This window comes from Schistocerca nitens, chromosome 7, assembly GCF_023898315.1.
Source record: "Schistocerca nitens isolate TAMUIC-IGC-003100 chromosome 7, iqSchNite1.1, whole genome shotgun sequence".
NCBI lineage: Eukaryota > Metazoa > Arthropoda > Insecta > Orthoptera > Acrididae > Schistocerca > Schistocerca nitens.
This window is the reverse complement of record NC_064620.1, coordinates 320,551,300-320,695,478: the sequence shown is the minus strand read 5'-3', so window position 1 is coordinate 320,695,478 and position 144,179 is coordinate 320,551,300. Positions and strand designations below refer to the sequence as shown.

The 144,179-nt window shown below is 41.7% G+C and overlaps 1 protein-coding gene across 1 annotated transcript; it reads right to left on the bottom strand.

Annotated features, from left to right (window-relative positions):
* Nucleotides 1-50,512: 50,512 nt before the first annotated feature.
* On the bottom strand, nucleotides 50,513-115,447 carry LOC126195599 (sorbitol dehydrogenase-like). The gene is made up of 7 exons (XM_049934225.1): nucleotides 115,304-115,447; nucleotides 106,147-106,183; nucleotides 101,682-101,846; nucleotides 100,159-100,318; nucleotides 83,432-83,616; nucleotides 57,997-58,175; nucleotides 50,513-50,635 (listed from the first exon to the last, which is right to left on the bottom strand). The coding sequence occupies exons 1-7, from the start codon at nucleotides 115,445-115,447 to the stop codon at nucleotides 50,513-50,515; spliced, it is 993 nt and encodes a 330-aa protein (XP_049790182.1).
* Nucleotides 115,448-144,179: the final 28,732 nt, after the last annotated feature.

Sequence of the window (144,179 nt, the reverse complement as noted above, 5' to 3'; positions counted from 1 at the left end):
TAGGGAGTAAAATAACTGATGATGGTCGAAGTTGAGAGGATATAAAATGTAGACTGGCAATGGCAAGGAAATCGTTTCTGAAGAAGAAAAAATTGTTAACATCGAGTATAGATTTAAGTGTCAGGAAGTCGTTTCTGAAAGTATTTGTATGGAGTGTAGCCATGTATGGAAGTGAAACATGGACGATAACTAGTTTGGACAAGAAGAGAATAGAAGCTTTCGAAATGTGGTGCTACAGAAGAATGCTGAAGATAAGGTGGGTAGATCACGTAACTAATGAGGAGGTATTGAATAGGATTGGGGAGAAGAGAAGTTTGTGGCACAACTTGACTAGAAGAAGGGATCGGTTGGTAGGACATATCCTGAGGCATCAAGGAATCACAAATTTAGCATTGGAGGTCAGCGTGGAGGGTAAAAATCGTAGAGGGAGACCAAGAGATGAATACACTAAGCAGATTCAGAAAGATGTAGGTTGCAGTAAGTACTGGGAGATGAAGAAGCTTGCACAGGATAGAGTAGCATGGAGAGCTGCATTAAACCAGTCTCAGGACTGAAGACCACAACAACAACAACCTTGTGGTGCTCGGCAGTTGGATGAACAAGTGGGATGTGTATTGCATATGACAGCACAGGTGACAAACGCTTTAGCTGTGTATGCGCCGGAGAAAAAAATAAAACCTGGAGATATCATGTATGATACCTCGGGACTGAAAAGTTAGAAGTGACAGTTGTGATTAATTCACTTCTGTTTCCATCAGAAACTTTAGGTTTTGATACCGTAGTGCTTTATAATATAATACTAACAAAATAGCAAACATCATGTTATGCATAGCTGGTGGATGTACTGGATGTAAAATCTTGGACTTGAGCAATACAGTCCTGGAGAGGTTGATGCCTTCTGCTATATCTGAAGTACAACAGATAAAGAAGAAAGGTATGAAAAAGACGTAGTAACAAGGATTACTTAATAAAAATTAAAAAAAAAACATATGCTAAACCAAAAAATATAAATCTTGAGAGCGCACTTTGGGCACGAATCACGGACCTCTAGGAAAATAGAAACTAAACTGTCAGAAGCCTCTGAAATTAGGAATGTACAGATAGAATAAGGAATGAAGATGTTCTGCAATGCTCAAAGGAAATAAATGCCAAATGAATATGAAGAGTTGATAATATAGAATGTTGGAAGGAAATAATTGCAGAAACCAGCCTATATACCCGCATAAGTACCAATGTAAGCCATGAACGACATAGAATGCAGTAACTAAGCTGAAAGGAAAATAATAGGTGACAAATGACGGCGATGCAGGACTGTGTCAAACTACCCTGAGGGTTTGCACACAAAGCAAGCAGGTTACCTGCCTAGCAGAGGCCAGCACGAGGTGGCTTGAAGCAGTGTGAAGAATAGTAATGTGCAAAAAAAATCATCATCTAAAAAAAATTCTTAAAAATTATATTACTCCGTCGAAGAAATCTTTACTTGTATATCGAGGTAAATAAGAAGTTTCCACATAGGAGTCACATGGAAAAGTACTGTCCTCTTTGCGTGCTATCATTTTCCAGAAACTCGTTGCTATATCTCGAACCATTCACGAGATTCCAGGGCTTTATGAATATTTCACTTCTGTGGTATTGTTTCCACATGCGAGTGGATGTGAGTGTGCACATGTAGTCTGTTTTCGCGAGACTGGAGGTACATACGGATAACCTCACAAGCATACACAAAAATTCAATATATTACCTGCGTTTCATATTCAGCAACGTACATGTATGCTCTGACCTGCACCGAACATAAACTCATGGTAGCTTCTATTTCTCACTGCAACCTATTCGAATTTCGTGCACTGTGTTACTTAATTTCAAAATAGCACAATAACTGCGACCATTAACAAAATGATAGTTCATCGTGAAGCTGGTGATCGGTGCTATAAAATGCAAACTAATCAAACTTCTTAAGCGAACAGTCTCTTTAAAATTGTGTTAGAAAGATTACAGAACAGCCGGAGCGTGCAGGACGCTCTACAGGTACAGCCACTACTCAGCTTGACTCGTGGACTAACCACTACTCTCTGTGTAATCTTCCAAGTGCATATAACTGAGTTTGGGTCTTATGGGCATCCTGCTCGTAAGTCGACGTCTACTGGTACTGATATGCATTCATTTCTCGGTGTTGATTAATTATTCTGGTCTGAGGGGTCTTTATATTCTGATTCTATATTAGTTACTGGACAGTTCTGTAGAAAAGATAACCACCACGAGCGTTCCAGCGAGAAAGTGTAATTAAAAATCTACATACGAATATATTTAAATAAAAAACATTTATTGTTCAAAACAGTTACATTAAAACCGACTGAAAACATTTCAAAAATTGGTGAACATGACACTTACATCATTGTGAGAACTGAACCGATTATGCGGATTTTACAACTAGCTTCAGTAGTTCGAAGTATAGATGCAAGCCAATTAGCCAATTAGATTATATAAAACTTTCAGTTTAAGGCTATAATAATAATAATAATAATGTCGTGTGACTAGGGCCTCCCGTCGGTAGACCGTTCGCCAGGCGCAAGTCTTCCGATTTGACGTCACTTCGGCGACTTGCGCGTCGATGGGGATGAAATGATGAAGATTAGGACAACACAACACCCAGTCCCTGAGCGGAGAAAATCTCCGACCCAACCGGGAATCGAACCTGGGCCCTTAGGATTGACATTCTGTCTCACTGACCACTTTTTTTTTCAGTTTGTTCGTTATTGATCATTGTGTTTGGTCGTTGCGGACGTCACATGACATCCGTTCAAGTTCGTTGTTGATCCTTTCACTCAGTTTTTTATTACAGAGGCCAACCGGCTATCTGACCGAACACGCTGAGCTACCGTGCCGGCGTCCCTCAGCTATTGGGGGCGGACTAGTTTAAGGCTTATTGTGTAGGAATGATTTGTATTTGAAATTAACGTAACTAAATTTTTTTGGCGTTACAATCCTTTAGTTATCTTGAATATGCCTAAAAAATCATGTTCACTTATAGCTCAAATATTATTTTTTCACTGAAATACTGAATTTTATATTGAAAGGATCTCAATTATTTTTAAATATACTTCATAATACCGTTAATAATTTGCATTTAATACATTAACTGCTGTGTCTGGGCAGATAGCCCATCAACGTAACATTACCTTCACACGAGAGCAAAAGGCCACAACGAGAGCCCGAACAGTGGACAGCCATATGACAATTACAGTAATACAAGGCGTGTTATGGAAGGCAACTCAGGACCCCATCGCTCCAAGGAGGACCAGCTAGCTTGTACCTATTTGCTTCTGCCATATCAAGTGGCTGCAAATAATTAGCGACCACTTAATCCGCCCCCGTTCCCAGTATTTAAGCTGTCACTCGGCCAGTGTCTGGCAGTTGGAAACCAGCTCGCCAGCCTGGGAATGCCACCACCTGTGCGACTTGGAGCTGCCACCAGGCTTCGTCCTAGCTACGCTGAGACTTGTCCTCTTGACACTCGGCCATCCTGCATTTAGTATGTTTGTTCAGAGACAGTCATCTCACCTTCTGGTCCTTAAAACATAGACTTCATCAGACAGACAGTGAACTAGCCCTTCTAGGCAAACTGTTGAACTTTTTGCATAGCCTACTGGAAGTGTTAATTGAGAGAGACACTTTGAGTGGTAAGCTGTTTTTTGTTCTTGTTGGTAAATCATCAAGGATGGAGAGGGATGAATTAATGTTGTTATTTGTTAACTTACTGTTTGTCGTCTACCTGTATCTAAGTTCTTCACTACTGAGACCAGTGTGGGCCACTTCAGTAATGACTACAGTTTTTTATTATTTTAGTCTCTCAGTACATTAAATCAAAAGTTTTACACAATTAAATAATATATGTTTAAAGTAACGTTATAGGTTTTTAATACGAAAATTGTCCAAAAATCCTGTTTTTATGAGTTCGTTATCATTAAATTTCCACATGGAAGAGTCAGCCTAGGGGTCTTTATATGGCACTGATGACATGACATGTAGGCATATAGATAACCATAATGGATCTGGGGACTGATTTCATGGATGCAAGAATTAAATCGACAGCAACTATTCTCCGTTTTTGTAAGTGTATAAGAAATCTGTAACTAACGTCAGAAGTCCTAAAAAATCCCATCAGCAAACTAGAAGTTTGGTAAAAAAGTAGCACAAGGAAGGAAGGAAAGGAGAAAGCTTCGAGTTAACTGTCCCATCGACAGCGCAGTAATTAGAGACGGAGCACAAACCCAGATTACGAAAGAATGTGGAAGGAAATCGGCTGTCCTTTTTCTTTGGGGGGGGGGAATCATCCCGTTATTTGTCTTTAGCGATAAATGGAAATCACGGAAAATCTAAATATGGTTTATCGGACGCGGGTTTTGTAGTCCTCCCGAATGCGAGTCCAATGTGCTAACTATTGCGCCACCTCGCTTGGCAATATAAAACAAGTAAATAATAATAATAACGTAACATTTCTGTTGTTTCTCCTACCACTTTTACGCTATAATACTATTTTTTCTCGATAAACTTAGTCTCAAAGCTCTGATATGTAAAATGCTAACACCTTTCCTCTTCCTGAGCTCATTGTGAAGGGATGCTGACTCAGTTTACCAGGCAAACAAACGGGAAGCAAACATTGTGGTTGTGGTTATGATGTCAGCTGATAGTTCGTGTAGCGTTGTTACATTACAAAGTGGCGTGTGCATAGTGCGTGCAGTGATTAGTAGTGAAAAAAGAACGATGTAGCACTAGTTTTTTGTGTTATTAAGTAACTTCTACGCGTAACCGTGCTCTACATTTCAGATAAACTAAGGTTCCGCTATTATAAATAGACTTACCTCGCATTTTGCAGCATAGAGGCTCCGTCTTCGTCTGGCTACCCTGATTTATATTTTCCGTAGCTTCCCAAATCACATCAAGCAGGTACTACTATAAGGCCACGGCCGATGACTTGTCTTATGCTTGTCCAAGTAGATCTGTAAGTACGTAAATAATAAACCTAAGCACAGACAAACTTTCATAGGTTGTTCAGAGATACCTTCTGTGCACTTTGGCGTAGGGGACACACTGTCTCCGGCAACTCGTTACAGAGTAATAGTGTAATTATGATTTACTCTGTTTGTTACCCGAATCAGCTTTGTTCCTGCAATCATTCTAAAAGGCAAGGACCCGCTTTCTCATAGGCGCCTATATTCGGATGCAAAAATACTGTAATGAGGTTCCCGTTTCTGCAGGAATATCTCGGCATCATACCGTAGTGCCGCCCCCCATTCTGTGAACCCATACACAAGGCCTACTGTTCGTCACTAAATCTGTACCTGTTGCTGTGTATCACTGTCAACACACGACGTCGCTGGAAAAAGAAACCCGAGACACGACAAAGCAGTGCTACATGCAAGCTTGAGGGCGTAGACTAAAGCGGGAATTGCGGTTATGAAGAGCTAGTAACATTTGTGAATGGAACAACTTTGTTTCCAAACAAGGTACACAGCGCATACCGTCGACATTTGCACTGTTGTGCGCAACTTTCAATGCAATACAGACGCAAAGCCAACTGGAGCGAGAAACCAAAAGAAATGCAATAATTTTTAACGAGACGCCAGAGATCGTAGGTCCCTCATACCAAAATACTTAGAAGGTGTCCATGCAGTTATAGTTCACCCTGTATACTGCCGCAAGGTACCAAGCGCACAGGGCGGTAGAGTGATTAGCACTGCTGGTTGCCGTACTGTAGGTCACCAGTTCAAAGTCTACCTCTGGAATGTTCTTCAAATATTTTATATTTGTACTGTTTGTACATTCTAGAAAATTCGATGTTTGTATAAAATCCATAATTCTGCAATGTTCGATGTTTGTATAAATAGCTGCACTGTCCGTAAGGAAGTTCAGGTTTTCTCCTGGCTTTATGTTGGCAACAGTAATAAACGCTCTTCTTGTCTGAAATGTTTAGCTACACAGATGTGCAAATAGGCAAGCACCTGCACATTGTTGAATGCACAAAATGAATGATAAGATCCACTGAAGAAAATTGCACAGATGTTTTACGTTTTCTCGATGATGCACAATTTAATACTGTTCAGATGAAAGACACGAAATGAAACAGAAACTCTACATCTGTACATATACTTTTATTGTTTTCAGTGCCTTCTTCCACTAAAATTTAAACTAATTTGAAACTGCCACAAAGCACATGGAATTTTAAGATAGTGAATTGTGCGTTGCTTTGTTTATTTTTTCTCATTACACTGGACGATGACTTTTACAGGGTTCTCTTTCGGGCACTGGACAGTATCAAATGCTCTTTTAGCGTCTTCTAATTTAAAGCAGTGTGATATCATTGGTTTCAAGTCTGCTTGCCCAGAAGACATTATGGCTAGTGCTATGGGATAGCTGAAAAAAAGAAATATCAGAATTACGATATTAAATTAACGTGCCTAGTAAAATACGTACATTGATCTGAGTGAAAAATGCGGCATTAGGAAGATGACTAATTAGCTCCATATCACAGATTAAGTATGAAACACTACACATGTGACTACGATTACAGAACTGTACTTCTTTTCTAAGAAATCAGTATAAGAGGAAGATGAGGATTTAGTTTTCCGTTAAATATTTAGCTCGTTCAATATTGATTGGCACTCCCTCTATAATTCCTGTAAAGTGACACTCTGAAATGTGTTTCGATGTATCAAATTCACCAAAAACGGACCTTGGGTGAAGTTTTAACCTAACTGACGGGGTCTGAACTCAGATTTGTACATTTCTAATAGCTTTGTACCCACTAGGACAGTATTTCACATTGAACTCAATTGCTCCTCAAATGTGTTGTTTGAATTTTCCCGTTAAGTGCAATGTCCCTGCTTCTGTTATAGTATCTCATCAGTTGTGGTTTTCCCTGTTAATTATAACACAACCTGTGCAACTCTTTACCTAGACACTGATATGAATACTTTGTTTAACTAAAGTCCGAAGAAGTAGGCTTATAATTGCAAAATTGATGAGATAATTTAAATATGGGAATCATACATATGAAGATTGAATGGAATAACCTGTAAATATAATGTTAGTGAATATAGCTTTCTGATAAGATACATTTTTGTTACATAGCAATCAAAGAAGTTGACGCCATTTCAACCAAAAAGCATTAATAGTGTAGCTGTAACACTCTGAGGACAGTCTGCAATGGTTCCAGATATCCTCCTAGCTCAAGGTCACCCCATTCCTGTTCTTGTCCCTTCTAGGCCAATTGGATGAGACATAATTGGTAGGAAAATGAAAAATGGAAGTTATGGCTTGTTCTATTGGCTTTAGAGGGTAACAAGGATGCCTGATGTTTATCAGATTTGTGTAAGATTGTGGATCCAATATGGCCAATACTATTACATAATAATAAAAAATAGTGGTAGGTCAAAGGGTCACCAAGATGTTGGATATATAAAGAGTTGTATAAGTCAGCCCAAGGTCATCCCTATGATGCTAAAGTGTAAATATTGTAATAAATTAAAAAACATACTTAGAAAAGTCTCTGACAAATATGTTGCAGTCAAAACTGGTGTTTCATTAAAACACGTTTTCTCTAGTTAAAACTAGTCTATACTGAACACCTTTTTACAACTAGGCTTTTCTGGTTATAGCTAGAATTTATATATACACAATGTTTGACTTTTAAATCAACTAGATTTAACTTTGAGCATTAGATAAAGCAATTTTTATCTAGGGGCATTAAGTATTGAATGGGATTAAAAACAATTATATTGTTTAATACAATATAATCATACATATTTTGTCAAGTGGTCCTGATACACCATTATAAAATCCAAGATCTTCTTACGTTTCCATGTTCATCAGATCAGTTTGGCAACGAATGTTCATTTCTGAACGAAGTAAAGGTTTCAAACCAAGACCTGTTCTTTTCACATTCTTTTTACATGGACAAGTTCTGCACATAAAAAATAAATATTTGCCATCTGTACTGTTATGTTTCCATATTTTATTGAACTTTCAGTTTTAAATCTGTCTTGATGTTGTAGGGAAGCAGCCTACTCACGCTGCAGCAAATTCACATCAGTTTCCATTGTGTGTTAGTCAGTCTGCTAGCTCTGACGTCATAGATGTTGCGCAATACCTTAAAAATCAAGCAAATGACATAAAACTTTCCTAGTATGTCTGGAATAATGATAAACTAATGTGTGTTAAATATCAGCTTGATAACTTCAGCCGTTTCCTTTATTTGGACGTTTTTCTATAAAAATAATTGGCGGCACAGAAAAGAGCTAGAGACTGCAAAATTTGTATTTAGATTCAGCTTTCATAATGATTTAATAAAAACAGTACTTTGGATTTCATAAATTAAGATTTTAGTGTAAATTCATGATTTTGTGGTTTTCATCTCAAAACTAGAGGAAGCAAGATAGATTAAGTGAGCTTATAAATCATACTAGGATGTTTAGATTTTAATAGGTTGGAGGTCCGCTATGATGATGAAGCTGTAAAAAGTTTCTTTCAAATATCTGTTAAATTATAGCGATAGCGGATCTCAAAAGGGACAGTTCAGAGCCCATCTGCTGCGTGCAGTGCAATTAAATTAATTCTCTCGCCTATGTTATTAAAGTTAGCCACGTCAAAAATTTATTATCAATACTTCCCTGCGTGCTGAATGCACAGTTAAATTAGGAGCTTCATCGGCCTTCAGCAAGAGAAGCTAAAATTTATTATGCAACTTGAAGTGGTGCGTTACTAGCACAGCGGCTAGTCGAGACAGCCGATTTGATCGAGCGTTTTCTCAGCGGTCCGCACCCCGGCTTTATATATAAGAGCACTGTGCGAGGAAGCCAAAGGCCCCAGTTCTCTCCCGACGCTGAATGACACGCCATCTGTGTCGGCTGTCGCGCCGCATCGGTATCACCGCGAAGAACAGCCTCGGGTGCCGTATTCAGTTACTAGAGATGCGCGGAAACATGAAATCATTTCAAGTGACTTTCATTATCTAGCCTCAGTGTGCGTTTTGTCGTATTTTCACGTGCCGTCGCGGGACAGACATTCTACTACTTATTTAGCGTGGCGTTTGATGAGATATTTCATCAAATTATGGCGAGCATTCATTTCAACATTTAATTCGGACATTTATAGTTGCATCAGCGCAATAGACTCTGAACTGTTCTGTTAGTTAGGTTGTAGGGATACTTGTGTGTGTATTTGTGATTAGGAGAATATACTCAACTATTTTGAAATATCGTGTTTGATTAGAAATCCCGGACAATCTCCTAGTTCCTCAGAGCTATAAGCTGCAGCTATAATAATATTTCTCAGACAAGTGGGCACTAGGAACTCTGTTTACAGGCTTCAGGTTTTGTCAAATCGCTTTCTGGGAGTCAAGAACGCTAAATAGAGAGCCAGTGTTGAGAACGGCGAAAGACAGCATTAACAATATTCTAACAGCCAGAAACTGATTCAACAAAACAAACATTTTGTACTGCAATTATATTTTCCCTTATCAACCGCCGCCCCACATATGGTGCATCGGCCGGGAAATACGCAAGTGAAAGTGATTTTTAACTATTCGGATTCGCGAGTGAAATGCGACACGCAGCTGAGTAATAGAACAGTGAAAATGTTACGTGTGCATGTGGACGACGCAATTGGATTAACAACGCATCTGGATTCACGGAGCTGGCACTGAGTCTAGCGTTGCTGCTGGCATCGCGAGTAGCCAGTTTCGTCGCACCGCAGTCGTCAGCCGCAGCAGCCGGAGCCGAGCCTGTAGTTACGGGCCACGCAGACACTCATCAGCCGTCGGAGTGCCGTCTGCAGTTCAACGTGCCACGTCGCCTCAGTAATCCTGTTACGCCGCGCCGACAACGTCGTGCAGAAGGAACTCACGCTGCAGCAAATTCTTTAATAGACTCTTTGCCTGCATTGAAGCGTTTCCCACTCCAAAATTCTCTTAACACTTCATTTTGCTTATTGCTAGACCAATACTCATTAATGAAAGCTGTTTTAAACTCCGCTAATGTTTTACACTTTAACATAACATCAGCTGACCAACGCATGGCATCACCTGCTAAATGACTTCTAACAAATGAGATTTTCTCTCGTTCAGACCAAGTCGGTGGAATCACATCTTCAAAATCGTTCCAGAAATCTAGCGGGTGGATATTTTTATCTGGATCGAACCGCAAGAACTGCCGACACCCGATAAAAGCGGCGTTTGCAGCTACAACTTGTTGTATACTACAATTACCAGAAGTTACTGAAGCTACTTTATTCTCAAGGTTAGCCATGTTAGTATTAATATTTTCTACTTTCATTTCCACATTATCTACTCTTTGTACAATATGAGTAGTATCAGTTTTGATTGCCTCTACGGCTGCTTGACATATGTTTATTTTGATATTAACATCTTTAAATCTATCTGAGCACAGTTCAGATTCCGCCTCGATCTTTTCTGTTAACTTGTGCTCCAGCTTCGCATCTTCCATTTGGAATTCTTTGCGAACCTCAGCAACTTCGGATTTAACTGTTTTATACATTTCAGAAAACTGTTGAGCAACCTTTTTCTTAATATCCTCATGGTTGCAATCTATTTTATTATTCAAACTGTCTAGATCCTCTTTCAACTTATTGCAACCAGCCTTGAAGGTATCGTCCATTACCTCCAATCGTTTATTAAAATTAGTTTGGCTGGCCACAATCCTGTTATTTACCTCAGTTATATCAGATTTTAACTCAGCTGTCATTTGAGCATTACTGGCTGACATTTTTGCATTACAGGCTGCTATTGCTTGTAATATAACATTTAAATCAACAGCCCCAGTATCTTTGGGTTGCTCAATAGCTGGCTTTTTATTACACTCAGGTGACAAAAAACTAGCTCCAATACCAGAATCATCAAAACTAAATGAAACATCTGATTGATCAGACATGTCTAACTTCTTCTGTTTAAATTCTACTATCTCTGATGACTGTTTCATTTTTAATTCATCAGAGAAACTATCATCCAATAAATTTACAATTTCTATTTTCGGCTTTACTACAGGGGTCTCTATCACAGAATCATTGCCTCTTCCCACACTACTGTCAGGAGACAATACTTCATATTTTACTTTAACACTATTATTTTCATGCATATTTACAATTGAATCTTTGTCTGAATTTACAGTTCCCTCAACAGACATAGGTTCTAATTTAACTTTAAACTCAGTTTCTTTTGGCGGTTCCATCGCCGACAGTCTTTTAGTGCAGGTTAGTAAAATTTTTAACAGCTTTTCACTTAACTTAGTTCCTTCTGCACGACGTTGTCGGCGCGGCGTAACAGGATTACTGAGGCGACGTGGCACGTTGAACTGCAGACGGCACTCCGACGGCTGATGAGTGTCTGCGTGGCCCGTAACTACAGGCTCGGCTCCGGCTGCTGCGGCTGACGACTGCGGTGCGACGAAACTGGCTACTCGCGATGCCGGCAGCAACGCTAGACTCAGTGCCAGCTCCGTGAATCCAGATGCGTTGTTAATCCAATTGCGTCGTCCACATGCACACGTAACATTTTCACTGTTCTATTACTCAGCTGCGTGTCGCATTTCACTCGCGAATCCGAATAGTTAAAAATCACTTTCACTTGCGTATTTCCCGGCCGATGCACCATATGTGGGGCGGCGGTTGATAAGGGAAAATATAATTGCGGTACAAAATGTTTGTTTTGTTGAATCAGTTTCTGGCTGTTAGAATATTGTTAATGCTGTCTTTCGCCGTTCTCAACACTGGCTCTCTATTTAGCGTTCTTGACTCCCAGAAAGCGATTTGACAAAACCTGAAGCCTGTAAATAGAGTTCCTAGTGCCCACTTGTCTGAGAAATATTATTATAGCTGCAGCTTATAGCTCTGAGGAACTAGGAGATTGTCCGGGATTTCTAATCAAACACGATATTTCAAAATAGTTGAGTATATTCTCCTAATCACAAATACACACACAAGTATCCCTACAACCTAACTAACAGAACAGTTCAGAGTCTATTGCGCTGATGCAACTATAAATGTCCGAATTAAATGTTGAAATGAATGCTCGCCATAATTTGATGAAATATCTCATCAAACGCCACGCTAAATAAGTAGTAGAATGTCTGTCCCGCGACGGCACGTGAAAATACGACAAAACGCACACTGAGGCTAGATAATGAAAGTCACTTGAAATGATTTCATGTTTCCGCGCATCTCTAGTAACTGAATACGGCACCCGAGGCTGTTCTTCGCGGTGATACCGATGCGGCGCGACAGCCGACACAGATGGCGTGTCATTCAGCGTCGGGAGAGAACTGGGGCCTTTGGCTTCCTCGCACAGTGCTCTTATATATAAAGCCGGGGTGCGGACCGCTGAGAAAACGCTCGATCAAATCGGCTGTCTCGACTAGCCGCTGTGCTAGTAACGCACCACTTCAAGTTGCATAATAAATTTTAGCTTCTCTTGCTGAAGGCCAATGAAGCTCCTAATTTAACTGTGCATTCAGCACGCAGGGAAATATTGATAATAAATTTTTGACGTGGCTAACTTTAATAACATAGGCGAGAGAATTAATTTAATTGCACTGCACGCAGCAGATGGGCTCTGAACTGTCCCTTTTGAGATCCGCTATCGCTATAATTTAACAGATATTTGAAAGAAACTTTTTACAGCTTCATCATCATAGCGGACCTCCAACCTATTAAAATCTAAACATCCTAGTATGATTTATAAGCTCACTTAATCTATCTTGCTTCCTCTAGTTTTGAGATGAAAACCACAAAATCATGAATTTACACTAAAATCTTAATTTATGAAATCCAAAGTACTGTTTTTATTAAATCATTATGAAAGCTGAATCTAAATACAAATTTTGCAGTCTCTAGCTCTTTTCTGTGCCGCCAATTATTTTTATAGAAAAACGTCCAAATAAAGGAAACGGCTGAAGTTATCAAGCTGATATTTAACACACATTAGTTTATCATTATTCCAGACATACTAGGAAAGTTTTATGTCATTTGCTTGATTTTTAAGGTATTGCGCAACATCTATGACGTCAGAGCTAGCAGACTGACTAACACACAATGGAAACTGATGTGAATTTGCTGCAGCATGAGTAGGCTGCTTCCCTACAATGTGAATGACCAATGGCCACATAAGCTGATTCATCAATACTATCGATAATTTCGTCTACATATAAGTAGTATCTCATAGGCCCTTTTTTGTCACTAACTTTCATGTCTCACAAATGTTAATAACCTTGTACTGATACAATCTTCTGTACTATAAACGTGTCTTTTTTGCAGCTAACTGTACTTCTTCAATTTTTTCATCTAATTTATAGTCAGTTTCTTTTGTCACCACATTGTTAACAGTTTCCTTTTTTATATACATGTAATATGTATCTGTAATATAAAAAATTTTATTTCCATCGCATTTATTTGCTTACATCAGCCGTGAGAAATGCATACAAGTCGATCTAAACGTGCCTAGTGGCAGACTAACTGAGTGGGATATGCAGATGGGTGGCCAGTCAACAGGCGTACCCTGCTGAATTATAACAAATGTATTCAGTATAATGTAGTTTTAACTAGTAAGAATGATTTATAACTGAAAACAGGTAACATGTATACCAGTATCACATTGAAAACCACACACAAGGTATCCCAGACACTGTGCTAAGTATAAAACGGCGTGAAATTCGAGAAATATAAGATATCTTGCATGTTAAAACAACTACCCCAGATACATAAAGTGTTGTATGGCACCACATTTAAAAGTTATGAGGTCAAACAAAGATAACATAGTATATTAGTTTCTGATATGCATGTGTATGACACTGTCTGTCAATCAAACATGGGTGCCTCTATGTTTATGTCACCCTTGTCTTTATTACAATGCTTCATGATGCAATATGGTTGTAGAATGTCTTTGTCTTACCTTAATTAGTATAATTTATGACCCACTATGATGTCATTATCAGCCGGCCAGGGTAGCCGAGCGGTTCTAGGCGCTACAGTCTGGAACCGCGCGACCACTACGGTCGCAGGTTCGAATCCTGCCTCGGGCATGGATGTGTGTGATGTCCTTAGGTTAGTTAGGTTTAAGTAGTTCTAAGTTCTAGGGGACTGATGGCCTCAGAAGTTAAGTCCCATAGTGCTCAGGCCATTTGAACCATTTTTTGATGTCATAAACGAATACAGGTGTCCAATGTAAACCCAGCATTATGATACAAACCCCAGGGTAAAAATAGTGGGAAATTTTAAAAATCCGCTTATTCTAAGTTTAAATGATGAGATGCCCTCTGATATGACTTACGTAGTTGTCATAACTAGACCACTTGATCTACATTTAAAACTGTACAGTTGATTTCTGAAATCTGTGTGGCTCTCAGATAATTAACATTGCTGTTTGTATTTACGATAAGGCAGGAAATGGGAGCAGTATGCACTTGCATCTTTTTAGTTGTTTAAAACATTGCCACTCATGCTGTCTGCTCACAGGACACACACCATGCTGCACTGTGTTCTACAGTGTTCGTCCAGAGTAGCCATAGTCTGACTGCCAAAAGGTACACAGTGGACGTCCATCCCACGTCCCTCAAGCGTGAGGAAGGATGCCAACTCTGGGGGTGTAACCTGATTCTTAGCCACCACTCCCATTTGTGCATGCTTTCGCCATCTGCCAAACAGTGGCAACGAAAGCTGATGCATTGAAAACTGTGGATAACGCAAAAAATAATGTCCAATTACAAAATTAATTCGAATAGCGCACATATACGAACTTGCTTCCCTCTTGCCTGCTTGTAGTGGGCTGATGGCTGCCATATGTTTTTTCCAATACCATGGAACAAAGTCTTGCTAGTCGACAAATTGTAGTTTACAGTCTCTAGGTGATATGTGCATAGGATTGTGACCATTTGTCTGGTGCAGAGATCAGCATGAGAGTTGTTGGCGTCCACATCTGGAATTCCTGAACTGGTTTCTCATATTAACATTATAAATGGTATTACGATGTCAAACTCTTCTTGTCTGCAAGTGCACTTTAGGCTAATGATTACGTCAGCGGTAGTTCTATGGACCCTTCATATGTTTTGTAGCAACTTTAATAGGATTCCATAGGAGAAAGATGATGTAGGTTTTGTCAAACAATGTTAAATTTCAAGAACTTGTGTGCAAAGAAGACAGTGTAGAATGCATCACAGTTATCTCTAACCATTCAAGACAGACACCATATTTCAAAAAGAAAATCATGACTGGTAGTAGAAAACAGTTGTGTTATAAAGAATCATATTACCACATATCCACAAAACTGTTCTTTTTACATATTATTAATATACACACCAACAGACAACTGATCAAAAAAGTGGTATTATGTGCATTTTAAGTGTTTCATTTCGACTAAATGTAGTGTAATATTCTATCCCTCTTCTCATCATGTGTACGAGAAATGATACCCTTGAGACGCAGAGATGGCCTTGACCTTGGAGGATGTAACGTGTAGATAATGGTTAAATGACTGCAAATTTCCTATCCCAGATGATGCCGCCTCGTGGTGTTTTAGGGAGTGAACTTCCATCACTCAAGCCTCATCTTTGCTCCATTTTCAAATGACCATGTAAGGAATGAAACCTCTGAATTAGGTCTAATTTCTCGGATTTTGTCATTTTTGTCATTTCATGAGACAGTTGTGGGATATAGTACTATGTTACCTAGAACGTAATGTCCCAGAATTTTTTCAACAGTAAACCTTGATGTGATGCACAACGCCTCTCTTATAGGAATGCTTTTACATACATTTTGCTTTGTATGTAGGTAATCCATTTTAGGTTGCTCTGGATGCTTAAATCTAGATATTTTACGACTGTTAATTCTTCTAGTGAGTATATTTTGTATATATACTGCTACGCTCCACCCTCTAGATGTCAGACACTCAGACACTCAGATCGGTACCAAAAGTTGTATGTCGATGGAGTATCAACCAAAACTCCCACTTACTTCGTATTATGTGCTGCCGTCCAGCAAAACGGGCGTAAATATTAATTAAAACTAACACCAGAACTGTAAAGAACATGGAAAGCGTAACGGTGAGTAATTAATAAGTATAGCTTCCTTGGGGAAGTTGGTAGAGCGTTGATCGTCGTACCAAGAGTCCTGGGTTAATTTCCCAATGAGGAAATTTTTTTCTGATGATGTGTTGAAGTGTTATATGGGACTATTAAAACTTCCACACATGTGATGCAATTGTTTCTATAGTCTACTTTTCCGATTGTTTATATTTGTCCTGTGTAACTACAAATGCATTCTGCGAAACTGCAGATGCATTAGTTGCTTCATCACAAGTGGTGTCTGTTCTGTCGCACATGTTCCACAGAACACTACACCTACCTATACAAATGCACAACACAGATTTGCTACTTTCAGCTAACGAAGCGAAAGCAGACTGCCAAAAGAACATTGCTACAAACTCCGCAAAGTCTTTTATATGCCAGGAAAATGTTTTCACATATAACAGTTTTACGCGTAAACAGTCAAAACAAACCGTCATTAGTGGGGTTTGATCAGAGGACCTGTGGCAGTACGACCTTATTCTCCATCAACTCACCCCCGCGAGATCTAAGAAACTATCACTCACAGATAAGCCTTTTCTGTGCTCCACAGTTCTGGTGCTAGTTTTAATTACCTTTCCCACAGGTGCTACTGGACGATAGCACGTAGCACGAACTAAATCGGTGTTTTGATTGATACTCTGTCTTCATTCAACGTTTGATATCTTATGAATGTCTTACATCTGGGGGTTAAGGTGTTAGAGAGGAAATTTAGCAGTGTACGAGAGCATGTATTACACTGACACTTACAGTGTAACTTTACAGCTACACAGCACCCTTCAGCAGCAATGAAAGCATTTGTTGTTTTTGATGGGAGTATGTAACCCTAACTCTGCTGCCAGCAGAGTAAATTTCTAAGTGTACTGTAACATAGCGATGTGTGGAGTATATTGTCGCAATTCAGGAACTGAGAATACAATAAAAGGTCCTAACAGAAATGTTATACGAATTGTTTTTGACACAGAATTATTTGCTTTTGGCACAAAGTCACTGATTTTGAGTTCAACCCAATCAGAAAGATTTTTAACACTTAATGTCGACATCTTAATAATTTGGTGCCTTTATAGAAATAATTTGGTGCTTTTATAGAAAGTGGAGGAAATTTTTAGTGTCATATGTTTATTAAAGTGATCTCATCTCTCTCTTACATATAGTACTGACATTAAAGCCCCACAGCTTCTGCTGTAGATTCTGATTACTTCCCCTGTGTACTGCTTTTTCTAAGTACATATATAACTTAGTGTAATATTACTTAAGTGGGAATATCCAAAACGTTTACTCATCTTGAATGTCTCTCATGTTTGAAGTATGATGTAAACTAATGTGTATTGCTATACGTGACATTAGTAGCGTGTTTTGTTACTGGAATACTTAGAAGATGTAACAAATCTGCTAGAAAGGCTGCGTACACCATGCTTGCCATTGTAGGCATACTGTCACTCCCTGCACCAGCAGTATCAATCAATATGTAAGCCATGTGTATTTTTTCTGCTATAGAACAATTAAGTTACAATAGTAATGCTACATGTATGCTTTACACTGAAAATATTATGTTTCGTTCAGTAATACAGACAATTTTTGCTTTGAACGCTATCAGACATCTGTAATCAGACCTACATGTAATGACAAGCAATAAGCATGTATCTTTGTATGCATAGTGTTACTCTACACACCAAACAGGTAATCTCATCCAAGTAACGTGTAGAACTACCAAAGTAACCCTGTGTTAACTCATAGTCCCTAGTGTGGGTGGTCAAAAAAATATATGAATGACTTCAATATAGGATTTACCAGAACTAAGAATCGTCTTTGACAAAACAATACGCACAATTTAGACTATGCTACAAAGATCAAATTAATTTTTTTTGTCATTCACAATCAGAGATCATCAATCAGACTTGGGCATTACGATAAGCAATCTGCGTGTATTTTGTATGCATACTGTTAAACACTACCCAAAAAAAATGTACCTAAAGGGAAGTTAGGATTATATATTTATTAATGTACGCACATATACTGTGTCTAAAGTAATTTGTAATCCCTGTTGCACATCAGCAACACCATGTTCTTACAGTTTTCCTGCGTAGCAGTTGTTTCTTGAGATATTGGAGCTGGCTTCGTATTTTTTACTCCAGTCTCTTACATTTCAAGTTTTCCACCACAACTGCACTTAAAGAAACAATTTCTTTGTTGGACTGTCATAAGTTCATTTGATACATAGATTCTTTGTCGTAAGAACTATAGAATAAAATTATTTTGGGTAACAGTAACAGCATATTGTACTTTTTCGTAAGACACATGGAAAAACATTATAGGAGACCACAATAGCATTTTATAGTCTTCCTTTGCCCAAATTGGTTTCACCAAGTACCCCAGTTTTCGTTTATTTGATTTCGATTTTCCACATTTCCTGCATTACTGCACTTAAAAGAATAATTTCTTTAACAGGGAGTGGCTTAAGTCTAATGACACATTGCGTCTTTTTCATACAACCTGGGGATTACATTTTTTTATGGAAACAGTGGCAGTTTATTGTACTTTCTACTGTTATGACCGGTTTTGTTCATAAACCATCGTCTTTGTATCTATAGCAATGCAAAAAAAAAGAAGCCAACCACAGGAAGAACAAAAGACACCAATCATCACATAAATAACAAAATATACAGCGATACTTATGAAAGAATAAACTGTACTACTCACATGTCACAGAAAATGAGATATGGAAACAGATATACCGATATATTCATTACAATTGTGTACATCTAGCAGAGTTGAAATTTATAAAGATGAAGCTGGAGCCTGTTCAATAGCAGCAGAGCAACTGCTGCTATTGAAGAAATGAAAGATGTAAACAGCTCAGATATGAGAGATGAGTGACCAAAGCAGTCACAGTCACAAAGATGAAGCAAAGTAGTTAACATCTAGACTACTATACGAACACAAAATGTTGTTTAAAGTTGTTACCAGAAATCCCAAACAGTTTATGACCAATTTACTCCAAATTTTTACTCACTGCTCTAATTAACAGATTGAAATAGGCTATTTGACATGTATAATATGTAAATATATATGTATAATATAGAAAGGAGAAACTTTGTGTGTCAGTTGCCCACAAATTTTTGCATTTGCTGCTCTGCTGATCGCATGCAGGAAGTCTGTTAGCATGTCATTTCAGTTTACGAACTGCATGCCTTCCTTGATTTTGCTGTAAAATAAATGCATTACAGGCTAGTATGGAATGCCTGTGAGTGAGTAGCTTGTTATGCCTTCCTTGATTTTGCTGTAAAATAAATGCATTACAGGCTAGTATGGAATGCCTGTGAGTGAGTAGCTTGTTTAGCATAGAAGGAAAGCTCCTTATAGTGGATTTAGCTGAGCTAGTATATGTTTCACTTCATAAATTATTAATTTAATTGAATTTATCTGATAATTTATTAACATGTCACAGTAGCTGTGTGTATTGCAGGTTACTCCTCGTGATAGCTAATGTTACAATTGTGTAATATTAACATGAGCTCTGTTGCAAATTCCATCTAAGCTTAATATGGTTTGCTTTCGGATAAGATGTGCACTAAGTGCACCACACTCTGCTACCAGGATAATAACCTGACACTAGAACAACTTAACAAAAAGAGAACACAAGGCAGTTAACAATTATAACATAGTGGACTGGGCCAATTCGCACACAAGATGGACTTATATTACACATTTAAGAGTATTCCACTTCCATAACTTTTTACTATGTATAAAAACTCTTTATAAGGCAAAATTTCTTTTGAATACAATATTAATGCAAACGGATTATTTGGATTAAAAAAGCAATTTTATCAAAATATAAAAATATTGGATTTATTGACAGTTATTCATCTCAGCTTTGGGCTCAACACTTAACTATTTAAACAAATTTTCACCTTGCCCAGAATGTTGCTCACTTAGTGCCTCTATGAACCCAATACAAACCAAATTAATTTTAAATGGAATCTGCAACCGAACTTGTGTTAATATAAAACAATCATAACGTTAATCATCACAAGAAGCAGCTTGCAAGACACACAACGGCTGTGACACAATATTATCTTATCAAGTAAACTCAGTTAAATTAATAATCCATTTAACGAAACATATAGTCGTTCAGCTAAAACCACCCTGAGAGATTTCCTTCTTTTCTAAATAATCTGCTCACCCATGACTGTTCCAAACTAGCCAATAATGTGTTCACTTTACAGTATGATGAAGGGAGGCATACAATATCTAAACTGAAATGACATGCTAACAGCTCCTTTTGGAGATACAACCAGTGTCAGCACAGTATCTAAATCACTGCAACAGCCACTGTATATGCAAAGTTCAGATTACAGGTGGCAAGTCAAATCAACACCACCAGCCATATTTAAAATATTTGTCCAGTGGGCATCCCCCATCTGAAGTGTAGTTGAGTCACAATACACATCAAACTAAAAGCAGAGTGCAGTCACAATACAGTACATTTCAAGCGAATTGGACATGGTAATATATATACTGGTACATTCATTACAGTTGTATACATCTAGCAGCGCGAAAACCCATCACAAAGACGAAGCAAATTAGTTAACATCTAGACTACTATATCAAGACAAAATGTTCCTTAATATTGTTATCAAAAATCTTGATACGTTCCTGACCGATTTACTTCAATTTTTTACATTATTTTATTTTATTTACACATAAAGTTCCGTAGAACGAAATTGAGAAGCAAATCTCTGATGTCATAGAACATGTCAGTACATGAAATTACCACATAAAACTAATAACAGATAAAAATAAAATATTCTAAGAATCTGAAAAAAGTCAATCCATAACTTTAATTAAACGCAGTGAACAATACAACAGGGATCAGCTTAATTTTGCTCGACAGAATAGGAAACTCTACAGTTTCGATTTGAAAGCATGTGGATTGCTGCTAAGATTTTTGAATTCAAGTGGTAACTTATTGAAAATGAATGCAGAACTATATTGCACACCTTTCTGCACAAGAGTTAAGGGAGTCCGATCCAAATGCAGGTTTGATTTCTGCCAGGTAAGAGGTGAACCAATTGTGAGCTACTCCTCGCATTCTGTAATAATCCAACTTCAAGAGCAATATTTTGTGATCAGCACAATCAAACGCCATAGTTAAATAAAAAAATATGCCTAGCGTTCGAAATCTTTTGTTAACCCATCCGGTACCTCACAGAGAAAAGAGAATATAGCATTTGCAGTTGTTAAACGGCTTCTAAAGCCAAACTGTACATTTGATAGCAAATCGTGTGACATAAAATGATCAATTATTCTTAGATACACAGCCTTTTCAATAACTTTAGCAATTGCTGATGGTATAGAGATAGATCTAAAATTATCTACATTACCCCTTTCCCCTTTTTTATAAAGTGGCTTTACTACTGAATACTTTAATTGTTCAATACACTGACCATTCCTAAACGAAAAATTACAAATATGGCTAAATACAGGGCTAACATGCGCAGCACAGTACTTTAATACTCTGGTAGGCACTCCATCATATCCTATGAGAGTCCTTAGTATTCAGTAATTTAATTTATTGACTCAATCTGCCCCCTGTCTGTATCTCAGAGGAGTATTTCAAACATCAATCTCAGAAGGCATTTGCTAAAAAAACTATACGATTCCCTGTAGAAACTAAATTTTTATTTAATTCACCAGAAATGCTCAGAAAATGATTGTTAAATACTGTACATATATCTGATTTGTCAGTAATAGAGATATTTTTCCTACAAACTCACTTTAATATTGTCGACCTTGTGCTGCTGACCAGACCCTTCCTTCACAGCTGACCATATGGTTTTAATTTAATCGTGTGAATTAGCTATTCTATTTGCATACCACATACTCTTTGCCTTCCGAATAACATTTTTCAAATGGCTCTAAGCACTATGGGAGTTTAGGAGATCTACCAACATCCTTTTCCTTACTCCATCACATACTAAATTTTGTATTGAAATCACCACATATAACTAATTTTTGGTACTTCCTACAAAGTGAATCGAGAACTCTCTAACTAGAGCAAAAATGTTATAAAGTCAGAGTTAGGGGACCTATAAACAACAACAATTAGAACTTAGGTTTCACTAAATTCTACTGCCCCTACACAACATTCAAATATCTGTTCAGTGCAGTGCCGTGATATGTCTGTGGAATACTTTTTTTGTGTACATAGCCACTCCCCCACCCCAGAAGGATCTCCTTGAAAAACAGCCAGCTAATCTATGTATCCTGGTGAAGGAAGCCTCTGAATTGCGAAATTGTTTAAGTGGCGCTCCGACATACCAATAATTGCAGAGTCGACGTCTATAAGTAGTTCACTAGCTTTATCTCTAATACCTCTTATATTTTGATGAAATATGCTAATGCCTTCTCTACTTGGAAACATGATGCTCTAATTAACACTCAAATGGACATAGGCTATGTATATACCTCAGTCACCGAGTGATATACAGTTACTGTCCCAGGGTGGCCTAGAGATAGCCACACCAAGAAGAAACGCTTCTTGGATTGCGACAAGATCAATATGGTTCTTTTTAAATCATGTTGTTACAATATATAAATATTGTTACCAAATATCTCAGAAAGTTCTTCACCAATTTACTTCAGAGCTTTACATGATACTCTAAGAAACATCCAGATGGACATTGGCTTCATATTTTTAATATATGTGGTGTATAACTATATATATATTCTTCATCAATTTACTTCCAATTTTTACACAAAGCTGTATTAAAAATTTGGAGAAATATAGGCTACATACTGTTGTAATGTGTGAATACGAAGGCAACCCACTAGCAGCCACACAGCTCTGTGTTGTGCTAGCATGCACTCCAGCTGCATGGAGCTACTGAGTCATCCAGCGACATACTATGACTGTCACAGGGTGGCTAGCAGTGAGCTACACCAAGAAGAAACGCTTCTCGGCTTGTGACAAGTTCAATGTGTTTTTTTCTAAATCATGTTGTTCAAGGTCATTTTTATAATTATAATATACAGTATAATCAGTTACATTTTCACAACATCCATGACCCTTAAACCAAATAAAAATACCTTCTGTGTTCTCTACCCTATTCCGCTACCTGCAAAGAGAGTCAAGGCCTTATCAAACCCTATGTAGTAACCTGCAAGGTGCTACACTACGTTATTGCAGCTCAGTGTTTCATGCATGGAGCTACTAAGTCACCCAGAGATACACTGTAGCTATCCAGTTCAGCCCAGAGAGCTACAACACCAAAAAGAATCGCTTCTCGGAGTTTGGCAAAATCAGTGTGTTTTTTTTTTTAAATCATGGTGTTCACATTCAACTTTATTGATGATAATATAAAGTAAAATCACTTGTCACAGTTACATTTTCACATCTGTGACTCATAAACCAAATAAAAACACCTTCTGTGCTCTCTACATTACGTACGTCTACAATGTGCGCAGAGAGTCAAGGCTTCATCAGGCCTCATCTCGAATGTTCTTGATCGATTTACTTCAGATTTTTACATGGTATACTAATAAATATTCGACTGACACAGGCTATTTTAATAAAATGCATTCTGATATATTACAAAGTGAGAGGGCGGGGTTGAGTGGTGAGTGATCATTATCTTAAATCTCTTATTTCACAATAAGGCAGAGATTTTGTATTACAACTAATCTTAATATATTTATAAGAGCTATGCATTAAAATCCAACAACGAGTGGCTGAGTAACAACAAGTATTCAGTAATAGGCTATTGCACTCTCAATCAAGGCAAACTATAAGAAACATACCAATCAATAGAAACAAAATCAAGTAGGAGACTTCAAAGGTATGAATCATAATATTAAAAAAGAAAAAACCTACACTTGGTTAACCCACAGAATGAGAACAGTTTAAAAACATATACTTGATTCAAAAATCAATTGACTGCAAACTGGCCAGAGCACAAACTACAATCTTGTAATGACAGTGACAACATATACATGAAAGTTTGCTCTCAATAATCGTGCCAATTGTCTCTGCCAAAAAGCACAGCTACAAGAAATCAAAAAGACAAGAAGGCACAAGGAATTTCGATACAGTTCTAAATAAGAAAAGGACGAGAAAACATTTCCAAATAACTTCCCTAAATAGTTTTGGACATATCCCTAAAACCAGCATTGTGGGTGACAATATTAATGAGGATAACCAAGATTCATAACTCACTCACTGCAAAAGGAAGCAGAGCGATAATCACAGCAACACTGAATCAGATGCAGCAAAATATGATAAGAATTTGGCTTACTTAGATGTGATGACATCAACTGGGAAAAGGTACAATAGCATCATGTGGTTCTCTGAGTACTACAGCACAGTTGGCTGAAATGTTTGCAAGTGCTCATATTTGAGAGTAATCTATTACAATACGCTTAACAGCCACTCAATAGTACAGTGAAGCACTAAAGAAACTGGTATAGGCATGCATATTCAAATACAAAGATACGTAAATACGCAGAATACGGCGCTGCGGTCGGCAATGCCTATATAAGACAACAAGTGTCTAGTGCAGTTGTTAGATGCATTACTGCTGTTACAATGGCAGGTTATCAAGATTTACGTCAGTTTGAACATTGTGTTATAGTCAGCACACGAGCAATGGAACACACGAGCATTGGAACAAAGCTCATCCTTGCCCAAAGTACTGTTATCCAAGATGGCGACGATGACATCATTCAAGATGGCGACGATGACGTCATTCAAGATGGCGTCCATGACGTCAGCTGATGACGCAAGTACCGTTATCCAAGATGGCAGGTTTTGGCGGGAAAGTGCCCTGCCCCCTTCCCCCAGAAAAATGGCAGGAAGTTTATATTCCAACAGGATAATGCCTCACACCGCGGTTAGACCTACTAGCCTAAGAAAAATCGCAGGAAGATAGGTCACTTGAGCTACCCACACTAACCTAAGTCATCCGACCACCACTTCTTCCTATGAAGAGGCGCCAAGTTTGAATTCTGGTGGTAAACAAAGGTCAAATTGCGTATCTCTACTAAACTAAGAAAATGGGGCGAAAGAAAGGACACTTGGACTAACCTCAGTCACCCGACTGTCACCTCCTCCTAAGGATTCGTATGAAAAGGACTTGTACATAAGTCTTTATTTAAACAATTTCATGCAGTATGGCCACCTGGTGTGTTCACCATGAGGTCCGGACTTCAACTGAATAAGTATACAGTGCCACCACCAGAGGGTGCTCTCATTTGTGATGTAATCCAAGGTAGTAGGAAACTGTGTTCACCAAGAGGTCTGGACTCAAACTTACCTACTAAACAGCGCCACCAACAGAGGGCACTGTCATCTAAGATGGTGGTCATGATGTGAGGTGATGACACAAGTATTGTTAAACCTGTGATGTCACAGACACACTGATAGGGTTCCCATCCCAAATCGAAGATGGCGGCTATGGGGAATTCAAAAAGTGCTATGCCCCCCTCCCAGGGGAAGATTTTATGTCCAATACTATCCATTAGTATGTTGGAAGGGGTACCACCTAAACAGCATATCAGCACCAAGCCATCTGGTTGTCCATTCCAATTCAGATTTCCTTAGAAAAGGGGTTATGTTACTTCAACGTATGATGAACTGGACATTGTGCATCCTGTTATTCCACGGGTCTTAAGAGAAAGAAAAAAGGTATCGAATAGACTTAAAGAAATTAGTTCTCTAAGTGCAGTTCACGCAGAAAACTAGAAAGAGAGGAGATCAAGGTCAAAAACACGAAAAACTGATGCATTTGGCGAAAACAGTTGCCTCAAAGGAAAACTTTAAACTGCTACTAGGAAAAGAGCAGCCATTACCAATGCTCAAGTATGGCTTACAAATTACGTTAAACATAGTATTAGGAAAAGAACTGCATACAAACAGGGAATACCTGATATTTGCATTCACAGTGAATACTAATGGAGGGTGATCATTCGTGGGTTAACTGTCGAAAATAATGGTTTCAAGGACGTTTACTGTATCAGGAGATATGCCAAAAATCTGTTTATAAGCCTCCATTCCCACTTGGATCTGCTTAAAAAATGCAGCAAATAAAAGGCAAATTTAAAATCCTTCAAATCTTCTTGGTTACTGGCATGTCTAATATGTGCTCTCTTATTAGTAAATTTGTTACATTTTCTAGGTGCTCTGGTAATAAAATATGGTACTAATGTGACAGACAGCAATACATATTAGTTTACAATATACTTTGGACATGACAGAGACAGAAGATGAGTACATGTTTTTGGATATTGTGCATAGTTTACACTGCATTAGAGATACACAGTCACAGATCTTTTGGCGGAGTTAGCAAAAAATGCTGTATAACCCATTTATTTTCTAAAAGTGGTTTCCTACAAATGATGTTATTCTATGGATCTTAAGAAAAAGAATTATAAACTACTCCTGTTTGCAAAAATATTGTTATTCCATATGTCTTAAAGAAAAGAAGCAATGTGTCTCTATTAAAGAAATTAATATTTTAAGTACAGTTAATGTGCAAAACTGGAAATGGAGGAGATCGAAGTTAAGTAAACGAAAACTGGGGTATTTAGCGAAAGTAATTGCTGCCGAGAAAGACTATAAACTGCTACTGTGATTTCCTACAAATAATGTTATTCCATCTGTCTTAAGAAAAAGTACTGTAAGCTCTTATTGTTCCTGAAAATAATATTATTCCACACATCTTAACAAAAATAATCAATGCATCAAACACTGTAAAGCTAGTCCCTATTTAAGAAATTGCTTCTTTAATTGCAGTTATTGTGAAAACAAGAAATGGAAGAGATCAAAGTCAAAAATACTAAACAAACTGTAGTATTTGACGAGAGCAGTTTCCACAAATGGAGACTATAAACTGTTGCTCAAAAGGAACACGTCACTGCTGATATGCAACATGGCTTACAAATCTCTTTAAACACAGTGTACACATGTTCTTTTTATAAATATACAAAAAACTAAATTTGCCCTTAAGTAGCTGTTTTTGAGGCAGATCATAACAGCATGCAAGCAAAACACACACATGGTTGATTAGTTCTTTGTTACCTTTTGGCAGAGATTGACTAAGGTGATTCTCTAATCTTGAAAGAATTTACAAGGCTGCGACCCCCCCGCCCCCCCCCCCTCCCCCTGAAAACTACCAAATTTAGGAAATTTTGTAATTCGTTAGGTGGGTTTAATAAAAATGAAGTGTTACTGAAAAATGTTACTTAAACGGTATATGTAGATGAAAGGATACAGACTGCTGAATGCTGCTGATTGCAGAATGGAGGAATATCTGTGAAGAGGCCATTTCAACAATGGATCCTGTAGAGGGGCAGCACAGCCTTTTCAGTAGTTGAAGGAGCGAAATTGTGGACGACTGACTGATTTGGCCCTGTAAAATTAGCCAAAATGACCTTTCTGTCCTGGAAATGTGTACTGTGAATGGCTGAAAGCAACGAAAGCTACAGTTCTGCCTTTTTTCCGAGGGCATGCTGCTCTACTGTATGGTTAAATCATTACAGTATACTGTCAGGTATCAAATCTCAGAGGTAAAATGGTTCTCCATTAGGATCTCTGGGACTACACAGGAAGATGCCATCCTAAGGGAAAATAAAACCAGCATTCTGTGGGTTGCAGCCTGGAATGCTGGATCCTTTAATTAAGTAGCTAAGTTAGACGATTTAAATAGAAAATGGGTAGGTTGAAGGTCTATATAGTGGAAATTAGTGAAATGTGGTAGCATGAGGATTGGGAGTTTCTTTCGGGTCAGTACCAGCAGGAGTATGTCTAATAACGAATAAGAAAACAGGGATGCAGGTGAGTTACTATGAAAAGCGTGTTGAACGCATTATCGTAGCCAAGACAGACAAAATGCCAACAGCCACCACAGCAATACAACTTTATAGACCATCTAGCTCCGCAGGTGATGAAGGGATAACAGAAAAGGATGATGGGATAAGGGCAGTCATTGAGGCAGTTAAAGGAGATGAAAATGTAACTGCAGTGAGTTACTTGAAACAGGTAGTAGGAAAAGGAACAGAAAGAAAAACAGTAGAAGAATGTGAGATGGTGGTGGTGGGGGGGAGCAAGGAGAAATGAAAGAGGAACGCGCATGCTAGAGTAATTTAATCATTGCCAACACTTAGTTTAAAAATCATGAAAGAAGGCAGTGTATTCACAAGAACCTTCAGACACTGGAAGGTTTCAGTCAAATTTATACAGTGTTAAGAGTGAGGTTTCCAAACCAGATTTTGTACTGCAGGACATTTCCAAGGGCAAATGTGGACTCTGACCATTATTTATTGAAGACTAAAACTGAAGAAATTGTAGAAAGATAGGAAATAAAGAAGAAGGGACCTAGATAAATTGAAGCAACCAGAGGTTGTCGAGAGTTTCAGAGCTGCCATTAGGCAACGTTGCACTGTCGTGACCTTAGAAAAGTTTAATACATTTTATTACGTGTCAGATCACAACGAGAGAAGTGAGCTGGGTTTCGTATGCAAGACGGACCCGCATTTATGACGGAGGATATCGGGAGCAACCAATGCTTCCAAAGCAGCGTGACGCTATTTGCTGCTTAGAGACTCGACAAACATGCTATAAAGCAGTACAACGGCGCCGATAGTGAAGGTCTATAGAATAATAGGAAACATCCCAAAGCGCGTATTGGAAGAAGTACGATGTAGAGAGTAAGCGGACGTTTAGACGATCACATGTCACGGGAAGAGTCCAAGGGAATGTTCCAGAAAAAGACTGACGAGGGCAGTGTGCAACCAGAGTCATTTAGGAAAGATATAGAAGAGTCATGTAGCAGTGAGTAGGGTCAGTGTTCAATTATGACAGCGAGCGTTCAAAGGGCAGTGACATTCCGCAGCTGCACTGATGGAGCAGTAAACACTTCAACTACGAGAAGACGGCAATAGGCTCTGGTGAACATACAGTTTCTGCAAGCTAAGCAGAATTTTACAATATTCATTAGAATAGTTCTGAACAGACTGTCTATCTGTGCCTGAAACAGTTTGAATAGCGGAATTTCAGTGAATAGCAGGAATAAGTTACTACCTGATACTTGTCTTTTAACAGCAGGCGAAGTGGCCTGTGAGTGCTAGTGAAGCAGTTCATGGTGCTGATCATTGATTAATTAGGCCAAGTGGCTGGTAATTAGCAGACTGAGTGACAGTCAAGCACTCGCCTCTGATACAGATCCTTTGTAGTAATTACTGAAGGCATCTAACATTCTGATAAGGGGTATTGGTCCGACACTTCACTAAGTAAAAGTGTTTGTTAGAACAGCAAATAAATTAAAGAAAGAGTAATAACTTGCTACTTCAGCAAACCATTCCTGCCAACACCACGAGAGTTATCAGTCTTCTGTAACCTAACCCACCCCCAACCAAGGAGATTTTATCCAGCTCATCTCTACCAAAAGCAAATTAAACCCACAATGTCGTTAACATCCTGTTACACCACGCAGGGGTAGAGAACCTGTGCCAGGACACGACAGCACTGAAGCAGGTGAAAGGAATACAATATAAAACGAACTGGTAACTTTGAGACACAGTGAGGGCAACAGAGGATCGCAAAGGTAAAAATGCAAGACTTAGTAGAAATCTTTGGATAACTCAGGAGATACTGAGTTTAACAGTGTAAGTAGGGTGTTTAGGTTTTTATGTTGGAACGCCACGTTATGCTCTATATGAAAATCACTGACTGTGCTGTGTGCAGTCTGTGGCTGGTTGGCATTGTTGGAATATTCATTATTGTAGTGTTGGGCAGTTGGATGGGAACAGCACATAGTGTTGCGCAGTTGGAGGTGAGCCGCCAGCAGTGGTGGATGTGGGGAGAGACATGGCAGAGTTTTGAGAGCGAAAGATCTGGACGTCTGTCCGTCAGAAAAAGGAAATTTGTAAGACTGGGTGTCATGAACTGATATATATATATATATATATATATATATATATATATATATATATATATATATATATATGTTCAGACATTTGAACACTATTAAGTTAAACACATTGTTTGTTCTCTATCAAAATCTTTCACTTGCTAACTATGCCTATCAGTAGTTAGTGCCTTCAGTGGTTAAAATCTTTCATTTAGCTGTCAGTATTGGCGCTCGCTGTATTGCAGTAGTTAGAGAAACGAAGATTTTGGTGAGGGAAATGATTCATGAAAGGTATAGCTGAGTACGTTCAGTTTTGCTCAGCTGTTTGAAAATCAAATAACGTAAGAGGTTTGCCAGCACAGTCATTCATAATTTTTCTAAGGGGACGTTACAACAGTTGTAAAAACAAATTATTTTAAAAAATGCAGCAAATGTAGCAGGGAAAATATGTGTACAAAACTAGACTTACAGAAAGGGCAAAAAAAAATTACCGGGGAATGTGTTGAAGACATATACAAGTCTGTCGAAGTACATATAACTAGAGGAAAGACAAATGCTGCCTATCCACTTTTGGTGGAAAGAGAAGCAACCGTAAAATATCAAGACCACAGAGAGCAAGCCAGGATTAAGAAAAGAATCGAAACCTGCACGAAAGCAGAAGGATGGAGTGAAGCAGTATTGTAGCCTATCCCAGATGTTATTGAACCTGTACTCTGAATGTACCATGAAGGAAGCAAGGAGAAATTTGGAAGGGAATTTAAGATAAAAAAAGAAATAAGAGCTTTGTAATTTTCTGATGACGTATTCCTGTCTTAGATGGCTAAGGATTTGTAAGAGTATTTGAAGGGGATGTTTACTATTTTGAAAAGAGATTACCCAAAGACCATCAATAAAAGTAAAACAAGGGCAATGGGATGTAGTGCAAGTAAATCAGACTTGCTAAGGAAATTATATTAGCAACTGAGACATTGAAAGCAGTAGATGAATTTTGCCATTTCGAATACAAAACACCTGATGATGGACAAAGTAGACAGAATACAAAATGCAGACAGGTAAAGCATTTCAGAAAAAGAGGAATTTGTTAACATCTAATAAAATTTTATGTGTAGCCTTGTATGGAAGTGTAACATGGACAGTAGGCAATTCAGACAAGAAGGAAATAGAAGTTTGTGAAATATCGGTTGTATAGGATAGAGTAGCATGGAAGCTGTATCAAACCAGTCTTCGGACTGAAGACCACAACAACAAATGAAAAATGTTGCACAGAATCAATTAAATGTATCACTGTTGTAAGTAAATTATAAATTGTATATAGTTCCTATAGAAACAGAAAGTAAAAGAAAATCTTTATCTTCTTATCTCAGGTACTGCGAATTAATTTTAGTACCGTGTAAAGAACAGATTTCATTGGCTGTTCATAAATTATTAATAGTGCATAAATTATTAGCTGGAAATAAAAGTAGAAGGGCTACAATTAAGTGTTGAGAATATATTCCTTTCAAGCATTATGTATTTATTACAATTTTAGTTTGCTTTGAGCAAAGCAAATTCATTGATTATGTCGTTTAAACCAAATTTTGCAGCTGTGTCCTATCCTACAGATGTGACAGCTAAATTTGATAGTCTACTTCACCTACACTCGACCTTAAGTAGGTTTTTTATCATTTATAATTTTCTGAAACTGCATTGATAAGATGCTCCAGTCTCTGAAATGGTCATAATATTCTCAAAGCTGTTTCATGTTAACACAAACGTTTCGTAACCCATATTTTAAAATGTCAAAATTGGAAACTGTGTCGTGCACTTCATCAGGTCTTTCTAATGCAATTGGAAAGCCACGTTTTTGTTAACTAGCTCAGCTGTATGGATAATCTGCTGTATTTGGTGCAAAAATATGCTGCATATTTTCCAAAATAAGATACAAAAGGTGCCATTGAAGGCGGTTCTGATAGAAGATTAAAGTGAAATGAAATGTTATATAATGTGAGATCTGTTACTCATTTCACTTGGGGCCTTTTATTGTATCAAATAATTTGAAGCACTCAAGTTTAAACAGTTTCAATCCAGCCGTTATTTGGCAAAAGCTAGCAAAATCGTAAGTCTTCGGTCAGGTAATACTTTTACTTCTGCACCCGCTCGCCAAGCTTTGAAATCCTACAATGTCACAGCACAGGGTTTCCCAGACTGTGTCCCGTGGAACACAGGTATTCCGTAGGAAATTAATAAGTGTTCCACGAAAAACTATTAATAACAGTGAGTTTGCTTCAACATTTTTTCTTATTTTATAGCTTTTTAATGCTTTCTGTGTTATTGATTATGATTTAGAATTGGAATAATCACCAAATAAAACAAGTTTTTCTCATTTTTAAAAATTTTATTACTTTTATTAAACTTCAAAATAAACAAGGTGTTCCATCAAAGTACTAGGACTCTCAAAATATTCCGTTAGATTACATGTTTAGGAACTCTTGCCGTAGCGAAGTTGCTGCAATAATTCGTTTTTGAACATGAGCTAGCTGTGTAGGCAGTAGCTCTATGAACGGAGCGCACTGCTGTCTCACAAACTACGTGACAGCTACTCGGTAGTGGTAATTTCTTCATAATGTTGCTTCGATGAAATGGCTCTGTGACAGTAGTGAGTGTTACAGTCCTGGACCGAGGGAAAGTATTCTTCATGGGCCCAGAAGACAGGAACGCGAGGGGTAAGAGAACTCACGTATCTCTCCTGGCTAATTCTTAAATTTTTTTTCCCTTTTTGTTTTTTGTTTAATGAATGGAGTAGAAACAGGGGGCTGAAATGATGGAAGTACTCTCAACCACACACCGTAAGATTGCATGCAAGTGTTACGCATCTAATGACATCTTCCGGTCAAGTAAATTTGTTTTGCATTTAACAAATATTTCCGTGGTAAAGTCTCCAAGTTCATCTCTGTGAGACAGGGTGTCAAGTCAAAGTATCATTTCTCCTATTTTGGACGTTCAGTAAGTAATGCAACATTTTTTTCTGAAAGCAGGTTGGTTTCATTCGGGATCCCAATACACTACATTATTTCCCACTCTTTTGGATACAAAATCCTATTTTTAAACATAATCTCTGTTCAGTGCGACACCCTTAAACACCTCACTGGAAGGTCCTCTATGCCCATACAGTACCACTCTACATCTACATCTACATTTATACTCCGCAAGCCACCCAACGGAGTGTGGCGGAGGGAACTTTACGTGCCACTGTCATTACCTCCCTTTCTTGTTCCAGTCGCGTATGGTTCGCGGGAAGAACGACTGCCGGAAAGCCTCCGTGCGCGCTCAAATCTCTCTAATTTTACATTCGTGATCTCCTCGGGAGGTATAAGTAGGGGGAAGTAATATATTCGATACTTCATCCAGAAACGCACCCTCTCGAAACCTGGACAGCAAGCTAAAACGCGGTGCAAAGCGCCTCTCTTGCAGAGTCTGCCACTTGAGTTTGCTAAACATCTCCGTAACGCTATCACGCTTACCAAATAACCCTGTGACGAAACGCGCCGCTCTTCTTTGGATCTTCTCTATCTCCTCTGTCAATCCGACCTGGTACGGATCCCACACTGATGAGCAATACTCAAGTATAGATCGAACTAGTGTTTTGTAAGCCACCTCCTTTGTTGATGGACTACATTTTCTAAGGACTCTCCCGATGAATCTCATCCTGGCACCCGCCTTACCAACAATTAATTTTATATGATCATTCCACTTCAAATCGTTCCGCACGCATACTCCCAGATATTTTACACAAGTAACTGCTACCGGTGTTTGTTCCGCTATCATATAATCATACAATAAAGGATCCTTCTTTCTATGTATTCGCAACACATTACATTTGTCTATGTTAAGGGTCAGTTGCCACTCCCTGCACCAAGTGCCTATCCGCTGCAGATCTTCCTGCATTTCGCTGCAATTTTCTAATGTTGCAACTTCTCTGTATACTACAGCATCATCCGCGAAAAGCCGCATGGAACTTCCGACACTATCTACTAGGTCATTTATGTATATTGTGAAAAGCAATGGTCCCATAACACTCCCCTGTGGCACGCCAGAGGTTACTATAACGTCTGTAGACGTCTCTCCATTGAGAACAACATGCTGTGTCTAAGTCGCACCCAACGTCTTATAACCTCCCCATCATCCAGGTATTGACCTCCGTGGAATGTATCCTTTTTTTGACCAAACAGATGGAAGTCTGAAGATGCGAGATCCAGACTGTAGGGTGTATGAGGAAGAAGTGTCCAATGAAGTTTTGTGAGCTCCTATCGGCTGCGCAGACTCGCGTGAGGCCAGTTGTGCAGAGAGGTGTTTGGTTGTGATCCGTCGATCATAACGAATAACAGTGTTGACACATTCCAACACTGCAGGAGAGAGAACTGTGGGCAGCCGGCCGGTACGTGAGAGATCCAACAGATTCACTCGACCTTGTGGTGATGACAGACGCCTTGCCAAACGACTCACCGTGTTAAAGTTTTGAACATGGCTGTGTTAGCAGCGACCGCTACCAAGTAAAATTAAAGCAATAACTGTCCTCGGTCGCAAAAATGAAGTTTTTTTCGACCTAGGTTTCGGCCACTACTAAGAGTGCCTTCATCTGAAATAAAACATTTTAAACTGGCCTACAAAGATTTTTTAAGTGTAAGTACTGACTAGCAGTACAAAAAGAAAAGGCATAGTACTTACATGTTAAATGTAAAATAAATATCAAGCGATAAAGCTTTAGTCACAAAATTTTAACACAGAAAACATAGAAGGCAAGCCACTATGGGCTGCTCACACACGTCGAGCTGCAGCTGCGTCAGACTGAGCAATTGCTGGCAGGTGAATATTACAATAAAAGTGCCATCTAGTAGGCAAACGAATATTGTGATGAACCTTATTTAATACATGAAGTAAGAGATAATATTTCATCTGACAGCAGCAGACATGGTAACAATTTGACTACAAAAGAGCTTAGAAGTACAGTTTAAAGGCTGAAAACGCCATTACAAATTTACAAATGGAGCTGAATAACTCAGCGAGTAGGAAAACGGTATAACATGAAATGTAGTTAATATAAACCATTTAATGAACAAAAAAATATGAATCGACTTAGATGGAGAAAATAATTCGGTAACTGCACGAGGGAACACGAAATCAAGTATCATGTAACGGCTTTATACCGTTGAAGAAGCTTTTATTGCGTACTTTTAGCTGCTCATTGAATGAGGCCATCATTTCGAGAAAGAAGTTTAAAAATTTCTAATTCTTCGAGAACATCTACGCCCTTTCTTCTCAGTGAAAAAAATGTTAAAATCGTGAACAACTTTTGGCGCGTGACCTATAATCAGAAGGTGGTCGGCAAAAGACGAATTTAGGGAGCTGGTACCATTTTTTCTTGAAAGATGTTCTTTGTATCTAACTGTAAAGGCACGACGAGTTTGTCCTATTTAGTAAGAAGGAGAGGCGTCGCAAAGAATCTTATAGACGCCATAATTTTTCAAAGGGGATTTTAAATTATGAAAATTTTTTTTTAAAACTATCATTGGTTGAAAAGGCGACATTACAGTTGTATTTATTTCGAAGAAGGCATTGAATCTGATAGAAGATGGGCCTCAAGAAAGGAATACAAAGAAACTTCTTCTTTAGGCTGGACTCGATGATAGAAATGCCGAGTGTAGTAATTCTTTTAACAGCTTTTTTTAATGGTGTTATCCACTATGGTAGGTTCGTATATGTTATTAACTGCTATCGTTTTAGTTAAATTGATTTCTTCCTCGAATTTTTCTTTCTAAAGTGGAATAGAAGTAGCTCTGTGAATAGCACAGTGAAAGGTAGCGTTCTTATGAGACAGTCAGTGCATAGAAGACGCAGGTACGATCTGATCGGTATATGTTTCTTTACGAAAAACATTAAATGCGATTTTGTTTTCTTCTGCTGTAAGCGTCAAGTCAAGAAAATTCAATTGGCGGGCCTCGTTTTCGAGTTCGCTGGTGAAGAATATTTTCTCGTAAAGTTCATTGAAGAGATTGAAAATACGGTCAATGCCATCAACAAGTCCTTTGTAGATGACTAGAATATCATCGACATAGCTGAAATAGGATAGAAAGCCTATCGCTGTAGCTGAGAAACAGTTGAAGAGCTTTTCTTCCAGAGAGTTAATGAAAATGTCGGCAAAGATACTAGCTAACGGATTTCCCATAGCGAGACCGTCGGATTGCTGATACAGTTTATCATTAAATTCAAAATACACTACTGGAAATGGAAAAAAGAACACATTGACACCGGTGTGTCAGACCCACCATACTTGCTCCGGACACTGCGAGAGGGCTGTACAAGCAATGATCACACGCACGGCACAGCGGACACACCAGGAACCGCGGTGTTGGCCGTCGAATGGCGCTAGCTGCGCAGCATTTGTGCACCGCCGCCGTCAGTGTCAGCCAGTTTGCCGTGGCATACGGAGCTCCACCGCAGTCTTTAACACTGGTAGCATGCCGCGACAGCGTGGACGTGAACCGTATGTGCAGTTGACGGACTTTGAGCGAGGGCGTATAGTGGGCATGCGGGAGGCCGGGTGGACGTACCGCTGAATTGCTCAACACGTGGGGCGTGAGGTCTCCACAGTACATCGATGTTGTCGCCAGTGGTCGGCGGAAGGTGCACGTGCCCGTCGACCTGGGACCGGACCGCAGCAACGCACGGATGCACGCCAAGACCGTAGGATCCTACGCAGTGCCGTAGGGGACCGCACCGCCACTTCCCAGCAAATTAGGGACACTGTTGCTCCTGGGGTATCGGCGAGGACCATTCGCAACCGTCTCCATGAAGCTGGGCTACGGTCCCGCACACCGTTAGACCGTCTTCCGCTCACGCCCCAACATCGTGCAGCCCGCCTCCAGTGGTGTCGCGACAGGCGTGAATGGAGGGACGAATGGAGACGTGTCGTCTTCAGCGATGAGAGTCGCTTCTGCCTTGGTGCCAATGATGGTCGTATGCGTGTTTGGCGCCGTGCAGGTGAGCGCCACAATCAGGACTGCATACGACCGAGGCACACAGGGCCAACACCCGGCATCACGGTGTGGGGAGCGATCTCCTACACTGGCCGTACACCACTGGTGATCGTCGAGGGGACACTGAATAGTGCACGGTACATCCAAACCGTCATCGAACCCATCGTTCTACCATTCCTAGACCGGCAAGGGAACTTGCTGTTCCAACAGGACAATGCACGTCCGCATGTATCCCGTGCCACCCAACGTGCTCTAGAAGGTGTAAGTCAACTACCCTGGCCAGCAAGATCTCCGGATCTGTCCCCCATTGAGCATGTTTGGGACTGGATGAAGCGTCGTCTCACGCGGCCTGCACGTCCAGCACGAACGCTGGTCCAACTGAGGCGCCAGGTGGAAATGGCATGGCAAGTCGTTCCACAGGACTACATCCAGCATCTCTACGATCGTCTCCATGGGAGAATAGCAGCCTGCATTGCTGCGAAAGGTGGATATACACTGTACTAGTGCCGACATTGTGCATGCTCTGTTGCCTGTGTCTATGTGCCTGTGGTTCTGTCAGTGTGATCATGTGATGTATCTGACCCCAGGAATGTGTCAATAAAGTTTCCCCTTCCTGGGACAATGAATTCACGGTGTTCTTATTTCAATTTCCAGGAGTGTAGTTGTATTTGACTACGACTGTGATTAGATTCATAAAGTCAGTAATTTGTTAGTCTGAAAGTTCTTTTTTAAATTACGTAAATTTTTTCCCACGACTGTAAGCGTTCCTTCTACTGGAACGTTTGTATAAAGATTTTTGATGTCTAGTGAAAACAGCTTGGTATCTGGGCTGCAAGCTAACTCTTTTATGTTATCGACTAAGGAGTGACTATTGGGGATGGAATAATTGTTCTTGAAAACGAACGATTTTTTTCAGAGTTTCATGAAGAAATTTGGCTAAATCATGGTATGAGCAATTCATACTATTAGAAATAGGGCGTATTGGACGATTAGCATTGTGAATTTGGAATTAAGAGCGAAGTTTTGGCGGCTGAGGGTTCATGTTGATAAGCATTTTCTTATGGAAATGTTTGATTAAAATTTTTGCATCACTAATTGCTGACCTGACTTCTTTTTGTAGTTCCGGAGTCGGATTCTCATGCAGTTCCGAAATATTATTTTCGTTAAAAAAAACTAAGATTTTAGAAATATTTTCAGAACTGTAGGCAATAACCAAAGAGCAACCTTTGTCAGACTTATTTATTAAAGGATCGGCTTCTTTAAGTTTATTATTGACAGATTTAAGCAATTTCCTATCGTTACGCGTAACATTTTGAAAACAGGTCGTGTTTTTACCGAGAATGTTAGCTACGTCAAAGGCAATTCTAGTTTGACATGAATTATCTATTTTTATACATTTAACACCAGTTTTTAGGTCGACAAGCATTTTTCTATTACAATTTGTCTGCCAAGCTGGGCATGTAATTGTACTTTAGGCCTTTTTCGAGTAAGACAGTTTCATTCTGTGTAAAAGTGATGTCAGTCTTATGTAAAATTATTTTATAAGGTACATGACTGCTTTTCTTAAAAGTACTTTAAGATCATTTTTCAGCAGGAATCAGACAAAACTTCTTTTCGTGCTTTTGCAGTATACATTGTTTACAAATTTCTAAATGTTCGTTAATCTGTATCCAGAAATGGTCATCGTTAAAATTATAATTAATACGGAGATATTTTTGAGTTCTAAATATAGATAACATGCCTCTTCATTGAGAATACCGTATCTTTTTTAGCATATAGATTTTTAACATGATCAGAAATGAGGTTTTTAACTATAGGCCTAAAAACTTGGGATCTTTCTTATAATTTGAGAAATTAATATAGGCTTTCACATAATTAGGCGCTAGCACCCTTTTTTCACATTGCTTATTAAACTGAATGGCCATACCTGTACTTTTTCTACACGCTGAGTTCAGCACTCTTTGTAATTCTGTAATGGCGTTTTCAGCCTTTAAACTGTACTTCTAAGCTCTTATGTTACCATGGCTGCTGCCGTCAGATAAAATATTACCTCTTATTTCCTGTATTAAATAATGTTCATCACAACATTCATTTGTCTGAATTTTGAATGTTAAGTAGCCTGTTCGTATATGCGGCTACTAGATGGCACTTTTAGTGTAATGTTCACCTGTCCGCAATTGCTAATGCGGGCGCCTCACTCTGATGCTACCGCAGATCGACATGTGTGAGCACGCCATAGTGGCTTGTCATGTATGTTTTCTATTTTAAAATTTTGTGACTAAAGCTTTATCGCTTGATATTTATTTTATACGTGACATGTACTATGCCTTTTCTTTTTATACTGCTAGTTAGTACTTACACTTAAAAAATATTTTTCCTAAAACTTTGTACTTACGTTATAGGCCAGTTTAAATGTTTTATTTCTGATGAAGGCACTCTTAGCACTGGTCGAAACCTAGGTCAAAAAAACTTCATTTTTGCGACCGAGGGCTGTTATTGCTTTAATTTGACTCACCGTGTTTTTGTTCACTGCCAGGCCTCAGTAAACATTCTGTAAGCGCCTATGAATATCTGCGTTGCACTGATTTTCCGCCAAAAGAATCTCGATGACAGCTCTTTGCTCGGAGCACACCTGTAACAAACGCAACTTTCAAGACTACGTATAGTTCCGCCACCTATCGGAACTTCGTGAAACTATAGGGGCTGGAGCGGGAATATTACACACGGTGTCGCACAACAAATTCCGCATTTTTTTCAACCGAAATCGGCCGACCAAAAACATAAGTGTTGCATTACTTATTTGAACGCCCCTCGTACATACTAACGATAATGTGTTAGCAAGAGTGTAGAATAATATGCTTCCGTTGCTGGAAACGAAAGACTTAAAACGCAAAGAAAACTATTTTATTGGTTGTCCTTCAGTAGGTGTATTAATAATATGCAAGAAGTATAGATTTATGGATCTTTGGTAACGAGTTTCTAAATAAAATAACTTTTATTTCTGCTACCAGTTCATAATTTTCTATTTTAAATCCAGTGTGCGCGTCGACCTGTCGGTGATGATTGTGATGCACCCGCATTGTGTCAACTTCTAATGCAAGTTCTCTAAATCTACCTTAGATGGCTTCGCGAGAAATACTTTGTATTTTACCTATGGAACAACACTTAAGTTCCAACATGCAGGTTGTAAGGTGCTACTGTTGATCAAACATATAGCTTAAACTCATCTTGCTGACTGAATAGTTTGATGTTTGTAAAAAGTAAAACAAAGTAATACCATTTACATGCAAAGATGAGAACCAGCTAGGGAATTCTGTACGTGATGTCCGAACAACGCATCTGTGTACCAGGTAAATGAATAAACTTTGTAGTGAAAAGATTTTTCTTAAACGTCCAGTATCGTTTTCAAAGTATCAGTGTTCACTGCCTCTGTCTGGGGGCTGGTGGTATTAATATATATATATACTTGAATATTTCTGGTATCTCAGCTGCACATTTTTCAGCGCTCTTTTAACTTTAAGACTGTATACTTGAATATTTCTGGTATTTCAACTGCAGATTTTTCAGCGCTCTTTAAACTTTAGGACTATGTATCTCAGAATGAACAAAAATGGACTTACACCACTATTGAAATAAGCCCCTCATATAGTGTCAGCCATAGTCGATCCTCCACCTTGGAAAAATCCGTTGTACCACTAGTGAATAGAACAAATCCCATTTCCCATTATGAATTTCCCGCCATTTATACTTCTCCCAATTGGTCTAGAAGGGAGAATGAGTGAAAGTGATCTTGACCTTGGAGGAAAACTGGTAACATCGCAGATTGTCTTTCAATTGGTACAGCTACACTATTATAATTAACTTGTGCTTGTACTCCTAGGAATGGCTTGCCACCCGATATTGAAATAGAACTGAGTTATTAAAACTGTATAATTTTGCTAAGTGAGTGGTTCTCTACAATGATAACTGATCCTTCACTTTCTTGAGGTTCAACCCAAAGCTGCTAAAGCTTAAATGATTCCTGCAGCTCAGATTCCAATTTTTGCGAACTTCATGGGTCTAGTCAGCGAGCAACGTATCATCAACATATAACATTGTTCAAGGATGCGGTGTCTGAATATCTGCTGTTCATGCACTGCACCGTGTCAATGCAATATCTTTTCTTGGAAGAGTTTTAGTCTCAAAGATATGAGGGAGACCTCCTGTGAAGATTGGACAGTGTAACAGACGCAGTGGCAAAAGTTAAGACGCGAGGGAAAGTCGCGAGTCATGCCAGGGTAGCTCAGTAGGTAAGATCATTGTCTGGGTAAGAAAGTCAATCTTATAGGCTAGATTCCTGATCCAACAAACATTTTAATCTTCTGAGAAGTTGCAGAATTATTCGAAGATACCTTTGGCTCGAATTTGTAAATCATTTAAGATTCACAATTACCTCGAAGAAAACGGTCTATTGACACACGGTCAACATAGGTTTAGAAAACATCGTTCCTATGAAACACAACTAGCTCTTTATTCACATGAAGTGTTGAACGCTATAGGCAAGGGATTTCAGACAGATTCCATATTTCTGTATTTCCGGAAGGCTTTTGACACTGTACCACACAAGTGGCTCGCAGTGAAATTGCGTGCTTATGGAATATCATCTCAGTTATGTGACTGGATTTGTGATTTCCACTGAATGGTCAAAACACAGTCCTGTTGCACTAACTCAGGTCGTTCTGTTTCTACATGGGTTGCAGAAGGTGGTGGATGCGTCTTTCTCTGACTTCTGCTCACACCCGACTTAAATTGGAACCATCACATGCGCTAAGCTGTAGAAATGGGATCAGTTGCAAGATGCGTAGGGGCTGACTGAAGCCACGTGGAATTTTACTGTAGAAGACATGTTCGAGAAAAGTGTCTCATTTCGAGATATGAGATTGCCAGAAATATGAGTCACTTGTGGGTGTGATCCAAGCAGGTATGTGGTTGAATGGAAAGACTTGATTCCAAATAATGGACATCATTTCTAGCAGATAGTGTATCACTAGAGATTTGAAAAGCTATTGTACATTTTCTTACGACCTAAATCAGCGCATCATCTACTACTACTGTTTGTGTTCCTTCTCAATCAGTCATCGCCTATAACTCAGTGAATATGTCGCAGAACCTCTGACATGGTGAGCCAGAATACTTTACAAGTACTATAGAAATATCTAGCTGGGGCGGTGTGAGGGAGTCGCAAATACCGCTTACATACCACGTCCCTTACCTGAACCACTTTAAAAATTCAGCGATTTTATCACGAGGCTGCCTATAGGGCTACGTGTAACCAGAGTGCTGGTCTGATAATATACACTCCAGCGACCACCGTCTCAGCATTTGTGCGGATAGAAAAACCGCCTAATTCAGAGGTAATGTCGTACCTCGATTTATAAAGCCAGTATATCCTTTAACATGGATACTTGTGTACACCTGCAGAACCATGACCGCTTGTGACAGTAACATACAGTAGTTGTTGTGATCGTGTTTTTTAATATCTGGCCGACTACGTCTCTCTTTCTAAGACACAGTGGTACCACTTGCAAGAAAAACTTATGAGACATGTCCGGCCATCGCTGATTTCCTCTCAGTAGTATTTCGTATCGTAGGCACTCAGTTACTGATGAAGTATTATACTTAGTAGTAGTAGGGGCTGTGTGATAGGTTCACCTTGAGCATCGGGCTTATAAAGTGTGTGTTTGTGTTCCAAAATATGCCAAAGAAGGGGTATGTCAAGTCATAAGAATGGTGCAGATATTTCAACTTCCAGAGGCACAGCCGTCAGCAGAATGTACACTCCTGGAAATTGAAATAAGAACACCGTGAATTCATTGTCCCAGGAAGGGGAAACTTTATTGACACATTCCTGGGGTCAGATACATCACATGATCACACTGACAGAACCACAGGCACATAGACACAGGCAACAGAGCATGCACAATGTCGGCACTAGTACAGTGTATATCCACCTTTCGCAGCAATGCAGGCTGCTATTCTCCCATGGAGACGATCGTAGAGATGCTGGATGTAGTCCTGTGGAACGACTTGCCATGCCATTTCCACCTGGCGCCTCAGTTGGACCAGCGTTCGTGCTGGACGTGCAGGCCGCGTGAGACGACGCTTCATCCAGTCCCAAACATGCTCAATGGGGGACAGATCCGGAGATCTTGCTGGCCAGGGTAGTTGACTTACACCTTCTAGAGCACGTTGGGTGGCACGGGATACATGCGGACGTGCATTGTCCTGTTGGAACAGCAAGTTCCCTTGCCGGTCTAGGAATGGTAGAACGATGGGTTCGATGACGGTTTGGATGTACCGTGCACTATTCAGTGTCCCCTCGACGATCACCAGTGGTGTACGGCCAGTGTAGGAGATCGCTCCCCACACCATGATGCCGGGTGTTGGCCCTGTGTGCCTCGGTCGTATGCAGTCCTGATTGTGGCGCTCACCTGCACGGCGCCAAACACGCATACGACCATCATTGGCACCAAGGCAGAAGCGACTCTCATCGCTGAAGACGACACGTCTCCATTCGTCCCTCCATTCACGCCTGTCGCGACACCACTGGAGGCAGGCTGCACGATGTTGGGGCGTGAGCGGAAGACGGCCTAACGGTGTGCGGGACCGTAGCCCAGCTTCATGGAGACGGTTGCGAATGGTCCTCGCCGATACCCCAGGAGCAACAGTGTCCCTAATTTGCTGGGAAGTGGCGGTGCGGTCCCCTACGGCACTGCGTAGGATCCTACGGTCTTGGCGTGCATCCGTGTGTCGCTGCGGTCCGGTCCCAGGTCGACGGGCACGTGCACCTTCCGCCGACCACTGGCGACAACATCGATGTACTGTGGAGACCTCACGCCCCACGTGTTGAGCAATTCGGCGGTACGTCCACCCGGCCTCCCGCATGCCCACTATACGCCCTCGCTCAAAGTCCGTCAACTGCACATACGGTTCACGTCCACGCTGTCGCGGCATGCTACCAGTGTTAAAGACTGCGATGGAGCTCCGTATGCCATGGCAAACTGGCTGACACTGACGGCGGTGGTGCACAAATGCTGCGCAGCTAGCGCCATTCGACGGCCAACACCGCGGTTCCTGGTGTGTCCGCTGTGCCGTGCGTGTGATCATTGCTTGTACAGCCCTCTCGCAGTGTCCGGAGCAAGTATGGTGGGTCTGACACACTGGTGTCAATGTGTTCTTTTTTCCATTTCCAGGAGTGTATTTCCGATACTTCGCTCACTGTCGAATGTCATTCAACTGAAACCGCAAACGTAACATTTAATTGTAAGTATAGCGATCAAATATATATGAGGCCAATTTTTTTCCTAGGACGATTCTTCTATGCTTGCTTTGCGTGCAGCGCCGGTGATTTTTGGCAGGAATTAATCACGTTTCCCGTTAACTGTAGGAGCCGTCCGAATGCAGAGGCCTGTTGGAGTGTAGGAATGTAGCTGACTGAACTGTTGTCCTCTAGACAACCGAATAGCGAACTAATTCTTAATATGTGTTGGATAGCTTTCGTAATGATATGGAAATTTGAGAAGATTCAATATGGATGTGTGTTTGTGCTGGACTGTTATTCCCTCCCATGTAAATTGTCTGGTTGACTGCTTCTGCACATTTCTCGCCTTTATTTAGTTGAGGGAAAATCAATTGTGGTGAGTCCATCTATCATGTGGAAGACACGTTTACAAGGATCTCTAGACATGAGAAACACCTTAGTTGACCTCGTAAATTATAGGGATGATTTGGAATCTGCTACATCACCGACATCGGTTTTCGCAAGTGGAAATATCAGTTTTCTCTATTTCTCTCGAGTTTCAGCGTAAATGTTTTCGCAGACATGACAAGTTTCTAGTTAGGTAGTGGTTTACAGCATGCCCCACCTAGCTAAAGTTTCAGGTTTGTAGATAAATAATTTCCACTTTATAGCTTCGGAATTATGTAGTGCCAGCGATCGGTAGGGTACTGCTGTATGGTTGATATCGAGAAGTACCGCGAAAATGGTATAATATTATTGCAAACCATGCGAAAATACATGTGTTCTTGTAATCCCCGAGTCTGGAGATGAGTGTCGAAAAGCGAGCAAGCAAGCAGGTCCAGACCAGAAACAGTAATGCGTTTGTGTCGAGGGCAAACGAGTCCGAATTTGTAGAACAGTTCTGAGAGTGACTTTGGTCCGTTGAGAGCGCTCTGGTCACCTGTCAGGGGTGGATGACCGCCGACCTCACATGGAAATATCCTGTGCTGCGAGGAGAATATACGGTGCTGTCTGTCTTCGCGGTATGTGTATGAAAGATGTAAAAGGGATGATTTGGTATGGTGCATGATAGGAAATGTATTATTACTACATCAACATGGTACACAGTGAAATATTGCCAGTTTGGAGATCTGTTTCGCGCTCTAATATTCATGCTCCTGTCCTCAGTGGGAGAGCAGTGTAACTGAGTAAGAGTCTTTGCATATTTGAAGATATGCAGGGCATGTTGCAGGGTTTAATTGTCGATGTAATATGGTGATCTGCACAAAATAAAATCATAGTGCTCTATTCATTCACAAGACATCCATTGTGCTGGGACGTAGGAGTATCTAAAACTGATTCGAACAAGATGGAGGCAAGGTTTGTATGGACAGTTCTGAGAAAGCAAGTGTTCAAAGACAAGATGAAGGAGACCATCCACCTCTGGTGTGGATGCCATCACTCATTTGCCACTGTGGCATTAGGACATCTCCAGACCTGTAGCTGTAGGATACCGAAAATTCTCTCCATTTTTTCTCTTCTGTAAGACAGTGCTTCGAATTCTGTTTGTGTAATTGTTCTGATTTCCCCCGTCTGTGCTTAGAGAGTGCTCTTTTTCCAAACAACAAGAATGCTTTTATGATTAATGGTGTTTTCGTGAGAATGCACAGGCTTTTTGCAGTGAGAACCTTTGTGTATGTTGAAAGCAGGAAGGGTAACATGTGATGAACGGTCTGCTACGTTAGGAGCGCGAGGAAGAATGCTTTCGACGTTATTCTGCGCTATTTTCATAAACAGGTTCTGTTAGGGCAAGAATTTCCGTGCATACAAGCCGATAAATCACGAAAGCTCCTACAAAAGTACGTGTTAAGTATTTCTGGGACACTTATGCAATTTCTGAGAGTTTGCTATGGATATTGAGATTTGTTCCAGAACCACATCCGCCAAGAGGAGACATTACCTGTACATTGATTGGTATCAGGCTATAGCAGCAATCATAATATTTAATTGTAGTTACACTGGTAAATATGTTCCCAGCTTCCAATATTCTTGTGCGTCTTGTATGTATTTGACGATCGTAAACAACTTTTGTGGTGTTTAACTGTCAGTGCAATTTCGCGATCTGTGCAATATAACTTCACCACTGAAAGTCTCATCTGCAGAAAACAATGGCGGAAGGATCGCTATGAATGATGCACCCTCTGCTATTCTAGGAAGCATCAGAACATCTCTCTCGGTGCTGGACTGTACCACAGCTATGCGCCATCGCATGTGGGACCAGTGTGAGCGCGCCTTGGAGTTCTGTGGCGCCAGTATAACACTCGAAGAATTCTAACTGTATACACGAAAATACACCCAACTTGCACCTGCAGCAGTGTGAGAGCAATGGCTCACTGGCTTGTGTGTGGCGGTGGCTCACGGCTGTGGCAGCGGCTGCGGCGGGGTCGGCAGCTACGTCAGGCATCAAGTGGCAGGATGTGTTTTCAGTTAGCAATCTTTTGTTTAAACTAAATTTCGTCGATTTCACCGACCAATAGGACACTGTGAATTAAGGAAAACTACCCCATACATGTGAAGAATACCGATTTAATTAATTGCATAATTTTTTTGTATCAATGTTGTGTTAGCGATACAGTAGTTAATGGGAGGGAGTGTGTGAGTGGGTGACATGGAGCAGAACAGCAGGTTATGTTCAGAACACTGCACTAATTTGCTTAATTTTTATGTGAAATGCAGTACAATAGTTTAAGGGGGTGGGTGACAAAGCAGAATGTGCCAGAAATGGCATTGAAAAGCATGTGAAATTCGTAAAGTGTGCCAGAAAATGGTGGGAGAACATAATTGATTATTTAACTTGGTATCAAAAGCTCTACAATAGTTTAAGAAAATTGGGGTGACATGGAAAACCAGTTAACGGAACCATAGGTTAAGTGCCGACAAAGGCCCAAACATTAGGTTAAGACACCCAGAGTACAGTGCCGAACATTAGGTTATGGACCATGTTTGCCCCATGTAATTGCTTCTTGCAAGACCTACATGTTTCCAAACAGCAGGAAACGAGGAGCAAGAGATATTCAACCCCCCAAAAACTGAAATTTTTATAAATAAACAATGTACTCTTGAATTTCCTGTTATAAGATCCTTCCTCTCCATCAATTTCCATATATTCCATACAGTGCCTCGAATCCCCTAAATTGCTTAAATAAACAATATTTCACACTATGTGTAACTTGTTTAAACAATACTCCATACATTACAATCGAATACCCTTCAAATGATCGATCAACTGAGTCTTTTTCCCACCAGTTCCTAGGAAGAGGTGGCGGTTGGATGACTTAGGCTAGTGGAGGTGCCCTTTTTCCTGCCATTTTCTTAGACAAGTATAGGTTGCATTGTCCTGATGGAATTTGAACTGCCCACCAGCGATACATGGCAGGGGGGCTCAGCACTTTCCCACCAGAGAGTGAATCAAATTGATAAGAGCGTTATGGTGCCTATTCCAATAACTCAGACCTGAAAGTGTACCTGTAGTAGTGAGGGGGGAGGGAGTTGGGGGAGGGGCCAAGGGGAAGAATAGGTTAAGTGCCTGTCAATCTAAAGGTAATGGTGGTGACATGGAAAAGCACTTTACAGAACAATAGATTAAGTACCTGTCTATCAAAGGAGAACAACAGATTTGCCCCTGAGTGCATACCAGCCTCTGATGCAGGCAACCAGCACTAACAAAATGGCCCAGCTCTCTCCTGGTCCTATTACTATCGTATTGTGATGTAATTGCGGTTACAAGCAAAACTAGGGTTCTTTATGGCAGTGTAAAGTTTTATTAGTGACTGGAGATTGAGTACAGAGTTACGCCGTAATTGTCAGTGTATTGAGGGATTTCTTAGTGTAAGTTTTTAAGTGAAAAATAATTGTTTGCTGCGTGATCGCCAGTTGGACTAACCACAACAGACAACTGAGTAAGTCAGGAACTAAATTTCATGTATTTACTAGAAACAATGAGACAAAACGAAATTGGATAAATGTTTGTAATGTGCAGATTCGTTTACAGTCGAAAATGGTCGTGTCTGATCAATAAATTTAATGGATTCGGATTATGAAATTAATTTGGAAAGTGAACTGTTGAATATTCTTTCGAAACGCAATGGAAAGAGAATTTCAGTGTTTCCACAGCAATGTCATTGATCATGCCCCAAAAGTTGTAAGGTAAAATAACATTATAAACAAGAAGTATCCAGGAATTGAGGACTTTGCTGTAATTTGTTTCGTATGTACATACACGTTACTCAGAATGAAAGCTATTTAAAAAATGCAAAGGTGGTAAGTGAACTGAGAGTGACCAAAGAAAAAAACTCAAAAAGAGAAAGAAAACCTGTTAATACAGTTGGGTTTCTCTGTACTACATGTCTATGTGGTCTAAGCCTGTGTGAGTCTCTTCGCCAGAGAAAAAGTAGTGCCCTCCGAGATGGTGAAAGAGGTTGATGTTCTTCAGCATTTCACCAGCAATAGAAAAAATAGTCTAAGTAATTTGAGGCTTAATAATAATTCGCTAAAACATGTAAATCTCGGTTAGTTCATACCCGCGTATGAGTTAAACATGTGTGTATCATGTGTGCATATGCTTTAATGCAGTGAGGCACGGCGAGTGAGTTTGCTGACGTCACACACCACGGCCCACCTGCTTCCCCACCTACCGATTGCACTGCTTTGTGTTACTCCTGTCCGGATTTTACTGCGCTGATTCCACCGTGTGTTCACAGTAATAATGACGGGGCAACAGCAAACACTAAAGATAAATTAAATTCATTGAACACTAAAAGGTGAAAAATCATTTTCAAAGCGTTATTCTATGGAATTTTCTTTAGCATTTGGTACATGTCTCCGGTTTTTCTTAACAACTGCAAATCAGAACTTAGGCATAGAGTAGGAATATCTATAGAGTGAGCATTCAGATGCGGAAAACAGTGTGTTTCTTGGCAACATACGTTGGCTCCAAAATCCGCAGCTTGTACCTGGTTAGCGAACGGTCCCGGGTTGGATTTCCGGCTAGGTCGAAAATTTTCTTCGCTCGGGGTCTTGGCGTTTGTGTTATCCTAATCGTTTGATCTCATCAGAATCAACACCGAAATTGCAGAAGTGACCTTAAATAAAAGGACATGCGCAGGACGGAGTCTCCAACTCCAGACAGAGTCTCAGCCAGTTTCTTTGACACGAAAAGTCACGTGACTGTAGTTAGGCGCACAGTTTTTGTCCGTAAGTGCACTGTAGATTTTCAGTGTTACTATATTGCTAACAATGGCAAACCCCATTCAAAAGTATCATGGATTCTGTAGATGCGTTTTATAAGTATCTTAATAATATGCATTCGATACATGGAATGAATTTGGCGAAAAGCTTTAAAGAAATGCACGAGAGGTCATTTCACTTGTTTGCAACAAGCGTCACAGCTCTGATATCGCTATTTTTTGTTACAGAAAAGAACGGATAACCAAAGCAATTTTTTAGGCTATGTACCGCCGAAACCTGGTTCAATAAATTATGCTGCCTAGTCATTTCGAAATGGCTTCCTACCATGCTAAAATGAAACTTTGGACATGTCCAAAAGAACAGATAACACCTTCATATAGATAAGACTTACCGGCCAATGCTCTTCAGTGCGGGTACACTCACATAAGCCTAACTCTTATGGGAATCCGTAGACTGACTACCGCTGGTAATGAGTGTAGTGGGCAGGGACACTACAAATGTAGTTGTGGACAGAGAGTTGGAAATGTGGGTCTCACACGGAGCGTGGCAGAGATAGTAAGTCCCTGTAGTCGCACTATCCCCTCTGTCCTCGATCGTTCAGTGGGATAGAGAGTTGCTCTGTAAGCAGAAGATCCCAGGTTCGAGTCCCGGTCGGGGCACACGTTTTCAACTGTCCCTGTAGATATTTATCAACGCCTGTAAGCAGCTAATGATCTGGATTTAATTGTAATTTCATTTCTCTTTGTGGTTGAAGAATTTCTATGCTCACTCCATAGATAGTCTTACTTTGTGAATTTAATTCTTTATACAGTTGCAACTGGGTGAATGTACTGAACTGTAGACATAATAAGATATTTGGAAGAGGTGCATGTCATTACAGAAGTAAACGTCATAGTTCTGATAAGAAACAGACATGGTACTGTATCCAGCGGTTTGCTTGAATTCTCCAACATTATAATAAAGAAGCACTTACGCATTGGAGTAACGGAAAGATCCAATAAATCTCACTTCATGGAATATGGGAGTGAGTGGCAAGCGTGCGTTGTCAGTGCCCACACCCACAAGAACGAAGGTGCCTCCATAGCGTGTAGCCTGTGGGCAAAATAACAATATTATGCTTATTGTATGGTGCGAAAAGTGGCAATTGACCCTGAATATAGAAAAGTGTGAAGTTATTCACATGAGTACTAAAAGAAATCCGCTAAATTTCAATTACGCGATAAGTCACACAAATCTGAAGACTGTAAATTCAACTAAATACTTAGGGATTACAATTACAAATACCCTAAATTGGAACGATCACATAGATACTGTTGTAGGTTTTCGGGACCGAGTGCCGTTTCAGTTGAAAGCATACCTGTGTATCATCAGATGGAACTGACTGATCTGCAGTGCAATTCCCGATTTAAAAAGGAATTATTTTACGTTAAAACTGTCCAGCATGTCTACATTGTCTTCCTAATTAGAGGTCCCACGTCTCCATATGATTTAGCAAAAGTGCTATCTTACTTTCATCAACATATGTGTGTGAAAAATTCTTCTAGATTATGAAACAAAGTAAGTCACGATTACCTGGCAACCTGAATACGGAAACCTCTGAAATTGTCTACGTCTGTCCGTATGCCGACAGTTTGTACCAGATCAAAATTATGTCTTCAGCGAGTTAAAAATAAATAATACTGAAAATATGTGTTCCTTGTCATGTACATTGTTGAAAAATGTGAAACATAAAACCAAGTCGTGTACAGTGCTACTGCATTGCCATATAAATGTGGCACTTTCAAAGTTTTCCCCTCGTAGTCCTCCTTTCGCTCAGACAGCGTGCCGTGGCAGCGGGGAAAGTGTGCAGCTAGGCTTAACGCTATGAAATGCATGTCTCTTGAGCCGAAACCTTGGTCGTCGCGCCTAATACTACAACGGTGCTATATTAAACATCTTAACTGATGTGACTAACGCAAAAGCAATTCACTGTCCTAAAATCTACCAACGATGAAGAGTCCAAAGCATGCTCAACAATAAGCAAAGCTATAGAAAGGCATTTTGTGCCATGCTGAATAGATACATAACCATCAGGGCACTTCTGCTTCCAACGAGCTAAGCTCAGTGAGTCTGCTTCTGATTTCAACAGTATTACTAAGTGCACTCACTCCGTCGTCAGGCCACGAGTGGCCTACCGGGACCATCCGACCGCCGTGTCATCCTCAGTGGAGGATGCAGATAGGAGGGGCGTGGGGTCAGCACACCGCTCTCCCAGTCGTTATGATGGTATTCTTGACCGAAGCCGCTATTATTGGGTCCAGTAGCTCCTCAACTGACATCACGAGGCTGAGTACACCCCAAAAAATGGCAACAGCGTATGGCGGCTGGATGGTCATCCATCCAAGTGCCGGCCAAACCCAACAGCGCTTAACTTCGGTGATCTCACGGGAATCGGTGTATCCTCTGAGGCAAGGCCGTTGCCATTGCTAAGTGCAGCAGAGTATTTTAAATCCACATTTACATTAACACACTGAGGTTGCAAAAGTCATGGGATAGCGCCATGCACACATACAAATGGCGGGAGTGTCGCATACAGAAGGTATGAAAGGGTGGTGCATTGGCGAAGTTATCATTTATAGTCAGGTGATTCATGTGAAAAGGTTTCCAATCTCATTATGGCAGCACGACGGAAATTAACAGACTTTTAACGCGAAATGGTAGTTGCAGTTACATCCATGGGACATTCCAGTTCAGAAGTCGTTAGGAAATTCAATACTCCGAGATCCACAGCGTCAAGAACGCGCCGAAAATATTAAATTTCAGTCATTACTTCTCACCGTAGACAACACTGTGACAGACGGTCTTCACTTAACGAACAAGAGCAGCGGCGTATGCGTATAGTTGTCATTGCTGAGAGAGAAGCAACACTGTGCGAAATAGTCTCATAAATCAAAGTGGGACGTGCGGCGAACCTATCCATTAGGACAGTGCGGCCAAACTTGGGGTTAACGGGCTATGGCACCAGACGACCTACGCGAGTGTCTTTGCTAACAGATCGATAGCTCCGGCAGCGCTTCTTCTGGACTCTTGACCATATCGGCTGGACCCTAGACGACTGTTCAAGTGAGTCCCTATTTCAGCTGGTAAAAGCTGATCGTAGGGTCGAGTGTGGCGCAGACACCATGAAGCCATAGACCCAAGCTGTCAAGAAGGCTCTCTGCAAGCTGGTGGTGGCTCCATAATGGCGTGGGCTGTGTTGATATGGAGTGGACTGAGTCCTCTGGTCAAACTGGACCGATCATTGACTGGAAATGGTTATGTTCGGCTGCTTGTAGACCGGTTGCAGCCGTTCATGGACGTCATGTTCACAAACAACGATGAAATTTTTATGGATGACAGTGCCTCATATCAACATGACACAATTGTTCGTAATTGGTTTGAAGAACGTTCTGGACAATTCGAGCGAATGGCTTGGCCACCCAGATCGCCCGACATGAATTCCATCCAGCATTTATGGGTCATACTCGAGAGATAAGCTCGTGCACAAAATCCTGCACTGGAAACACTTTCGCAATTATGGCTGGCTATAGGGCCAGCATGGCTCAATATTCCTACAGCGGACTTCCAACGACTTGTTCAGATCATGGTACGTCGACTTACTCCACTACACCAGGTAAAATGAGGTCGACACGATATTAGGTGGTATCCCACGACTTTTGTCATCGCAGTGTAATGATGGATTTTGTAAAGGGGCGCACATTTGGAATGTGCTTAACGTTGGGGTTATATTTACTGATTATAAATTGTTGTACATTAGTGCAACATTTGCAATTAATGATCAATAAAGCGATAACATGTGAACCCTATTATTTTCACACAAGTGCGTCCACCATCGTACCACCCATCCAGTTTTCCTCCTCAATCCAGTATCCCATTCCACAGCTAGCCTTTACAGCTCCCACGATCCGTTAGTTACACTACTGGCCATTAAAATTGCTACACCACGAAGATGACGTGCTACAGATGAGAAATTTAACCGACAGGAAGAAGATGCTGTGATATGCAAATGATTAGCTTTTCAGAGCATTCACACAAGGTTGGCGCCGCTGGCGACGCCTACAAAGTGCTGACATGAGGAAAGTTTCCAACCGATTTCTCATACAGCAGTTGACCGGCGTTGCCTGATGAAATGTTGTTGTGATGCCTCGAGTAAGGAGGAGAAATGCGACTTTGATAAAGGTCGGATTGTAGCCTATCGCGATTGCGGTTTATCGTATCGCGACATTGCTGCTCGCGTTAGTCGAGATCCAATGACTGTTAGCAGAATATGGAATCGGTGGGTTCAGGAGGGTAATACGGAACGCCGTGCTGGATCCCAACGGCCTCGTATCACTAGCAGTCGAGATGACAGGCATCTTATCCGCATGGCTGTAACGGATCGTGCAGTCACGTCTCGATCCCTGAGTCAACAGATGGGGACGTTTGCAAGACAGCAACCATCTACACGAACAGTTCGGCGACGTTTGCAGCAGCATGGACTATCAGCTCGGAGACCATGGCTGCGGTTACCCTTGACGCTGCAGCACAGAGAGGAGCGCCTACTATGGTGTACTCAACGACGAACCTGGGTGCACGAATGGCAAAACGTCATTTTTTTGGATGAATTCAGGTTCTGTTTACAGCATCATCATGGTCGCACCCGTGTTTGGCGACGTCGCGGTGAACGCACATTGGAAGCGTGTATTCATCGCCATACTGGCGTATCACCCGGCGCGATGGTATGGGGTGCCATTGGTTACACATTTCGGTCACCTTTTGTTCGCATTGACGGCAATTTGAACAGTGGACGTTACATTTCAGATGTGTTACGACCCTTGGCTCTACCCTTCATTCGATCCCTGCGAAACCCTGCATTTCAGCAGGATAATGCAAGACCGCATGTTGCAGGTCCTGTACGGGCCTTTCTGGATACAGAAAACGTTCGACTGCTGCCCCGGCCAGCACATTCTCCAGATCTCTCACCAATTGAAAACGTCTGGCTCGTCACAATACGCCAGTCACTACTCTTGATGAACTGTGGTATCGTGTTGAAGCTGCATGGGCACCTGTACCTGTACACGCCATCCAAGCTCTGTTTGACTCAATGCCCAGGCGTATCAAGGTCGTTATTAGGGCCAGAGGTGGTTGTTCTGGGTACTGATTTCTCGGGATCTATGGTCCCAAATTGCGTGAAAATGTAATCACATTTCAGTTCTAGTATAATATATTTGTCCAATGAATACCCGTTTATCATTTGCATTTCTTCTTGGTGTGGCAATTTTGATGGCCAGTAGTGTAAGTCTGCATTAAGGTCAGGTGTAATGCGTATCAGCAAAGTTACGTCCAGTGAAATGCCTTATTTAGAAGTATGGTTGACTGGAAGCTTATATTTTGTTCATCTTGTACATAAACAAAAGCCAATGCGGATACGAAAAGAATACAAAACATTAAAGTGAGGGATAAATCAGTAATCTAAATGGCCTGCCAGTGAACGCTGCATGTATTGTAACAAAATAGGTAGGGTGAAACAATTATCTTTTATTTTATAGACCACTGATAATATCTAGTACCCAATGGGCGAAACATGTTTGGTTTAAAGCAAAATAAATAGTATGTTGCAAAACACTGGTAATATTTATTCTGATCTTCGTAATAAAAATAACTGAAGCAGGAAGTATGGAAGAATGGCTGCAAATATTAAATTCTGAGAATACACGAGTGGTGACAAGGTGTTGGTCGTCCACGCCGTACACAGAACGTGGAGGTTGAAAAGTTACCCGCTCTGTAAAGCAGAATAGGCGGCGATATGTGGCAGATCTGATGACAGAGTATAACACCGCAGTAAACAAAAGGGTTTCGAAGCACACCGATCGGCGCCTATTATTCAACATGTGCTTCCACAGCAGATGACCCATACGTGTTCCCATGTTGGCTCTACGAAATCGTCAATGCAATGGGCATCGAGATTGAACAGTGAATCAGTAGAAATACATCGCCTGGTAGGATCAGTTACTTTTATCCTTACACCAGGTAGACGGTCGTATTCTGATAATTCATCATCCAGGCGAACGGCACTATGCCACGGACGCAGGTCAGTGGAGGCAGTATTTTGCTAAGGGGAACAGTCATTTGGGCTTCCTTGGGAGCTGTAGTAATAATCGAAGGTACCACGACAGTTGATGTTCATGTGAACATTAATGCCGAGCACATGCATCCCTTCATGCTTGAGATCTTCCATACGTAGACTGTGTAAGGTAGCAGTATTTTGCACCTTACTGTAATATAATAATTGTTGCTAAGACGAGTTAGATATCGGTTATTATGTTATTTATCAGGCAATCAGCCTATTGAAATTAATATAGGGAGTATCAGACGGCATGAGACGCGTATTAACTTTAAGAAATTCGCATGTTGCATGAAGTCGGGGTTCAGGTGATATTTTCACGGAGTTTGGCTGGCGCGGACGAGCGGCACTGCTCAAAGGCAGGGCAGAGGAGTGCGGAAGTTTACAACCGACCATTACGAGTCGGCATGCGAAAGAGTGCCACTCGGGGAGACGCGCTGCCAGTGCAGGGGCCTCGTTGGCGCTGGGCGTTACGCCGACGCCACTATGTCGAGATGAGCTGGCGGCTAAGGGAGCCTTCCCACGAGTCTTAACGTTTTCTGGGGCTTTCTAAGAAACGCGGTTAAGCTAGTGCAATGACCTTTTCCCGCGCGAGGGCGAACAGAGAGAGATGATTGGTGGGTTCAATTTTGAACGGAGTTTCAGTTTGTTCCAGAACGTTCTAGGCGCAGTAAGGTGCGGAATGTTTTGATTGGATGGAAGAAGCCAGGAAATAATAGTGGGAGCGAACTGTGCTGGTCTAGAGCCAGGGATTGGCCAGCTCGGAAAATAGCGCGGGGGTGCTGATTTTGCAGAGGGAAGCTTTTGGAGCTGTTATCAGGGAAGAAGCGTCTTAGCTCCTGAAGCGAGCGGACGTCGTGCTTTCGGCTCTGCTGTAGGAGAGTAAATTCTTTTCAGTGTGCTGTGCAGGACTTTGAATAAGTCTGCCAGCTGCAACTGAAACTAGTATTCAGTTAGGGGAACTGTCACGTTTTACCCTTAGAGACAGGCTGATTCTGCTAATTACGGTTTGGAATACTGTCTCACAGGAAGCAGACAGGAGCAGAGCAATTTCCTTGAGCCACACTTTATCAAAGACGTTACTGGATTCCGCCTTTGGGCTGGTGAGTCCCGTCTTAACGAGTGCGAGACGATTGGAAAGAAAGCAGAATTAGCTTTTGAATAGGAGTTTACGAACAGGAAGCCTGTTTGCGGAAATAAATTCATTTTTGCTACAATTGAGGCTCCTCGACGACGCAGACACCATTGGCAGCTTGCTGACCTGTCCACAACGCTGCATTTGGAAACGTGATGCTCAGCTTCGGCATTTAATCCGATATTACGCACGCCTGTGATTACCAGTGCTCAGTTTTCCAGCCACGCTCTTATTGAGAATTTGGTAATTGAAGTAGGTTTGTCTGACGTATTTTATGCCGTCTGACAAGCGGAGAGAGTATAAAATAACAAGTACAGATGCGTTATCCGAACTTAAGAGTTAGTTTTGGAATTTAAGGGCCATTGCCATTACTAGCTTGATTTTATGACTTATAAATGTATGTCATTGTTCAGTTTGATGTTAGGAAGATTATTGTTCAATAAATGTGTTCAGTGCTATCCTTGTTTGTTTAGTAGTGATCAGTTCCCTGAACACTATTTAGTTATTAAATATTAATCAAAATTAGAAAAGGGGCAGTTTTAATTAACAGGTTGGGTCTCTTAACAGGCCTTCAGCCAGAGCCAACGACCCGATCCAGCAGGGAAAGTAAACAGGTAAAAGCATTCTTGTTAAAACCCCCCGACATTAGGCGGACCCGTCTAGGATCCCTCATCATCATTTATTGAAATAAACCCCTTTCAACTGCATATTCCAGCAGGATTCTGTCCATGTCACAAGGCCAGAATCCTGTTAACAGTGGTTTGAGGAGCATGGCAGTGAACTCCAGTTGATTCCTTGGCCACCAAATTCGCCTCATTTTAGTCCGATGAATTACATTTGGGACGCTATCAGGTGGCAGCTCCACGTCAACAAACCACCAGCTGCTTAATTTACTGGAACTGAGTAATCGCTACGAATGACTTGTCGAATCTATGCCACACAGAATCGCTGCTGTATGGTATTCCAAAGATGGACCAACACGCTATTAAGCAGGTGATCATAATATTTTGGCTCATTAACATCTATATCACTCCTTCAAATAATCTTAAGATAACAGTAATTTGTAATTTGTAGTCACTCTGTAGTGGAGTATTGTACGTCAAGGCAGTTCCTCCATACTCTGCTGCATTCTGTTGTAATTGATTCTGACGGAATGAAAGAGACAAGTAAGCTTACCAGTAAGCCCTGCTTGATGGAAGATTCGGTGCCACAACACTCGATGGTAACATGGGCGGGTCCCCCTAGCTGACACTGCACCTCGGCCGCTATTTGTGTCTCTTCCATGCCTTCACAGACTCTGACAGTTGCATCCACCCCCAGTTTCTTGGCAATCTCTAGCCGATGTGTATTCAGATCTGCAAAATAATTTCAAAAGAAAACCCATAATTATAAATTATTGATACTTCTACATTAATTCACAGACAGAATAATAATCTGAAAACACCACAAGCAATCAAGTATACTGTGTCTTTAATTACACTGTGCAACAATGAAAATGTATATCGAATGAAAATAGCCAATTCCTATCAGTTCTAATGTGTTGATCGCGAACAGCACAAAGACAATTCAAAATTAGCTCTAGTTTTCATTTTTCACCGTTTTATTATGGTGAAATAGTTATGTACGGATTTTTATGTTAAGATTAAAATAAAAAATTATAATGGTTTGTCAAATTCGTAATAACTAGTAACAATGGATTATATTACTGTCCCTGGTCTTAGCTGTGCGCAATATTTTGGATATAAACATTTTTATATCACCAGAATGAGATTTTCACTCTCCAGCGGAGTGTGCGCTGGTATGAAACTTCATGGCAGATTAAAACTGTGTGCCGGACCGAGACTCGAACTCGGGAGTTCGCGTCTCGGTCCGGCACACATTTTTAATCTGCCAGGAAGTTTCATTTTTATATCAATTTTAGTGATTTTATTTTGTTTCCCTCCTCTTCAACTTCAGTGACTTTATTAATGCATGTAATAATTTTTGCACATTTGTTTCCAGATTAACTACCAGTTATTAAAGCTGACTGCTATTGAAGTGAACAAAAATGCCACGAGTTTGTGTTAACAGTGCTGACACGTTTTGCTATGTGTGTGGAGAAGTGACATTTGCTTCACAAAAACAGCAAATAACTCCATTGATTAAAAAAGCTTACTGTTGTTATTTTGGGTGCAAAATAGGTGATCAGGATAAACCCTGGGCTCCACATGTGATCTGCAACACTTGTGCCAGCAACCTTAGGAACTGGATGCGTGGCAAAGGACGTTCAATGCCCTTTGCAGTGCCCATGATCTGGCGTGAGCCAACTAACCATATCAGTGACTGCTGCTTTTGTATGGTTCCTCCTATCAGGAATGGAATATCTAAGACGAAGAAGCGGACAGTGAACTATTCTAACATTCAATCTGCCATACGTCCAGTTCTACATGGGGTAGGATTGCCAATACCTGAGCCACCGACAGAATACGAGATTACTTCTGATGGAGATTCTGAATGTCCTGAACCATGTACGTCACAAGATCCAGAGTTTCTTCCAAATATATCATCACCTGACGATCCACAAACATTGTATCAAAATGAGTTAAAGTAATCTCATTAGAGATTTGGAGCTCTCTAAAGCTAAGGCTGAGATTTTAGCATTAAGACTGCAGCAGCGCATTTTTATGGAAAGCAAAGTAAATGTTTCATTCTACCGCAGAAGAGAGCAACAGTCCACTCCTTTTTTTAACATGCAAGATTGTCTTGTGGCATGAGTTGACAAAAATGGTCTAATGAAGGCTCTCAGAATTAATTACAACCCTGATGAGTGGAGACTCGAAGTTGAGCTTAAAAGCAGTGCTTTTACATATTGGTAATGATCTTCCTTCTATTCCAGTTGGGCATAGTGTGCATATGAAAGAGTCAGACCATATCATGAAAGTTTTACCAGAATCCATCAAGTATAATGACTCTCAATGGCAGATTTGTGGTTACTTGAAAGTGCTTGCACTGCTATGAGGTATGCAGTTAGCGAGCTCGTGCATCTCCTTACAGTAAACATGAATGTCCCACCACAAAATCTCTTCTACCAGGTATAAAGAACATTAAGAGTGAACCTCTAGTAGACCCTAAAAAGATTCTGCTCTGGCCCTTGCACATCAAGTTGGGCCTCATGAAAAACTTTGAGGGAATGAACAAAGATGGTGGCGCGGTTAAGTACTTAAGGCAAAAATTCCCTTACTTAATTGATACCAAAGTAAACGAGGGCATCTTTTTAAATTCAAGAGCTTTTTGGAGACCATACTTTTGATGGAATCATACAAGGTGATGAGAAGCATGCATGGAAATATTTTAAGACAGTCTGTTTTCAGTTCTTAAGGAACAAACGAGCAATAAATTACAAGGAGATTGTAGATAACATGTTGTCTCTTATGAACAACTTTGTTGCAACATGCCACTGAAGTTGCATTTCTTACATAATCATCTTGACTTCTTCCCCAAAGATTGTTGTGCAGTAAGTGATGAACATGGAGAGCGATTTCATCAAGATATTGTTACATTTCAGAAGAGGTATGCCGGAAAGAGGAGTCCTACTATGTTAGCAGATTACTGCTGGACTGTGATAAGGAATGTTCCCGAGTTTGTGTATAAACGTCAAGCTAAGCGAAAATGGTCGTCTTCTGAATTTATCTCTGAACAAAATATGTAATTGTATATGGACATTTAATATTTGTAATCCTTTGTATACATTTGCGACCAATTAATTTATATATTTTCTTTTGTGCTTTACATAGTGCTGGCACAAAGTAGACTTACGAAGTATTTTCATTCACGTAATATTATCATCTTCGTTTTTTCTTAATTTTTTACTTTTGGACTTCCAGAGTGGCACCGAAATTTATCAATGCATAACACATAATATAATTCAAGAAAGTTTGTTATGCTGGATCTTGGAACATGAATGCATATTTAGTTAGTGAGTTATTTATACAAAAACGTAGATTACTTAAAAAAAACTAGAGCTAAATATTCACGAAGATGATGATTATGTATCATTTTATACTGAAATAAATATAGCTAACTCAAAATCATGCAATTTACACAATTTCACTTCAAATTTGTTGTCCAGTGTCACAATAGTTTCTACATCAGTCCTTGTAGAGCTACGAATGTTTTTATTTCTCACCATATAAGCGTACGTATGATAAAGAGGCAATGATTATATAGCTGTTACCTGTGGCTGCGCTCGCATATCAATAATTCTGTTATGATAAGTGATGGTGAGGCAGTATGTTAGTAATTTAAAAATATCTGTGTATGTAGTGGTATAGATATGTACATGTGTGTGTATGAATAAATGTGCATAGGCACATAATGAAAGCCTTTTTATTTTTTGTCATATATCGAATCATAGTTAAAAATATTAAAAACTACGAAAAATTTTCTTTGTTATCAATTATTTATTGCAAGATCTTAACAGAGTTGTATAAACAATGTTTTTCGTCTTGCCATCTCTTTCAAGGACATAGATATTTTGTGAGTTTGGTACAAGTCAGCATGCCACATACAGTTGTCCATGAGAGAAAAACAATTTTTACCGGCAACTTTGAGTGTGTGCCCTTCGGCTTTATTTATGGCCATTACATAAACAATGTTCAGCGACATTTGCAATCTTTTAAATTCAAAAGACAGATCCGTCGGAATAATTGAGATTTGTTGAATCGAAACACTTTTTCCTTTAGCTGAGCTAATTGTAGTAGCCCTAAAATATTTGGCCCCAGATGTGTAATTTGGAAGCGGTTACCATTACACACACTGTCTTTTATTCTTTTGTTTACTGTTTACAACAAGCTCCATTGCAGTATTTGTAAGACTGCATATACGTATTGCGTGTGTATGCGAGTGTGTGTGTGTGTGTGTGTGTGTGTGTGTGTGTGTTTTTTTTGCGTGGACTGTAATGTGAAGTTTGTGTTGTATGATGATGATTATGATGAAAATGAGAGAAGGGAGACGGTGAAATCCGGGGCCAGCACGTAACTTAGTCCTCGCAAATAGCATCATGAATGCCGCCAAGCTAAACGTCCTCATCCGACGGACAGATAACTAATAATGTCATATGCCCTCACTTCATGAGACACTGCGGAGAGTTTTCGTATTTAAACCAGGACGTTGACGCAAAGTCCGTTTCTTTTTTTTCACCACCAGGATTCGAACCGGCTTACCCCCGGGTCGAATACATTACGGTCGCACCGAGATTTATCACTAAGGAGACTGGAACACTAAACTTTAAACTCAGTTTATAAGAAGACACTGTTGACAATTTCAAAAAGTTAAGAAACTTCATAGAGTAAGGTACGACTTGTTCAGTGTCTATGATATTATCAACAGAGAGGTACTCTACAATATCTCCTCCTACTTGCGACCTAATTGTTTGAGTTATCTGTCTCACAAATTCATTAGTCGGCTCCATAATTGCCCTCCCACTCAACCATCCGTTATTTCTCATATCTTCTTGGAGTTCACGATAAACTTTGCTCACTAAGTCTTATGTACTGTGTACAATACTACAGAATTCACGACGTAATGTAATCATGCCTTGACATCTGTATCAATACGATCTTCGCCGATTTTGAGGAGGACATCCCGCGTATTGTGTAGCTTCTGCGTCACTGAACAGTTGCATGAACAGATTTGTTTTTACATTAAATTTTTTAAAATGTTGCCATAAGGCTGACTTCTTTGAACACGCATTTACCTCATCCGCCGGTGTGCCTTTAGTTATAACGGGCAGAATCTGTCAAGACATTGTACATTAAGGACGAACACGATACGAGAACTTATCTGTGTCTCAAAAACTATTCGCCTAAATATTGTGATATACACATATTTGAAACCGTCTTTTTAAGCCAATTATATTACGCTAAAATTTAACATAGGGTTCCATTGAAAAAAGCAAAGATGACCTCATATCTCTGTAATAAAAAAATAGCACAAACATGAAATGAGATCTATTCAAGTAGCCCCTGTCCCTGCAATTCACTGTCCAAAAGGCATCTTTGTGTCTATTACTGTTGGGGAGATACAAGGGGTATTATGACTTAGCTGCCTCACCCTGTATAGTAACAACAACGGTTCTAACATGACAGAACAGTGAGCTGGGAGAAAGATGCGGGTACGACATTCCATGCTGCTTCAACTCTTTACAAAAAGTTAATCATGCGTAGTGGCTGGGGAGGGGGGGGGGCGACAACATGCGGCCTTGCATCATCTTGTTGAAAGATTAAGTCCCAGAGACCACGAAAACTGATACAAACACAGGCCTCAACACGCCAGAAAAGCACTGTTCAGTCACATTAATGTCACCACCGTTCAAAATCCTGAATAAGATCGCTACGAGACGTGCAGGAAGAGAGTCAGTGAAGTTGTGGAAGGTACTGAGAGGTATGTGGAGCCATCCTGACTCCAGAGCAGCGGCCAGCTGTGCTAGGTTTCTGGCTAGGTTCTGTGGCGTGTACAGCCCGATCGAGGTGGTCCCAAGGATTTGCGACTGGATTTAAATCCGGGGAGTTCAGTGGCCGGAGGAGTACGGTAAACTCGTACTGATGCTCTTCGAACTACGCAATTACGTCGTGAGGTATGTGACACGTTCCATCCTGCACGTAGGTGCCATCGTGTGGAAGAACAAACTACGGATAGAGGTGAACGTGGTGCCCGAGAACAGATGCATTCTTGTATTGACCCATTGTGCCTTCCAGAGTGACAAGATAACCCACGGAATGTCACAAAACGTTCCCAAGACCATAATGCTCCCCCCTCCGGCTTGGACACTTCCAATGATTGTTGCAGGGTCATATAAGCCAACGGCCATTTGTATGATGGAGCATAGAACTTGATCCATCTAAAGAAGCCAGCTGTCGTCACTCAGTGGACGTCCAACTGCGGTACTGGCGTGTAAAACTCTGCCTTCGTCGACGATGAATTGCAGTCAGCATTGACGTGCTAACCAGGTGCCTGCTGCGGAGGTCTACACGCAGCAACGTTCGCTGACCGGTCATTGATGAGACGCTGTTGGTAGCCCTTTGGTTCATCTTGCCGGTCAATTGCTCAACATTTGCACGTCTATTCGCCCGCACACCTCTCCGCAGCCGTCGTTCACCCTATCATTTATGGCTCATGATGCAACACAGTTGTCTCGATGCCAGTTTGGATAGTGCCGCTTTATCAGGTGCGGTATACTCTAACGAGGGCAGCACGCGAAATTTTTACAAACTTAGCCGTTTCGGAAATGCTTCGACTCTTGTCTGAAAAGCGAATAATCATGCCCCTTTGTACGCCAGCTAAATCGCTCTGTTTCAACATTACAACGACTTCAGTGTTTTCCATGTCCCTCCGACATGTCTAATATATCCTTCTCCGCTAGTGCTGTCACCTGCCGACTGTGCGTGGTTGTTGCACGTTGACGACTGGTGCGGGTTGCACTTGGCCTAGCCTCATGATGTCAACTGAGGATCTTCCAGATTGCAAGCATGACAACAGCTGGGAGACTGGTGTGCTGACCACATGCCACTGCATGCTGCATTCGCATGACGCCATATAACAGAGGATGACACAGAGGCCGGTTGACATACCTTGGGCCTTCGTCTGTTAGAGGAGCTAGTTAATTTTATATCTACCGTACTTTCTACTGACTGACATAGTGTCTGACGCTGTACTTTTGTTTCCTTTTGTTTTACAAGCAAAACTTACATTCTTGAGAATGCACATAAGTTTTGAATTGTGAAAAGAACATCTTGTTGTTAATTATGCTGATTTTCATCTGTATACGGTAACAGCATGTTCCAAAGACACAGTTATACAATATTGCATTTTTAGATGTCTGAATTTCCCCAGTTGTTGGATAATTTACGTCCTCCATCGTAATTTGTCTAACAAAATATACATCATCCGTTTTTACCAATGAAAGGCTTCCGTAAGATGATTGATAGTATTCATGTGAAATCCTGCAGTTATAAAAGTCTTTTACTGATCTGATAATCCAGTTTTCTTGTTATATATGGTATGAGTATGCATACAATACCACGGTTACTTAGTATGTTCCAGAATTCTGGGCATAAAACGGGATTTGCTGGTGCTCATACCTCGGGTTGTGCTGCCGAGAAAAAGGTAGGGTCAAGTGTTTTAGATATCCGTTCGAGTATGGACCATTTATATATCCAACAGAAAAATCGTTTTAGTGTCACTATCTTTGAATATTACACACTTCCTCCTGCTTAGGCAAATGGAGAAAATCGGTTAGTCCTTTATGCATTTGACGTGGTCTCCGGTGGTCTTGATGGGACTTGAGGAGGCACCATTAGTTCTTGGGCGGTTCCTCGGAAAACTTCAAAACAGGGTCTTCTTACTGTATTTTCGCCGTCACCAGCAGACCAAAACCCAGCTGAGTATTCTAAGACGGCTATGCACAGCAAATGGCTGAAATTTTTACAATATATTCAGTATTCCTAAGATCCCGAACTCGAACAACCTTGAGAATTTTCTCCATGTCTTTATCCTTTTCCGAGATTCAGAGGTTCAAACTTACCCTACGTGTACATGTAAAACCCGCACATAAAATCAGGTGTGAGGCGAAAAAATGATCTCAGCACGGAGAAATATGCTGTGAACTGTCTCCGTTATCATCTGGGAATCCATGCGGTAGTCGTAAATCACATGCAAAACTTTTTTGCGTGTAAAATCTGGTCTGAGGTGTAAAATTTGTTTTTTGATGTTTCAGTTGCCGATAAGTGACGTATCTAAAATTTACTCACCAATACATTACTTTCCATATAAGTTACATGCCCTGCTGGAGCAGGAAAAAGAAGGGAACCTGCGGAGCACAAAAAATACGAATATGTTCCTGTTTATTTAAAAGACACTGACTGAAAAGTGGGATAACAGCTGTCTCATTCTACCTTCCTCAACGCCTTTAAAAATTTTCCCAAAAATTTTGGCACGAAAACATATTCGCGCTTTTTTATTCTGAGAGAGGAGAAGACAGTGGCCGTGGCAAAGAGACGGTAAAGTGGTAAATACTGGAAGATAGTTGACTGTGGTTGTCTTATAGAAAGTGCAAAGGATACAATGGCAGTGTGAGAGAAACAGAGAGACACAGTGGCAGTGGCACATAGTTGACAGTGACAGAACAGTGGTAGGAAGAGAGTGAAAGGGACAGTGCCTCGGGGAGGGGTAGGGGGAGGGGGGAGGGAGGCGAGGATGGAGGAATAAAGAGAAAGAGAAAGTGGATGTGGGTGAGTGTCAGTGGTAATGAGAGACAGAGTACACGACAACGACAGCGAGGAAGAGAGATAAAGTAATAGTGAGAAGAGAGAGCAGCAGTAGGAGGAACGAATGAGATATTAGCGGTAAGAGGGAGCACGAGGTAGGCAGTGGCAGTGAGAGGGGACAGTAGCAGTAGGACAGAACGAAGGGACTTGGGCAGTGAGACAGGAGGCACTGATAGTTAGAGAGAAACAGAAAGATAATGACAGTGAGTTGGGCCGAGTGAGTGAGAGAATGGACAAGTGGGAGTGGATGGGTATGAACGACTAATAGCGGTGGATTAGTTGGTATGAGCGAGTTACAATTAGGGAAACTTATGGGAATGAAAGGTGAGTTGAATGTTAAAAAGAGGGTGAATATGTTGGCCTGTCGAAATTTGAGAAAATATTTAAAGGTACTGCAGGAGGTAGAATGAGGCAACTGGAACGTCACTTCTCTCACTTAGCGACTTTTAATTAAACAGGTACATATTCATGTTTTTTTATGCCTCCAGAGAAACGTTTTTCGCTGTTATCTGTACGTACGGACCTATTAATAAATTAGCTTCCCTTGAGGCATTTTTCCGTCTGTATATGAAGGCTAATTTGAGGAACTACTGTAGGTATTTTCATACGATGTTCACTAATAAACAATTGCTCCACGAGGAAGGTTTGCATAACGTACGTCATCTATTACCTCTGCGCCAGACAAGTCGTCCAGCTGTAAATACTTAGTGCTGCACAAGCAAAGATTCTGTGATTAGTGCTGTTTATATTATTGTTACGTGTTAACACACGGAACTTTTGTTATTACATGATAATGTCGTTACTTATCACTTCCATCTGAATAACAATAAAATTTTTACCTGCAATTACGTTTCTAGTCTTTTCTTTCTTCATAGGTACTCTACTAAGCGACGGCTCAAGTTACCGATCTGTCGTAATGGCCAAAGCGCATTATGACAGACTTTATCGCCTCGAGATATCCATAGATTTCAGTAAAATTTTATGCAGTGAAATATGAAATGGATTATGAGCATTTAATTTTGAAATATATGAAGACATGTCCAACAAAAAACGGCGTAGAAAAATGGAAAGCCCGATGCAGAGACAGCAAGTGCGAAATATTTCATTCCTCCTCGTAGAGACGGACGGATTCCACACCTTTTCCGCGAGTATTAAATGCGCCTATGTTTCGATCCTATTCACAAAAAATTAAGGACAAAGCGGATATCTTCCAAACGAAGCGCTTGGAAAAGACAGAAGAAGTGAAGAGCGTAAACTCAAAAACAACAACAGCATGCAATTTTTAAATTGGTTTCGTTGTACTGACAAGGGGAGGCCGCCAATTGTGAAATTCAGATTCGACTCATACTGCGCATAATAAAAGCTCATGGCCAGAGGTGTAATGTGGCAAAGCACCAAGATGCACTTCTCAGCCGTTGTCGAGAAAATCGACAGTTAAAAGAAACCGTTGCGGTGAAATACTCTCTACGATTAAGAATTTTCCACAGCGTCGTGGCGCAGCGGTAAGCGCTCGGGTTTGTATTCCGAAGGTCGCCGTATCGAATCTCGCACCATGCAACTTTTTTTTTAATATTTGTTTTAATGAATTGCTTATGCATGTTGGTGAAGGTGGATGGCTCTCCAATTGTACCGCCTCCTATATATAATGACCGGCAATCAGTTACAACAATTATGCATATAATAAGTTGTTGAAAGTTGTTTGTCGTGGAAAACTGGCGACTTCGAAAATCATTATGTTTTCCGCAAACAAAGTTGTATTTCACAAATGTTATTAATTGTCTTCATAATGTTAACCACGTATAGTTAACGGGAGACTTGGAAACGATATTCCGAAACGAATACGTATAGTGTAAGTCAAACGTTCGAATTAGAATAGAGACCCCACGAACACAAATTCGCTGTGGCAGGTATGAAATATAAACTCCGTTACTCGCTCGTTACACTTGAAGGACAGATGTTGAATGGGCCGAAACGAGCCGCCGCGTAACAGCGTAGTTGCCTGCTAACTTCGAAAGAGGGTAGATGCGGTCCCTAGCGCAACTTATAAAATCGTCGAAAATCAGTGCGGACGGGAGAGCTTTGGTACACCCTGTTAAAAAAACGGAAAAATGGAGGCGGTACAATTGGAGAGCCATCCACCTTCACCAACATGCATAAGCAATTCATTAATAGCTTATATATATATATATATATATATATATATATATATATATATATATATATATATATTTGAATTACAAAAAACTAATAATAAAAAAAATTGCATGGCGCCAGATTCGATCCGGCTACCTTCAGATTACGAACCCGAGCGCTTACCGCTGCGCCACGACGCTGTAGAAAATTATTAATCGTAGAGAGTATTTCACCGCATCGGTTTCTTTTAACTGTCGATTTTCTCGACAACGGCTGAGAAGTGCATCTTGGTGCTTTGCCACATTACACCTCTTGCCATGAGCTTTTATTATGCGCAGTATGAATCGAATCTGAATTTCACAATTGGCGGCCTCCCCTTGTGAGTCTTATTATGAAGTAATTACTGGAGGGCGCTACATTCCTCCTGAACCTCGCAACAGTGGATGATGTACAATTTTAGAATTATACAACAGCTCAAAGTCGAACAATGGTACTTCAAGAAAAACAATAAATTATGTAATTTAATAATTGAGTCTGCAACATTCAGTGTTTAAATTATGTATGTAACACGAAACTGTTACATAAAATAATATGTTTTAAGTCCAAAAGATAACGTAAAATGTTCTAAGAATCACAATACTACAACAGACAATTCAAAATTTTAAATTCGTCTTTGTTTCAAAAATCATATCATCTTTTGATGTTTGCATCAAAACTCACAGTCTCCATATTTATGCCAGAAAATGCTAATGACCACACTATAAATTTTTACTTGTACCTCTGTTAAATTTACAGTTTTGAAAAAATGCTTCATTATTTCTAAACAGAAGTAACTACACAATAAGCTAGTGAGTTAGTTATATGTTCCAAAGATACTTTGAACGATTTTTCTATCGAATTGACGTGCAACGAGACAGGGTATAGGACGTGTTTATATGATTAGTTTCGGTGGTGGTTACATACTGGCCGTTCGCAGAATCTTAAATGACACAATTGTTTAAATTTAACACTAAATTTTATATTTTTTTCCTGCTCATGGAGCTACACTTAAAATTAGGGACGTTTTCTGTAGGATACCATTTTTTAAATAACAATTCGTCCATGGAAATCAACGACTTTTCCAGAAAGAAAGATTTTAGATTACATTGAAAGCTTCATTTACTACTGGTCACTCAAATGATCAAAAAATTTTGCTGACGCATATGGAACTGTTTATATGGGCCACTGGAAGCTTTAGAGTAATAAAGATCAATTTTGCTCCTAATGTTGTAGCTATGGTCATAGCTAATCCTTACTTCTTTTCTGCAGTATGTATATACCCTGTCATTATCCCCCACTGCGATGCAGAAGTTTGAAATTTGGTTAAATCGAACCTACAACCTTGTTCTACAATTGTGCAACAACGTGGCACCCTGCGATGTCACCCTCGGCCAAGATGTCGACTCATGGGAGAGAAAGGTCAGGTCTCAGAAGTTCATGTGAAGTGTAAGGTGAGGTCACGTTTGCATCAGATTTCACTACAAATGGTTCAAATGGCTCTGAGCACTATGGGACTTGACATCTGAGGTCATCAGTCCCCTAGAACTTAGAACTACTTAAACCTAACTAACCTAAGAACATCACACACATCCATGCCCGAGGCAGGATTCGAACCTGCGACCGTAGCAGTCGCGCGGTTCCGGACTGAAGCGCCTAGAACCGCATGGCCACCGCGGCCGGCATTTCACTACAATTCTGCCCAGCGCCACGGTGGACGTGTAACACGATGAGAAGGTCGTGATAGCCCCCCTTACCCACATTTCACCCCTTCTTTTGACGTCTACACGATGGAGATCAGTGTCGTGACACCCAGCGTTAAACTCACGCGGTTTTCCTACAGGCACCTAAAATCGCAATACAGTTCAAAAATTGATGCTGTCATACAAATGGTGTTATCCTGCCGAGAAAAAATTTCACAGCATCGATCTAAACTAGTAGTAGGCATACTCAAACTCTACCCTTCACCTACAAGCTGCTGGGATAAAGGTGAGAGTCGAAGTACTATATTTATTTTTTGGCAGGAATTGTGTTCAACTGACGAGATGTTGGTGTTGGACAGAAAGGAGTTTAATAAGCGTATTACCTGTAAGTATACAGCTGAGGACTATATCTTTCGCTATTTGACGTCAAAAGTTCACTACAGAGACCTCCCCCTGCATTGCTTCACAATCACCTTGCAGCTCAGGTAAACGAAATTCAGGAAAGCCAAAACATGCTACCACAACTGATGGAAAATACTTCACTGTCCTAACTAAACATCGAAATTGTAGGGAAAAAACAGCATTCCTTATCAATGGGTCATAATGCAACACATGTACTGGGGGCTGGGGAAAATCGTTGTCCCAAAAGACTGCACTAGGTGAGAGGGGTGGTCGATATTGTGGCATCAATCCACTACCCTACAAAACACCCTAGGAAATGGCTTAAGCCTGATAAACGCATTGATTCTTCTCCTTAATACTTAAGGAGTAACATTGTTTGTTAGAACCAACCGTTATCTATATTCGACAGCATGTGTACGTACACAGTTCTGGATTGGGATACATATGTTTCCCCTGCTGTAATATAGTGCCCATGTGTAATACTTATATCGCCTATGTTGAAGTATGTTTTACAAAAACCAGTGTAGTTTACAGGGGGAAGGGGGAGGGTTAAAAATGAATGCAGACAGAGCATAATTTTTAAGCTTTTCTCCGTATTGAGTGTTGAGGACCTCCAAACCACCACAATTCCCCACATTTCATGGTAGTTTTTCTCTAATTTCATATATTCTCAGTCAGTTTATATAATTTTGCAAGTTTTTCGCGATTTTACATATTTCGTCGTATTTCCCTCGATTTTACGTTTTCCCATTATTTGTTGTAATTATACCAGGTTTTTCGCGATTTTTACTGATTTATATCGTTTTTTCATCTTTCTTCGATAGTTTTCCGTATGTATATGTTCATATTGCTGGCATACCCATGTGTTGTTCGATTTTATACAGGGATATTTGCATGTCCTATACACCAATCTACTGAAAAATTCTCCTCTACATGCATGTATTTTGGATAGATAGTGAAAAGTATAGTAACAATCGCCTCGTACCTAGATGAGACTCAGGGAGTGGTGCAGATGATACCTCGTAGACTGGAAACAAATCCGTGTACTGCTAAGACGCATCAGAGAGCTTGTCTGCAGACTCATGTAGCGATGCCCTTGATGGAAACTCAAAGCCCGGCACAGTTCTACATGGTCACTTGATCTCCACTCTACCATGTAGCGATCTGCAACAGGGAGCTGACATGTGTACAGAATTGATTTCTGCTGCTGCTCTGATATTTTTTCCCACAAGTATATGCTCTTATTGCTTACCAGATAAGTTTCGCTACTTTTGTTTATACTCATACCTTCCAACTCCGATACGTTCCCACAACCCTGGCAGCATGTCTACAAAATGTACATCTCAGGTACTTTTTTATCCTTAGCTGAAAGTATGTCCACTGCACTTAGCATCCTGGAACATGAGAGTTTCCCTTCTCTGTACCTACAAAGTGCGCTTCCCCGGCAGTATAATTTACAAACAGTTAGCAAGTTATGCATTCGAACCGCAACAATCCACCGCTGACAGCACTACACACATGTATATAGACTTTGAATGCATATTGCCAATTGCGAAATATCGAATTTAACCACTTGTATGTTATTTTCGACAGTGCTACAGCCAAGCAAATAGGGAAGAACTCTTAGCAAAACGATTCTATAGGGGATGTAAGTACATTTAAATTATCCTGCTAAAGAGCATAACTTCTTTGATGCATGTTATGTTACCGATACTTTGTAACAATATTCTCTAGATTCTCCAGTAATAACAACAAACTAAACATGCTGCTGCGCCTATAAAACCTTCTTTTATACGCTTAAAGGTCTGTGATGATGGCACATGATCATTCCAGTTCCGCTATTTCGTGTGCTAGATGTCTGTTGGAAGGAAGGAGACAGTCCTTCTTAAGCATGTCATGTATGAGAGAGGACAGCACGTTAGTCGGGCGGAATGGTATAGTACTGTACTCGAATGCACCCAGTCACACACAACCAAATATTCTATAGATGCATTACATTTGCTCTGTTTTCTGAATGTCTATGTCTATTTCTGTGTTGCAGGTGGATCGCATGACTCAGGGCAGACCTGACTTAGTGTCAGAATGTTGATGGTCAACACTGGAATAGTAATCATGTACATGACTGCAAAATGAGGAATCAATGCTCTTCGAAACAGAACAGTGAGACATCTGCTACCCCCATCATTGTAGAAGATGAGATTAACTGCATGGGTCATAACCTTCGGGTAGCTGTTTGAAAATGCTCTACAATGCCACAAACGCTTCCAGTTTCCATATGTTGCAATGTCTTCCACGTTTTTGGCAATGTGTAACATCACCTCTGTGTTTTTTTTTCTACCATCCTGTTCGTTGTGGAAGCAGCATAGTTACCACCATGCAATGTTCACCTTTCTGTGAGACCAATAGATCGAAATGTTTTAATGTCAGTTTAGCACCTGACACAGACCTCTAGGTTATGGTAGAAAAACAAAATGTATGGCGATGTACAAAGTTGTAGTCATACAATGTCTGGACGTGTTACAGCTGAAGAAAATGTATTAACCTGCTTATGGACGAACAACACGGGAACCTTCTCTTGCGATTGACAGTCTGTGGGTTATGGTCTTCCTCCAGTACAGCCAACAGAACTTTTCACAGGTCTGTGCAAGCAAATACGGTCTCTGGCCACCTGCTCCAATGGAGCAATACATGTATATGTAATATTCTCGATGTCAACCCACAGACAGTATTTATTTTGCGATATATCACAAGAGAAATATGCAGTAAAATCTTATAGGAGGTTTATTACAAAGAGTTGTATGACTAGTTAAAGTTTGGATGCAGACAGGTTGTAGTTGTTACCTACTTTGGATGTTACAAAATAACGACGAGGAGTGCTTTCGAACATACTATATGACTGTATGGACGATTAATTGTATTGGTATTTCATACATCTGCAGTGAATGTAGTGCCCTCATGTATGACAATTTGCAATCTGAACATGTGGAATGCTCTCAAACTACATCGATTTTGCTCATAAAACTAACAGAAACCGACTGTATCTATTATCGTCGAATCACGACTGTTTTTATTATTATCGCCACGATTGTGTGTTTAAGAATATACTACTGGCCATTAAAACTGATACAACACGAAGATGACGTGCTACAGACGCGAAATTTAACCGAAAGGAAGAAGATGCTGTGATATGCAAATGATTAGCTTTTCAGAGCATTCACAGAAGGTTGACGCCGGTGGCGACACCGTCAACGAGCTGACATGAGGAAAGTTTCCAACCGATTTCTCATACACAAACAGCAGTTGACCGGCGTTGCCTGGTGAAACGTTGTTGTGATGCCTCGTGTAAGGAGGAGAAATGCGTACCATCACGTTTCCGACTTTGATAAAGGTCGGATTGTAGCCTACCGCGATTGCGGTTTATCGTATCGCGACATTGCTGCTCCCGTTGGTCGAGATCCAATGACTGTTAGCAGCATATGGAATCGGTGGGTTCAGGAGGGTAATGCGGAACGCCGTGCTGGATCCCAACTGCCTCGTATCACTAGCAGTCGAGATGACAGGCATCTTATGCGAATGGCTGTAACGGATCGTGCAGCCGCGTCTCGATCCTTGAGTCAACAGATGGGGACGTTTGCAAGACAACAACCATCTGCACGAGCAGTTCTACGACGTTTGCAGCAGCATGGACTATCAGCTCGGAGACTATGGCTGCGGTTACCCTTGACGCTGCATCACAGACAGGAGCGCCTGCGATGGTGTGCTCAACGACGAACCTGGGTACACGAATGGCAAAACGTCATTTTTTCGGATGAATCCAGGTTCTGTTTACAGCATCATGATGGTCTCATCCGTGTTTGGCGACGTCGCGGTGAACGCACTTTGGAAGCGTGTATTCGTCATCGCCGTACTGGCGTATCACCCGGCGTGATGGTGGGGGTGCCATTGGTTACACGTCTCGGTCACCTCTTGTTCGCATTGACGGCACTTTGAACAGTGGACGTTACATTTCAGATGTGTTACGACCCGTTGCTCTACCCTTCATTCGATTCTGTGAAACCCTACATTTCAGCAGGATAATGCACGACCGCATGTTGCAGGTCCTGTACGGGCCTTTCTGGATACAGAAAACGTTCGACTGCTGCCCTGGCCAGCACATTCTCCAGATCTCTCACCAATTGAAAACGTCCGGTCAGTGATGGCCTAGCAACTGGCTCATCACAATACGCCAGTCACTACTCTTGATGAACTGTGATATCGTGTTGAAGCTGCATGTACACGCCATCCAAGCTCTGTTTGACTCAATGCCCAGGCGTATCAAGGCCGTTATTACGGCCAGAGGTGGTTGTTCTGGGTACTGATTGCTCAGAGTCGATGGACCCAAATTGCGTGAAAATGTAATCACATGTCAGTTCTAGTATAATATATTCGTCCAATGAATACCCGTTTATCATCTGCATTTCTTCTTGGTGTAGCAATATTAGTGGCCAGTAGTGTATGTGTTACCACAAGTCCTGTCTTATTTCATTCTCTGACAATTTGTTTCGTAAACGCTAGTGAGATATAGCATTACACTGGTAAAATAGGACCCGCCATAGTGTACAAAACATGAAAGTCCTCTTGAATTACAGCTTGTTGTTGCTGAACGTAAAATGATTGTGTTTCTTCTGGCATGTAAGCAAATGGTGTGAAAGGCTGTATTCTGTAATGTCATTTCACATGTCTGAAATGTTTGTAATACACATTTGCATGACAGTGTATTTACAGACACTGATTTGCATGTGAGGAACGCTCTCAAGCCATGCAATTTGTCTATGTAGCTGAAAGAAATTGCTTAACATAGGTGTTTTTTCTTCAGGGTTTAAATTCTCGCATTTTCTTTACTCTGATGATTGTTTCGAAATAACGAGGACATTCTTCAGAAATCGGTAGCTTTCGCACCTAAATAACGGTATTTTCTCTTAGATTTTACGCTCAGTGGACATCTATAGGAGAGGTGAGATCATCACATCTGTCAGATGTGTAGCCCAACTCTGCAATTTGGTCATCAGTAATCGGCGGCAGTGCTGTAGTTTATTTTTCGTTTTCATTGGATGTTACAAAATAACAAGAGGCGGGGAAGAGTGAGATGCGAATTGTATCCTGCAGTCGAACGTAAAAACCATACTGATTTTGCTCAAAAACTAGAAGAAAATAGACTGTGTCTATTTTCGTGGAACCAAAATATTTATCATAGTCGCAATTGAGTTTCCTTCTTTTTAAATACATGCTCTCTTATAGGAGATGCGTTGATGTTAAATAAAGTTCTCCATTGCAGAATGGCATGCATTTGTGGGTGGGGTTGCTGGAGGCATGGGGGCAGCATGGGTGGCGGCGTGGTGTGGCTACATTTTAGACAAACACAGTGCACTCAAGGTGGCCATCATTTATCTCGCTTTATTCAGGGGGCGTTGTGACTGGTTGTGTGTAGCAACATTGTTACTACAGGGCGGCCGCCTGGTCTATACAGCCACATGAGCGCCGGGGTCGCATTGGACCAATGATTTTGCCTCCAGACATGGCGGGATGCTGTGGTCAACATAAATGGCACACAGACGCTGTAGCAGCTGGCCATTTGAAAAAGCCTGTATCCCTACCTACAGTGGGAAAAGGGAGGGAGACGGAGGGATGAGGGGATATAAGAGTGGTTCAAATGGTTCAAATGGCTCTGAGCACTATGTGACTTAACATCTGAGGTCATCAGTCCCCTAGAACTTAGAACTACTTAAACCTAACTAACCTAAGGACATCACACACATCCATGCCCGAGGCAGGATTCGAACCTGCGACCGTAGCGGTCGCGCGGATCCAGAGTGAAGCCACTAGAACCGCTCGGCCACGCCGACCTGCCCTGTAACAGTGGCTCTAAGTTGATTAGTTCGTGACTGGACATTGAGAAGAATGTTACGTTCAACTGCTGCCCCTCTCTTCTGGTGCAATCTTTTGGGGCAATGATTTTCCTCAGTGTTGCATTATGATACAATGATAATGAGTGCTGATTTTTTTTTCACAATTTCGATGTGTAATTAGAACTGTAAAGCATTTTTCATCAGTTATGGTAACGTGTTTTGGCTTTCCTGAATTTCAGTTACCTGATATACGGGATGATTGTCAAGCAGTGCAGAGGGATATCTCTGTAGCGAACTCTGACGTCAAAAAGCGATAAACACAGTCCTCAGCTGTATGCTTACAGGTAATACACTTATTAAAATCCTTTCTGTACAAAAACAGTGTCTGATCAGTTGAACACAATTCCTGCCAAAAAATAAAGATAGTACCTCCCACCCCCGCATTTTTTTCCGGCAGCTTGTAGGTGAAGGGTAGAGTTTGAGTATGTCTGCCACTAGCTTCGAGTGATATTGTGAAATTTTTTCCCAGCATGGTAACAGCAGTTGCTTGGAAGAATCAATTTTTGAGTCATATTGCCATTTTAGGCGTTCCTTGTATTGCGCTATGCATATAGTTGTGGAATTAGTACCAATGTTTATGATTAATTACATAATTAAGCTCATCTTTACTTCACTTCCCCAACCAAAATAAATAAAGTGCACTAACCTAACCTCCCTCTCTTGCATATGGACAATTTTACATGTGTTTGGGGGTACACTTGGGCTTTCTGTGCAGAAGGATCTGGGTTCAAGTCCTGGAAGGGGCATCTGCCATTTTTAATTTCCCACCAGTTCCCGAGTGGGATGAGGGGTGGGACATTAGCACTGCCTTGGGACAATGAATTCCAGCCAAAAATCGAAATTCCCGCCAAAAATCGAAATTCCCGCCAAAATCCGAAATACCTTATAGAAGTCGAAATTTAAGCAAAAATTCGAAATTCCTGGAAATAGTGTAGGTGGGGGACAGGGAGGGGTTGGGAGGAGAGGGGGTGGGGCCCACATGCCGTTTGAGGAAAACACATGACGTCATCTGGTAGTGGTGGGGTGGGCTGTGGGGTAATTAATTGATCTAATTAATGCATTTCCATATCAATTTGATATCAAATATGCACTCGAAACTCCCTTATCCCACTTACACTGAGGTCACAAAAATCGTGAGACAGCGGTAAGTACATATAATACAGATGAGAGTAGTATCATGTGCGCAAGGTATAAAAGGGCAGTGCATTTGTACTTAGATGATTCATGTGAAAAGGTCTCCAGCGTGATTACGGTCGCACGACGGAATTAGAAGAGTTTGAACGCGGAAAGGTAGTTGCAGCAAGACCCATGGGACATTCCATTTGGGAAATCGTTAGTAAATTCAATATTCTGAGAACCACAGTGTCAAGAGTGTGCCATGAAACCAAATTTCAGGCGTTACCTCTTACTGCGGACAATGCAGTGGACAACGGCCTTCGTTTAACGACCGAGAGCGGCGGCGTTTGCCTAGAGTTGTCAGTGCTAGCGAACAGGTAACAACGCATGCATGAATCGCAAAAATCAATGTGGGATATACGATGTACGTATCCATTAGGAGAGTTCAGCAAAATTTAGCGTTAATGGGCTATGGCAGCAGACGAGCGATGTGAGTGCCTTTGCTAACAGTGCGAGATCACCTGCAGCACCTCTCCTGTGCTCGTGGCCATACCAGTTGGACCGTAGACAGTTGTAAAATTATGGCTTCGTCAGATGAGTTCCGATTTTAGTTGGTATGAGCTGATGGTAGGGTTCGAATGCACCGCAGACTCCACGATGCCATGGACCCAAGCTACCAACAAGGCACTGTGGAAGCTGGTGGTGGCTACACAAAGGCGTCAGCTGTGTCCTCCGCTCTAACTGAACCGATCATCGACTCGAAATGTTTATGGTCGGCTACTTGGAAACCATTTTAAGCCATTGATTGGCTTCATCTACATCTACATCAACATCCATACTCCGCAAGCCATCTGACGGTGTGTGGCGGAGGGTACCTTGAGTATCTCTATCGGTTCTCCCTTCTATTCCAGTCTCGTATTGTTCGTGGAAAGAAAGATTGTCCGAATGCCTCTGTGTCGGCTCTAATCTCTCTGATTTTATCCTCACGGTCTCTTCGCGAGATATACGTAGGGGGGAGCAATATACTGCTTGACTCCTCGGTGAAGGTATGTTCTCGAAACTTCAACAAAAGCCCGTACCGAGCTACTGAGCGTCTCTCTTGCAGAGTCTTCCACGGGAGTTTATCATCTCCGTGACGCTTTCGCGATTACTAAATGCTCCTGTAACGAAGCGCGCTGCTCTCCGTTGGATCTTCTCTATCTCTTCTATCAACCCTATCTGGTACGGATCCCACACTGCTGAGCAGTATTCAAGCAGTGGGCGAACAAGCGTACTGTAACCTACTTCCTTTGTTTTCGGACTGCATTTCCTTAGGATTCTTCCAATGTATCTCAGTCTGGCATCTGCTTTACCGACGATTAATTTTATGTGGTCATTCCATTTTAAATCGCTCCTAATGCCTACTCCCAGATAATTTATGGAATTAACTGCTTCCATTTGCGGAACTGCTATAATGTACCTAATGTTAAAGTATCTTTCTCTCTGTGTATTCGCAGCACATTACACTTGTCTACATTGAGATTCAATTGCCATTCCCTGCACCATGCGTCAATTCGCTGCAGATCCTCCTGCATTTCAGTACAATTTTCCATTGTTACAACCTCTCGATATACCACAGCATCATCCGCAAAAAGCCACAGTGAACTTCCGATATCATCCACAAGGTCACTTATGTATATTGTGAATAGCAACGGTCCTACGACACTCCCCTGCGGCACACCTGAAATCACTCTTACTTCGGAAGACTTCTCTCCATTGAGAATGACATGCTGCGTTCTGTTATCTAGGAACTCTTCAATCCAATCACACAATTGGTCTGATAGTCCATATGCTCTTACTTTGTTCATTTAACGACTGTGGGTAACTATATCCAATGCCTTTCGGAAGTCAAGAAACACGGAAACTACCTGGAAACCCGTGTCAATGCCCCTCTGAGTCTCGTGGACGAATAGCGCGAGCTGGGTTTCACAGGATCCTCTTTTTCGAAACTCATGCTAATTCCTACAGAGTAGATTTCTAGTCTCCAGAAAAGTCATTATACTCGAACACAATACGTTTTCCATCGTGTTTCCAAACAATGATATAATTTTTATGGATAGCAATGTGCCTTGTTACCAGGCCTCAGTTTTTCACGGTTGGTTTGAAGAACATTCTGGACAGTTCGAGTGAATGATTTGACCACCCAGATCGCTCGACATGAATCCCATCGAATATTTATGGGACATAATCGAGAGGTCAGTTCGTGCACAAAATTCTGCACCGGCAACACTGTCACAAATATGAACAGCTACAGGGGCAGCATGGCTCAGAATTTCTGTAGGGGATTTTAGACGACTTGTAGAGCCCATGCGACGGAGAGCTGCAGCACAACGCCATGCAAAAGAAGGTCTGACACTATATTAGGAGGGATTCCATGACTTCTGTCACCTCAGTGTAGAGGAGCAGCGTAACGCCATTCAGTTGTCTACTTACCTGTCTGCAGGTGCCTAGGAACAGTTCAAGAGATGTCTTTGTAAAGATATACAGGGTTGCGCACGAAATGTGTTACTAATTGTTTCTTTCACAGTTTACGACACACATTAGATATCCCGCTGGGATCTCTACAGCAGTACCAGCAGAGCTTGGAAAAACAAACGAGTTATGAAATGACGTGTAATCCACGATACTGTCACCAGGAGACTAGTAAGTATCAATGGCTGACAATGGAAGACTGACGACACAGCAACGATCGGCAATTGTGTTACTTTTTCATGAAACGAAAAGCCTTGTTGTGACTTAGAGGCGTTTGCGACGACAGTTTAACACACGATTGGCCCCTTGCAAGAAGACCAGCCACAGGTTGTACGATAAATTTGATAAATTTGTACAGAAAGGAACAGTATTGGAAGCGAAGCGATCTCGGCCTAAGCCTGTTTGTTCGCAGGAGAATATTGAAGCGGTACGAGTTGCTCTACAGAGAAGTCCCGGGAAATCGTGTGGAAAGGCAGCAGTGCAACTGGGAATATCCAGACGCTCCGTTCAACGCATTCTTAAAAGTGACCTCCATATGTACCCATACAAGATGACCTGTGCACAGAAGCTCACTGAAGAACACAAGCAGCAGAGACTACTGTTTGCTCAGTGGGCGGAGGATAGGGACGAAACTCTCAACAACGTTTGGTTTTCAGACGAGGCGCATTTTCATTTAGACGGTGTGGTTAACAAACAAAATGAACGCTTTTGGGCCTCTGAAAAACCACAAGTGCTTCATGAACGACAACATTATGCTCCGAGGATTACAGCGTGGGCTGCAATTTCCATTCTTGGGCTTATTGGACCCTTTTTCTTTGAAGAGACTGTGAACAGCGAGCGTTATTTGAGCATGCTTCGCAATAGTTTCATTCCACAGCTTCTTGCTACTGCCTTGTCCTTCAACACGCAGTGGTTCATGCAAGATGGAGCAAGGCCACATACTGCAAACACTGTGTTGGAGTTTTTACACGAGCATTTCGACATGCGGATCATTTCACTCAGGTTTCCATGTCGCTTCAATGACGGACAAAATTGGCCCCCCAATAGTCCAGACCCCAATCCACGTGACTTTTTTCTTTGGGGATACCTAAAGGAAAAAATTTTCCCGAAACGTCCACGTGATTTAATGGAGCTCAGAAGATCTATTCTTCAAGCTTGCAGTGAAATTACGGAAGACATGTGCCGTAGGGTAATCACTAACTTCAGTGTTCGTTTGAAGGACGTTAGGAAACGAAATGGTGGACATATTGAGCATGTGCTGAGTTAGAACAAATCTCCATGGACGGCTCTTCATTGTAGTATATGTTCCTTTCAGAGTGTATTGACAATAAAGTTTATATTCATAAACAAAATGGTAACACATTTCGTGCGCCACTCTGTATTTGTAAAGTACTCTACAAAGATGCTCAGTGACACCAAGGGTGTCTGCAAAATGTGTGGTCTTAGAGGGACCTATTGTGGTCTTAAGAAGGACATATTGCCATTTTATTCATGCTTGAGGCAATGTCGCACCCGCTGGTAGGTGCGAATTAAGAGGCCTGAAAAAATTCATAAACACCCTTTACTGCTTCGGATCACGCTCATATTTTGTCGAATAATTTTGAACGGTCCCTAGTGGCTCCACTCTATGCACCAGAGCAAAAATTGAGGTCTTGCTACACTCCAAAGAGCTCAGATCTCGTTCAGTGGGGTTGCAGCCCCATTATCTCGTTAGAGGAGGGGAGAATCGTCCAGGGAGTGTCGCCAGTGTCAAAGGTTGTCAAGATCGTCAATGTGATGCACCTTCCCCCGCATATAGACTTGTAAACGAATTAACCGCACGACCGCTACGGTCGCAGGTTCGAATCCTGGCTCGGGCATGGCTGTGTGTGATGTCCTTAGGTTAGTTAGGTTTAAGTTGTTCTAGGGGACTGATGACCTCAGATTTTAAGTCCCATAGTGCTCAGAGCCGTTTGAACAATTTTTAAACGAATTCCCCAAGGGAAGCTGTTGTTTCAGTGATTCCCTTTATGCCTCCACTGGGGCCTTCTTGGACCGATTTCTAGCAGTGATGTGTCTGTAATGCTTTCTTCAACCACTAACAAGGAAACTGTGTGATTTCAGAGCTGGGCGTCGCGCGGTTTTCTACCTCAGTCGTAGAGGCGTCAAGGGTACGGGGTGAATTGTGTTTAAGGGGTGGAGGGGGTGGGTGGCGGACGGCTTCCCTTACTGATATAAGTCCACGGTGGCGGTGGGCAGAATTATGGTGAATTTTGGTCCCAATTTGACCTCATTAGCTCACCATATACGCCACATGAACATCTGAGATGTGGACTTTATCTCGCATGTCTCGACACCTTGTTGTCTGAAGCGTCGCCGAATGCGAGGGTGACATCGCAGTGCGTCACGCTTTATAAGCACAAAGTGAAGATTTAGTTGAAATGCCTAACTCCTTAAAGAAGTACTTAACGTGTTGACTGTGGGAGAATACATACTATTCTTCCTGCTCTATTTTGTGCAATCAAAAGTATCTTTCTAACTGATAACTTACCCCAGAAAATAATTCCATAACACTTTATTGAATGGAAATACGCAAAAAATGTTAGGATCTTGACTCGTTTGTTTTCAAGACTAGTAATTACAAGATGAGCAAAAGTAGCTGAACTTAATTTTTTGAGCAGCTCAGTAACAAATTTCTTTCAGCTCAAGTTTTCATGAAAATGTACACCCAAAAATCTGGGGAATTCTATCCTGTTTACTGTCTCCTATTCATGTGCTTCAGACACCTATTGCTATGACTCTTTTGTACAGAGCTGAATATAGCGTGTATCGTTAAAATTAAAGGAGAATCCATTTTCAGAGAACAACTTTATAATTCTTTCAAAAAGGCGTTTAACCATTCTTTCTGTTTCTTTCTCCCTAATGGAGTTCACAATAACATTAGCATCATCTGCAAAAATATAGTGTGATTCAAATAACCACGATGTGTGATATACGTTATCCTGTTCTTCCAAAAATTTACAAAACTAGAGAATGTGAGTCCTGGATCTACACCCCTCATATATGATCTGATGGTGGCTTGGTAATAAGTCTAAACCATTAATGATACCATCTGAGAAATCTAAGTCCGAAACGTACAGATTTAGGGGATAAAGTGCAGATATTGTGATCATTGGTACCTCTTGTCACACATACTTGGTAGAACTAACCAACCTGAAAACATACTAATGCTAATATCTATAATTATTAGTCTGCAAATGAAGTAAATACTGATGTAATGCTGTTCAGTACACCGTCCTCAGTCATCACTAAAAACGTATGCACTTATACCCCTAACAACTTGTATAATAGAAAGGTTTTTACGCTGGTCAACATCTTTGCCTGAGGCAGTACGCCTAGTCTCTATAATCACTTACTACAAGAATACTGTCACAAGCTCTGTTCAGACGGCTATTGGAAACGAGAGCTGTTGACACCATCGTACCTGTGATAACAATCCTGACCGCTCCGTACGCCCTGGCTGCACAAATGGTGGCCAGGCCGATGGGTCCTGCCCCGACAATTAAGACTCTGGTGCCACAGGACAGATTAGCTCTCCGGCAAGCGTGTACGGCCACAGATAGCGGTTCCAGCAGCGCTCCATCCTCCAGGGTCAGATTGTCTGGCAACCTGCAAACACGTGACTTTATTGGACAAACACGTTACGTCTGTAGAGTCATATCGGTATTTACACTTGGTGACCAACAGAATAATCGGAGTTTCAGGAACATACAGCAACTAGGTGAGCAGGACGTGACTTGGTTCCGATGTTGCTGGCCAACGTGGTTTAAGTACCAACCACCCGACTACTCTAGCTCGCTGTCTTGACCGTTGCCCAAAACATCTACATACATACTCCGAAATCCAGCATATGGTGCATGGCAAAGGGTATCTGTGCCACTATTAATCATTTCCCTTCCTGTTCCAATCACTAATAGAGCGAGGGAAAAATGGCTGACTATATGCCATCCTATAAGCCCTAATTTCTCTTACCTTACTTTGGCGGTCCTTACACGGAATGTACGCTGGTGGCAGTAAAATAATTCTGCGGGCGGCTTCAAATGCCGATTCTCTAAATTTACTCAATAGTTTTCTTTGAAAAGGACGACTTCCTTCCCTCCAGGGAATCTCGTTTGAGTTCCCTAAGTAACCCCATAATCTCTACATGTTGTTCGAACCTACGGGTAACGAATCTAGGAGTCCGCTTCTGAAATGCTGCGATGTCTTCCTTCAGTCCGACATGGCGGGGTTCCCAACACTCGAGAAGTACTTAAAAATGGCTCACAGTACTGTTCTAAACGCGGTCTCCTTTATAGATGAACGACACTTTCCAAAATTTTCCCAACTGACCAAAATCGACCATTCACCTTCCCTACTACCGTCTTTACGCACTCATTCAATTTCATATCGCTTTGCAGCGTTGCGCCTCGACATTTAATCGACGGGACTGTGTGAAGCAGCTCACCAGTAAGCGATCGTTACGGGATTGTTTTATCTACTCATCCGCATTAACTTACATTTTTCTACATTTAGAACAAGTTGCCATTTATTTTGTCTAAGTCATCTTGTATCCTCCTACAGTCACTCAACGGCGACACCCTCCCGTACACCACAGCATCACCAGCAAACAGCTGCAGATTGCTGCTCACCCTGTCCGTCAGATCACTTATGTATATAGAGAGTAAGATCATTCATTTCACACTTCTCTGGGGCACACTTGACCATACCCTTGTCTCTGATGAACACTTGCTGTCAAGAACAGCGTACTGGGTTCGTTCACTTAAGAAGTCTACGAGCAACTGTCATATCTGGGAACGTATCTCGTATTATCGTACCTTGGTTAGCAGTCTAAATGAGGCACTGTATCAAACGCTTTCCGGAAATCTAGGAATATGGAATCTGTCTGTCGTCCTTCATTAATAATTTGTAGAATATCATGTGATGGAAGGGGGAAGCTGAGTTTCGGATGAGCGATGTTTTTATATCCGATCTGATTTGTGGACAGAAGCTTTTTACCTCAAAGTAATTTGTTACACCGGAGTCCAAAATTAAAACAACAAACGTAAATTTTGCAAGATTGCATTTATTTTGCCATGAAACAGTATAAAGAGCCGATAGTAAAGTAGAAACCATGTAAAGAATGCAGAACATAAGTAGCTGCTATGTGCATAATGATAGAAAAACATTTTCTCCCTTTTTTCCAACTTATCAGATTTGCACACACATTCCGACAACTGGTTAATGTGCTCAAAACGGGCTGTGACCACCTCTGGCAGCAATACAGGCCGGACAACGACGGGGCATGCTGAGAATGATTTCATCAATCTCATGTTGAGGCAATAAAGCCCATTCTTCCTGCATATCTCCTTGCAAGTATTGGAGAGTAGTTGGTGGATGCTGACGTGATGCAACCTGTGTTCCTAGTGCATTCCAGACACGTTCTATGGGATTCAAATCCGGAGAGCGAGCAGGCCACGCCATGCGTGCCACATTTTCCGTTTCCGATTAAACATCAACCACACGTTCTCTATGAGGCCGAGCACTGTCATCCATCAATACGAACTCTGGGTCTACACTATTTCGCAACAACCGCACATGACGTTCCAAGATCTCTTCGTGATACCTCCCAGCAGTTAAACCTTGCCGATTTCCCCATACAATTTCATGAAGAGTTGTCGAGCGTTCCGCACAACCCTTGCAAACATTATTAGCGATCCTCCTCGATATCGGCCTTGTGTCAACAATGCTTGTGTTCCGTAAGCGTGTTCCACGTTCCTTCCCGATGCGAATGCTTGGAGAATCACTCTCCAGAGTAAGTCGGGAGTCATATGTGAAAAGAACAATGACCCATTGTTCCGGCGTCCAGGTGGTATGTTGACGACTCCACTCTAGATGTTCCCTTCTGTGAAGACGCATCAAAGGTGCACTTACAGCAGTTCTCCGGCAATAAAGGAAACTATGCCGTAGCCTTCCTTACAGGCAAATAACACTCCTCTCTTTCTGATATCACACATGGTCGACCCTGTCCTGGTCTTCGGGATACAGTTTCGGTCTCTGTAAACTGTCGCCACATTCCATAAACGACAAAACGATGCACATTAAATCATCGGGCCACATCAGTTTGCGACTGTCCTGCTTCCATTCTTCTTATGGCCCTCCACCGCAGATATTCTGGTAGGCATGTTCTTTGTGCCATACCGTCCTGTCTGTGACAGTCTACACAGCGATCGCGGATGTGGGACTGCCACCACACACTAATCCGTTTGATAGGTGCCCTGTCGTCAACGTTGGCGTGGTTGTCCGTTGACCGAAATGCTACCTTCCGTGCAGAACAAGATTGTGCGGACATCTGTTAACAGTTTGTATGATTATCCCCTGGATTAGACACAAGACGGGGAAACAACAATTTGTTGCTTTAATTTTGGACTCCAGTGTATATTCGAAGTGAGAACGTGTTCAAGTATCCTGCACCAAACTGACGTTGAGGATACTGGTCTGTAATTCTGCGGGTCCGTTTTCTAACGTTGTTAACTACGAGAATCACTTGCACTTTTTTTAGGCTTGAGCACAGCGATGGTGGCCAACTGTAATTGAAATTGAGAGTAGGAGGGGACACATCTTCTTAATAACAGTCGACAACATACTCAATTAAAGAGAAGCGCGGGAAAAGCTGGTACAGGCATGCGTGCTCAAAAAAATGGTTCAAATGGCTCTGAGCACTATGAGACTTAACATCTGAGGTCATCAGTCCGCTAGAACTTAGAACTACTTAAACCTAACTAACCTAAGGATATCACACACATCCATGCCCGAGGCAGGATTCGAACCTGTGCCCGGAGCGGTCGCGCGGTTCCAGACTGAAGCGCCTAGAACCGCTCGGCCACACCGGCCGGCCCATGCGTATTCAAATACAGAGATGTGTAAACAGGAAAAATACGGCGCTGCGGTCGACAACGCCTATATAAGACAACAAGTGTCTGGCGCAGTTGTTAGATCGGTTACTGCTGCTATAATGGCAGTTATCAAGATTTAAATGACTTTGAACGTGGTGTTACATTCAGCGCACGAGCGATGGGACACAGCATCTCCGATGTAGAGATGACGACCATTTCACGACTGTACCGTGAATATCAGGAATCCAGTAAAATATCAAATCTCCGACATGGCTGCAGCCGGAAAAAAGATCCTGCAAGAACGGGACCAGAAGAGAATGGTTCAACGTGACAGAAGTGCAATCCTACCGCAAATTGTTGCAGATTTGAATGCTGGACCACCAACAAGTGTCAGCGTGCGAACCATTCAACGAAACATAATCGATATGGGCTTCCGGAGCCGAAGGCCCACTCGTGTACCCTTGATGACTGCACAACACAGCTTTACGCCTCGCCTGGACCTATCGGTAGCGACAATGGACTGTTGATGAATGGAAACATGTTGCCTGGTCGGACGAGACGGAGAGAATTGTATCGAGTGGATGGACGTGCACGAGTATGAACGCACCCTCATGAATCCATGGACCCTGCATGTCAGCAGGGGACTGTTCAGGCTGGTGGAGGCTCTGTAATGGTGTGGGGCGGGTGCAGTTGCTGTGGTCTGGAACCCCAGACATGTCTAGATACGACAGGTGACACGTACGTAAGCATCCTGTCTGATCACCTGCATCCATCCATGTCCGTTGTGTATTCGGACGGACTTCCAGCAGAATAATGCGACACCCACACGTCCAGAATTGCTACAGAGTGGCTCGAGGAACACTCTTCTGAGTTTAAACACTTCCTGTGGCCACCAGACTCCCCAGACACGAACATTATAGATCGTATCTGGGATGCCTTGCAATGTGCTCTTCAGTAGAGATCTCCACCCCTCGTACTCTTACTGATTTATGCACAGCCCTGCAGGATTCATGGTGTCAATTCCTTCCAGCACTACTTCAGACATTAGTTGAAACCATGCCACGTCGTATTGCGGTACTTCTGCGTGCTCGCGTGGGCCGTACACGATATTAGGCAGATTACCAGTTTCTTTGGCTCTCCAGTGTAGCGATCAGTGAATACTCTTCTAAGAAGGTTCAAACATTTAATAAATTAGAAATCACTGAAATGAGTGCCAAATGTGCTGTTCTTGTAATTTTAAAAACAGATAATTTTAAAACTAGTGCACCCACACAATGTAGGTGCAAAATACAGACATAGGCACAGTCACTCAGCAAATCCATATAAGAACAGAAGGGGTTTATTAAAATTCCGGTAATGACTGCACTCAAAAGCACATTGGGCAAGCTGGTAGAAGTTTCGAAATCGCCTTAAGGAACATCTCAATGTAAGCAGTTTGATATCCGAGCTAACACCCCACGTCAGTGACAATCAACATTCTATTTCAGATCTCCACAATCACTTGCATATACCACGTAAAGAGGGCAAGGGTGGTGTTTTAAAGGCGCTTGAGGAGATACATATAATACTGATAATACTCTCAACAACCGAAAGGAGTTAAGATACCGGGCTTCATTGATCAATATGGACTATTTGAAATTTTTAAGTAAGGGGTCTCTGTATCTAAGTAGCTGGTTAGCTTATCACAGTTTACGTTAATATCCAAGTATATTCTTACTGTCGGTCCGCAAGTAGGTCATCTGATCCATTCAATGTGTACACTGTTTTAATGTAACAGAAGTGAATAGCAATCTTTAAAAAATGCTTTTCACCTTAGCAACGCCATTATATTTGTATCACCCACTTCTTATTCTTACGTTATATGGAGAGTCGAGTCTAACAGTTCGCGTGGCGATCGCAGTTCCTCAACATAGCACTAGCAACGCGCTTCTCTTGTCTTCTGTGTTGTCCGCGTTAGTTCTATTTACTTAATAATCTCAGTACTCATACGGCAGCAACCGTACACACTCCGGCAACACAATGTGATCATCTCACTGCTTGTGTTGTCAGCTGCTACGATAACCATTATGTTGGTGACGAACACATATAAGCGTGTCGGCTTCCAGTAAGTTTGATCTTCAGCATAGTCTTCTTACTTTCGATTATTGGTGGCTCCCAAAACACGTAAAAAACAATTTCTTTGGAGTATTGCTATACATAATTTTTTTTAGTTTTCGTCCTTAACTTTTTTATTCTTCGGTTACTCCAGGTCCCAATATTTCCAGGATAACATTTACGAAGGACATTGTCAGTTGCTTGACATAGGCCCACAGGAACATAGTATTTTAATCGGTAAAGTGGCGACAATTCGTGATTTTAACACAGGTTAGCCCCGGTTTTGGCAGTTGTTCCATGTTACATGTGGATCGTCCCGAGTTTAGTTGCTTTATCACTGTTTTTTAGTCAAGGTTCATTTTCTGGTTCCTAATCCCATCCCGTCATTTTTATAGACTGAACATTCATCATTGATGACTGAGAAGATTGCCTAGCAACAGCATTCTGTAATAGCTCCCCACACCATATGACATGGCATAGTGAATAACCATCTTTAGGTATGAAATTACAAATCTCATTCATTAAATACACGTAGGCCATTTTTTGTGGGGGATACGTGATACATACCTAATTTCATGACTAGAAGTATATTATTTTCTTCCTTTTTTGCGTTTATTCACTCAGAATTTTAAGATAAATCAGATAACTTCATTTCCTCATTATCAAAGTAATTTATTATAACATTTTCTGTAGACATATGTACCAGAAGATGCAACTTAAAAGTTTCAAAATCGGTTGTGTTAGTCTCTAGTCGATTTCAGTAAAAACATCTACTTCGAACTATTGGACTTTTAATTCAGTTTCATGTTTTAATAATTTTGACATGGAAACAGGGTGATTTTTGTCCGCCGCGTACAAACTCTAGGGATTGATCGATGGAAGGATACAGAACAAAAAAGTCTAATGGTCTTATGCTCGGAAATGCATGGTTTCCATGCTAGAGACTATTTATTCTGTCGTACTTCGTTACAGAGACTGCTGTGTAATACGCGCTGTACCATGCACCCACAGTTGCAGTATGTGTTGAAAATGGTTTCCATGTGCCTCAAAGCATGCGGAACACGCTGTAGCATGTTCTGTCTCACATGCTCACATCGGCCAGGCTGCACATAAACAGTGTCAAAAGCAGCATGATTACGCTGTCCACTCTTTCCATATCTGGAATGGTCTCTGCATACACAATACTTTTGAGATGCCTCCATAACCAGAAATCGCACGCGTTGAGATCCGGTGAACGAGCAGGCCATGCAACTAGACCCTCTCGTCCGATCCCCCAACTAGGAAAGACATATTGAGATGTGTCCGGATGATAAGGGCGAAGTGGGATGGAGCACCATCATGTAGCAGCCACGTAACCCTTTGAGCCACCAATGGCACGTCTTCCAGCAACAGAGGCAAAGTCTTCACAAGAAAAGCAGATAGTTCCGACCTGTTAGGCGATGTGGAAAGAAGACTTGTCCCCAAAAAAGGTTACCAATTATCCCGGCCCACACATTCCAGCTGCACCGATGCTGATGACTCACTGTCACCACACCATGAGGGTTCTACATATTATCCTACAGATGATTGTTATGAAAGTTGAAGATACTACTCTGCGTAAAGGTAGCCTCATCTGTGAATAGGATGGATGACACAATCCCTGAATAGTGGTTGCTGGTGAAGAAACCGATGTGGTACGTCTGTCGGTCGTAAGCCCTGCACACGCTGTAAGTGACAAGGGTAGTAACAATTATCATGGAGAATGTTCCACACGGTCGTCTGGCTTACTCTGTACTGGCGGTCCAACTGCCTGATATTGATACGGCGGTCGCCTTCAACATTGTTAATCGCATTTTCCTCCACGTCTGGTGTCCGAACATTTCTGGTACGTCCTCCATTATTTCCTGCTTCGTGAAACGATCCTGTCTCAGACAAACGGCAAAACACTGTTGCAAACATTGAATTTTGTGGTTTTTGTCTGCGCGGGTAGGTCTCCTGATACAACCTTACTACCCGCCGCCTGTTGCCATTTGCCTTTCCGTAAGTAAACACCATGTCGGCAGGCTCTCAAACCGAATACGGAACCATTGAGTAAAACGCTGTATCACATCCACTATAAGGTGAGCCAGCAACAGAAGTGAATTGGACACAAAATTACTAATTACTATGGCAGGAGAGAGTGCTAAAGCATGACGTACCAAGACCCTCTAGGAGGAAATCATGCGTACTGTAACTGTAGGTGCATGGTACAGCGCGCATGAGACCGCAGTCTCTGTAACAAAGTATGATTGAATAAATGGTTTCTAGCATGTAAACCAAGCGTTTCCCGACATAAGTTCATTATACTTTTTTTGTTCCGTATCTTCTCATAGATCAATCCCAAGTGTTTGTACATTATGGAAAAAATCAGCACATTGATCGTGACCGGGCCAAATATCTCACGAAATAAGCGTCAAACGAAAACACTACAAGGAACGAAACTTGTCTAGCTTGAAGGGGGAAACCAGATGGCGCTATGGTTGGCCCGCTATATGGCGCTGCCATTGGTCAAACGGATATCAACTGCGTTTTTTTTAAATAGGAACCACCATTTTTATTACATATTCGTGTAGTACGTAAAGAAATATGAATGTTTTAGTTGGACCACTTTTTTCGCTTTGTTATAGATGGCGCTGTAATAGTCACAAACATATGGCTCACGATTTTAGACGAACAGTTGGTAACAGGTAGGTTTTTTAAATTAAAATACAGAACGTAGGTACGTTTGAACATTTTATTTCAGTTGTTCCAATGTGATACATATACTCTGTGAACATATCATTTCTGAGAACGCATGCTGTTACTCTGTGATTACCTGTAAATACCACATTAATGCAATAAATGCTCAAAATGATGTCCGTCAACCTCAATGCATTTGGCAATACGTGTAACGACATTCCCCTCAACAGCGAGTAGTTCGCCTTCCGTAATATTTGCACACGCATTGACAATGCGCCGACGCATGTTGTCAGGCGTTGTCGCTGGATCACGAAAGCAAATATCCTTCAACTTTCCCCACAGAAAGAAATCCGGGTACGTCAGATCCAGTGAACGTGCGGGCCATGGTACTGTGCTTCGACAACCAATCCAACTGTCATGGAATACGCTATTCAATACCGCTTCAACCGCATGCGAGGTATGTGCCGGACATCCATTATGTTGGAAGTACATCGCCATTCTGTCATGCAGTGAAACATTTTGTAGTAACATCGGTAGAACATTACGTAGAAAATCAGCATACACTGCACCATTTAGATTGCCATCGATAAAATGGGGGGGGGGGCAATTATCCTTCCTCCCATAATGCCGCACCATGCATTAACCCGCCAAGCTCGTATGGAGGTAGTACCATGGGTAAGCGAGGGCTACGACATGATCCTAGGAGTAGATTTCTTGCATCAACATCATGCCAAAATTGACCTTGGACAACGAACTGTGGAACTTGGTGGTATGTTATTTCAGTTAGGTGAAACTGTTGTCAATGCAGAACTGTCGCGAGGGGCGTTCAACGTAACGAACAAACCAACTGAACCACGTATATTAGAATTAAGGCTTAATTCGCATGATTGTGCGTCTAGTGGCTCCGGGAAGTCGCTTTGGGTAAGTGAGGAGTCAAATCTATCTGTGGGTACAGTATGTGTTGTTGAACCATTGGAAGATAATGAATTTTTGACCCATTGGGTTGTTTTGTGACACATAGTGTTGTACACGTACAGGAGGGGAACGACAGGTGAGTAGTTCCCGTGAACGTGGATAATTTAGCGCTGTAGACGCGAATTTGAGGAAAGGAGTTTTAGTATCAAATTTGTATGTGCCAGATGACGAAGACTGGTGTTCGAGAGGTAGGCGAAGCGAACAACCACTAACTGCCGATAGAACTGCACTGCGTGACAAAATTATGCATTTGAAAGGAGGAGAAAGAGAACAGGTGGAAGAATTATTGTGGGAAATTAAGGATTTTTTTTCTCCCCAAGGGCCGTTACCAGCAACTCCATTAGTTCAACATAGGATACCAACAGGGAATGAAGCACCTGTTTACCGTAAACCATACAGAATACTGGGGTATTTGCAGCCGATTGTGGAGGATTTCATTGATTAGCAGCTTGCGGTCGGTATTATAGAGCATAGTAATAGTTGCTGGGGAGTGGGCATTGTCGTTGTGCCTAAAAAAATTTATGGATGGAACTAAGAAATACAGGTTTTCTTGTGACTACTGATACCTCAATAATAAGACAGTAATGGACGCATACCCCATTCCAAACATTTCGGAGACTTTGGATCACTTAGGACAGTGCCAGTACTTTTCTACGATGGATTTGATAAGTGGTTATCATCAGTTAGAGGTGGCTCCAGTGGATCGTCCAAAAAATGCTTTCTCTACACCTGGAGGCCATTGCCAGTACATTAGAATGGTATTCGGTTTGAAAAACGCTCCGGCAACTTTTCAGAGGTTGCTAGACAGTGTGTTGAGGGGTTTGAAACAACGGTAATGTCTGGTCTATTTGGATGACATTATAGTGTTTTTAAGTAGTATGGAGCAACATAGCGGTTATGGGAAGTCTTTATGAGGTTAAGAGCAGCTAGTTTGACGTTGAGTCTGGACAAGTGTCATTTTACATTAGAAGAAGTAAATTATTTGGGTCCTATTAATTATCAGTAAGGACGGAGTGCGAACAGATCCGAGGTTGGTACAGGCTGTAAGGGATTTTCGGGAACCCAAAACATTTAAGGAGGTGCAGTCATTCATCGGAATTTGCAATTTATATTGAAAGTTCATGAAGGGTTTTGCAGATTTAGCACAGCCGTTGTTGTGATTATTACGGAAGGGCGAGAAATTTGAGTAGACAGAAGAGTGTCAGAAAGCGTTTGACAAACTGAAAGAAGTGTTAACATCAAGTCTGGTTCTTGTGTTTCCAGATTTTGAAAATGAGTTTATACTAGCATGCAATGCATCGAATCAAGCATTAGTCAGGTTCAAATGGCTCTGAGCACTATGCGACCTAACTTCTGAGGTCATCAGTCGCCTAGAACTTAGAACTAATTAAACCTAACTAACCTAAGGACATCACACACATCCATGCCCGAGGCAGGATCGTTAGTCAGGAAACTGATGGGAAAGAACATCCTGTAGCCTATGCGTCTAGGCAGTTGAATACAGCAGAGAGGAATTACTCAACAACAGAGAGGGAGATGCTTAGCGTAATCCATGGAATTACATATTTTAAATGTTATTTATATGGGTCAAGATTTCGGGTAGTGACATATCATGCTGCGTTGAAATGGTTATTGGGGTTGAAGGATCCGTCCACTAGACTCGCTCGATGGGCTATGAGGCTTAGTGAATTCGACTACGAGGTGGTGCACGTTCGTGGGAAGAAGCACGGTAATGCGGATGCACTAAGTAGGAAGGTGGCAAAAATAGAAGTCATAGGTTATGACCTACCAGTATGGCAAGAATTACAGGATGCGGAAAACGATTGTAAATTGTATCGGACATAGCCACAGTTTAATGTGTACGACGGTCTTCTGCGCAAGTAAACGAAGTTAGGGCCAAGGGTAGTAGTACCAGCGAAGTTGAGGGATGAGGCTTTAAAGGAAGCACATGATCACGTGTTATTTGGTCATAGAGGGTGTACAGCGACGAATAGGAGAGCGGCGGAGAGGTATTGGTGGAGAGGTAGGAAAGGAGATGTGGATCAGTATGTCACGAATAGTATACCAAGTGCGCAGATAGCAGATTTGATCCGGAAACAGATACAACTACAACGATTACCGGAAGCAACATGTCCATTCTCTTTGCTCAGAATCGATGTCTTAGGACCTTTTAGGCGAACACCATCGGGGAACAGATTCGTTCTGACAATAATAGACTATTTTTCAAGGTATATGGAGATGGTGGCTATGCCAAATGAACAGGCAGCAATGATGGCGCAAGCATTAGTAAACAATTGGATTTTGAAGTTTGGTGTACCAAGGACAATAATTACTGACCAAGGGACCAACTTCATGTCGGATTTAATGAAGGAACTGTGTAAATTGTTGAGTGTAAAGAAGTTGAGGACGAGCGTGTTGTATCCACAGGCCAACAGAAGGACAGAATGGGTACACAGAACAATCGGGAAGATGCTGAGTTTTTATGTGGATTCTCATCACCGTCAGTGGGACGAGTGTTTGAAGCATATTGTATGCGCATACAATGCAAAAGTCCATACAAGTACCGGTTTGTGTCCATATGCGGTAGTGTAAGGGCGAAAAATGCCATCACTGTTTGATTTAGTGAAGCTACAGAAAGGAAGGACTGGTGAATCTGTACGTCAATTCGCTAGAGCAATTCGGGATGTTTGTAAACGAGTACAAAAGGCGAATACAAAGGCTTTGGAAAGGCAGGAAGACGCAGTGAAGCGGAAAGGAAGTTTACCACAGCTTAGAGTGGGGCAATGGGTAATGCTGTCCAGCCCCTACACGCAAAAAGGGAAAACGAAGAAGTTCCTCACGAGGTATCAAGGGCCATACCAAGTTGTTGAAGCCACATCCCCCATTAATGTTAAAATTCAGCTGCCAACGAGAACGATAGTACACATTGGGCAGTTACGGCCATTTACTGGTTGCCCGGATGTGATTCCATGCGTGTCACAGGAAGGAAAGAGGAAGAAAGAGAGAGTGAAGAGAGGTGCTAAGCACAGAGAAAACCAGGAAGAGAGTACAGCATGAAGTACCGGATGCTTTGTGATCCAGAAAGTAGTAGAGTATTTGTAGTTTTTTATTTTTTATTTTTCGTGTCATGTATCATTGGGTTTGTGTAGAGTAATTAGGCATTGTATTTTCACATGTTGTATGTATTTTCGAATATAGCCTGCTGCGGATAGCAGTCCTTTTGAAGAGGGAGGAAAGGTGATGGTGATACCTGTCCTCAGGTCACTGAAAAGGGAAGTTTAGCGTCTGACGTATGTGGAGTGTTGTTGGAGGAGAAATCAAACGCAGTTCTGGAGAAATAAAGGCGTCTGAGAAAATTTTGTGGCAAAGCCGTAATAAATATGTGTTGAACGATGTCAGTCATACGATTTCCTGTTAACGTTTTTTGTTATTGACAGTGCTCGGTCACGAAAGTCGTCTTTATTGCACCAGTTCATATAATGTAAATTTAAGGATGAACGTAGTCACACAATCGGTGTTGAGATTGAATCAAAAATAGTGACTATTGGAGAAAAATCTGTGAAGCTACAAATACGGGACACATGCACGGTGCAGTTATTTTTAGCCAGGGGGAAAGGAATAGACTATCGAAGGGACATCATGGAGCCAAAATTGAGCTTGCAACAAGTCGGGATGCATTGGATCTTCTCCACCTACGAGAATTTGGTTCGAATCCTGCCTCAGGCATGGATGTGTGTGATGTCCTTAGGTTAGTTAGGTTTAAGTAGTTCTAAGTTCTAGGGGACTGATGACCTCAGATGTTAAGTCCCATAGTGCTCAGAGCCATTTGAACCATTTCTGAATTTGGTAGCAGTAGCAAGTTGTTTTGAGTGGGGAGTATTTGCAGAAGCGAAACGTATAGAGCTCGAGGAGAGCGGAATTTTAAACAAGGAAACTAAGTGTAACATAATAGGACCCACCTTCCAACTGCCAGTGTCAATTTCAGGAGTCACGCCATTGAATGTTACGCAGCCACAGCTGTACTGGCCAGAAACCACTTCAGAGTTTTTGCCAAGGCACAATCTGACATTGCTAAATCAAACTCTGGAGCCAGGTCTGTTGAGATCCGTAAACCAGTTCATTTGATAGCAAGAGGGGTTCATATAAGCCTAACAGCTTGTTCAACATCTTGCACAGTATAGGGAAAGGCGACACCAAATAACGATCATTTTGAACACCTCTGTGCTAAGTGTCATCGCAGCCTTAACTTTGCTGTGTGTTGTTTTCATTCTGATTAGGTGGAAAGCTAATTCCATATGGGAATCAAGGATAGTCCAAGTCCCAGTGGATTGGATATCGAGAGCATGAGACGCGTAGGTAAGGGGCTGATCGAGCAGTGGTCGTCCAGTACGGAATTTTTATGTTTTGTTTCATGTCATGGTCTTAAGGGGCACTAAACCACATTTAAGTTTTCTAGTACTAAGGAAATATGCCATAGGTGCCGACTCAAACAAGTTAAGAGCTAGTTAAGGGGCGACGTGGGGACCGGGTCTTTCCGAAGAGGGGGATAATGTAGCGGCACCACACTTTAGGCTAGGGAAAGTTAGTTTTGTGCAATATTCTGAGCACAAGTTCCCGCCACGTGTGGGCCAGATTGCAGTGAGTTATGCATACCAACAGTTGTGAAGTAGAATCGAGTCCACAGGGCCGTCCACCACTGAAAAGCGTAAATGCAGCGGTTCGCATGGTGCAAATTACAGGCAGAAGGGACCAACTGGCGCAACTGGGGTGTGGTGAGTATGTGACTCAGAGCAGCACGTTAGCAAAACAGAGGCACACAGCCACATATAAATAGGTGCTATTTACTAACGAGATTCATTCAAGTGTTTCAGCTCTCTTGGACGGCGACACATGTCACACCACTGGGCTACACGCAGCAACAGATGGGGTGCCAGCATTCCAGTCCATGGCAGGTCGTTGGTTCGACCTTCTGAGGCCGACGCAGGGTCTGCAGCCAGCCAGCGGTGGGCCGCTCTTCGACTCACTACCATGGGTAGTTGTCTCTGCTCTCAACACTCGCCACAGACTTCCTGAGGAGAGGGAACGCCGGATAGCGGGCACTTGTTGCCACCGCTATCTCAGATATGCCAGCGAGGAAGAAGCATTGCGGGGCTGGCCTATGGCTCCTAGCGGAGCAGCACAGAGACAATAAGGACAGTGGCCGCTGAATCGGCTGCTGGCGCAGACTTCCTGACATAATCGAAACTCTGCAGCTGGCATACAAGGCAGGCTTGACACAGCATTGCATTACATGGGCTGCTGGGGTGCTTCCTCAGCATTGCGGGGCCCTGTGACGCGGAGTGAGGTGAACGGATCACTGTAGTGGAAATCAATAAATCATTTGGAAAGTTCTTGCCGAGTTTTAATACATACTGATACATTTGGCGGCAGAAGTTTCCACTACAATATACAACATTCATAGGTGAACCTGCATCTAGGTCGTAAGTTGGTTCAAGGGGAAATAAAGCTTTATTCTCATAGTGCAGGCCTACCTATGGTATACAACTATGCAACCTGGTCCGAGAGGCCTGCTTCGCAGTGTTTGCACTGCAAATGCCGTTTCCGGCCACCGTGCTCTCACATTCTAGGACATTTCTCAAATTTTTTACGCCAGATTTCAATGTCAACATTAAGAAATGCTATATCACTGTAATGGCCTTCTTAAGAGCTATCGAATGCATTTATAAAAAGTATACTGTTGCGTTGTTTGTACTTACTTCAGTGTCTCAATTGATACCAGCGATAAAAACATTAACCAAACAAAAATATACATGTCCCTCGACGCTCTAACATTTGCCACAAACTGTGTATCGATTTGGGTAACCGTTCACGACATGCCTGTATATGGAAACAGCTCTCAAAACGGCTCACCTGAAACCAATGTGGACGACATATTCATGATTTATCAGCACGATGAAGAAAATCCACAGGAATTTCTGTGCCATCTCAACATCACGTTCATCATGGAGATGGAAGAAAATAGATGGCTACCATTCTAATAAAGAAGAATCGTGATGACATGATACGACATTCCGTCTACAGGAAGAAGACACACATGGAACTGTACCTAAACACCAGTAACTGCCAACATCCAGTGCTCACAACACCGGCATACACAGTGTTAGCCATATGCTACAAGGAAAGTCTGTCTACTGAATTACACAGCTCTGCAAAATCTTTCGCAACAATGGCTACTCGGAAACACAAACAGAACGAATCTCCAGCCAAGCTGGAACAAGAAAGAAACAATACAGAAGAAGAAACCCAGCGCCCCGTGTTTGTTCGGCATACAGGGCCACCAGCAGCCTAGATTGCCAGAATAGTGGAAAAGGACAAGATAAAAACAGTTTTCCGCTCAACAGTTAAAATCAAGAATATGTTTGGCTCAGTCCAGGACCAACTGGGGCTATTGACACCTAGCACTACTGCATCAGCTGCAAGTGTGGCAGGCAGAATCTCGGCCAGACAAAGTGATGCATCTCATAGCGCTGTTCAGAAAATATGAAGAGCGTTCGCCTTGACCAATCCGACAAGTCTGCTGTGGCTAAGCACAGCATTAACCATGAACTTCTTTGTTTTTGAACAAAGATGCCGTGCAGCGGCAGTGGGTCCTGGGACTTGGTCATCAAAGTGACAGTGGAAATACGAATGCATGACGACCTTGTCAATCGGGATACTGGTTTCCAATTGAGCTCCAAATTGGATGTGACGTTACCCGTCATATCCAGTGTCCACTCCTCCCACCATTCCTCCCCCCCCCCCCCCCCCAGCGGCCACGCCGTCTCTTTCGGATCTATAGTGACGCGATTGGCTCACCTGTTGGGCTCACGGCTATGGAGTCTGCTATCCAGCGAATGTAAAGGGACGAACTGGACATGGGCCCGACTCTTCGCGAAAATTATGAGTACGAAAGTCATCGACATATTGCAGCAACATGACATTTCATCAAAAAATTACGTGAGTGATTAAATGTACTACGGCTCTCTGGTCAGCATCCCCAACGGTTTAAACACAAGGCTGACCTGCGTAAGCTGTTTAGAAAGAAATGTCATAATTACTGTCTTGTTGGTAGCATCCTTACACATGAACACATTAGCAACGTTTTTTTCAAAATTGACCTTATGGGGATAAGCGTTACTTCCTGTCGTTCCCAATCCACAAAACTTTATCATGTCTACACAGTCCACCGTTTTACAACCGTTGACACAATTCAATATAATGAAAGTAATGCACTATTGATCCTTTGGGCTGAAGAATAATGAATTTCATTACAACTTGTAAAATTAAAAACGCCATATGACAGTACTGTATTTACGCTCGTACAGCTTGCGTGTCAACTACGAAGATGTAGAGCTCAGCCGTAAGGCCCAGTAACTCATTTACCCATTTCTTCATCGCATAATTACAGCTGCACAGACCATCAGAATGGATTACAAGACAAAAGCTAATCATGTATCTAATGCGGCTCGCTTACTTGTAGCAGAAATCTGCTGTGTGCACGTAGTAACGGCACATGGTTCCGTCAACCGGCGGAGTTGCACAGAAAATAACGTCAGGGCAGAGGTGGTAGCGACCTTCTTTGCAATAAGAACACATTCTGCACGGTGTGCCAGGTTCAAGGGCTACGCGGTCACCTAAAACAAACAAACGGCATTTGCAAAAAAATACTTGCAAGCTCTATAGAACGGTTAGTAAGAGCTATAACATGAATATAGGCAAAATTAAAACACGGGTAATGAGATGTAGTCTATTAAAATCACTAGATGCTTCGAGAATTAAATTAACATATGGAGTGCCGAAAGCAGTAGATAAAGTTTTGCTGCTTGGGCAGCAAAATAACAAACGATGGCATATGTAGAAAAGATATGAAATGCAGACTAGCAATAACAAGAAAAGTGCTTCTAAGATAGTTGCTTTTCTTTAAAATTTCACCGGTGTAGCTTAATAATGAGGGAGATCTAAGCCAATTATTAATTATTATTGCGTACTGTTGTAAAAAAAGTCCCTTGCATTATAAAGTTAATTTCTTTGGGCCTACATCCAGTGAATTTGAGCACCATGTACGAAGTATTTACTAAACGTCTAGAAACGTCTGAAGTCATTTTACACTTCTGTAATACAAAAACAAAATGGAAATTTTGGTAATACATTTAAAAATCTCCTACAGCAAACAAAATTTAAATTTGCTACACGACTATAAACTTATGTGATCAGGTTTAGTGTTTCATTGTTGGAACTGCAGTGCATCTAACATCGTACAGAAAGCAGAAAATTCTGAAAATAGTGCGTTAAACATGAATAAAATATTTATACGGCAAAAATCTACTCCATTGACATAAATTCAATTCAGCTAAGGAACTTTACAACATTCCTCCTTACTGGTAAGCATGCGACTGGGATACATACTAGATGTTACAACTGTTTATTCATATCACTAATGTTCTCTTCTAGCATGCAAAAATTGTGGAAATTATCAGAGTGTTTTCTATTTTATCCTTCAACAAACTAACGCCATAATATACTCTGATAAGTTCAAATTCATTTCATTTTATAAATATTTTTTTAACGAGGACAGCAGGGAAATTCGAGTTGATACGGAGGCTTACTAATAGTTTTTCTTCACGCACACAATTTGCAATTCGAACGGTAGAAGGAGTAAATTATATATATATATATATATATATATATATATATATATATATATATATATATATATATATATATATATATATAAATTATATATATATCTCCACCACACGTCTAGAGGTGTCTTATAAATTATAAACGTAGATGTAGGTGGTGTTCGGTGAGGAAGAGCCGGACACTAATGATCTATTGCCAATATAGCTTTGAACAGTACTGATTACCATGTAAATTAGGTTCGTTTATGTAATTATCCAAAGACAAAAATCGTCAGTTGTTTTCTTTACTGTACAGTTTTGCACCATGATACGCGTTTCCTTATGTCCTGTAATACTAAATTAGATGTATACTTACCCTCTTTCAAGTCCTTCACACAAGGACCAAGTTTTTCAACTGTGCCCGATGATTCGTGGCCAAGTACAATGGGATCCTTAACCACATAGTCGCCTATTCGACCATGCACCAGATAATGTACATCTGAGCCGCATATCCCAACACTGCCCATGCGTATAAGCACTTCTGCAAAATACAAAAATTTCGATATTGTTTAAGCCAAGTTGCATCGTTTAACTATAACAGGTTTCTGCAGTGTTACACTAATATACCTATAGACCGAATTGCTCATCTTTTTTTACTTTTTTGTCATTATATAAAGCAGACCGAAATACTTATCCCATTTCGATACCGACTAACAAACTGTAGCGTTTATGTGTAAGGCATACAATATACGAAACATCTGGTGGTGAAATATAGTGTTATAATTAGCCATTTCCTTGCTTAACTCATTTCTATGGAATACTTATATTTAAGTACAACACACATCAAAAAAAGTTTTGCATCGCCTCAGTTCCGAGAGTTCCGGAAACTGAACAGAAAATTATAACATAGATCAACGTAAACATCATTTCAGCCCTTTCTATTGCTCATGAAAACCTCACGTTGCATGTTGTACTACCATACAGCGAGACCTTCAGAGGTGGTGCTCCAGATTGCTGTACACACCGGTACCTCTAATAGCCAGTAGCACGTCCTCTTGCATTCATGCATGCCTGTATTCGTCGTGGTATACTATCCAAAAGTTCATCAAGTTACTGTTGGTCTAGATTGTCCCACTCCTCAATGGAGATTGGGGTAGATCCCTCAGAGGGGTTGGAGGGTAACGTCGACCATAAAAAGCCCTCTTCAGTCTATACCAGGCATGTTCGATAGGTCTCACGTCTGGAGAACATGCTGGCCACTTTAGTCGAGCGATGTCGTTATCCTGAAGGAAGTCATTCACAAGAAGTGCACGATGGGGGCGCGAATTGTCGTCCATGAAGACGAATGCCTCGCCGATATGGTTGCACTATCGATCGGAGGATGGCATTCACGTGTCGCACAGCCGTTACGGCGCCTTCCATGACCACCAGCGGCATACGTCGGCCCCACATAATGTCACCCCAAAACAGCAAGGAACCTCCACCTTGCTGCACTCGCTGGACAGTGTGTCTAAGGCTTTCAGCCTGACAGGGTTGCCTCCAAACACGTCTCCGACGGTTGTCTGGTCGAAGGCATATGCGACACTCATCGATGGAGAGAACGTGATGCCAATCCTGAGTGGTCCATTCGGCATGTTGCTGGGCCCATCTGTACCGCACTGCATGGTCTCGTGATTGCAAAGGTGGACCTTGCCATGGACATCGGTAATGAAGTTGTGCATCATGCAGCCTCTTGCTCACAGTTTGAGTCGTAATGCGACGTCCTGTGGCTGCACGAAAAGCATTATTCAAGATGGTGGCATTGCTGTCAGGGTTCCTCCGAGTCATAATCCGTAGGTAGCGGTCATCCACTGCAGTAGTAGCCCTTGAGCGGCCTGAGCGAGGCATGTCAGCGACAGTTCCTGTCTCTCTGTATCTCCTCCATGTCCAAACAACATCGCTATGGTTCACTCCGAGACGCCTGAACACTTCCCTTGTTGAGAGCCCTTCCTGGTACAAAGTAACAATGCGGATACGATCGAACCGCGGTATTGACCGCCTAGGCGTGGTTGAACTACAGGCAACTTGAGCCGTGTACCTCATTCCTAGTGGAATGACTGGAACTGGTCGGCTGTCGGTCCCCCTCCGTCTAATAGGCGCTGCTCACGCTTGGTTGTTTACATCTTTGGGCGGGTTTAGTGACATCTCTGAACAATCCAAGGGACTGTGTCTGTGATACAACATCCACAGTCAACGTCTATCTTCAGGAGTTCTGGGAACCAGGCTGATGCAAAAGTTTTTTGATGTGTGTGTAACAACAATGAACTTTTTGCCACTTCTGTTACGTGGCAGGTTACGCCCAAACTGTCATGTAACCCACTATTAAATTTTAAAAATGTGTTACATGACAGTTTGGGCATAATGTAATATGCTGACCCCAGTAGCCAGTGCAGCCAGTTCTTTGACGGTACTTGAAAACTGCAGTCAGTATTCACTATTGTCAATGATGTGCTGCCAACAACTTCTTCTTCTCCTTTCCTCTTAATAGGGTGTTGCAGACTTGTTATTTCTGCAGCCTTGGTGGCTTTCTTTGGCTGGCTCGTTGGGGAGCTTGTTTGGTGCTGGAAACATTCTCTATGCTGACATTGTACAGGGTAATGGCAGTTTCCTATATCCCCACAGCAGGAGTATAGGTGAGGGCAGAATGAATTCCATACAAACTGCACTGTGCGAGACACGAAAAGGAATCCTTCTGGCTAGATAAGACCTGAAGGCCAGATGAAAACTTTTCATAGAGTATCAGACCGTGGGACCAGCCACTGGAAAGTCGAGGTTGAGCTGGACTCAGAACTTTCAGCCACTACTGCAGCTGTCTTCCATAAATACACCGCTTAAGGGTGGTAAGAATGTGCCACTAATGCAGCCATCGAGACGAGGGGAATGCAAAGCTAATTAATTTGCATCAGATTTTCATTACACAGCTAGTTGCACCCATCACTCACTTTGGCGAAAGTGTTGATGTTCGTTGTTGGTTGTCCCGGTATCTTTTTTTAAATCACTATCCTTTGGGTACTCGTTGGCCGTGTCCTCGATATAGTATCATATTATGTTTTTGTGTGTCCATATACCTGCACCAACCCTTTAATTGGTGTTTGCAATCTCTTGTGTATTTATTCAATGTATATATGCCTGCTTCAGTGAGCAAATCATTTTGCTTGATTTTTATGGCAATAAACCAGACTGTTACAATGACCACTCATTTACTTTTGTGGTTCGATGAATTCCTTCATTAAGATATTAACGTGACGTGAGGTACCCATACTTTCATGCTTCGCTGGGACACAACTAATAGTTTCCTTTTAAATAAGATGTTATCCATTGCATGACGTCGTTTCTCTTAAATCTGCATGATCTTATGGAGAGCTTCCCATACCTGCAGGTCACCAGGGATCGAATCTACAGCAGCATAAGGGTATACTAAACTGCTCAACCGACACCTCACACTTCCAAAGCTCAATTTAATATATTTACGAAATATGAGAATTATTTTTCTAGATAATGTTGCCATCTATTCAATACACTCTAAATTTAGATTGTTTACTTATATTTCTTTACTTTACTCATCCACAGTATTGTGATAGGAAGATATAGCAAGCCACGTTTCTTCTGGCAGAGGTAATCATAGCCCTTATCTATGGGATAGAATATTGTTGAAATTTTGACAAAATGGTCATTTCAAATGAGTCAGATGATGCAACAAAATGATTTTTCTCCAGAAAATACCATAATCACCACAATTTTCGATACATTGGAAGAAAACTAAGTAACTACAACTTATCAAGATTTATTCAATAATTTAGGCCTTGTTCTCTTCAAACATAGAGAAAGTTTACACATCTTTTCTCCCAACTTGTCGACTGGTGGCTAGTGCAACGATATACAAACATTATTTTAATACCTTTAATGTTGCAATGATAGTGACACACCATAGGTTCAAATGGCTCTGAGCACTATGGGACTTAACATCTGAGGTCACCAGTCCCCTAGAACTTAGAACTACTTAAACCTAACTAACCTAAGGACATCACACACATCCATGCCCGAGGCAGGATTCGAACCTGCGACCGTAGCGGTCTCGCGGTTCCGGACTGTAGTGCCTAGAACCACTCGGCCATCCAGGCCGGCCACACCATAGGTAATTACATCAATGAGGAGTTGAGAAGATGTTACGAAGTAAGTGATTACCTAAATGGCTTCTACTAAGATTCCTGTGATGATACATCCCACCATCTTTAACCATCTAATTCTCTTTCTCTAACGAAGGAGATGTATGGATAAAAGTACTTCTGCCAACATTGCTCTGGTTTCCAGTGCTATTGGTTTTTCTAGGTTACAGTAAACCGTTATTTGATGACAGTTCAACTACTATTTGATTTTATCAACTGTCAGGAACAAATCAATGTTGACTGAAAGTCATACTAGAAGTGTTTTATTTGGCATATCAAGAACAAAATATTGGCCGATGCATTATACAGGCTTGTGTATTTATACAGAAATGTCTCTCTGAATACTATTCACAGAAACATATTGGCATATACAGTGATAGAAGGCCTACCAAAGGAGTGAAACTGTTAGTTTTATGATTCAAATGAAATGATAGCACAGTATTTGATGAATTTTCCTCTTTTTTTTGTTCATAGTAAAAATTTAAACATAATAAGTATCAAATGAGGAGAGAACGAGTTATGATAATATTAAAATTATTTTGTAAATAATTCATTGTGACTACTGCCTAATTGTGTGTAGTAAAAAATAAATTAAAATTACAACTAAAAATATAGAGAACGTTCACTATAACTTACGGTTTTCCTTTGGCTCTGGTGGCATAGGTCTCTTTTCCTACAAGAAAGAAGAAGAATATCAAGTTCAAAAACTAACTCACTTTCAGGAATAGAAGATTATAGAAATAATATTCTGTGTAGCCTCAGATCACTCATCAAGTGCAAGACCTTATATAGAAGGAAAGCAGACTCTGTATCAAAATTTGAATGCTGATGAGCTGCCCAACAGTGACATGCAATCGCCAAATTACAAATTTACTCTGCACTTTAGGTAATGGACACCTTTCACTCAAATGCAAAAAGGACATAAAGTATATCTACACCGAATTACACAGTCACATCAACACATATTGATTATTTCAGGTGTATTCATTAGCAAATGATAATTATAATGTTGACTATGTGATAAGATATGTAAAAGAATTTTAAAAAATTGGAATAATCATAAGCTGATGCAAATAATTTTTTTCTGATACGCTACTGCCAAATTTATGCACAAATAGAATTGAAGTCTTCAACCAATTCTCCGGCAATAAGAAAGTATTTAGAAGTCAATAGAGGAATTTGCTCATGTAACCACATACAGTCACACTGACAACTTCGAGAAATGCAACTGTCTCTGACAATAGCAGCTCACAACAAACTAAACGGATATAATATAAATTACAACGAATCTACAATAACAAAACTAATTTTATATGATCTTGAAATCAAATATTTATTGAGAAATATTGTGTATAATTTGAAACAGCCATTTTATCACCGTGTTATATGTTTGAGTCCATATATAAAATGATATACACATTGAGGTTTTTTATCTTGAGACAACGAAATATCTCATAAACTATTCATCGAAAAACGGAAAAATACATGTTCAATATTTTTAAAAATGCTACCCAGCATTACCAACGTTGATCCCCTGACCCACCCACATGGGATTGGGGTGGAAAACATTGAAATTTTAAATAGGAACATTCCATTTTATTTTAGAATTGGAAACTCTAGGAAAAAATGCGTAATTTTTGTACATAGTACTTACGTCGTTGCGTGATATATGGCACTGTAATCTACAAATAACACAGTTGAATTTCAAAACGGTAGTATCTCGAGAAAAATGAATAGGATCAAAAACGTAAAGACAGGCGTGTGTGCCAAACGACTCAGTGTGTTGTGGTTTTCTCCTTGTAGCTGTTTTGAAACACTCATTCATTAATTATTTTATTTGATCTCATTGGTTGTATGTCGTCCCTCATTCTTAAGTACGTTCATCCATAACGTGACTGCGATGTTAGTTGGAATGCAAGCTATTACGGTAGAAGAGAAAATTGTCAGGAATGTCTACAACGCTCAACGTTTTCCAAACAGAGTGCGATCACGTGGTGCCGAGTTAGTCGACATTTCTCCACTGAGAGAACTAGACAAGCACGAGAAATGAACCGTCGAAGGGCAGTTGCTGGAGAGAATAAATGAACTGCGATATTAGCTGCAGTGAATCATAATCCCCACATTAGCACTGGGCTATTGATCGTGAATTAGTCAAACTACCGTTTGCCGAAGTTCCCTCCGTCAAGAATTCGTGGCAATGATTTTCAGAATCAAATATCATTTCGCCAGTGGTCACTTCAACAAATAAACAGAGATCCAAATTTCTCTTCTCGAGTGTTGTTCTCTGACGAGTCGAGCTTCACGAACAACAGCACACTTAATCACACAGCATGCACTGCTTGAATGTGGAAAACCCTCATTTATTACCCAAGTTGAACATCAGATCCGTGTTGTGTGAATGTTTGGTGTGGAATAATCCCTGACAAACTCGTTGGTCCATTCTCTGTCGATGGCACCATAAGTCGTGATAAATATCGAACTTTCTAGGAGGACGATCTTCCAGTATTGGTTGCAGACGTTCCCTTGCACTCTGAAAAACAATGTGGTTCCAATATGGTAGTTGCCCAACATGCGATCTAATACTTCCCGTGTTGCTGCAGAATAAAGTTATTGTGTAGCAACACGGGAAGTATTAGATCGCATGTACAATCGTCGGTAGATCGGAAGAGGCGGTCCATTGTCTTGGTCTGAAAGATCATCAGATCTTACTCGCCTGACTTTTGTTTGGAGGTTAGTTGTGAGTTTTTAACTAAGTGCGCAATAATGTGATCCAGCGTCTCCCCAGTTCATGTCAGAATATTACGTCGGAAAACACTTCTCAATTGTGTCGAACCATTCCATGGATGGCAAAATAACTGCACAGAGGTGGACGGCGACATTTTTGAGAACATAAAAGCGAAATAATTCTTACAGGAAAGCATTTGGTGATGGGCAAGAGGACACACCTCACACGAGCACGCCGTTGACGAAAGGTGGGGAGCGACGCCTCATACAAGCTTTTTTCGCAATTACTGAACTCATCTGGTTTTCATTTTTTCTCCAATGCATTTTCTTAACATAATATCGTTTTTAAACTCAATTTTTTAGTCGATCATAGCGCCATCTTTCACGCAACGAAAAAAGTGGTACTTAGGAAAGTTATGTATTCTTTCCCGTACAATCCGAATCTACGATGAAACTGAGAAGTTCCTATTAAGATTTCAAAGCATCTTCCCCGGCCCATTCCGATGGACTGCGGCAGGGGGATCAACATTGGTATTGCCGTATTTTTCAGCTTTTTAATCCGATGTGTAGTTTTCGAGATATTTCGTTGTCTCAAGATAAAAAACGCGTCCGGTGTATTGACACTGCATCACAGCACCACGATTGATTTTAGTTGTATTTACCTGGGAATTTTATGTAACTATTATATTTTGGATATTATGAAACGGGGAAGTAGAGAAAATACATTACAACGTCTCGTGGCTCAACCCAGATAGGGTTCAAGTCACATTGGTGGTCAACAATAGGTGGACAAGGGTGTACAGAACAATTCAAACTAAATCGTCTTTCTCATGAGATGAAGGCAATAGTCCGGAGCTAAGCAGTTTTCGTAAATACAAGAACATCATATTTGTGAAATATACACTGCTTGACAATGGCTAAAAAACAAAAATATTGTTAGACGGGAAAGATCACAGACAATAATGGACGATATGGAACACAGTACATACATAATAGAGGTGAGGTAGAGTGGTATATGTACAACAAAAAATAGTACAGACTTCACTGCATGGGAAACCTTGATTCCACGCATAAATACACTCCTGGAAATGGAAAAAAGAACACATTGACACCGGTGTGTCAGACCCACCATACTTGCTCCGGACACTGCGAGAGGGCTGTACAAGCAATGATCACACGCACGGCACAGCGGACACACCAGGAACCGCGGTGTTGGCCGTCGAATGGCGCTAGCTGCGCAGCATTTGTGCACCGCCGCCGTCAGTGTCAGCCAGTTTGCCGTGGCATACGGAGCTCCATCGCAGTCTTTAACACTGGTAGCATGCCGCGACAGCGTGGACGTCAACCGTATGTGCAGTTGACGGACTTTGAGCGAGGGCGTATAGTGGGCATGCGGGAGGCCGGGTGGACGTACCGCCGAATTGCTCAACACGTGGGGCGTGAGGTCTCCACAGTACATCGATGTTGTCGCCAGTGGTCGGCGGAAGGTGCACGTGCCCGTCGACCTGGGACCGGACCGCAGCGACGCACGGATGCACGCCAAGACCGTAGGATCCTACGCAGTGCCGTAGGGGACCGCACCGCCACTTCCCAGCAAATTAGGGACACTGTTGCTCCTGGGGTATCGGCGAGGACCATTCGCAACCGTCTCCATGAAGCTGGGCTACGGTCCCGCGCACCGTTAGGCCGTCTTCCGCTCACGCCCCAACATCATGCAGCCCGCCTCCAGTGGTGTCGCGACAGGCGTGAATGGAGGGACGAATGGAGACGTGTCGTCTTCAGCGATGAGAGTCGCTTCTGCCTTGGTGCCAATGATGGTCGTATGCGTGTTTGGCGCCGTGCAGGTGAGCGCCACAATCAGGACTGCATACGACCGAGGCACACAGGGCCAACACCCGGCATCATGGTGTGGGGAGCGATCTCCTACACTGGCCGTACACCACTGGTGATCGTCGAGGGGACACTGAATAGTGCACGGTAATCCAAACCGTCATCGAACCCATCGTTCTACCATTCCTAGACCGGCAAGGGAACTTGCTGTTCCAACAGGACAATGCACGTCCGCATGTATCCCGTGCCACCCAACGTGCTCTAGAAGGTGTAAGTCAACTACCCTGGCCAGCAAGATCTCCGGATCTGTCCCCCATTGAGCATGTTTGGGACTGGATGAAGCGTCGTCTCACGCGGTCTGCACGTCCGGCACGAACGCTGGTCCAACTGAGGCGCCAGGTGGAAATGGCATGGCAAGCCGTTCCACAGGACTACATCCAGCATCTCTACGATCGTCTCTATGGGAGAATAGCAGCCTGCATTGCTGCGAAAGGTGGATATACACTGTACTAGTGCCGACATTGTGCATGCTCTGTTGCCTGTGTCTATGTGCCTGTGGTTCTGTCAGTGTGATCATGTGATGTATCTGACCCCAGGAATGTGTCAATAAAGTTTCCCTCTTCCTGGGACAATGAATTCACGGTGTTCTTATTTCAATTTCCAGGAGTGTATATCATTGGAGGTCCTCCCCATCACGAACTATTCTACTAGATACATATCTGAAAAACGCATAGTCAACTACTCCTTTAATCTTGACCACAGTTCTTCTACACGTACCTCTCCAGAGTTAAATGTTTAAAGTTCCTTATTTCAGACGCTAGAGGCTCTTTACCTACTTGTTTTAGTTGCTCTTTGTAATTTGGTGTTGTGACAATCGCCCATGGTCATTTATAGCTGTTTCTGTATGGACATCCTCAAAGAGGTCAGATCTAATTGCTGCCATTGGATCCAATACATTTCCATCATAAGTGGGCTTCTGGACTATCTGTTCTAGATAGTTTTCAGAGAAAGCATTGAGTAATGCTTCGCAGTACGTCTTGTCACGCCCAACACTTACAAAATTGTAGCTATCTCAATTGATTGTTGGATGATTTAAGTCTTCTCCTACCACGCCCAACACTTACAAAATTGTAGCTATCTCAATTGATTGTTGGATGATTTAAGTCTTCTCCTACGATTACAGTATGTCTGTGGAACTTACATACTAGCGAACTGAGTTATTTTCTATGGTTTTCGGTTACACATGATGGTGAGAATGTTGCTTTTTAGACAGGTCCATTTATAAGTTTATGCCCACCATGGATACTGATTCTCACACAAATAAAGTCCCATTCAGCTTCAGTTTATATCTCGGTAGATTTAAGATTCTTGTCTACCGCTTCCTTTTCCATTAGCCTACACGTAAATTTTCTCCAAAAATCGCACATCTATCACTTTCGTGTTTAAACCAGCTTTCAGTACTTAGCAATATTTGAGCTCTACTGATTCTTAAGAGCGCATTGAAGTCTAGCACTTTGTTGTGAATGCTTCGGCAGTTAATCATTAAGTGTTTATTTGGAACTTAACACTGATACTTCCGAGTCACCTACAGCTGACAAGAAGGACGGACTGGATGGTGATTCACCTAATCTAAAAAACCTTGTGTACACCCCACAAAGAGTCAGCTACCGGTGTACCAGCCTCTGTCGTGTAGTGCAACCTGACAGACTTAGAGAGACTCTACAGTTCTCAACCTTATGGCATAAGACCAGGAAGTCGTAGCCTAGCTTATCACAGAACCTTTGAAGTGTGTGGTTCAGTCCTTCCACTTGACCCAGAATCAGGGGGCACGATCAGTTCTCTGAACAGTGCTGTAAACTGTAAACTTCGATGAAACTTCATGAGCAAGGCTGGTCCTCGCACCACATTCGCTGGTGTGATAAAAATATGATCGTCAAGTCCAGAAGCCCAGTCGACAGGCATCATTTGTTCCAATGTGGACTGCAGTCTGCAGTTAGTTGCACCCTGTTCCCTTCCTGTCAGGAAGGTCGCAGTTCGTAGTAATAGACGGCAAATCATGGAGTAAAACTGAAGTAATATCAGGTGTTCCCCAGGGAAGCGTCCTGGGACCTCTGCTGTTCCTGATTTATATAAATGACCTGGGTGACAATCTGAGCAGTTCTCGTAGGTTGTTCGCAGATGATGCTGTAATTTACCGTCTAGTAAGGTCATCCGAAGACCAGTATCAGTTGCAAAGCGATTTAGAAAAGAATGCTGTATGGTGTGGCAGGTGGCAGGTGGCAGTTGACGCTAAATAACGAAAAGTGTGAGGTGATCCAGATGAGTTCCAAAAGAAGTCCGTTGGAATTCGATTACTCAATAAATAGTCCAATACTCAACGCTGTCAATTCAACTAAGTACCTGGGTGTTAAAATTACGAACATCAGTTGAAAAGACCACATAGATAATATTGTGGGAAAGGCGAGCCAAAGGTTGCGTTTCATTGGCAGGACACTTAGAAGATGCAACAAGTCCACTAAAGAGACAGCTTACACTACACTCGTCCGCCCTCTGTTAGAATATTGCTGCGCGGTGTGGGATCCTTACCAGGTGGGATTGACGGAGGACATCGAAAGGGTGCAAAAAAGGACAGCTCGTTTTGTATTATCACGTGATAGGGGAGAGAGTGTGGCAGATATGATACGCGAGTTGGGATGGAAGTCATTAAAGCAAAGACGTTTTTCGTCGCGGCGAGATCTATTTACGAAATTTCAGTCACAAACTTTCTCTTCCGAATGCGAAAATATTTTGTTGAGCCCACCCTACATAGGTAGGAATGATCATCGAAATAAAATAAGAGAAATCAGAGCTCGAACAGAAAGGTTTAGGTGTTCGTTTTTCCCGCGCGCTGTTCGGGAGTGGAATGGTAGTGAGATAGTATGATTGTGGTTCTATGAACCCTCTACCAAGCACTTAAATGTGAATTGCAGAGTAATCATGTAGATGTAGATGCAGAATAGCCTCTTCGGCATGTTGTAAAAGGCCACATACATACACACTGAGTGCACCTGGTATTCTTTCCCATTCGACACTGCCATTTGCCAGTGGAGCACCATTATTAGCTGTATGTTTGAACGGCCAACGATTAACAGCCCCTACCCTTTTGTATTTGATTGGCCTTGAACGGAACACAGCAGGTTTCCCCAACAGGTGCAGTGGAAGACAGTACTTCGAACTTGTTTGTTGGAGTGATGGGTGTGACACCCTGACTTTTCCTCGGTCTCTCCTTCCGCTGTGCAGGGCGCCTATCCCTACGATTGACGTATCACTAGCCGAGTAATGATAGATCCCCTATTTCCTGTAGAGCAGAGAGGATAGCACTTGAGATACGTTTGGTTTTCTGGTACACGACTTTTGGGAGCCCCACCGACACATTCATTCCCAGCAGCTTTCAGTAGCTTGACAATAATCATGGCGATTCCCAGGTGCTTGCGAAGTCCCATATTCGACAACAGCATTCACAGTGGGGTTGTAATGTGCTTGTTGCAATGTTTTCAAAAAAATGGCTCTGAGCACTATGGGACTTAACTTCTAAGGTCATCAGTCCCCTTGAACTTAGAACTACTTAAACCTAACTAACCTAAGGACGTCATACACATCCATGACCGAGGCAGGATTCGAACCTGCGACCGTAGCGGTCGCGCGGTTCCAGACTGTAGCGCCTAGAACCGCTCGGCCACTCCGGCCGGCCTTGCAATGTTTTACACAACGGTAAACAATTACTAAATTTAAAATAAGTTTGCTAATTTCCTTTTCATTTCTTGAGCTGAACAGAACTAGTTATGACACTTTATGTAAGACACAAGGAAGTTACTGTAGTTTAAATGTGTTATTGTTTGTCATTACTAAGCTAATCTGAATTTGGTAATTAATTCGGAATTCGCATAAAATAGCTACTTGAGCACCTACTAGGTGTGATTTAGAACGGTAAATGTCGCATCTCTCCGTTGCAAAACTCAGTGTGCCGTTTGATGTGAGGTTTGATCTCGTTTACTTTCCTGGCGACTTGAAATAATAAAGAGTTCTCGGATTTCCCCCTGCATCAAGTTCGCCAAAATGGCGCGATGATTCGATGAGTGTCACTCCTGTTATCTTCTGGTGTATTCAAAAAGACTCTACATTTCTCTAGTCATTTTTATCGTAAACATAACAAAATCAAAATGTAATGGGTAGGCAGTCAAATTACAAACAAAACCAATAAATTCATTTTTCCTAGCAAAGAATTTGCATAAAAACCTCTCGAAAGGATCAAAGCATCGCTAAGTTTTTTATACACAAAGTGAAATCTGTATATTCTAGCCAAATAATGTTAGTTTGTATTTGCAACTACAACATTACAGAGCATAATTCTGTCACTGACATAAACTTCAGAAAGTACTTATGTCACTAAGTTAAAAAAAAATCTGACAGTGTCATCTATTGGGTCTTTGGTGTACTAAGAAACTAATAACGCCATCTATTGGTTATTTGATGTACTAAAAACTACGCCATCTGTGGCTATATGGTGTACCACGCGATGATGATCATGTCAGTGAGATAAACATTCGAACTACTAAGCTGAGAAGACTATCTCAGACAAAATTTTAAATAATGTTTTTCTGTATTGCGATTTTGATTAAATAAGGCCTAAATTTTGTACCAAGCTACGCTCAAGCTATCTGTGAAAACCTCATTAAATTTCTCCTAGTAGTTTTTTATTATTAGCATGTTCAGACAGACGGACACGGCGGTTTAGGACAAAATTTAGATTTCACTATTTTCTTTCTGTGATCCGATTTTGATGAAATAAAGCCAGTATGTTGCCACAATCTACACTCAAGCTTTCCGTGAAAACTCAATAAAATTTCATCTAGTAGTTTTGGAGATTAGCTTGTTCAAACAAACAAACAGAGACATATCATAATTTTAAGGCCTTATTTTATGTTTTCGTGAATTCTTTTAAACTTAAGAACCCAAATGCGAAAACGAGAAATCATGTAATATATCCACTGAAGATGCCTATTTAAAAAGGCTGAACGGTTCTGGATGTACAAATAAAAATAAAAATTAATGGGCAGCATTAAAATTGAGTTATCTTGCTAGCTACGATTATGTGTGGTTACGCTATACATTAGTGGTTAAGAAGATCTGCTTTGCTGAAAGAACGTCCAGTACCGCCTATGTATAGAAATAGTGTATGACACGGATGAGATGAACTCACTACGCGTAAGTCGTTGACAGCGCAGAGAACAGCGGCCAGGTTCTCCGGCTTGTCACAAGACGCGTTCCTGACACTCCACACCCTGTGTGGAATGCTGGCAGAAGTGAGGATCCGGCGTGCTGCCCTGGCCAACTGTGGCAGCATCGTGGAGTCAGCTTTGTGCTGCTAACTTCGCCGTGGACTTCCTTCCTGCGAAATTGAGCATTGACTGTGGAAGATGCAAGTCAGTATTCTTCTACAATGAAAGTTTCAAAAGCAATTACACTCACCTCCTGCTGTCTCCCACTACAATTTTTATTTCTGTGGAAGAAGGATGTTTTCTTCCGTGGCACCACAGTTTTTCTCTGTATGTTATCGATGGAACCTGCATCTGCAAATTTTGAATGAGAGTGAAGAAACGAAGATTAAAGTATTAAGACACTGAATATTCATCACATGCAATACACATACCAACAGTAATGTACTTCGATTACTTTTTGTTAGGTAATGATTTAAGAATAATTCCAATCCCAAAGAAAGCAGGTGTTGACAGATGTAAAAATTACCGAACTATCAGTTTAATAAGTCACTGCTGCAAAATACTAACGCGAATTCTTTACAGGCGAATGGAAAAACTGGTAGAAGCCGACCTCGGGGAAGATCAGTTTGGATTTCGCAGAAAGGTTGGAACACGTGAGGCAATACTGACCCTACGACTTATCTCAGAAAATAGATTAAGGAAAGGCAAACCTACGTTTCTAGCATTTGTAGACTTAGAGAAAGCTTTTGACAATGTTGACTGGAATACTCTCTTTCAAATTCGAAAGATGGCTGGGGTAAAATACAGGGAGCGAAAGGCTATTTACAATTTGTACTGAAACCAGATGGCAGTTATAAGAGTCGAGGGCCATGAAAGGGAAGCAGCGATTTGGAAGGGAGTGAGACAGGGTTGTAGTCTGTCCCCGATGTTATTCAATCTGTATATTGAGCAAGCAGTACAGGAAACATAAGAAAATTCGGAGTAGGTGTTAAAATCCATGGAGAAGAAATAAAAATGTTGAGGTTCGCCGATGACATACGAGGTGTGGCTAGAAAAAAACCGGACTAGTACTGGTGAAACAATAAAACGAATGCAATAAGGCTGAAAGTCGCGTGGCCTGTCACGTGACTCTCGCTCCGCCTACTGCTCGAGTTTCATCTGCCTCCTGCACTCAGTCTGCCCGTGGCGTCTGTTTTAAGTACACTCCTGGAAATGGAAAAAAGAACACATTGACACCGGTGTGTCAGACCCACCATACTTGCTCCGGACACTGCGAGAGGGCTGTACAAGCAATGATCACACGCACGGCACAGCGGACACACCAGGACCCGCGGTGTTGGCCGTCGAATGGCGCTAGCTGCGCAGCATTTGTGCACCGCCGCCGTCAGTGTCAGCCAGTTTGCCGTGGCATACGGAGCTCCATCGCAGTCTTTAACACTGGTAGCATGCCGCGACAGCGTGGACGTGAACCGTATGTGCAGTTGACGGACTTTGAGCGAGGGCGTATAGTGGGCATGCGGGAGGCCGGGTGGACGTACCGCCGAATTGCTCAACACGTGGGGCGTGAGGTCTCCACAGTACATCGATGTTGTCGCCAGTGGTCGGCGGAAGGTGCACGTGCCCGTCGACCTGGGACCGGACCGCAGCGACGCACGGATGCACGCCAAGACCGTAGGATCCTACGCAGTGCCGTAGGGGACCGCACCGCCACTTCCCAGCAAATTAGGGACACTGTTGCTCCTGGGGTATCGGCGAGGACCATTCGCAACCGTCTCCATGAAGCTGGGCTACGGTCCCGCACACCGTTAGGCCGTCTTCCGCTCACGCCCCAACATCGTGCAGCCCGCCTCCAGTGGTGTCGCGACAGGCGTGAATGGAGGGACGAATGGAGACGTGTCGTCTTCAGCGATGAGAGTCGCTTCTGCCTTGGTGCCAATGATGGTCGTATGCGTGTTTGGCGCCGTGCAGGTGAGCGCCACAATCAGGACTGCATACGACCGAGGCACACAGGGCCAACACCCGGCATCATGGTGTGGGGAGCGATCTCCTACACTGGCCGTACACCACTGGTGATCGTCGAGGGGACACTGAATAGTGCACGGTACATCCAAACCGTCATCGAACCCATCGTTCTACCATTCCTAGACCGGCAAGGGAACTTGCTGTTCCAACAGGACAATGCACGTCCGCATGTATCCCGTGCCACCCAACGTGCTCTAGAAGGTGTAAGTCAACTACCCTGGCCAGCAAGATCTCCGGATCTGTCCCCATTAAGCATGTTTGGGACTGGATGAAGCGTCGTCTCACGCGGTCTGCACGTCCAGCACGAACGCTGGTCCAACTGAGGCGCCAGGTGGAAATGGCATGGCAAGCCGTTCCACAGGACTACATCCAGCATCTCTACGATCGTCTCCATGGGAGAATAGCAGCCTGCATTGCTGCGAAAGGTGGATATACACTGTACTAGTGCCGACATTGTGCATGCTCTGTTGCCTGTGTCTATGTGCCTGTGGTTCTGCCAGTGTGATCATGTGATGTATCTGACCCCAGGAATGTGTCAATAAAGTTTCCCCTTCCTGGGACAATGAATTCACGGTGTTCTTATTTCAATTTCCAGGAGTGTAGTTGACGTTTTGTCTGTGCGTCGGAAAATGTAGAGTGTACAGAAAGAACAGCGTGTTAACATCAAATTTTGTTTCAAACTAGGAAAATCTGCAAGTGAAACGTTTGTAATGTTACAACAAGTGTACGGCGATGATTGTTTATCGCGAACACAAGTGTTTGTGTGGTTTAAACGATTTAAAGATGGCCGCGAAGACACCAGTGATGACACTCGCACTGGCAGACCATTGTCAGCAAAAACTGATGCAAACATTGAAAAAATCGGTAAACTTGTTCGACACTTTCCTTGTCAACTCCTGTTAACTCAGACACTGCTCTGATTGTTAAACGGCGATCTTGTCGAAGTGTGTCATCACTGGTGTCTTCGCGGCCATCTTTAAATCGTTTAAACCACTCAAACACTTGTGTTCGCGATAAACAATCATCGCCGTACACTTGTTGTAACATTACAAACGTTTCACTCGCAGATTTTCCTAGTTTGAAACAAAATTTGATGTTAACACGCTGTTCTTTCTGTACACTCTACATTTTCCGACGCACAGACAAAACGTCAACTACTTAAAACAGACGCCACGGGCAGACTGAGTGCAGGAGGCAGATGAAACTCGAGCAGTAGGCGGAGCGAGAGTCACGTGACAGGCCACGCGACTTTCAGCCTTATTGCATTCGTTTTATTGTTTCACCAGTACTAGTCCGGTTTTTTTCTAGCCACACCTCGTAGTAATTCTGTCAGAGACAGCAAAGGACTTGGAAGAGCAGTTTAACGGAATGGACAGTGTCTTGAAAGGAGGGTATAAGATGAAAATCAACAAAAGCAAAACGAGGATAATGGAATGTAGTCGAATTAAGTCGGGTGATGCTGAGGGAATTAGATTAGGAAATGAGACACTTAAAGTAGTAAAGGAGTTTTGTTATTTGGGGAGCAAAATAACTGATGATGGCCAAAGTAGATAGGATATAAAATGTAGACTGGCAATGGCAAGGAAAGCATTCTGAAGAAGAGAAATTTGTTAACATCAAATATAGATTTAAGTGACAGGAAGTCGTTTCTGAAAATATTTGTATGGAGTGTAGCCATGTATGGAAGTGAAACATGGACGATAAATAGTTTGGACAAGAAGAGAATAGAAACTTTTGAAATGTGGTGCTACAGAAGAATGCTGAAGATTAGATGGGTAGATCACGTAACTAATGAGGAGGTATTGAATAGAATTGGGGGGAAGATGAGTTTGTGGCACAACTTGACTAGAAGAAGGGACCGGTTGGTAGGACATGTTCTGAGGCATCAAGGGATCACAAATTTAGCATTGGAGGGCAGCGTGGTGGGTAAATATCGTAGAGGGAGACCATGAGATGAATACACTAAGCAGATTCAGAAGGATGTAGGCTGCAGTAAGTACTGGGAGATGAAGAAGCTTGCACAGGATAGAGTAGCATGGAGAGCTGCATCAAACCAGTCTCAGGACTGAAGACAACAACAACAACAACAACAACAATAGTTTAAGTCATTCCCGTCGCGGGGTACAGCGGACAGGAAGTTCTTCTTTTCACAGGACACGTTTTTAATACAGTGACGACTTATTGATTTTATTAAGCCATTCGATAGTGTTGATAGAGAGAATCAGTAGAGAATTGTGAAGAAAAGAGGATATTCGTTAAGCCTAACAAGAATTTTAAAGAGTCTTTATCAACCAGTTACTGTAATTAGGCGTAAGCGGTAGTGAAGAGCGTTATGCCTGGAGGATAGTGTACCTAGGAACGCCATAAGCAGTTTCTGACATTTCCAACTGTTCTTGTTCTTGTGAGACATGTGGTTGCGTATTGTGCAGCATTTTCGAATGTTACCAGTACTACATATTTAAGTGTCGTTCATGATACTATTGCTGTTTGGAGGATACTGTTAGTGCGTCAGTTACAGTTTTATGATGAGTAAAATTCTGTTATTTTTAAATAATAATTACATAATGTGTGGACAGTTGAGCCATACTTCGTTAATCATGCGCCATCTTGCACCTTCAAACGGCAAATCTTCTTCCATGGAACACGAGATATGTTGAGTTTCTACAATTTCCGAACAATTTTTCCTGTCTTCAAATTAGCAATTTGTGTATGTTGTGTCAGCTGTCAATAGCCTCTGTTTCAAAATGCTTTTATCTTATAACTGGTATTTCGTAATACTCTTTCTTAACTTGATTTCACTTACTGATTATTGCTGTACAGTAGAGTAATCATGTAACATATAGACTATTAAATGTAGCATTGGCCAGATTTTCTCTATTGAAGTACTTTTAAATTTGAGTAGAACATTTGTTACTAGGTGCATGACCATGTTCTACCTGGGAACAGTTTTTCACATTTGGAAAAACCTTACTTTTACCGAGTAATTTATGTAATTTCAGAAAAAGACTGACGCACCCATTAATTGAATGCTATCAATTCAAAACGTAATAAGAAAAAAATATAAAACTTCTATTACAGGAATGGCTAGAGACGAAAATCTAGCAAATGTTTCAAGGCATAACACTCTCCCATAATGTAACGCAGTCTGGAATCACAAAAAAGGACCTAGATAGAGTTGCAGCAATACACCCTTGAGACAACGAAATCGCCATTGTCGAAAACATACTGACAGCATGCTACACTTGAGCAGTCTCTTCAGTGTGATAAACAGCTGACACCTTCAGTTGTTGAGCTTTCTTACATAAAAGCTCATGTAACAAGCGCAAATAAATACCCACTTAATAAACTAAAAATAACTTCGTTATACCAGATGTTTCAAACTGAATATCGGGGTTTTTAGGTTTTGTAGCATTTATGACATCGAATCGATAGGCAACTTCTTCCCAAATCTTTATCAGTGTATCTGGAGTAAATTTTGCAAAAATTGCTTCAATTCTGTTTCATGAGTCGGGTAGATTAGCTGGTAACGGACATACGTACGCATGATCCTTTATCAACCGCAAAGGTAAAAATCGCTTGCTATCCGTAGGGTGAACGTGGAGGCCATGTGAAGCAAGCTCTGTCATCCGGCCCCTTGCGGTCAGTTGAGCTGTCGGATACAACGTCGTTTAACCAATGGAGTACTGAATTGTGCCCGTGAGGTGGCGCTCCATCTTTCTGCCAAATAAAGTTCAGTGATTCAGCTTCTTCCAAGTGAGGAAACAGCTATAGTTCTAGCATATCAAAATAAGAAACATCGGTTACACTTGCTTCATTAAAAACGAAAGGCCCATAAACTCCTCCGGGATATGGCATTAGAAACATTCAGTTTAAGAGAGTCCTGTTGAACTGTACCATCTCATGAGGATTTGCTCACCCCCGATGCGCTCATTATGTGTGTCCACATTTCCACTTAGCCGAAATGCCCACTCATCGTCGCCGGCCGCTGTGGCCGAGAGGCTCTAGGCGCTTCAGTCCGGAACTGTGCGACAGCCGGACAGGTTCGAATCCTGCCTCGGGTATGGATGTGTGTGGTGTCCTTAGGTTAGTTAGGTTTAAGTAGTTCTAGGTTCTAGGGGACTGATGACCTCCGATGTTAAGTCCCATAGTGCTCAGAGCCATTTGAGCCCACTCATCGTCACTGAAGACACGATCCAGCAAATCTTCATCGTCATGCAAACAAGATTCCCTTTACAACATTGGCATGTAAACCGTAGTCTGTAGGCTTTACAGCTTCTAATAACTGCATACGATAAGGACGCAGTTGTGTCTCCTTAAAAGTCTCTACACGGAAGTCATTTTAACTGCCAATTCACGACTAGCCTTCGGAATTCATTCTTAAGGCTAAGAGTGACCGATTCTCTCACTTATTCCCTTTGCAAAGACACCCGGTGTCTTCAAAATGATGATACCACCTACGGTTGTTATTATCACCTGAATGATTACAATGGAACTAAATACTGGACGCACGTTGCACTGTAACAACACACTGAGTCCTCGCAAAACACAAAGCTTTGAGTTCACTAGTCGCCGCTTTGTAATAGAAAGCGCAGGAAATAATGCATACACAGATGTCCACAAACAAAACTGTTTGAGTTGCTCTTTCATTTGATGTATTGTTTATAATTGTAAATTCAAATGGTTCAAATGGCTCTGAGCACTATGGGACTTAACATCTGAGGTCATCAGTCCCCTAGACTTAGAACTATTTGAACCTAACTAACCTAAGGACATCACACACATCCATTCCTGAGGCAGAATTAGAACCTGCGACCGTAGCAGCAGCGCGGTTCCGGACTGAAGCGCCTAGAACCGCTCGGTCACAACGGCCGGCTATCATTGTAAGTCGAATATAATAAATGCTAGGAAGCCTTAAAACCCCGACATTCATTTTGAAACAAACTGCACAAACAAGAGATCAGTGAAGCTATTTTGTCTGCTCACCTGAGAGAACGGGACAGGGAATGCTATGGAGGTATAGTCTGTCTATAAACTGAAAAGTGAACAGCACTTGTGGTGGAGGAAGTTGCCTTTCCCGGAATTACACTTCAGCTGCGGTACAGGATGACTAAGAATCAATTTCCCTCTATATTGGAGAACAGTGCACAGAGATTTTCGTTGATTCTGCCCATATGCGTTTCTTGTGTTAGTATTATTAGTAATTCATACCTGTATTCAATGTAGTCTTAACGAACTTTGTGCAAAATAAACACCCGCAGGCTTGTCTGTACACTGCATCGCCAGTGATCCATGAGACGAGCAGCAGAAAGGTTGGTATAATTTTGTGAAACACCCCGTAGCTGCATTTGTGTCATGGTACGGTAGAGAGAATGGGGAACTGATCTTCGTTCTGCAGACCTATGAAGGAGGAAAGTGCGTGACCACCTGCCTCGTGCTTCTTACCTCCACCCTCACCTTTCCACCCTTTTACACGCCCAGAATTCAATTTATCTCTTAATACGGTTCTACTTAGATGTGATACAAACGTTTAATGTTTGTTCTTAACTAACGTCATTTAAAAATGCACATCAATTTTATACAATGAAAACATTATTTTTAATGTCAGCGATTTTTCCATCCCCTGCAATGACGGAACTATTAGTCCTAAAGAAAAAATGAATAGGGTCTCTTTTCGCAGGACACTTAATTTAGTTCATTTTGTACTGGGAAACATTTTCACTGGAAGCCTCAGTTTTTGAGATAGTAAAAAAAAAAAAAAAAAAAGAATTACCTTGAAATTCCCGGCCCCCTCACACGCTCCCACCTCACCGGTCAGGATTTGTAGCTTGTTTTTCGTTACGCTCCCCTTACCAATGTACAAAAATTCGTAACTACACGAAATTTCTTCCTTTACTTTCCTTCGTTGACTAGGTTAAAAACTGGTTCGTGCCAGCTGCTGTAATAAAATGCACAAAACGTTTAACCGGTAACTGCAAAATCCATATAGAACATCGACACAGGAAACGAACCAGAAACTAAGCAGTAATCAGATTTTGAAAATCTCAACTTTTCCGAGCTGAAGGTTAGTGTCTTTCATGTGCTCATAGTTTTATTTCACTCTAGGCTCTAGCCATTTCCACTAGACACAAATTCTTCGCAGATAATATAATAATAATGATTCAATCATTTTTACAGTTCTGTGTTTTCCAAGATATACATGCACAAATATGACTGATGCAGTAACAAAAGAGTAAACTCACCGTGTTTGCATTATGCCCACCAATTGGCGTTACGAGTGCAGTGCTTAGACAAAATGACGATAAACAAGAAAAGAGGTTTTGTGTGATTTCATATGTGAGAAACATCGGTTACAACGGTGCAGAGTGCATTCAGAAGAAATTATGGAAAAAATCACAATGTAAACAGAGTACTGTACGTTGGTACCGACAATTTAGGGACATCGGTTGTGTCTGTAAACAGAAAAGTACCTGTCGACCAAGTGCACCAGATGCAACCACGGAGAGGATGAGAGAAAGTTTCGTACACAGTCCTAAAATAATCAACGGTCCGCGCAAGACCCAAATTTCGAATACCACTGCAGACTGTATGGAAGATTTTGCAACGTCGGTTACATTTTAAACCGTGCCGTTTGCAGCGCGTGCAACAATTATAACCGGAATCTATGTCGGCGTTTTCAATTTGCGTCGTAATTCAGAGAGCGCTTTAGGACGAACATTTCGCATCCAACCAACGTTCCATCGATCTGGAAAGGTTAATCACCACAATGTGAAAGTGTAGGACACTGAATATCCTCATAAAATTGTGGCGCATGCACGAGATTCGCTGAAGGTTGATGTTTTCTGCGCAATCTCACAGACGAAGCTGAAGGGTCATTTTACTTCGTGTCAAGACTATGACAGGCACCTCTTGCCTCGATATATTGGAGTTGTGGTTGCATCAACTACTGACTGCTGATTCCGAGAATTCCGTCTTCCTACAAGATGGGGCACTCCCTCATTTGACCATCGATATTCGTCGCTACCTAAACATCGAACTTCCTCAACGCTGGATTAGGCGTAATGGTGTAGATGATATGGTTCTATTCCCTTGATCCCCAGGTCGCCCGATACGACGGCTTTCGACTTTTTTCTTTGTACATACATTAACGATCGTTTCTACGTACCGCTACTGCCAAGAACGCTGGAACAGCGCAGGGAACGCATCAACGCTTGCTACATAAAATATGGAACGAAATTCCACTCATAGATCATCTGGACAGTACAAAGTGCAAATTTAGTGAGTTTACGGTTCTACTGTACATCGGTCATATTTGTACACGTAATACATTGGAAAGTATAGATATCCGAAGACGAGTGAATCTTGTATGGTACCCCTGTTTAATGATACAAGGATCGTATCGGTCACATTGAGAGATAATTTGCTGAGCCGTACTTAGAATGGAACTGCAAGAAAAGTAAGTTCAAGTTAGCATCCAAATTGGATGGATTCACCGACGATCATCATAATTATCAATACTTTTCTTTCATAAACTACAACAGCAAGGTTACACGTTGTGAAAGTCTTGGCGGCTCGTGTTCCAGCTAAATTTACACCTTAATATCCAACAAAATTCAAGTGTGCATTTATTGTGAGTTCAGGTATGAAAATGATGATCAACTCGATGGCACTGCGAAGAGATATATACGTGCAACGCATTGACAATAATGTTCCATCATTGCAACGGGATTTAAATCAGTAAAGCACCAAATACAGTTTTCACAGGCTGTACCTTCAACTGCGCGAAAGGTTCTGAGATTCTAGAAAGTATAGACCAATTATCAAATAGTGTAAACAAGGGCTTAAAATATTTTCCAATAAATGACGAAGTTATAAAATTGAAACTTATTATAGATTATTCTTTAGTTACACAAGTTCGATTATTCTTCAATTAACCGAAACTGTCGTAATATGAAACGCAGTTATTTATAAAAAGAATGTAGTGAAGACATGGCTACCTTGGAATACAACAGTAATACACTTTTGCTGCAGATTCCAATATTTCAAATTAAAGAAGACTTCCAGGCACGACACATTTCCAACAGAACTCTCATTCAGAAACAGGCAAAACAGAATTAATTATTTCATTTCGGACAGTTTGTACAACCAGAAAAGGCTTTATGCTTTCTAAACCGATAACGCTTACTTTAGTTTTAAATGTTCAGCTGTGTTTAAGGTATTCCATATGATATTTAAATGACTCTGCGCTTCGAACTCAACCTCCACTTGTCTGAGTTAGAAGCTACTGGAGTTAAATTACATCCATTACGTGAGTGATGTTTTCTGCTGGATTTTCCAAGTTGTTGACGAAGTATGGCTCTTATCATTAACCATCATTTCAAACTGAAGTCATTTTTCGATTTTAAAAGCAGTTTCCATAGACGGAAGAAACTGAGAAACTGCTCGGAGGGGAAAGAACCAACCTATATGCCGTTACAGGCCGCAACAAATTTCTGCGAAGTACAAAATGCACCAGTGTTAGTAATGGTCAAACTCAAATAAGCCAATGAGATATTTTTTGCATCAAGAAATATATTTTGAAACATGTTTCTCATAAAACATGAAAAGATGAATAGTCTCACAAAATCAGCGTTAAGAAAAGCACAAACACGAGAACAGAAATGGGACACCAGTAAAAGTTGTACTAATGTAATCGTTCCCCATGCCACTGCGTTTGTTATTAGACCAATTTAACAAAGGGTTATTGATTTATATGGCTTGTAAACATCATTACGCGCGGTGTCTTTTACTTTTATAAAGGATTATTCCGTCAAAGCCGCGAGTCGTTTAACTTTTTCAACAGCAAGGAGTTGAAAATATCTTAAAACGCATAAGGAATGTAGAAAACATGCAACTAACAAAGGAAAAAATAGATTGCTCAACTTTAGAACAGTAAAAAATGAACAACTGTTGTTCGTCGATTTTTGCAGCAATTAGTTTTTAATATGCTATTATAGTTACCGTTTAACAAATATAAAGAAAGGTTATGATATCCATACATGTGTGAACCTCAAAGAAATAAATTTCATATTTCTGTCAGCCATAGTTTAAGTGTAAAATGAGATGGAGAGTCATAAAGAAAGACACCACAACCCATTGAAAAACATGTCACGTGTGACTTGGTCTAAAAATTTAGTGAAATCAGTTTTGTTATAGTGTTCCATACGTTTTGTCATAGTATGTCACCTCCAGACTAACGCTGGATCGCATCAAGAGAAGTGGTATTCAAAGAAAAATGTGTATTGTGGGTACTACGGAATCAATAATTCATGTGAACATGATCACAATATGGACGTATCAAATGCATCAAAATTTATGTCAGTCAGATTCTTGGCATGGAAAAGGATTTCATTCCACTACAGATGAAAAAAAGTGAAAAGTTTACCGAGGTTGCACCTTAGCAATGTGATAAGAAGCTACGTACACTTGATAAACTGCAGCTACGCTGAATGAAAGCAATTTGTCTACCTCAACCATACCCATATCAAGAACATAAAAGGGATCACTGAACAATACCTACATAGTATTCAGTTACTGATCAGTGTCACATAAATATTTCATAGTGATCTTTGGAACTGTTCTTGCTGAATACCTTCTGGGGAAAGAAGGTCTATTTTTCCGTTTGATCTTAACATAGATCTACGTTATATATGACGACGGACTTACCAGTTAAATTTCAGACAGCGAACATCACGATTATTGATGAAATTGCTTGTATCTTAACCACGACCTGAATGGAGACATTTCTTGGCGTTAAAATCGGCCCTGTACGGTAATCTTGTTTCTGAACATGGAAGTGTTATGTTTTATCATAGTCTATGGTCTCCAGGCAAAGACGTTATCAATCCCACCCTTCGACCATAGATATTTATGGTCGAAGATCCCACCTCGCCAAAGAATTGCTAATTTCATTTGACAATCGCTGGCTCATTCACATACTCCTCAAAAATTCTTTTGTTTCTTCAGAGTGCCCATAACACAGTTCAACCACATGTTAGATTGTGTTTTTACACGCAACAATTCGTTGGTCTTAGAGGATAAAAGAAGGAACAATGGAAATATACATCTTCTCGGCATCAGAATAAATACACCGAACCATTTCTATTTGCCCGAAAGCAGCGTTGTCGATATCTAGAAACCTATTTTATGTCTTAGTGCCATTTGCATTAATTTTTCGGGGTCAATCGAAGAATGTGATACAACCCTTCGGCTTTGACCAATGACGTCATAGTTTACTCGTAGATATTAATGTCTTTATTTTTGAGCCAGATACAATAAATCGGTTATCTTCTGTGGCGGGGCGTCATCACTGTAAATTGAAAAAATGAACATGTTTTTAAAAGAAAGTGCTAGACATTGTGTATGATTTTTGTCACTTGTATCAGTTTAAATCATTTGTTCGTTCCAATTCATTCGGTACTTATTTTCATTCTTGGTGAGTTTGTGACATTTTGGAAGAATCGTTTTTCATCTTGGACAACTTTTACTTTTTGATTTTCGTTTGTAGGTATGGCTTTATCTAATCCTACGAAAATGGAAAACTTGAAGCAGGATTTGTCAACTGCAGTATGAAATACAAATTTTACTGTTGTTGCTTTTTTTCACCTTAGTTAGCACTAGTATTACTACGATATTTTTCAGTCGATACTAGTACTATCGAAGGCGAAAAGACCGACATCGACAAATTTGCGTCCCGTACTTCAGTTGACCTACATAGGTCAGCTGAAGAATAGGATACTAGTGTTATCAGAGATGGAAAAAGCTACTGCATACGTAATATTTGTATCCTGTACCTCAGTTGAACTACGAAAGTTGTATACTGTTCTTCATTTGACCTGTATAGTTCAAATGAAGTTCGGAACATAAATTTTACGTATATCGATTTTTTTCGTCCTCTCTAACACTAGTATCCTATTCATCAGTTGACCTACACAGGTCAACTGAAGTAGGGTATACAAATTTTACTGTTTTAGGCTTTTTCGCCGTTATTAGTACTATTATGATAATCTTCAGTCGATACTATTAGTATCAAAGACGAAAAAAAATTGTATACTGTACATCAGTTGATCTATATAGGTCAACCGAAATACGGGATACAAAATTTATATATGTCGCTTTTCTTTCGTCTTCGGGTAGTTCACCTCAGGTACAGGATGTCAATGTTACGTACACTGATTTTTTTCGTCTTCGTTAGCATTAGTATCCTATTCTTCAATTGACCTATATAGGTCAGCTGAAGTATGGGATACAAATGTTATGTGTTTGTCTTTTAGCCTTCGCTAGCACTAGTATCAGCTGAAGAATAGGATTCTAGTAGTAGCGGAGGCGAAAAATGCAACACCTATAAAATTTGTATCCCGTACTTGAGTTGACTCATATATGTCAACAAAAGAATAGGATACTAGTGCTATAGCGAAGTTGAAAAAGTCGACATACTTAAAATTGTATCCCGTACTGCAGTTAACCTATACAGATCAACTGAAGTTCGGGATACAACTCATACATGTCATCTGAGGTATTCTATGCTAACGTTACTTTTTTTTCTTTTTTGCACTAGTATCCCATTCTTCAGCTGAGCTACATAGAATCAACAGAATAGGATATTAGGACTCAAAGAAGCGAGATACTTAACATTATATTCTAAATATGGATGTACGTGTTATATGTCTACCCTCTGTTTTCTGTGTGCTGCATTCCTTTGTTTCTCAACATTCGTCTGCTGTTGAATCTGTGCAATACTCATCTCTGGTAACTTCTGGCGTCATAGGCCAAAGTCGGCGGGTTGAATCCCATTCATTCTTCAGTAAAACCGATTTTTCACGTATGTCGCGAAATTTCATTGGTTTTTTCACACACGGACTGAGTACGTACGGAGAGTACTAAGCAATCTATGAATGAAATTTTGCAATCATCCGTTGGAAGACGTAGCGTGGAGCTGAATCTGTGCCGAAGAGTCAATGCTTGCTAATTTAGATGTTGGTATCGTTAAGGAATTTCGTCTCTTGAATAGCCCGCCGAAGTGGCCGTGCGTTTCTAGGCGCTACAGTCTGGAACCGAGCGACCGCTACGGTCGCAGGTTCGAATCCCACCTCGGGCATGGATGTGTGTGCTGTCCTTAGGTTAGTTAGCTTTAATTAGTTCTAAGTTCTAGGGGACTGATGACCTCAGAAGTTAAGTCGCATAGTCTCAGAGCCATTTCTCTAGAGTAATACGACTAAGACTCTGCAGCAGCTTTCGGAGTTTTCGTAGTCTACTCCAGAGCAAATATTATCCTCAGCCCTTGACAATGAAATGCCGTTGGGGCTGTCTATTACGCAATCTTATAAACTATAATATTCCTAGTTCTAATACCAAATGTTGGAGTCCCTACAAGTTTAGGAAACATTCTGGCTTGCTGATAAATTATTGTTAAGAAACAAATTCGATACGTTGCGTCGTTTACGAGTTACTTAGTATTGGAGTTAGCCAATCAGGCCGTCGTGCGCATCTTCGAAAGGCCCACTAGAGACGGTGTTGCCAAACATGTTTTTGTTTGGTTTCCTGATGGCGTCATTGCCCAAAATAGAAACTACCTTACTTTTCATTTATTGGCTATGCAAATTTCTCGTTTACTACATTTGGCAGGATAAAATGTAACATTCTACTAGAAATTAAGGTGAGAAATTGTAATTAGATAACTCTGCTCACTAACGGCAATGATTAGTGCGCCGCTAGCGACGTAAACGTAGCGTTTCAGCAGGCTAGCGTCAAATTCTAGAGATTCTAGCAAGAAACGTACACAATCAATCTTTTGGGAGTGATGAGATTAGAAGTTAAAATCAAAAAACACAAATGTATTATAGGAGTGATGATTATTAGTAACGAAAAAACTTGTTAAGAAGAGCTTGCTTGAGAAAAGTACAAATTACTAATTATTTTTACAATTTCATAAATTTTTTCAACTCTGGAAAAAGTGTGTAGGGGCTTATTAGTTACATGTTGCGTATTGAATGCATACTGGAGAAACACAGGGTGATTAGAAACAGTTTGAAAATATTGTAAGGATGTTACAAGGTAGATTTTGCTGAGAAATAATTGTTAAGAAAAAAATTCCATATGTTCCGTTCCCGCGTAATTAACACTGAATTTAGCCATTCAGGCCGTTGTGCACGCAGATTCAAACTGCCTGCTGGGTACAATTAGTGTCAGTTGTCATAGCGTAGATCACAGCACACGAGACTGGTCAGCCTTTGGCTGTGGTTCAATCCCCATGACCAATTCTTGTATCGCACCCTTTTTGGTTATTAGGAAACCAGACAAAAAGATGTTTGGTGACACTGTCTCTAGCGGGCCTCTTGAAATTGCCCGCGCAACGGCCTGACTGGTTAACGCCAATGCTAAGTATCTCATAAACGGCACAACGTATCGAATTTTTTTCTTAACAATTATTTCTCAGCACAGACTACCCTGCAAGACCCTAACAAGATTTTTAGCCTGCTTTGTCCATCCTGTGTACAGAAAGTAATATAATCAGATTGGGATTGATTTTTATGTCGATTTCAAATGTTTTAAATGCATGCAGCATATAGTTAAAATATGTGTACTATTCTAGCTCACTTTTCTTTACCTAGCTGCAGGACGAGGTCTTCTTTATCTAATAATTATCTAATCAGGATTGTAATTTGAATGATTTCTCGGTACATACGAGATCGTTATGGCAACTTTTGTGTAATGACGACAATCTTTTTTAAAAAGAGATCTACCCCAGACTAGAATCCCATATGACATCACTCTCTCCAATCATATAGTCAGGTGAAACAGGTAACATTAGCTGGGAGTAAGTCAGTTGTTGAGTTCTGTTGACTGTGGTTTCTGGTTTCGAAGATGATTCAGGCATAGGCATCTTCCCTCGTCGACTGCCTTTAACAGAGGCCAAATGTTCCTAAGCCGTATTTACATGCAACTTTGTGAAAGGTTACAATTATTTGCTGCCTAATTTAAGCGAGAGTACAGAGATAGATGTCAATGATGATAAGAAAGAGGTTAGGATAAGAAGAGATGTCCGGAAAAACTGTCCTCCCTCTCAATCTTTATTTAATTTATTTGCAGAAAATGTAACGTAAACAACGAGAAGCGGCACAAAAAGAGACAAAATTAATGGAAAACAAGTACATTACATTCTATTTGCCGGTGATACAGTAATTTCAGCAGATTCTGGAAAGAATATGAAATATATTTTGCAAAATTTGACTGAAGCGTTAGCCACAAAAGAAATAAACATAAACGAGATTATAATACGACAATGCATATATCGAACGGACAAATAAGGGTAATCATTACGATAGGAGACAAAAAATATTGATGGAAGGAAATTAAGTTTGCTACTTGGGAAGTACATACGGTAACATACTGTATGTTAACAGAAGTTTGATTTTATCCATGATGAATATGAGGTCGTAGTTGTTACAGCTAAAGTTAAAATGTTGGCTCAACTACCTATTTACAGTACAAATCCACTAATGGGACCGTTGAGGTGACCAAAGCTAATTTGCCAAACTATGAAGGATCTCAGCTAGAAATTGTCGAATTTATGGAACTTTTAGAATTTGTTCTTAAATACAGGGTTATTACAAATGATTGAAGCGATTTCACAGCTCTACAATAACTTTATTATTTGACATATTGTCACAATGCTTTGCACACACATACAAAAACTCAAAAAGTTTTTTTAGGCATTCACAAATGTTCGATATGTGCCCCTTTAGTGATTCGGCAGACATCAAGCCGATAATCAAGTTCCTCCCACACTCGGCACAGCATGTCCCCATCAATGAGTTCGAAAGCATCGTGATGCGAGCTCGCAGTTCTGAAAAGAAATCGCATGGGGTTAAGTCGGGAGAGCGTGGAGGCCATGACATGAATTGCTGATCATGATCTCCACCACGACCGATCCATCGGTTTTCCAATCTCCTGTTTAAGAAATGCCGAACATCATGATGGAAGTGCGGTGGAGCACCACCCTGTTTAAAGATGAAGTCGGCGCTGTCGGTCTCCAGTTGTGGCATGAGCCAATTTCCAGCATGTCCAGATACACGTGTCCTGTAACGTTTTTTTCGCAGAAGAAAAAGGGGACGTAAACTTTAAACCGTGAGATTGCACAAAACACGTTAACTTTTGGTGAAATGCGAATTTGCTGCACGAATGCGTGAGGATTCTCTACCGCCCAGATTCGCACATTGTGTCTGTTCACTTCACCCTTAAGAAAAAATGTTGCTTCATCACTGAAAACAAGTTTCGCACTGAACGCATCCTCTTCCATGAGCTGTTGCAACCGCGCCGAATATTCAAAGCGTTTGACTTTGTCATCGGGTGTCAGGGCTTGTAGCAATTGTAAACTGTAAGGCTTCTGCTTTAGCCTTTTCCGTAAGATTTTCCAAACCGTCGGCTGTGGTACGTTTAGCTCCCTGCTTGCTTTATTCGTCGACATCCGCGGGCTACGCGTGAAACTTGCCCGCACGCGTTCAACCGTTTCTTCGCTCACTGCAGGCCGACCCGTTGATTTCCCCTTACAGAGGCATCCAGAAGCTTTAAACTGCGCATACCATCGCCGAATGGGGTTAGCAGTTGGTGGATCTTTGTTGAACTTCGTCCTGAAGTGTCGTTGCACTGTTATGACTGACTGATGTGAGTGCATTTCAAGCACGACATACGCTTTCTCGGCTCCTGTCGCCGTTTGTCTCACTGCGCTCTCGAGCGCTCTGCCGGCGGAAACCTGAAGTGCGGCCTCAGTCGAACAAAACTTTATCAGTTTTTCTACGTATCTGTAGTGTGTCGTGACCATATGTCAATGAATAGAGCTACAGTGAATTTATGAAATCGCATCAATCATTTGTAATAGCCCTGTATATTTACTTTTATTTTGCTAATAAATTTTATACGAAAGAGACGGATTGGCTATTGGCTCCCTTACATCTGGAAACATAACAAAGAATCCCCATCAACAGGTAAAACCCCGTGGATAAAATCTTATACTACAAGCGCTATGTGGGCGATACGCTGCTTTTGGTCGATGCGAGGGGAAAGGGAAGTTACTGAGATTTTACATAAATTTAATGATATGAATGATAAAATTGAATTCAACGTACAACAAGGAAAAACATGGTGAACTGCAGTTTCTTAATCTAGATATCGTGAAGCCAGAAGCCTTCAAAGTGTACTGGAAACCGACAACAACGGATATTTTGATATACAATAACTGTTGTCATCTGAACGGCCAAAACCTTTCTGTCTTTCACTGTTTAATAGACAGAGAATTTTAAGTCTCGATGAGTAAACAAAACAGAATGACTGAGCTGAGCACCACAAAACAGGTAGCTAGAGCTAACGGATATGATGAATGCACTGTGTATAAATTAATACACAAGTAACTGTGGACGATTGTAAATGAGAATTCCGAGCAGAATGCTGGTCACGATTCCGTATTTCGGTAGTTTACCTCAGAAAATGGCTGACATTTTAAAGCCTTTTTAAGTGTAAGCGGCATATAAAACAAGCTACGATTTAAGTTAAGGAATAATTTAAAACATGAGGTTGTCAGATACAGTACATAGGGTATCCACACAATTCAATGTAACACTCGTAATGCGAACTACACTCCTCGAAATGGAAAAAAGAACACATTGACACCGGTGTGTCAGACCCACCATACTTGCTCCGGACACTGCGAGAGGGCTGTACAAGCAATGATCACACGCACGGCACAGCGGACACACCAGGAACCGCGGTGTTGGCCGTCGAATGGCGCTAGCTGCGCAGCATTTGTGGACCGCCGCCGTCAGTGTCAGCCAGTTTGCCGTGGCATACGGAGCTCCATCGCAGTCTTTAACACTGGTAGCAGGCCGCGACAGCGTGGACGTGAACCGTATGTACAGTTGACGGACTTTGAGCGAGGGCGTATAGTGGGCATGCGGGAGGCCGGGTGGACGTACCGCCGAATTGCTCAACACGTGGGGCGTGAGGTCTCCACAGTACATCGATGTTGTCGCCAGTGGTCGGCGGAAGGTACACGTGCCCGTCGACCTGGGACCGGACCGCAGCGACGCACGGATGTACGCCAAGACCGTAGGATCCTACGCAGTGCCGTAGGGGACCGCACCGCCACTTCCCAGCAAATTAGGGACACTGTTGCTCCTGGGGTATCGGCGAGGACCATTCGCAACCGTCTCCATGAAGCTGGGCTACGGTCCCGCACACCGTTAGGCCGTCTTCCGCTCACGCCCCAACATCGTGCAGCCCGCCTCCAGTGGTGTCGCGACAGGCGTGAATGGAGGGACGAATGGAGACGTGTCGTCTTCAGCGATGAGAGTCGCTTCTGCCTTGGTGCCAATGATGGTCGTATGCGTGTTTGGCGCCGTGCAGGTGAGCGCCACAATCAGGACTGCATACGACCGAGGCACACAGGGCCAACACCCGGCATCATGGTGTGGGGAGCGATCTCCTACACTGGCCGTACACCACTGGTGATCGTCGAGGGGACACTGAATAGTGCACTGTACATCCAAACCGTCATCGAACCCATCGTTCTACCATTCCTAGACCGGCAAGGGAACCTGCTGTTCCAACAGGACAATGCACGTCCGCATGTATCCCGTGCCACCCAACGTGCTCTAGAAGGTGTAAGTCAACTACCCTGGCCAGCAAGATCTCCGGATCTGTCCCCCATTGAGCATGTTTGGGACTGGATGAAGCGTCGTCTCACGCGGTCTGCACGTCCAGCACGAACGCTGGTCCAAGTGAGGCGCCAGGTGGAAATGGCATGGCAAGCCGTTCCACAGGACTACATCCAGCATCTCTACGATCGTCTCCATGGGAGAATAGCAGCCTGCATTGCTGCGAAAGGTGGATATACACTGTACTAGTGCCGACATTGTGCATGCTCTGTTGCCTGTGTCTATGTGCTTGTGGTTCTGTCAGTGTGATCATGTGATGTATCTGACCCCAGGAATGTGTCAATAAAGTTTCCCCTTCCTGGGACAATGAATTCACGGTGTTCTTATTTCAATTTCCAGGAGTGTACATCAGTCAGGTAGGTAGATCATTCAGGAGGAGGTACAAGGAACACAGGAGCGCTTTCTGCTTACTAATTTCGATAAGTCAGCCGTAGACATCCATATTCGTGAAACTGGCCACTCTATGTATGGCACTGATTTTGGTCCAGAGCGACGTTTGGTTTACGCGCATAACACTGCAGTGATGGCACGCAGCAGGGGCGTGGTGGATCTGGTGCCGAGGGGCGGAGCACGTGGAACTGTCACATTCTGGACGCTGTCCTGTCATGACATCATGCCCGCCCGACAGCGCGCACACAGAACTACACTGAAGAGCCAAGGAAACTGGTATACCTACCTAATATCGTGCAAGGCCCCGGCGAGCACGCAGAAGTGCCGCAACACGACGCGGCATGGACTCGACATACGTCTGAAATAGTGCTGGATGGAACTGACACCATAAATACTGTGGGGCTGTCCATAAATGCGTAAGAGTACGAGGTGGTGGAGATCTCTTCTGAACAGCACGTTGTTAGGTAGCACAGATATGCTCAATAAGTTAATGTCTGGGGAGTCTGGTGGGCGGCGGAAGTGTTTAAACTCAAAACAGTCTTCCTGGAGCCATTCTGTAGCAATTCTGGACATGCGGGGCTGTCGCATTGTCCTGCTGGAATTTCCCAAGTCCGTCGGAATGCACAATGGACATGAATTGATGCAGGTGATCAGGCAGGATTCTTACGTACGTGTCACCTGTCAGAGTCGTTATCTAGATGTATCAGGGGTCCCACATCACTCCAACTGCACACGCGCCACACCATTACAGAGCCTCCACCAGCTTTACAGTCCCCTGCTGACATGCGGGGTCCATGGACTCTTGAGGTTGTCTCCATACCCGTACACGTCCATCCGCTCTATACCATTTGAAACGAGACTCGTCCGACCAGGCAACATGTTTCCGGTCATCAACAGTCCAATGTCGGTGTTGATGGGCCGAGGCGAGGCGTAAATCTGTGTGTGGTGCAGATGTCAAGGGTACACGAGTGGGCCTTCGGCTTCGAAATCCCAATCGATGATGTTTCGTTGAATGGTTCGCACGCTGACACTTGTTGATGGCCCAGCATTGAAATCTGCTGCAATTTGGGGAAGGAATACGCTTCTGTCACGTTGAAATTCTCTTGAGTCGTCGTTGGTCCCGTACTTGCAGGATCTTTTTCCGGCCACAGCGATGTCGAAGATTTGATGTTTTACCGGATTCCTGATATTCACGGTACACTCGTCTAATGGTCGTAGAGGAAAATCCTCACTTTATCGTTATCTAAGAGGTGCTGTGTTCCCTCACTCGTGCGCCGACTATTAACACCACGTTCAATCTCACTTAAATCTTGACAACTTGCCATTGTAGCAAAAGTAACCGAAGTAACAACTGCACGAGTCACTTGTCTTATATAGGCGTCGCCGACCGCAGCGCCGTATTCTGCTTGTTTACATATCTCTGTATTTGAACACGCATGCCTATATCAGTTTCTTTGGCGCATCAGTGTATAGAGCACTGTACTGTGCTGTGTGAAAAGAAAGCACGATGCACCGTCTTCATGTCCACAAAGCAGATCAACCCAACAGTTTATAATGCTCATTAATAAGCATCGATTGAACTGTATACATGTTTAATTGCATACGATATCGACCAGTGAGAAGCACTTTAATTCGACACAGAATTTAAGTCCGCATCAAAATTAATAAATCAAAAAAGTTACTCTATCAGCATGACAGGATGTGCTATCAATCCTACACACTCTTCACCAACAATATTTTGATTGCCGTTATGAGAGCTGTATGTTAAACCGTCAATTTAATTAATAATTTGATGTTTTGCCTAGTTTAGCCTGTACTTTAAATGTTGTTAGAGTTACATGAATTCTGATTGAAGCAGTGAAAAGAAAGAAAAAAATGGTTCAAATGGCTCTGAGCACTATGGGACTCAACTGCTGAGGTCATTAGTCCCCTAGAACTTAGAACTAGTTAAACCTAACTAACCTAAGGACATCACAAACATCCATGCCCGAGGCAGGATTCGAACCTGCAACCGTAGCGGTCTTGCGGTTCCAGACTGCAGCGCCTTTAACCGCACGGCCACTTCGGCCGGCTGAAAAGAAAGAGCTAATACATGTACAGTGCATATCTGTACAATAATTACTCAAGGTAGAGAGAGCAAACATTGAAACTGATCGCTGCAGTTTAAATACGTATTTATCCAGCTTTGATCTGTGGTCAAATTACTTAACTTAGAATCAAGTGTAATGTGTACTTTGATTCAGATTCTTTGCCCACTTCTGATGATGTATCTAGTTGTAAGACTGAAATATTTTATAAAAAGTTTTGAATAAAACTGGTTGCTCAGAGTCGTTAAGTGACGTACATAGTTGGGATTTTCGAAGTAAGGAGGACCAGTCACCTTCCTCGTTCGCACTTGCTTGGAAACAGTTCAAGAGGCAACACCAATGCTGTTTTGGGTGGTAATCGAGTATCATGCTTTTAGGACATACAAGGTTTTTTGTGACGACAGTCGCTACACTTACAAATATTCTTTGCCGTTGTTCAGTGGGGACGTAAAAAATCCGTGGGGGTAGCACTCAGATTTATTCTGCCAGTAGTCCGGTGGAACTTGTTTGGCGCCATTAAAGTTGGTTCGGACTGAGAGTGATCTTATAGCGAGTCGAACTCTAACTCATTCTCTTTAGTGGGAACTTTAGGGATAATGATCAACAATTAGGATCATTCCATTGTGTGACTATCGGACTTTGTGTTTTGTGTATAGCATCGATGCTAAATTTGAAATGTTTTGATCTGTGGGCACATGATGTGTTACCAGGCATTTTAATTGAATAGTCGCTTTACTAACCACTGCATTGGGGCTCGAGCTGTTTAACTGTGCTTAACTTTGCTGATGAAATTTATCACCCATCAGCATTCAGTGCATGATTAAGCAGAATAAACTACTACTATTGAACTTCAGAAATTGTACTTGGGGAACGCTATTTAGACTTCTGCGCCTATTTTCAACCTAGCATTGTTTAATCTGATTCATATATCAGCAGCAATTTATTATTTTGTTTAGGAAAACGACTCAAGTACCGTTGATAGTATCCCCTACCATAACGCAGTCAGAGCCAAAAACTTTTATTTCTTAATATTTAACTCTAAAGTTAGAGCAATCTGAGTGTACTACGAACATCGTGGAAAACCGAAATACGTTACATGAACTGCTTTGAACCTCCGAGCTCCCCGGCAAGGTTACGCAAGATCTTCGTTCTTCGGTACCCGTTTGATTTCGTGTTTGCTGTCACGTCGTGCTCAGTCACGTTACTTCTGTGTTTATTTTCCGGGTGTGGCTTGCATGGAGATATATGGTCTTGCGATTTGTAAATTTGAAAAATTTGCGATGCAACCAAGAACATAAGAAGTGAACTACCGAAGAGTGGGGTCTGCTTCTCTCGAATAAGAGTAGATTCAGTCAGAATAGTAGTTCTGGACGTACCCTCGTATGGTGAGAGCTGGGAACACGTAACATATCGAGGAAAATCGTCGAACATAATCGTTTTGGCGGTTTAAATATCATGGTGTGGGGTAACAATAGAGTTGCATGAGCGTACTGCTCTCGAAATGTCTGATCACGGTACATTCACCACTCAACGTTATTATGACACTGCACTCCTCTCCATGCGCGTCTTTCCACGCGTTCACTCGTCCTTGACTTCATTTTTATGGATGACAGTGGGCGACCCCATCGAACAGAGCAGGCCGTTCCACGTCTTAAATCCCATCGAGCATGTGTGGGATGTGTTGGGGAGACGTATTCGTACTGGAGCCGTCGTCAACCGCACGGATGGAGGAATGGATCTCCCTGTCACAAGAACGTCTTACCAACGTTGCAGCCAGAATGAGTCACGTTGCAGAACATGTAATTCCGTCCGAGGTGATCACACACACTATTAAGAACCAGACCTGCTTTTATGTCCAAGGGACCATCACATACCGCGATGACTTCAATGTAATGATTGTCTTTGAATGAAAGTGTATTTTCTGTCAGTTACTATTCGTACCCTACTACTGCACTTCTTCTACTTATGGTCCAACTTCCATTGGGTTATGTTACTCAGCAGTGACACAGCATTCGAATATCAGTTTCGTCCTTAAATTTTGCACAGCAGTGTATGTTGTTTCTATAGAAAATAGGTGGTTGCTATTGCGTGCCTTACGACGCTACTGTTTTTACTATTACATTGAGACGTTTCTCTCCAGAGGTCCAAGGCCGTTAAATGGAATCAGTGTATGACTGAGTGAAGCTGAGTATACTACCCATTTCAGCGCCCGGATAAGGAGATTCCTGAGTGCAAAAAGGATCAAATCGAAAGGCTGGAAAGCTAGGCACGGAACAACAATACACAAGAAAGGAAGTAGGACTAATTCACTGAATTGCAGACCAACGTCATTGATATCCGTTTATAATAATACTTTGGAGCAGACACTATCTGAGCAAAAGTTTCCGGACACTCCTATGCACTGCCGAGTTCACTGCTACTAGATATCAAGAGAGGCAGACTCGCCTGTAGAAAAGGAGAAGGGCGGAGAGTTGTAGAAACCAGTGGAAGCAATCACTCATGAGTTAAAAGTGCTCCTAGCACAATGACTACGTAGGAAGTTAAAAACAATGCGATATAGCAGTCTAGAAGCTCATCATTAGCCACAAATTTCTGTAGTCAGTGTTAAGCGACGCCTGAAGGGTTACGGCGTTGTGTAATACACTACTGGCCATTAAAATTCCTACACCACGAAGATGACGTGCTACAGACGCGAAACTTAACCGACAGGAAGAAGATGCTGTGATATGCAAATCATTACCTTTTCAGAGCATTCACACGAGGTTGGCGCCGGTGGCGACACCTACAACGTGCTGACATGAGGAAAGTTTCCAACCGATTTCTCATACACAAACAGCAGTTGACCGGCGTTGCCTGGTGAAACGTTGTTGTGATGCCTCGTGAAAGGAGGAGAAATGCGTACCATCACGTTTCCGACTTTGGTAAAGGTCGGATTGTAGCCTATCGCGATTGCGGTTTATCGTATCGCGACATTGGTGCTCCCGTTGGTCGAGATCCAACGACTGTTAGCAGCATATGGAATCGGTGCGTTCAGGAGGGTAATACGGAACGCCGTGCTGGATCCCAACGGCCTCGTGTCACTAGCAGTCGAGATGACAGGCATCTTACCCGAATGGCTGTAACGGATCGTGCAGCCACGTCTCGATCCCTGAGTCAACAGATGGGGACGTTTGCAAGACAACAACCATCTGCAGGAGCAGTTCTACGACGTTTGCAGCAGCATGGACTATCAGCTCGGAGACCATGGCTGCGGTTACCCTTGACGCTGCATCACACACAGGAGCGCCTGCGATGGTGTAGTCAACGACGAACCTGGGTGCACGAATGACAAAACGTCATTTTTTCGCATGAATCCAGGTTCTGTTTACAGCATCATGATGGTCGCATCCATGTTTTGCGACATCGCAGTGAACGCACATTCGAAGCGTGTATTCGTCATCGCCGTACTTACGTATCAGCCGACGTGATGGTATGGGGTGCCATTGGTTACACGTCTCGGTCACCTCGTGTTCGCATTGACGGCACTTTGAACAGTGGACGATACATTTCAGATGTGTTACGAACCGTGGCTCTACCATTCATTCGATTCTGCGAAACCCTACATTTCAGCAGGATAATGCACGACCGCATGTTGCAGGTCCTGTACGGGCCTTTCTGGACACAGAAAACGTTCGACTGCTGCCCTGGCCAGCACATTCTCCAGATCTCTCACCAATTGAAAATGTCTGGTCAATGGAGGCCGAGCAACTGGCTCGTCTCAATACGCAGGTGACTACTGTTGATGAACTGTGGTGTCGTGTTGAAGCTGCATGGGCACCTGTACCTGTACACGTCATCCAAGTTCTGTTTGACTCAATGCCCAGGCATATCGAGGCCGTTATTACGGCCAGAGGTGGTTGTTCTGGGTACTGATTTCTCAGGATCTATGCACCCAAACTGCGTGAAAATGTAATCACATGTCAGTTCTAGTATAATATATTTGTCCGATGAATACCCGTTTATCATCTGCATTTCTTCTTGGTGTAGCAATTTTAAAGGTCAGTAACGTACGTACAGCAGAGAAACATTTCGCGTTCCTTGTATCAGCATGACAACCAACGTATCCTGTCGTAAAACAGCGTCTGTGGTCTGATGTTTTGTGCCCAACAACATTTCTGAAACGGACTGGAGTGCTCTGACTCTCGACATGAACCCAATGAAACACCTGTGAGATGACTCAGGACCCCTGCGTCGCTCCACACTACACGTCTAAAATCACTTCCTTCTTTGGTCTCGGCTCTTGACGAAGAATAGGCTGGCATTCGTCCAAAGATCTTAAGACACCTCACTGAACGTGTTCCCGGGACACTTCAAGGCGTTAGGAATGTGATGGGTGGACACACCCATATTAATGTCAGTGAAAAGGTATCTGGATACTTAGTATATACTCATTTCATTGTCGTTTATTTAATCTGACCAGTTTAGGGCTTGAAAGCCCTTTCTTACATCTGACCAGGAACAACACATACAAAAAATACATAATAATCACATAATAATAATTTGCATTATTAATAAAGTAATAATAACAAAAATAATGATAACACCAATAACGATGATGGTATATTGTAGAAATTAAGAATTATATTCATTAGTTTAGCACTTTTTAAGCCTTGTTTGGTATCACAAGAAGTGGAAGGAATAATGAAAGAGGAGATAATTGAGAAAGTGACAACGGCTGCTAGGAAAGAAGAGAATTTCAATAGGGAATTCTGCAGACGAGGGAAGAGAAAAGTGGTGGGGAAGAGGGGGCTGACGAGAAGAGATTTTTACTGTGCTAGAAGGTGGCATTTAGCTGTCTTTTGTGCTTTGAAGCGATTTTAATTTCTCTAATATTTTGAGCAAGTTTGTTTCAACACGGGTTGCTGGTGCAGAATATTATTTAGACATCATGGCAGTTTAGTGCACTTTTTTACTTTGTTGAGAACGAGTATTTCCGCTATGTTGTTCAGATAGTAGTGTAAGGGTTGAAGATAAATAAGGAGTGCAACGATTGAAAAGACGATAGAGCAAACACAGGGTATGACAATCTGTACGCTTATGTGGACGTAGCCATTACAATTTCCCATAGCAAGAGTGATATGGTAGAAATAGCGAGCATGACAAGTGTACCGCACACAAGCATTGATCGCCAGTTCCTGCTCTCATACGAAAGACCTTGGAGAATAGGATCATCATAATCAGGATTAGGGAGTATTAGTGGCTCTACCAGTTTCTTATTTTATGTACATAGTGAATGAAGTGATGGTGATACCTTTTTACAGACTGCAGTTGTGTATTCACTCCAGTCTAGGTAATGGTCCAGGATTATCCATAAATTTCTTGCAGAAGAAGAAGAGGTGAATTCTGCGCTGTTTAGGATTAACGCTGGAAGAGATTCTCTGAACTGAGCGACTGACATCGGTTCTTGAAGGCTGTGTGCAGATTTTTTGGGCTTGCTCTTAGGCATAACTGAAAGTCATCGGAGTGTAAATGATATTTATAATGAGAGACAAAAGTTGACACATCATGAACATATAACTAGAAAAGTAATGACCCAACACTGAAATTTGTGACTCTACTGGCACTATGTTCTTCCATTTTGACCTCTTTTGATAAAATAATGTATACTATGTTCCATCATCATGAAATACCTCAAGGAAAATGTTCTATGGACACCTTACGAGCAGGTATTCACAAAATGTCGTTGTTGTGAAACGGAATTAGCTCTTTAATAGTGAGCTTACGAGTGTTCTTCCGGGTTATTGTTTCCATTTTCTGCACAATATTTCGACGTCCCCGACCCAGTTGTCCTCTTCGGCTGCTGTGATTTTGCTATTAAGTGTTGTCGCTGCCTGACCTCCAACCAGATCATTGTTAAATTTCGCGCCCACTTCAAAAATGCTACCAACAGCAGATTCCATTAACTCCATGGAGCATATTGTGGCTTTTTTCCCACCGGAAGCAACATAAGAGGTTCGCCGCAAAACGATAGGCCACTTATCACGGTGCTAATGCTAAATCCAACATCTCCAAGGAAGAACGAGTAGTACTGAAAAATCTGCGGGAGGACAAGGAAACTGTAGTTTTGCCAGTTGATAACGGCAACGCTACGGTAATAATGCCACGTGTGGGCTACCAATAAGAAGATATTATATCTTCTCAGTGAAGTTGCATACAGCCAGACAGATGTCAATCCTATAAATAAAATCGAGAGGAAGATGATGGCTCTTCTCAATGAGCCAGGCTTGGCACGTAAAGTATTTAATGGTCTTAAAACACGAGCAGCAGTACCATAATGACTATACGATCTTCGTAAAGTACACAAGGAAGTAATTCCTTTCAAGCCCATAGTTAGTATTGGCGTACCTACACTCCAGCAAGAAAAATACCTGAAATGCATTCTCAGTGAATATGTGAGGAAGTGCGAACATCACTTTCGTTACTTTGCACATCGCGTCAGTCAACTGTGGTTCCAGGATATGGTTCTTATCGTCAATTTCGACGTAGTCGCCCTCTTCACGAGAGTTCCATTTCCTAGTTTCTTGGAACACATCCTAGAAACGTTCGACGATTGCTTCAGAGAACGTTGTATGCAT

Coding starts and splice junctions, on each gene's coding strand:
- LOC126195599 (XM_049934225.1), bottom strand. CDS start 115,447: ATGCTGCCACAGTTGGCCAGGGCAGCACGCCGGATCCTCACTTCTGCC. Junction 101,847..106,146: donor ACCAGAGCCAAAGGAAAACC/GTAAGTTATAGT, acceptor TGTATTTTGCAG/AAGTGCTTATACGCATGGGC. Junction 58,176..83,431: donor GGTCAGGATTGTTATCACAG/GTACGATGGTGT, acceptor ATTATTTTGCAG/ATCTGAATACACATCGGCTA.